The sequence below is a fragment of the Coffea arabica genome, chromosome 6c, assembly GCF_036785885.1.
Source record: "Coffea arabica cultivar ET-39 chromosome 6c, Coffea Arabica ET-39 HiFi, whole genome shotgun sequence".
NCBI lineage: Eukaryota > Viridiplantae > Streptophyta > Magnoliopsida > Gentianales > Rubiaceae > Coffea > Coffea arabica.
This window is the reverse complement of record NC_092320.1, coordinates 23,678,635-23,822,813: the sequence shown is the minus strand read 5'-3', so window position 1 is coordinate 23,822,813 and position 144,179 is coordinate 23,678,635. Positions and strand designations below refer to the sequence as shown.

General features: G+C 36.0%; 3 protein-coding genes and 5 long non-coding RNA genes across 10 annotated transcripts; all 8 read right to left on the bottom strand.

Moving 5' to 3' along the window:
* Nucleotides 1–43,707: 43,707 nt before the first annotated feature.
* Nucleotides 43,708–45,956, bottom strand: LOC113691483 (WAT1-related protein At5g07050). Its single transcript, XM_027209628.2, has 6 exons — nucleotides 45,606–45,956; nucleotides 45,456–45,518; nucleotides 45,183–45,299; nucleotides 44,671–45,079; nucleotides 44,401–44,552; nucleotides 43,708–44,290 (listed from the first exon to the last, which is right to left on the bottom strand). The coding sequence occupies exons 1-6, from the start codon at nucleotides 45,806–45,808 to the stop codon at nucleotides 44,014–44,016; spliced, it is 1,221 nt and encodes a 406-aa protein (XP_027065429.1). The 5' UTR covers nucleotides 45,809–45,956; the 3' UTR covers nucleotides 43,708–44,013.
* A 21,690-nt stretch (nucleotides 45,957–67,646) lies between these two features.
* LOC113694163 (uncharacterized) lies at nucleotides 67,647–70,590 on the bottom strand. The gene is made up of 3 exons (XR_003449270.2): nucleotides 70,304–70,590; nucleotides 68,618–68,695; nucleotides 67,647–67,868 (listed from the first exon to the last, which is right to left on the bottom strand). It is a non-coding gene; the product is annotated as an uncharacterized lncRNA (long non-coding RNA).
* Nucleotides 70,591–76,015: 5,425 nt separating this feature from the next.
* On the bottom strand, nucleotides 76,016–78,929 carry LOC140008021 (uncharacterized). The gene is made up of 3 exons (XR_011815436.1): nucleotides 78,643–78,929; nucleotides 76,957–77,034; nucleotides 76,016–76,207 (listed from the first exon to the last, which is right to left on the bottom strand). It is a non-coding gene; the product is annotated as an uncharacterized lncRNA (long non-coding RNA).
* A 5,425-nt stretch (nucleotides 78,930–84,354) lies between these two features.
* On the bottom strand, nucleotides 84,355–87,268 carry LOC113694183 (uncharacterized). The gene is made up of 3 exons (XR_003449276.2): nucleotides 86,982–87,268; nucleotides 85,296–85,373; nucleotides 84,355–84,546 (listed from the first exon to the last, which is right to left on the bottom strand). It is a non-coding gene; the product is annotated as an uncharacterized lncRNA (long non-coding RNA).
* Nucleotides 87,269–92,693: 5,425 nt separating this feature from the next.
* Nucleotides 92,694–95,607, bottom strand: LOC140008020 (uncharacterized). The gene is made up of 3 exons (XR_011815435.1): nucleotides 95,321–95,607; nucleotides 93,635–93,712; nucleotides 92,694–92,885 (listed from the first exon to the last, which is right to left on the bottom strand). It is a non-coding gene; the product is annotated as an uncharacterized lncRNA (long non-coding RNA).
* A 5,425-nt stretch (nucleotides 95,608–101,032) lies between these two features.
* Nucleotides 101,033–102,793, bottom strand: LOC113694313 (uncharacterized). The gene is made up of 2 exons (XR_003449305.2): nucleotides 101,974–102,793; nucleotides 101,033–101,224 (listed from the first exon to the last, which is right to left on the bottom strand). It is a non-coding gene; the product is annotated as an uncharacterized lncRNA (long non-coding RNA).
* A 2,020-nt stretch (nucleotides 102,794–104,813) lies between these two features.
* On the bottom strand, nucleotides 104,814–115,503 carry LOC113691319 (peroxisome biogenesis protein 2). 3 transcript variants are annotated; one of them, XM_027209420.2, is made up of 8 exons: nucleotides 115,170–115,503; nucleotides 111,166–111,279; nucleotides 110,907–111,060; nucleotides 109,618–109,754; nucleotides 109,377–109,477; nucleotides 107,417–107,534; nucleotides 106,784–106,950; nucleotides 104,814–105,216 (listed from the first exon to the last, which is right to left on the bottom strand). In XM_027209420.2, the coding sequence occupies exons 1-8, from the start codon at nucleotides 115,296–115,298 to the stop codon at nucleotides 105,090–105,092; spliced, it is 1,047 nt and encodes a 348-aa protein (XP_027065221.2). In that variant the 5' UTR covers nucleotides 115,299–115,503; the 3' UTR covers nucleotides 104,814–105,089. The 3 variants fall into 3 exon arrangements, with proteins under 3 accessions (XP_027065221.2, XP_027065222.2, XP_027065223.2); XM_027209421.2 differs by having other exon boundaries at nucleotides 111,166–111,198; nucleotides 115,170–115,443; XM_027209422.2 differs by having other exon boundaries at nucleotides 110,907–111,056; nucleotides 111,166–111,198; nucleotides 115,170–115,337.
* A 15,139-nt stretch (nucleotides 115,504–130,642) lies between these two features.
* On the bottom strand, nucleotides 130,643–131,932 carry LOC140008692 (uncharacterized). The gene has a single exon (XM_072053546.1). It carries the CDS (start codon nucleotides 131,930–131,932, stop codon nucleotides 130,643–130,645), a length of 1,290 nt encoding a protein of 429 aa, XP_071909647.1.
* Nucleotides 131,933–144,179: the final 12,247 nt, after the last annotated feature.

Genomic DNA, 144,179 nt, shown 5'->3' with positions numbered 1-144,179 from the left:
CTTGCTCAATCTCTCAAATCAACCGATTAATCTTCCAATTGTTCCATAAAACTCCTCCACTTAGTGATTTTGAGGTGATTGGTGAAGTTATTTGGAAAGTTAAGGTGGTCCATAGCTCTCTCTCTCTTGTTTTAAAGGTAAGTTGTGAAGAACCACCCTCCTTCTTTAATTGATGTTCAAATCATGCTTAGTGGAAGTAGAAGATGCAAGTTTATGGATTAATTCTTGATTTGTGGTTGAATTGATGACTTTTTATTATTTTTGGAGAATTTTCTGTTTTAATTCAAGCATGATGGTGTGGCTATCTATGATGTATGGAAATGATCTATAATGACTTAAGGAGGTGGGAAAAGTGATTAATTGCAACCAATTTCTGTTTTGGAAGAAAATTGGAAAATCTAGGGTTTTTAAGGGTACATTCTGTCCGAATTTTTAGGTACTAGATAGAGGCCGAATTGGCCTTAGCTCAAAACATGAAAGTTGTAGGGAATGACATTTTAAAGGTGCCTACAAAATTTCAGGTCAATCGGAGTTGTGTGGAGTGAGATATGTCTATTTTACTATTGCTGATCTGGGTTGCTCAGAATGTGAAAACTGCGCTTGTAATCGTTTGTTTTGACTGGAATTGGTTTGGATTTTGAAGTTGGTGTCTTCTGATGAAATGTAGCTGGATGTCTTAGCTAACATATGCCTTTGGAATTTCGGCATTTGGACCTGTATAGACTGAGTTATAGTAATTACAGCATTATGTGATTTGTAAACCTGTTTTTAGTGTTTCCGGTTGAGTATTTGGCACATTTGACCTAGTTGTGCTAGGATTTAGACTGAGTGACCTTCTACATTGTTGTAGCCCTATCTTTTAGCTTCGAAATGGTGGGTCTTGCACCCTCATCCGATACTCGTAGTGGAATTTGTGCTATTACCGCAAAATGACATCAAAACTGTATTTTTCCGGGCCAATGCTAGTTACATTTCTGAAATTTCTGGTTTCCTCTATTGTTTGTAAATGTTTATGGAACCTTATTGGGGTCATGTTTGGCCTTGGTTTATGACTCGTTATCGAGTCTCATTGTATTTGTTTGCATGTTTTTAGGGTGTGACGATGGTGCACAACGTTCTTTTGACTAAAGTGTTTGAAACCACATTGTGCTAGCTTGGTGAGTGTACTACTCACTTATGTGCTATTACATGGCTTTGATCTTTGTACTTGAGATGTTGAATGTTGATTGATCCAAGTGAGAGTGTACTTTATCACTTTCACTTATTGTTTCGCATGTTATTGGAAAGTTATATGAAATGTTATATGAAATGTTATATGAAATGAAATACATGACTTCAAATATTATCCATGAGCTCAACCCCCTTTGGTTATTGATTGAATCGAGCCGGCGAGGGCTTGGTCGTGCCAATTAATGTGCCTTGGGGCAACATCATAGGGAATCTTGTAGTATGAGAGACTCTTGATTCCGGTTTACTCGAGTAATACCACAATGCAAGTGTTTGGATTTCGGGCCCGGTTGAGGAATGTTAGGAGGAAGGAAATGGAAGTTAAGAGGAGTCTACGGTTGGTTACCTTTCAGACATTGACGGAGAGTCAATGAGACCTGATCAAGAATTCAAACGAGGAAAAAGGCTCTTGAGAGCCACCCGTATCCTTTTATCCTCATTATTAATGTGTGGCTTTATTTATTTTGGTAAATTGGACTGTTAAGCTTGATGTATCCATGAACTTGGTTGTTTGAGTTGTATTCTCATTGGGCAATTAGTTCACCCCGTTCCTTTTGTTTTCCTTACAGGAATATGACTCTTTTGGAATGAATTTTGATAAATGGTTGCCGAATGAACTAGATGAATGACTCTTTTGTATTGTATATAAAATGGGACCCTAAATGTATCATTAGGACCGTTTTCACTTTTGTTTTGGCAAACCATATATGTAGTGACTTTTGTATCACTTTTAAACGTCATTTTTGGTTTGTAAAGGCTAAATGTTATGTGGTATATGTAATTCGATGTTTGGTTGGGTTCGGACGAGTCGGTTACTATTCATGGACGACTCCGGATTTCATTTTCTTTTATTTTGGGTTATTTTGCCCTTTTGCCTTATTTGCGCGCGTTATAAGTTCCGGAACGTGAAAGATCGCTCTACACTGCACCGTTAGTCCTGGCGAGAGCTGTGCAGGCAGTCCGCTAACCTCTTTGGTTCGCCTTAGGGGAAGGTGGGGCTGTCACAGGTGGTATCAGAGCCACTTCGCGTGGTCTCTGCGCGGAGTGAGCCTAGGGCCAAGTGGTGTTATGGTCCTGATTTCATGGAGATGTCTAAGTCCTCGTTTGAGCGTAAGTTATGAATGGGGCATGTTATAAGTGTAAAAATCTTTATTATGCAACTTGAGAAAGATAGATATGTATGTCGGGTAGGAATCTATAATATGGATGATTTACGCTTGGGACCGGCCGGCTCGAGTTGTGAATTATCTTAAATGGGATTCTTGCGCCCGGATACGAAAGAGACGAGAGTCTAGGTTAGAAAGAATGGGGCGAACTAGAAATTGCGATTCTATGGATGACTTTATATGTACTTGACTGACTGTTCTGTATACATGTTGATACTGTTATGTGTTCTCTGTATATGTGTTATGTGTTTAAATGCTCGACGAGGGAGTGGAGTAGTTATTTGTTCTTGTTTACTTGTTCCTGTTTCGGGCTGCGAAAAGGAGGGGTTAGGTGCCCATTGCCCATTAACAGTATATTTATTTTGTGACCTAGATCGACTTAGATTGTATGGACGGCACACGTAGTGGACGGGACCGTGGGCGCGGGAATAGGCAACCTACGCCAGACCGGGGTACTGGAGAAACCTCCTCTGGACCCCATCCTGAACCGAGAGTTGACCCTAATGTACAGATAGCTGCCGCTATGCAGCAAATGACAAACCTGTTGGCACAAGTGGTGCAGCAACAAGGACAGAATCCAAACCCTAATCCTGGAAACCCTGGAAACCCTGGCAATCATGTTGAGAGCGAAGACAGAGCTCTGGAACGATTTCAAAACTTTGCCCCACCCAGGTTCATCGGGGGACCTGATCCGGATGTTGCCGAAAGGTGGCTCGAAAAGATGGTCGATATTTTTGCCGCCCTGCACTATACCGAAGAACGGCAGGTGACTTTTGCCGATTTCCAGCTGGAAGAGGCGGCCCGCTCCTGGTGGAATGTCATTCGGCAAAAATGGGAGAGGGAACAAACGCCCAGGACTTGGGTAAATTTTATGAGGGAGTTTAACGCGAAATTCTTCCCTCCTCTGGTTCAGGAAAGGAAGGAAGATGAGTTCATCCGACTCCGCCAAGGAGCTCAATCGGTGGCGGAATACGAGAGCCAGTTCACCTGCCTGTCCAAATTTGCGCTTGAGTTGATTGTGACGGAGCAACGGCGAATTAGGCGTTTTATCCAGGGCCTAAACGTGGAGATTCAGAAGGACCTCGCAGTGGCTCAAATCAATGCTTTTAGCGAGGCCGTTGAGAAGGCCCAACGGGTAGAGAGTGCCAGATTGCAAGTAAGAAATTTCCAGGCGAAAAAGCGAGGATTTCCTGGAAATAATTCGGAGCAGGGGAATGAGAGTACCCCTTCCAAGTTTGGTCGAGGAATTGGGGAAGAAAGGGTACCGGGAGTGTCACGAGAGAGCCCGTCACGAGGCAGCCAGTTGGGGAGAGGCCAGAGAGGAGGCTCGGCTTCTGCAGCACGCGGACCTTGCGGGTATTGCGGAAAGTCGAATCATTCTGAAGACAATTGCTGGAAGAAAGGAGGCAAATGTCTGCGTTGTGGAAGCGCAAACCACAAGCTTGCTACCTGCCTACTTATGACGCAAGAAGGAAGGGGAGCTCAAACTATGTCAAAGACCAACACGGGACCGGATAAGGGGAATGGAACGAAACCTAAGGTAGCAGCTCGAGTGTATTCACTGGAGCCACAACAGGTCCCCGATTCTCCTGAGATTGAGAAAGGTACGATTGCGGTATTTCTGCGGAAATATTAGTAGATCCCGGTGTTACTCATCCATTTGTCAGTCCCAATTCTGATGGACGAAATAGATATCACGCCTACCTGAAAGTAGTAATCATTTGGGGAAAATCATCGTTCGAGTCTTGGTATGGTTTGTAAGGATCGCAGGGTTTGGGTAGGAGAGAGAATAGTGTTCGCGAAGAAAAAAAAATCATGGGATAGAAAAGGCTACCTGGGAGGTGGGAAAAAACAATACCCTGGGCTATTTTGTGAACCATGGTGAGAAATTTCGAGGACAAAATTCTTTTAAGGGAGAGAGAGTGTGAGAACCCGTAATTTTCATTTTTCTAAGTTTTATTATTTTTCATGACTTGTTTTCTGCATTTTCGTGATTAGAAAATTTTTCTAGATAAATTTAAGGAGCAGATATAATTTTTAGATGATTTTTCTAGTATCAAATAGATTTTGAGGAATTAAGAGCAGATACCGGACGTGGGACCCACTAGTGCGAAAAGTCCGGAAAAATTCGGCCAACTAGATTAAGTTTTGAATACTGGAATTAATTTATCGGGTGTTAAGAGATAAGTAGAGAGTGCTAAGTGGATTGATATAAGGGAGACAAGGTAGGTGAGCATTTAATTAAAGGTGACAAGTGTCACCATTTGATTGGGCTACCTTAAGACTTTCTTACCATTGACTTAAATAACCAAAAATGACCCAAAAATCATCAAAATTCCTCCAAGGGTGGCCGACTTTCTTGAAGCTCAAAGGAAAGAAAACTCTTCACAATTTTGGTCTCCAATCTTGCTCAATCTCTCAAATCAACCGATTAATCTTCCAATTGTTCCATAAAACTCCTCCACTTAGTGATTTTGAGGTGATTGGTGAAGTTATTTGGAAAGTTAAGGTGGTCCATAGCTCTCTCTCTCTCTTGTTTTAAAGGTAAGTTGTGAAGAACCACCCTCCTTCTTTAATTGATGCTCAAATCATGCTTAGTGGAAGTAGAAGATGCAAGTTTATGGATTAATTCTTGATTTGTGGTTGAATTGATGACTTTTTATTATTTTTGGGGAATTTTCTGTTTTAATTCAAGCATGATGGTGTGGCTATCTATGATGTATGGAAATGATCTATAATGACTTAAGGAGGTGGGAAAAGTGATTAATTGCAACCAATTTCTGTTTTGGAAGAAAATTGGAAAATCTAGGGTTTTTAAGGGTACATTCTGTCCGAATTTTTAGGTACTAGATAGAGGCCGAATTGGCCTTATCTCAAAATATGAAAGTTGTAGGGAATGACATTTTAAAGTTGCCTACAAAATTTCAGGTCAATCGGAGTTGTGTGGAGTGAGATATGTCGATTTTACTATTGCTGATCTGGGTTGCTCAGAATGTGAAAACTGCGCTTGTAATCGTTTGTTTTGACTGGAATTGGTTTGGATTTTGAAGTTGGTGTCTTCTGATGAAATGTAGCTGGATGTCTTAGCTAACATATGCCTTTGGAATTTTAGCATTTGGACCTGTATAGACTGAGTTATAGTAATTACAGCATTATGTGATTTGTAAACCTATTTTTAGTGTTTCCGGTTGAGTATTTGGCACATTTGACCTAGTTGTGCTAGGATTTAGACTGAGTGACCTTCTACATTGTTGTAGCCCTATCTTTTAGCTTCGAGATGGTGGGTCTTGCACCCTCATCCGATACTCGTAGTGGAATTTGTGCTATTACCGCAAAATGACGTCAAAACTGTATTTTTCCAGGCCAATGCTAGTTACATTTCTGAAATTTCTGGTTTCCTCTATTGTTTGTAAATGTTTATGGAACCTTATTGGGGTCATGTTTGGCCTTGGTTTATGACTCGTTATCGAGTCTCATTGTATTTGTTTGCATGTTTTTAGGGTGTGACGGTGGTGCACAACGTTCTTTTGACTAAAGTGTTTGAAACCACATTTTGCTAGCTTGGTGAGTGTACTACTCACTTATGTGCTATTACATGGCTTTGATCTTTGTACTTGAGATGTTGAATGTTGATTGATCCAAGTGAGAGTGTACTTTATCACTTTCACTTATTGTTTCGCATGTTATTGGAAAGTTATATGAAATGTTATATGAAATGTTATATGAAATGAAATACATGACTTCAAATATTATCCATGAGCTCAACCCCCTTTGGTTATTGATTGAATCAAACCGGCGAGGGCTTGGTCGTGCCAATTAATGTGCCTTGGGGCAACATCATAGGGAATCTTGTAGTATGAGAGACTCTTGATTCCGGTTTACTCGAGTAATACCACAATGCAAGTGTTTGGATTTCGGGCCCGGTTGAGGAATGTTAGGAGGAAGGGAATGGAAGTTAAGAGGAGTCTATGGTTGGTTACCTTTCAGACATTGACGGAGAGTCAATGAGACCTGATCAAGAATTCAAACGAGGAAAAGGGCTCTTGAGAGCCACCCGTATCCTTTTATCCTCATTATTAATGTGTGGCTTTATTTATTTTGGTAAATTGGACTGTTAAGCTTGATGTATCCATGAACTTGGTTGCTTGAGTTGTATTCTCACTGGGCAATTATCTCACCCCGTTCCTTTTGTTTTCCTTACAGGAATATGACTCTTTTGGAATGAATTTTGATAAATGGTTGCCGAATGAACTAGATGAATGACTCTTTTGTATTGTATATAAAATGGGACCCTAAATGTATCATTAGGACCGTTTTCACTTTTGTTTTGGCAAACCATATATGTAGTAACTTTTGTATCACTTTTAAACGTCATTTTTGGTTTGTAAAGGCTAAATGTTATGTGGTATATGTAATTCGATGTTTGGTTGGGTTCGAACGAGTCGGTTACTATTCATGGCCGACTCCGGATTTCATTTTCTTTTATTTTGGGTTATTTTGCCCTTTTGCCTTATTTGCGCGCGTTATAAGTTCCGGAACGTGAAAGATCGCTCTATACTGCACCGTTAGTCCTGGCAAGAGCTGGGCAGGCAGTCCGCTAACCTCTTTGGTTCGCCTTAGGGGAAGATGGGGCTGTCACATTTTATAAGTAGGATGTAAGTTTTGGAAAAATTCGTGTTGCAGGCAAAATAATGAAATTGCGCTTATGGGCACATACTACTTGTATGTGGACATATATCAATTTAAATGTGTACATTCGGATACGCACCTACATTTATTAAAGTGCATATTTTTATTTGCTAAGGTGCATATTTCTATTCAATGGAGTTCACATTTTTACGATGGTAATTTGTTTATTTAATAATAAATTTATTAGTTATTTTAATTTATGAATTGTAATCCCTATTTTAGAATACTATCTGACCTAGGAAACTTCATCCTATTATACCATCTGACTCTAAAACTTTAGAATCATGAATATAAAAAGGGTTTGAAAAGCAATCCCTTTTTATCAAGCTTTCAATTTTTAATTAGGTTAAAAAAGAATTTCAATGCATCCTTAATGCCAAAGATAGAGGTACACTTTGAATGGCAATTTCTTTAACTATCCTTAGAAATGAATCATAATACTTTCTCTTGAAGGACGGATGCCATATCGGACTCTTCATTTTTTCCACTTCATATCGGGCCAACTTGCTGAAATGAATTCAACCAAACAAGTAACTAGACGTATCCTCAGAGTCAATCATAAACTAGGAATTTCATTTTTTATGTCCAACATGTTACCACATAATCACATAGAGTGTTCCATTCGAAAGCTCTTAGAAGTTCACAGCATCATCTTTAGTTATTTTTCAAATTTGTTATATCTGTGACATATTCAATATAATTTCTATCATTAATGTGAATTGTATAAAATAAAATTTTACCTTTTATAAAAGGAATGTTACTATATAAGCACATAATGCGTAGAAATTAACTGGTATTTCTAGTAATTAACCACTATAAGGTCACTGGAAAAATATTTTAAACCAAGAAACTGATCTCAAAGTAGATTTCATGTCATTGGTAGAAGCAACAAGCGATTAAAATGGTTGGCTCAATCAATAGTTAGCGGGTCGCAGATGAAAATTTTGTGAAATTATTTTGTGATTTAGAGACGGAGCAGATGAAGAAGTAAACAACCCCCCCCTTTTCTGGGGGCCAACAAAGAAGAAAAAGGTAAATGAATTTTATCTTTTTGCTCCAAAAAAAAAGGGGGGGGGAAAGCAATTTTCAGGCATTGGTTATTGGTCCAATCTGGGGTAACATGAAATGACGGGAAAACGAACAGATAAAAACAAGCTCAAATACAATTTGCCCAGCCCAAGATGCTTAGCTTATCCAAATTCTGCCAGGCGATTGCCAATTTTGTGAAGTATATGTTGTGGCTGAAGGCCTCCCTTGGACACCAAAGTTAGACGGGACAAAAAAAAGAGTAACAGAATAAAATGTCTTACAGTAAGGATTTCGCACAGCTTAATTTGATAGGGAGAAACTTCGTCATGTTGAGTCCGAAACTTTGATTTATGTTGATAAGAGTTTGTCCATTGGCAAGCGATATCTAGCATATATTTTTTGCCTAGAAAATTTTGGCTTTAGTTGCTTGTCACCACTTATGAATCGGTTGGATTGTTTCCAAGCAGATTCAGCTAAAAAAAACACTATTGCTATGCATACAAAGGTGGTTCTCTAAATGAGTCTTATAACAGCATGCTTCCTAACAACATTCTACTGCTTCCAAACATGTTATGTTCCTGGTAAACTCAAACCCTTCCATTATGATCAGAGTTGCTGGTTGATGGCCCTTCGCTATTAATATTGCTAATGCTACTACTTTGCAGCTGAATATTGGCTCTTTGAAAGGGCCCATCTCCGGGATGAAATTTAGGCTTTCAGCATGTTGAGATAGAATTTTATTTGCAGGTTAGCATTCAGCTTGTTAAGCATGTCAGTTTTAATCACAAGTTTTTCAATATTATATGAAAGATTACGGATCTTCTCAATTGTAATTGGGGAATGTGTTCGTTGCCATTGTTGGCATTAGTTTTTTTTTTTTTTTTTTTGAATTAAAAGTTTGGATGGATTTGATTTCGATCACTATCACGAGCTAAGACATGCTCCGAGGACCATAAGTAGCCTATAGAGTTTCTTATATATCGCTCACTAATATAGCTTTCACATCCGCAGCAGAATTCAAACACACAATCTTTTATGAAGAAATGATTCGCCCTTATTAGTTGAGTCAACTTATGTTGATATGCTAAGTTTATTCCTGTGCTAATAGTATCAGGCGTCACCTTACAAGCAGTTGTCACCTTATTTCTGGACTCTTCAGTCTCAGTCAAGTCCTTGTTGGCTGCGGATATGGTGAGTGCTTCCCATCGTTGTTTAGTTGCTTTGAAATTGAACGGTAGGCCTCCAGCTCACCGAATAATGTTGTTAATTAAGTTTTGCCACGTTACAACCTTAATAAGGGTCTTGAACAATTCATGATCAAACTTGAAGATTGAGTTTGTTTGCATTTTTAACACATTTTTCATTGATCTTTTTATATAACATACATAATATCAAAAAAAGTTTTTTCTAACAATTTTTCAAATAATCTACTATCCAAACACACTATTGTCACTTAAATGGAGGGCATTCTACCGATGTAATGGTGGAAGACTTTATTCTAAATTTTTGTGGTCTGGTTTTTAACTACATGCAAATTATATGGTAAAAAAATTTGGGGTATGACAAGTACAAGTAAATCTAACCACTAGGGTTGACCTAGGGATCGGGGGAGAGTTTTTAGAGTTCTCTTCCCTGTTAGGCTCATGGTTTGAAATCCTATGTCCAACAATTGGGAGTAAAAAGTGTATGGGTAGAGGTGAGAGATTAAAAAAAAAAATGCACAACTAAATCTCCCTGATAAAGAAGATGAAGATTGAAGGTTAGACAAGTAAAAGAGAAATCTCGCAGCCATGGAGATAAGGATAGAGAAACGGGTTTGATTAGGTATGCATATTAAGAAATTGGTGACAAACTAGAGATAAATGTCTGTTCAATTTGATACACTATTCAAAAGATTGCGACGGTGGATTTGTTTTTGTTCCTGAGAACCATAGAAGTTATAATTGTATAGGGGAACATTTAGTGAAGGATTAAATTCATTTTCCCCCTAAATTTATGTTACTTTTTCAATTTGCACTCTAAACTTAAACTCTGACCATTTTACATCTTAAACTCTTAATTTTGGACACTTTGTGCTCTAAACTAATAAACTATCAAGTTGGTCACATCTAAGGCCAATCAATGATAATGTTAGCAAAATCAATGGCATATAGGTCCTTACAAATTAATGATAATTTGCTGAAAGTGGTCAAAAGGGGTTAAGATATCGCAAATAGAACAAAACAATACATTTTCATTAATTTGTACCATCTTTTATCTCATTAATTTTGCTAACAATATTAATGATTCAGATCATAAAAATCAATGATAATATGTTGAAAACAGTCAAAAGGAGCTAAAAGATCATAGTTAAAATACAACGATACATTGTTATATTTTGGACTTCCATTTATCTTGTTAAATCTGGTAATGCTATCAATGATTAGGTTTAAATGGGACAAGTTTAAAAGTTTAGGATGTAAAATGTCCAAAATTAAGAGTTTAGAATACAGAATAAAAAAGTGATACAAATTTGAGGGTGCAAAGTAGAATTAATCCTTCAATTAAATTGACTACTCTATTGTTAATTTGATGCACATTGGTAAGCTAGCTTTCCCAGATCATTCGTCTGTTATGGATATCATTTTTTTAGGATCAACCGTTTATACATGCCCTTATCAAACATTTAAGAAAGTTTTAAGCTTTTTCTAGCATTTTAATCCTTTTAAAGGGATAATTGAGGGTGATGTTGTGAACTAGGTCAACATATGCAAATTTTAGAAAATTTGAAATTCTAATCATAAACATGGCAAAGAAATCACTGAGGACGATTTTGAGAATATGATAATATAATTGAATGTGTTGGAGATTGCAGCAAATGAATATTTCATCTTGCAATACAAAAAAGTGTTTAGTGCATAATTTTTTGCTGCACTTCAAAAACCTATACTAAGATTTTAACAATATTGCTTGGCAATCTAAAGTTTCAAAAATATCACTTACATCCCTTATTTTTACTTTTTTTGTCCTAACACTTATTTTTACTATTTGTTAATAATGTCCTGCAAATAATATACATTGTAAATGAAAATCCTAAACTACACTCTTATTAAGGAAGCCACTCCTAAGCAACTTAGTTTATTGCTAGAATTACCAACGTCATTTGTGCTACCATCGTTGCAACGACAAAGCTGCACCAATAAAGAAAAAAGAGAAGAAGAAGAAGGAGAAGAAATGTATTTATAAACACACTTATAGAGAAATACAAGTACCTATGTAGTTCGACTTGTCGAAAAGCAACTCCATATGAACCTTCTTTTTACCTAACCTATTTCCAACCCATATACATGACAAGTCATTAACTCACATAAGTTAAACTAAATTCTTCCCTTGAAGGTAGAGAAATCACCAAAGATGTCAAATCAAAATTTAAAAAGATTTTGAAATCAACCACAATCACAAAAAGGAAAAAAATTGACTCAATCTCTATAATATTTTATGTAATGATCCAAACAAACGAAATTATCATCATAACAAGTAAAAAAAAAGGTCCAACCCTAGTACATATAAGCACGAAGAATATCACATAATCATCCAATTATCAATTGGCATCCTTATTAAGCCAAAGAAACAAGGAAAAATAGGCTAAGAAAGAATGTCGGTGGAAATGGAAAGAAAACATAGTGTGATATGAGAAATAAGACTTATTTGATATGTGAATTAAGTCCTGAGGGTTAATGTTTGCAGAATCAAGAGAGGCATGTGAATATTTGAATTCCTAGAGGTGTTAAGTGATATTATCACAAATCTTAGAGAAAATTTCTGAAGTTTTCTTTTTCTTTAATTGTGAATATCTATTTCGCAAGTTTTATTTTATTTTTTAAAACAACCAATTAGCACTGAACAATGTTCAGAGACCTACAAGACAATTTCTTCATTGAAGATATCATTGAATTAATGGGAGATTTTTATTTTTCCTATCATTAGTTGACGTATAATTTTTGGTTTCTATTTAACAATGGATGTTTATTACAAAAACTATATGATTCTCAAAAAATATTTAAAATAAAAACAATAAAATTTAGAAGTGAATTAAAATAAGTAATTTATTCCAGTTGAAAAATAGGATTTGGCTATCATCATATATAGGCATGAAAACTACATATTGAGTGTAGAGCAGTAGTGATTAAAGCAATTGAATTAGTGGTCGAAACATTACCTTTATTGATGCGATATGACTTTTAAAATTTCTGTTGCCATTATTTCAACTTACTAATGGAGGATGTTTCTTGACAAACATTTGGCTATGCGCGCAAAGCATTGGATTGCGATTTAGATAGGCTATAGGATTTAGTTTGTAATATGAAAAAACTTTAGAGGTGCACGTAGTTAATGGAAATTTTTAAAAAGGTACTTTAGGAATTTTAGAAATACATTTTTCTAAAGAAAGCATGATTTCTAATGGCTATTAACATGAGGGGGGCTTTCATACACATTTTGCCATTAAGAGTATATGTCAAATAGTGAAGTTGACCTTGTAATTTGGTCGAATATCAGGGAGTTAAATGTTGTTAGCCTTTATTTTACTCAAAATTAGATTGTATCTTATTTCTCCTATTTTTACGTTACTAACAAAAATCAAACTAAAAAATTTTGCACTGGTTCACATCTGGTTGCATTTGAGACGCACTTATACTTAACTATTATAGATGCAATTATAGTGTTCGTTTCTGTTATACATTTAGGAAATACCATCCGCTTACGAAGGAGAACACAAGACACAATTTACGAAGGAGAACACAAAACAAGTCACGAATTGGACTACACAAATTTGGACAGCAAGGTTGAAACAAACGAAACCCTAGGAACTAAATAAAACAAAGGGATATAATGTTGATACCTTTCAACTAACTCTGATACCAACTGATACGATTCTCAATATGCCAAGACGAATAAAGAACGTGTACCACAAGCCCTGGACCTAGATTAAGGATCAACATTTGGGGGTGGAATTCGTAATCAACCAAGGACAGCTCAAAATTGATTAGAATAGGTAGAACGATGTCATAATCAAGGTGAATACTTGATAGATAAGTTGACGAAACACCTTAGGCCAATTTTAAGATTTTCAAGGACGGATTTCACAAGACAAGAGAGCTCTTTCTCACAAGAAAGAAATCTAAAAAATTTTGTCAAATTTTATTCACTACCCCAAAAAGCGTTAGAAACTTGGCTTTTTATAGCTTTTACAAGACTCAAGCTCCTAACCAAACTAGAAAATAGGAAACTAAACTCTTAACCCTAAGAATTAACTCTAAATCATCTATTAACTTGGGTCAACATGACCTAGCTGTTTATTCACTCAAACTAATGACCTAACTAACTCCAAACTAACACTAGTTAACCAACTAATATTGCTGGAAAATGCACTAACAAACGACATAATGATCTAAGCATAAAACAGATTCCTAAAACTGAACTACTACTGCTCAACATGAGGTAACCAACGACCAAACAAGAGAGTTAATAAATGAACAACTAATCAAACTAACAACATGAAACTTGAGCTCAAATCAACATGAAGCTTGAGGTTGGGTTTGCATAAAAAAAAAAAAAAGATAGAACAAAACTTTAACCAAAGTAAAATTCCCCTCAAACTAGAAAGACAATATGCACCAAAAATGTGAAATTAAGATGTTTACTTTGATTTCTTGTGAGCTTGGCAATTATTTTCTTGGTCGCAGTTTGGATTGGCTGATTGTTTCGATGGTAATTTCATCACATCAAATGGTTAGTTCACTCATTTGGGGTTATGCTGTAAGATAGAAAAAGAGGTGGTGTTTGGCTCTATTTGAGATCCAAAGCATTCCATTTTTTGTTTACGTGAGGGTGGTAGGGTAGGAACATCAATCAATGAAATGGTGGCCAATGGAAATGAGAGAATGATTGATTTGAGGTGGTATTTGCTCGAGATGGGAAAAAGGGTAGTTAAGGATTTTTATTGAGAATTTTCTACTTCCATCAGCATAATTATGGTTTTGTTCCTTGAATAGTGAAAATAGGGGGTAAGTGTAACATTTGAAACTAAAGGAGCATAAATGAAATTGTTAAAAATCTCATGGGAGAGTTTTCTAACTATCCCTAAATTGTTCATAAGGTTTAATATTGGATATACAATAATAACAAAAAAATTTTGAATCATGTACAGGGCCCATATGGGTGTGTTTTTGGAAATTTGTCTAAAATTTTACTATTGTTTAGTGTACAATGCAAAAGCTTTTATGCAATTGGTGTTTTTGAAATATTTGAAAAACTTTCTTATTTTTCTTTTCCCTTTTGTTTTCTTTTTTTCTCCCTTTCTTCTTCTCTCCTTCCTCCATTCTACTGAAGCTCACATGGTAGCAGCAATGGTAGATTCTAGTAGTGGTGCCATGGCTGCCGACTGCCATCTTGATAGGGCGTAATTTGTAGTACAGTTATATATATAAGTTGCTAACCAACTATACCTTTTGAACTTTATCATGAATAGAAACTACTCAATTTTGCTCTTATATTGTTCTAATAGGTGAAGATCTCAATTGGAGAGAAAATGAACCAAAAGCATGGCACGAAAAAGCAATGGAAGAAAAAGAAGAAGTGAAGAGGAGGAGGTTTGGCAGGAATGACATGTTTCAATATTTTGGTGATAACTTGAACTACCAAAGCCAGATTGAGATGATTCTTCATTCATTTTGAAATAAGAGAATTATCTATAGTTCTTATAAAGATTTTAGGGTTCACTTCTTATGTTTTCATAGTCAAAAATCCAAATTATTGAAGTATATTTGTGTTGCGACCAATTCTCAGCATTTTAGCATATCTCAGTGTCCAAACCTCCAAGTCACTTGATTCTTGCGACATTGAAGGCTACAACTTTCATGTTTTGTGCAAGAGTTGATTTGGCCTTGTTAATGGAGTTTTTGGGCTTCGAAGTGGATCTGCAAGTGCATCTATGACCCGCGCCAATCATCAATTTGGACTTCATACCAGATTTCTTTAGATTCTTTTGTGTTTTGAACTTGGCCCAATGACCGATGCCAGACATTGGGTAGGACATTATTAAAAAATATGTGAAAATGTGAATTTCCAGTTTCAATAAAACCTATTCCTACTCTATTTAGGATACATCTTGAAAAAACTATAAATAGAGATTCTTTAAGGCATTTTTAGGGAGAGAAAACATTAGGTTAAGTTTTAGTTCTTCCTTTTTATATATTTTTCTTAAGAAATCAAGAAGTGGTAGAAGAATTAAGAAACAACCAACATGAGAATTGAAGCGGGACAAACTGATAAGTTTTCTTTACGTTATTCTCCAATATTGCTGTTGTTTTTTCTTGAATTCTTGGTTTTAATTAGGAATATGTTGAATTAATTTATTCCTAGGGTTAGGGTTTTGTGAAGGAGATTTGATTATTTGTCGTAGTTAAACTTTTAACTTTTGTTTGATTTATTTATCTTAATTTAATTACATGGTTGTGATTGACCACCACAGACAAGCTCTTATGGTTGTATTGAACTGAGAAGCGATACACAACCGTGTACTAGATAAATAAACATTCTTAACCTCTTATGAGAGTATGTTAGGATTTGTGTGACGTAATTATATCACCTAAGATCTTAAAGGGTTTAATTAAATACTTATGATATTGAGAGAGACGTGAGATTTAATTAGACACAACTTAGATGTATCAAGAGACAATCTAAAGTACTTGCATGTGATACGTTCTTGGCATGTTAAGAAATTAACTAGATAATTAACTCAAACTCGGGATCAAAATTTGTAACCCTAGTCTTTTGCTAATTGTTTTCTCACCTATATCTTATTTGATTTGAGTTTTTATTTAATTTTTCAAGTAGTGATTAAAACACCCTTTGAAGTTAAATTTTGTTATTTTTGTTAGAATAATTAAAGTAGAAAATCAACTCATTCTTGTGGGTTCAACCATGGAATACTCCAGGTAATTTATTACTACCATCAACGCTGTGCGCTTCTAGGAATTCATCGATCAAGTTTTGGTACCATTGTCAAGGGTGATGCTTAATTTTCTTACTTTAGTTATTACTTTATTTATTTTTTATCTCTTACTTGTATTTTATTCATTAACTTGTAGGTACTTATCTCCTTGGCATTTAGTAAGTAATTCGAACAAGTTCAAGATGGCAGTAGATAATAGGAATAACGTTGGACTTCATTTAAGGGATATCCAACGTCCTGCGATTGCAGCTTATCCTCACTGCATTTGATTGAGTGATGGGGTTAGGAGCTATGAGTTGAAGACCCTATACTTTAACATGCTTCCATCCTTTAATGATTTTCCTAGTGATTATCCTCTCTCTTTCATTCGTGAATTTTATTCGGTGGTACAAACTTTTCCTTTGCATGGAATTACTGAGGATGATCTTCGTATGAGTTTTTTTCCATTTGTCTTAAGGATTGTGCAAAATCATAGTTGTTAAATTTGCCATAGGGATTTTTGAGAACATGGGAAGATGTTTATAATATCTTCATGACAAAGTACTATCACCTCAGAAGATGTTTGACTTGAGGAATAAAATTTGTACCTTTGCTCAAATGGAATGGGAGCTAATTCATGAAGTTTAGGAATGCTACAAGCTGTTACATGCTCAATGTCCTTATCACCAAAACTTTTTAGCTCTACAAGTACAATTTTTCTATTATGGGTTGAGCTTGACAACTCAGAACATGGTGGACATCGCAGCCGAAGGGTATACTAGGGACAAGACGCTAGAAAAATTGGTAAGTCTTTATGAGTTGCTTTCAAATAACTCACAACAGAAGGCAATCAGGGGTAAAAGGATAGGTGTCTATGAAGTGGGAGCATCAAAGGATTTGGGTTCATAAGTTGCTGAACTGAGTTGTTAAGGTGCATTAGATGCAATTAATATTAAGTCGTGACACTCAATCTCAGGAACGAATGAATGAACGAGGTTCCTAAGATTGAGTGTCACAACTTAATATTAATTGCATCTAATGCACCTGACAACTCAGTTCAGCAACTTATGAACCCAAATCCTTTGATGCTCCCACTTCCCGGACATTGGTTAGGCTCCACCAGACTTCAAGATAATACTTGAGTATACCAAACGTTCACCCAGGTCACCTAATCGCCCGACTGAGTCCGCTTCTGGCTCGAGTCGACCGGTGTGAGGATCTCAAAATTGCATTAATTTCTAAAAATTAAAATCAAAATATTATTTAAATGTTGAAATTATTAAATAATATGTATTTATATTTAATAATGTATATTTATATTATTAATGATGTTTTCACTTATATAAATGTTATATTTTAATTTACATGAATTTTAAAAAATTTATCTGACGGTTCGCGTTTGGCTAAGCATTAGGGTGAATTTTTGCACACTGACGCGCAATGTAGCCCTAAGTTGAAATGTAAGGTATGTAGAGGTTATAAAATATACAACTAAGCTGAGGAAATATTAAATGGGGAATTCCTACCAGTAGATAAAATTTTCGCGCTTAAACGCGATTTAAATTCGAAATTGTCACCATTAATGGCATGCCCAAAAAGTCTTCAAACCTGTACCTCTAGCTTACCTTCATTTTCAACCCATCTTATCACCAACTACCAGCCGTTTCTCTTCTCTTCAAGCTCAATCATCTGGTGCAAGAAGAGGTAAGAGCCACGGCCATTCCCAGCTTCCAACAGCCCCCTCCATCTTCAACCATTCCCAAACCCAACGTTCACCTTCCATTTCCAGCTTCCACCTCCATTCTTGGCTGCTGTCTCGACCGAGCAAGGAGGAGGAAGATCGCTGCTGCTGCTGCCGGCGTTGCGTCGGACCAGGGGAGAAGGAGAAACCAGCTGCCATTTTTCTTTCCTCCAACCACAGAACCTTCCAAGCTGACTCAAAATCCCAGACCCAAGCTTCTCTTCACCTTAACGTTGGGTGCTGGGTTGCTGCTGTGGGTGGTCTGACCGAGAGAAAAACAGAGTGCAAGGGGTGCCGACTGACCTCAGTGATTCTAGGAGCGAACTTGGGGAACTAGGCACTTCATTTAGCTAGTAAACAACCACCAAAGGTAACCCAAAAGCTTCCGCTTCACCCCCTTAGCCAAAATTTCAGATTTGTTGCAGGCTTGCAGCTTTTGGTTCTTGAAGTTTTAGCTTGTCTTGGTGAAACATGTTGGGTTGCTGATCCTCTAAGCTAATGATTGATGAAGCTAGAGGTGTTTTATGTGCTATATGTATGTTTTGAGGTGGTTAAATGTTTGAAAAATATTTTTAGAATGAAGCTGGGGTGCTGCCAAGAGAAGGGAAAATTTTCCAGATTTGTACCTGTTGATGTTTTGCAAATTTCGCTTAGGTAATGAACTGGATTGTTTGTTTGGGGGCTAGACTAGTTAGTGGTGATTGTTAGGGACTTAAAGTATGAATTATAAGTTGGAAATGGTTGATCAAAAAGAAGAGAAATTCTGCTCTGCAACCGAACCAGCAGGCCTGTTTTTCTTCCAACTTTGCCCAAATTCTTGAACTGGATTTTGTGAAGTTATTGAGCTATTTAAATCATGTATATGTTCATCTATATGTGTAGAGTAGTTTTGGTGAAAATGCAGCTTTGGTACAATGGGAAATTTCATTGAAAAATCAAAGAGAAAAATGCCCTTTGAGCTACCCGAAAATTCTGGAAATTTTCCAGATTTTGGTCGAATTTTTGGGAGTTGATTTCGACAAATTTGTGAACTATTTGGGCTGTATACATGTTTACCAATATGTGTAGTATTGTTTGGGGGAAAATGTAGCTTTTGGGTAGTTGAAAAGTTTTGGACAAATTGAAGAGAAAATGGATTGCTTGTACCGAATGCACTTGGAAATTTGTCCAGCTTTGCATGAGACATGTTAAATGATTTTCACGTTAACATGAACCCAATTTGACTTGTGTTTAGTTAAGGGGTGTGTATAGCTCTATTTGGAACAAAAATCTAGTAGAGTTTACGTCCAAAAAGTAGACCAAAATTTTATTCTTCACGAGGCTACCCAAAACAGAAATTTTGTTTGAAATTAGAAATGATTTTGACGTTTGGATTTCGTTTTGGTTAAATGTGGACTAAATTGTCCCAAAAATGTTTTCTAGCATTAACCTTTGTTACTAGGTCCACTTCGAGTCAATAATCTTAAATTTTATTAGACCAAATGCCCTATTTCGAGAAATATGCCAAATTTGGAAACTTTCTTGAAAACTCAAGTTTTTGCCTTCATGAAAATCCTTGAACCAAGTTGGTCAATGGAATTTGGCAAACTTAAGGAGTTTCTATTTTATAGAAATTCCAACGACTAGTTTTACTTGGTTTATATGATTTCCTCTTAAAGGAATTTCCCAAGATATTTTTGGGGAAAATTAGAAGGGAAAATTCCTCTAAATGGGTAAATGTGATTTTTTTTCTCAACTTGTGACACCAAAGAGGTGTTAATTGCTTATACGACTCTAGAACTTGGTTATTGGAACATTTGACAAATTTAGCAAGTTTTTGGTTTTAAAGAAACCTCAAAATTTAATTTCACTTGAAATTTGTGGATTTCACTTTGAGAATACGATTAATGCTAGTTTGGGATTTTTGAGTGAAATTAAATGCTAGAAGACTTGAGTAAACTCGCCAACTCAAAAGTAGAAATTTATGTGAATTATTTGTATGTTTTTAGGAGTTGGTGAAGGGCACAACCTCGGTCAAAGTTTGGAATTCTAGACACTTCACTTAAGGTGAGTGTCTCTTGCATGAATCGTGTTTAACTGCTAGTTAAACTACTTGTTAAAAGTACTTGCTAGAGATATCATGAAATGCTATATGCTATGTGATTGCGTGAAATACCCCAAGTACAAGTGTTGCAATGTCGATTGGAGCGTGGTCTCGTCGACTAAATAAACCAAACGGATGCACGTACCACGCTCTATTAGAGTGGGAGGTACCTCTCTGCCGTCTTGGTAAAAGTGCTTGCAAAATTCGTGTTGGAGTCGGGCCCGAAAATAAGGGGGAAGTCGTTGCTAGGAGACGTGTAGATTAGGGAAAATGTCTACATGGAGATTAGGTAGTGAAAGTTGACGGAGTGTCAACTACTATAAATTACCTGATCATGCGCGAGGACTTTGGCTCCTGAGAGCCCCGTATCCTTTTCTTGGCATGTTACTTCGTTTTCCTAAATTGTTAATTGCTTACTTGTCCATTTGTACTTGTTAAATTGCCCTATGTGAATTGCATGTTTCGAGGCACCACTGAGCTATTGGCTCATCCCTTCGAATTTGTTTTCCTTGACAGGTTCTGAAATGCATGAAGTCTTGGAGAACTAGAAAAGAAATGTTATATTTTGAATGCCCACTTTTGTAATTGTACTTTGGGAGATACTTTAATATCTTTTGGATGATTTTCTTGTGCCTTTGGGAAAATGTGAATCCTGTGGTGCTTCTGTGCCCTGGATTAGGAACTTTAAATTGTAAATTAAGTATTTTAAGCTCGATATTTTCGTTGGTACTTGGAATTATATTTTCGGGCTGTATAAGTTGAATTGTATGATTTATTTAAGTACTTAGTTTGCTCGAGGAGTAAGGTTTATTTTCGATTTATGTTTGGTGATATTAGTTGCTAGAGTGAGTGAGTCCTGGCGAGAGCTAGGCAGGCTACCCGCTAACCCTTTGGTTCGCCTTAGGGGGAAGTGGGACCGCCACAACCGGAAACAAGGGGCAGTAGCCAGTTCAGTCAAAAGGCTTACATTCATGCATAAGTAACATTTCAATCGTTCAATCATTAAAATTTCACATTCATTTAGGCTGAGTGCGATAAAGTACACACTCGCCTAGAAAACTCATTTTGGGCAATCATTGAAAGCACTTAATACATTATTAAACAATAACACAAGCCATGAAGTCAAGGAAAATATAACAAACAAGGAACACTCACCTAGTTATGCAAAATAACGTGCAAAATATCCTTCCGGATATTACCCTCAGTCACCAATGAAACCTAAGATTGAACAAGAGAACATATTACAGTTCATCTAGCTAAACAATTAAATGTAAACAAAGAAACCCAACGAGTTACGAGTAAACGTATGAAAATGAAGTTAAAGTGAAGAAAGGCATTTGGATCGAAAGATGGAAATAACTAGGGTTCCATAAACCAAACGCAAAACTAAACTCAAAAGGGTTATAAAATTTCCAACGGAAAGCACTTGACCAAAGACAAATCAAAATCCAAATCGATAGGTTAAGGAAATATTCTCTCTGAATCGTTTATGTGGCTAAAAGTCAAGATATATACAAGTAGATGTTATATAACAAAGGGCTTGATAGAATCATGTGAAAATAGTTCACTTGGGCCCGGGAAAACCTTAACTCCTATCTCTTCATTCTGGTAAGGAGTGAGTAAACATTTGGCATTTTAAATTGAAGAGGTATTATATTTTAAAATGGTAAATCAATCATAATATTCGCCAAGCGGAAAATATATAAACCAAATAAACATGTAGCCCCTCAAACACCCTTTTGAAAGAACCGATGACATTTTCAATGAAATACATTCAACTTGACACAAAATACATTTCCAAAACCACTTGAACTTACTCACAATACAAGAAAATAAACAGACGGCATTTCCCCTTAAATTTTACATTTTCACCCTACAATCCAAAAACCCATTACTCATAGCAATTAACCAATATCACATATACAATTCACAAGCAATAAAACACACTCGATTAGGCCACAAAACCTTTTAATCAAGACCAATTAGAAGCTTATAAGCTAACCATAGAAAATTCCCCAAATTAAACCCTAGAATCGGAAATTATCCCCACAAGCGGAAATTTTCCGCAAACAACTGCAATTAACGCATAAGAGTTCCATTTACCACCAATTCAATCCATCAATCCAAGACCATTCCATGATTATAATATAAAATCAGAAAATACCCAATAATTCAGAAATTGAACCAACTTGACCTAAAACCATGAAATCATCCACAATATAGCATCTTTAACCTTCACAAGCCACTAATTAACTAAGATTAGAACCAAAAGAGAATTCTTAACAACTCACCTTAGAACTCAAACAAAGGTAGGGACTTAAGGCTTCCCCTTTAAAAACAACTCCACCAAGAGCTTTAACCCTTCTAAGAGATCACTCGTACGGAACGGATTTAAAATCAAACGGTGAAACCCAAGATTTTTGGCAAAGATTGAAACTAAGAAAATTTAGAGCTTTTCTCCCTTTCTCTCTAAGAGGCTCGGTCAGGCAAGAAGCAAAATGAAGATATTTTGGGGCCAAAAGAGTATAAAAGGGAAGAAAACAGTCGGTCAAACCTGCTGACCGACTGTGACACGTCACAATCCGGCCGGATTCCAAGCCGGATTTGAGGCAGAGATGGAACCAATTTTTTTCAAAAACCACAAACAATCCGGCCAACAATCAGGCCAAGAACTGGCCGGATTTCCGGCCGGATTTGGTACAAAACATTTTCAGCAAAAAGTTTTCTTTCCAAGCCCACATGCCGCGTTTGTCTGTACTTCCAACAAAGATTATATATCTAATCTCACACAAATACACCTTATATACATATCTCGCACACAAATACATAATTGATTAACAAATTTTTACTAAAACGGGAAGTGAGAATAAACCAAAAGGGCTGAGAAAATATGAAGGTTTAGGGTTCTCACACCTTTTGTGCTACCCATTCTCTTTTCTCAGCAGTTGAAGAGTCCTTATTAAAGATTTTTAGAGAGATTACAAAAGCTACATGTTGATATTCCAATTGCTGAAAACATTGCAAAAATGCCCTCCTATGCTACATTTTTGAAGGAAATTGTGCATAAGAAGAAGAAATTGGAGGTGTTTGCAGACGTTTCGCTTACGATGAGTGTAGTGCAGTACTTCGAAATCATCTTCCTATCAAAATGAAGGATCCAAGGAGTTTTACTATGCCTTGTTAATTTGAGAATATTTTAGTTGACGGGTGCTTGTATGACCTTGGTTCTAGTGTTAATCCGATGCCTTTGTCTTTTTTCAAGAAATTAAAGTTTGCTCAGCTCGCACAAACAATGGTGACTTTACAACTAGTAGATCGCTCAATTCGATATCTTATTGGTATTGTAGAAGACATGTTTGTAAAATTTGATAAATTTTATTTTCCTACAAATTTTCTTATCTTATATATAGAGGAAGATATTAATATGCCTATAATTCTAAGTAGAGGATTCTTAACCATAAGAGGGACTCTTATTGATGCACATGAAGGGAACTTACCTTAAGAATGGGTAATGATGCACAAGAGTTTAAAGTTTTTGAAACTTTGAAGTTTTCCTCATATGATTAGTCTTGTTGTCATCTTGATGTTATTAATATTGTTTCTAATAGAGTGTATGTCCATGAGTCATTATTTGATCCATGAGAAGGTGTCAATATTTTGAGTGTGGAAAAAGATGTGAAAGGTATAAATACTTTAAGCATGGCACAAAACCTAGTACTCGCACCGCTGCAAGATCTTCACAAGTATGCTTATTGTACAGTGCGAAAGCATGATATAGCTGTGGAGAAAGAAACTAAGTTGCTTCCTTGACCATACCTTGACGGCTTTCTAAAGTATGATGTGGAAGCAATGAGACGGACCAAAACTTTTTATCCTCATTGAATTTATTGGTCCTGTCTAGCTAAAGATATTAAACTTAAGGCTTATCAGGAGCCAACCCGACTTTCTTTTTAATTTCATTTAATATTTTTCTTATTTTTGGGATTGGTGGTGGTGTGTTAATTTAGGATTGTATTTGCTTTCAAGTTTGGGTTATTTGGTGTGTGTTTAACCCCTATTTATAGTGTTAACTTGTTCTTTATGTTGGTAGGATGGGTTCTTGAATATAACTATTTGATGGTAACTAGCAACTTCCCTCCCACTTCACTTGATCATTGGAATTCATTTGTTATCAGGGGAGTTTCACTTTCAACTCCTTTCTTGTTATTATTTCTTTATTTTATTCCCAACATTGAGGACAATGTCGTCTTAAGTGTGGGGAAGGGGTGAAAAAGCGAATTGAAATTTATGGTTAAAATTTTCAAAATTTAAATCTTATTGTCTATTCCTTGATATACAATGGTTTATATTTCAAGATTTATTATTGTTAAATTTTATATGTATGAATGCATTAAGTGTTAAATGATGTTGTTTTAGAGTATTTCTTTGGTGAATATTTGATATTTAGCGACTTTTTCAATTTTTGGTTAAGTTTTCTAGGTATTGTTTTTCTTGTGAATATGGTTTAATTATTAATCTTAGTTCTTCATATTATTGGGATATAAAACAAATTTTTGTGTTATTGCTCGTGCATATATGCTTTGTTTCTTACATTGAGTTATTCTCTGCCGGTTGTTATTGCCCAGTAACTGGGAGTTTTCATTGAATAAATGTCGACTTTCACATCAAAAAGTGACAATAGCTATAAATATGTGATTGTTTAGTAGTGAAAACTGAATAACCGAGCTATTTCATTTGAGAGATGTTAGACTTCACGTCAAAAGATTTGAAATGGGTGAGAATTAAGTACATTTTCCTTGTTAAAATATTAAAAAAAAGGTTAAGTGTGAGGGAATCTGCAAAAGAAAGAGAAAAATAAAGAAAAAAAGGAAACAAAAATGTGGATTATAATAATAGCTTATGAATCTATGCGATTAAATGCTTGAGATTTTGCTTAATAGTTGGGCTATTTGCGAGGAAATGCTTGATAAATATTTTATATACTTAGTTTAGTTAATCTAAGTCAAAAGGGTCAATGGTGTTAAAAACTATCAGGAGAAGTGTCCATTTGGTTTTCACTATTGATACTTGACACATGTTTAGATAATAATAGCCTTGAATATAGCCATCATTTATGTTTAATGGGTTTTGTTCTTGTGCTTGAGGACAAACATAGACTAAGTGTGGGAGAGTTTGATATGGTGTAATTGTAATACATTTATATGTATAAGTTGCTAACTAACCATGCTATTTGAGTTTTATTGTTAATAGAAACTACTCAATTTTGCTCTTATATTGTTCTAATTGGTGAAGAGTTCAATTGGAGAGAAAATGAACTAAAAACATGGCACAAAAGAGCAATGGAAGAAGAAGAAGTGAAGAGGAAGGGGTTTGGTAGGAATGATATATTTCAGTATTTTGGTGATAACTTGAGCTACCAAAACCGGATTGAGATGATTCTTGATTCATTTTGAAGTAAGAGAATTATCTACAATTCTTATAAGACATTAGAGTTCAACTTCTCACATTTTCATTGTCAAAAATCCAAATTACTGAAGTATATTTGCACTGCGATGTTCTTCTAACTAGTTCTCAATATTTTAGGCATATTTCAACATCCAGACCTTCAAATCACTTGATTCTTGTGGCATTAAGGGCTACAACTTTCATATTTAGTGCAAAAGTTGATTCGGCCTTGTTGATGGAGTTTTTGGGTTTCAAAATAGATCTTTGCGCGAGTTCTCAACAATCTGCGAGCAGGTGCATGACTGGCTTCGATAATCAATGTGGACTTCATGATGGACTTCTTCGTATTCTTTTGTGTTTTGAATTTGGCCCAATGATCGATGTTGGAGTATTGAAACAACACTTGAGCTTGGCCCAACACTATTATTTAAGGTGATTCAAGTCATTTCCCGAATACAATAGTTTAGCCACATTTGCTGTCACTTTCATTAATTTGCATAATTAAGAGAGTGTAGCTCCATTAACACCTTGTTTTTCTTGCCTAATTATGAGATAGAAAATAATAGAAGTGTAGACACCAAATTTTTGTTAATTTTTAATATATTCTTAAAATATTTATCTATTTATGGATCATTTACTTACATGTATTTTAATGAGTGTTTTTCTTATTTTTATAGGTTTACCTGAAAAGTAAAAAAAAAAAAAAAAAAAAAAGAGAGAGAACAAGAAAGAAAAAGAAAAAAAAAGAGGAAAAGAGGATCAAGAAAAAAATCACTTTTTAATCATTTTTTTAACCTAATATATTATTAACCTAACCTTACACTCCACCTCCCATCCCTCTTTTTCTCTATTTTGTACAAAATTCATCATCACACAACAACTCCATACACCCACTCTACCAATTTACCTCTCTCTCTCTCAGTTCCTTATTTTTTTCTCTTTCTCAAAATTTTCTCACTTGCACACCCCAACTCACACACAATATCCTCTTATCTCTCTCACGAACACACACTTACACTAACACAACTCTCTCGACCCCCTCTCTCACTTTCATTCTCAATGCAAGCACGTACATCACTTCATTTTTTTTCCTTCCTTCTCTTAGCTCTCAGACAGTTCTTAGAGAAAAGACAAGTTAGGAAAAGAAACAAAAAGAAGCATGCAAATGGACGGTTGAGGCTTGGGAGTTTCATCAAATTTTTTAACCAAGGGACTACCACTTTTATTGAGGTATTTTCTTGCTTTTAATCATATTAAATCAATGCATTGCTGTTTAGATTTCTCTTGCTTTTGTTGGTTGTTGTTTACTATTGAAATTTTGGGATGGGTCATAAACAAGATTGGGGGGAGGAAAATGATTTTTGTGTATGCCTTCCATGTGTTTGAAAAAAATTGTCCAAGTGAAAAAATGAATTAAAGAAGTGAATTTAGTATATATTTTCATTAAAATTGATGATTTTAGCTAATTCAAGGCCTGAAAATGTTTTTGTTAGTCAAAGTTTTGAGACTTTTGAAGCCAAAAGTTAATGAAATGGTGCTTCCAAGTAGGGGACTATTTGGCCCTTACTAGTTCATATCCTTGTTACATTAAAATTGTATTTGGATTATATATTTCACAAGGAGTGTTTTGGTATAAATTTTATGAATTTTAGTGATGATTGAAGTCATTTTGAAAAATAGAAACTGGATTTTTTTTTTGTGAATTTCACCATGATTCATTAGTGTTTTGTTAAAAATAAACCCAAAAACAGATTCTATGTGAAAAATCGAGTGGGAATGTGTATTTTGATGAATTTTGGCAATTGATAAAGTCGTCGATGGCCAATGACGGCACCGCCACCTGACAGATGCCAGTGATCAAAGGTTGAAACCGGTTAGAGATAAGAGGAGGAAAAAGAAGAAGAAGACAAAAAGGAAAGAAAGAAAAGAAAAAAGATGGCCTTGTTTCTTAATTTTGTGTGGGCTAGGATTTGTTTTTTGTTAGGCTTTCACCTGGATTTAAGATGGTTAAATCAAACACATTTGTTAAGTTGGGTTACTTGGGCTTTTAGTTGGGTTCCTTTAGGTTTTTAACAAGACAATCTGCATTTTTTTCTTGGGCCGAAGTAGTGTTGTCCATAAATTAAAGTGGCCCAAAATTGTTTAGTATACATTTTTCTCATATCAGAAATCAAATTTTGCAATTTGGTTCCTAATATTTTGTGTAATTTTATTGTGGCCTAAAATCTTGGATTTTTTTGCATGTAGTCCCTTAATTTAATTGCAATTTGGCCTCTGAACTTTAACTTTATTTAATTTTTTACTCCTAATCTTTTAAACAATTATATTTTAACCCCAAAAATTTCCCTTCATTTAATTGTTAATATGTTTCTCTTGCATGCACTTAAATTACAATTTTTGAATATGTTCTATTTATTTACAATTTTAGAATAATAATGTGAATTCGGTATACTTTTATGTTCTCTTTTAGCTTGTTTCCAATTAAATTGGGGGTTAATCACAATTAATTCCTTTAAAGTACACCTCATTTCTCATTTTACCCCCCAAATCATTTTTTTGTCTCACTTTGTCCCCCACTGGACAAAATTATCCATCTCTTATTCCAAACTCTTATTTTTCTCTTTTTTTTTTCCTTTCCCCTTTTGTGCTATTTTATTTTCTTTGCCTCTTTTTTCTTTCATTAATTCTTCCTCGTTCCCATAAAACTCTTCATCTTAATTATTGACATTGAAAAAGAGGAACTGCAGAGATCTATCTTCTCCTTAAATGATTAAAAAATATTCAATCACTTTTCTAAAATATAATATTCAAACCAATTCTTTTAATTTTAGTTTTTCCTCTTTCCTTTCTAGTTTCTCATTTTATTCTCAAGAAAATATCATGAAATTGTGATCTGATTTATAATTCTCAATTGAAATTTGTGACACGTGGCATCATAAAAAAATCAAAATTAGTTTTTAATGCCTTTTAAACCTTCACCTAGAAGTGCAATTACAAACTCAAAATAAAAATTTCTGTTGAGATGGAGTTTTCTATTGGAAAGGATATAAGAGAGAAGAAAGAAAAAAAGAAATAAAAGAAAGGGAAAACGGTAAATGAAAAGTCAAAATAATAGAAGGGTAATTTTGTGAGCAAAATTAAAGGTTAGGAGTTTAGTGAGAAATGAGGTATACCTTAAGGGGATTAATTGTAATTAACCCTTAAATTGGTACTTTGATTCTTTTGTGATTTTTGAGCAAGAGAAGAAGAGCATTCCCTCATTTAGTCACTATTTCATAAGGGAGGTACCTTATTATCTTTTCCCATTTTAGATTGTATTTAGATCCCTAAATGTAGTAGACAGGCTAGACAAATTTATTTTCTCATACTTCCCATTTAGATTGTTGTTAGTCCCCCACTGTAATATATAGGTTCTATGTGCTTATGTGTTTATATGTTTTATCCGCTTTATTTAGAATTTTACATCTAGATATTATGCCTATGTGTTATGTGCTCTGTGTGATCCTATATGTTGATTTACTTTAATCTATGTTTTATATGCTTTATAGGGGTGGGCACGGGTCGGGTACCCGCCCCTAACATGATTTGGCTGACCCGACTCTAATATATCGGATCAGCCATTTTGCGACCCTAACCCGCTCCTAATATTTTCGGGTACCCGAATAGCGGGTACCCGAAAAAAAGGGGCGGGTCATAGGGTACCCGCCCCTAAAAAAAACTATTTTTCAATAAAAAAATTTATTTTCTACTTAATATCAACATGTTTTTCAATAAAAAAACATGCTTTTCCAATTAATATTGGTAGAGATATTGTAATTAAAGTCCATACATCACCATTTTCACACATTTCATCCAATAATCAAATCGATCTCATAAATTTAGTACATATTAGAATATCTAATGGACAAAACGAAGTTTCATAATAATTTTGAGTACATCACCATTTTCACACATTTCATACCTCTACAACACAACAAACACAAGGATAATAAGTATTTGGTAACTTCCCCAAGGATATTATGGTACAAGACCGCATCTCAAATAAGTCAATTGTGAAATCAAGTTCGGAAAAGAATTGAATAGAACTAATTATTTTTGAAAAAAATATAACCAAAATAATGTTAAAAATCTTCCCCAACTTCTTTACATCTTTGGAATAGACCTTATGGTATTAAGGTGATGAAAAAGAAAAATAAATTTCTTACACTAAATAAAAGAGACAAATTTAAGAGATATAATTGCAAATGAATGACACAAATATTTTAATTATCTAGCTAACAGAAAATTGAGACTCCAAACAAAAATCTTTGATTGAATTGATGCAAGATTTGCAGGAAAGATCGATGGAGATAGAATAAAAATAAAAAAGATGAAAGGGATGAACAATTTTTATAACAGAGTTTCACAAATTTTTTTTTTTCATTTTGTTCATGTTTCACCGAGAATATTCACTTTCTTCAAAAAAAATGAGAAGAGTAGATCATATAGGATTAGAATATGAGGCTGTGAGCCACTTCACTTGCACTTAGGATTAAAAATTACAAAATTATAAAATGATCCCTACTTTTTAAATATTTATAAAATATACCCTGCGGGTCGGGTACCCGCGGGTTTTTATTTTTCTGATCCGTATCCGTACCCGATTTTTCGGGTACCCGACCCTCATCTGCCCCGCTAAGAAAAATCGGATCGGATATCCTATTTTTCGGATCGGGTTCATCGGGTTTTCGGATCGGCGGGTTTTTTTGCCCACCCCTAATGCTTTATGTTAAATGATGAATGTATGACATCACCACACTAATTTAACGCTAGTTGTGGTTTCTCCCTCCATTTCATTACTAGTCCAAATCTAGTGAGGATTTATAAAAATAGGTTAGTCTAACGCTAAACCCTTGGGTCATCCATGCACTAAACTCATGTATTGCATGTCATTCATTCCATTTCATGTATATTTTTTTTATTTTTAAGATTTTTTCTCATTTACATAATATTTTTGCTTATATTTTTCTCTTACCTCTATATACATGAACCAAATCATTTAGAATTGCATCCCATTTAGGAAATTCGAAAAGAGGTTAGTTCATTTGCCTATTCAAGTTAGAAAAGTTACCCTTCGAATATGGAAAATGGGCGATTATAACTTTTTAACTTAAATACTCCATTAACCCCTCTATAAGAAAGAAAATTATGTCACGAGTTTTTGTTTCTGTACCCATTATGTTGCATCCCCTTTCCTTTGGCCACTTATACCTATATATAAAGTTTACTTTTCTTTTCTTCGAGTCTCATCTTTACATACTCATGACCTGTTCAAGAAATTATTCTGATCTTCACAATTAATACGATTGGTAACAATTAGATTTTGAATAGACATTTTGCCTCATTTTGATATCTCCTTTAAGTTTAGATTTGCATCCATATAGAAACATCCAAATGTGATAAATTTAATGGTTAGATTAAAAAAATTTTGACTAAACCATGCAACTAACTAATACTAGGTTGAAATGGTGCCTTAGATTTGAATCGATCGGACCTTTACATTTTCTTTCATCAACCATGATTTCCGAATTCATTTTCTCTCATGTTCAAAGATTTGGAATTGTCGAAAAAGTTTTATTTTATTTTTTGTTAAAAATATTTTTAGGTAACTTGATGCACCTAAATTCGATATCAAGTGGCGAATCCCTTTTCCTAAAGCCCTTTTAGACTAAATTTTGGACCCAAATTATCGCATTTTTTTTAAAGTCCCATTTTGGGCCCTTTTTCACTTATTTTTTCAAAATAAAAAACACATTTTTTGTAAATACATATTTATTGCCAAAATGGGGCACGCAAGAAGTATTTGGTAGTTTTTTCTCTTATGAATTAAAGTTCACAAGATATAAGTTGTTGTAGTAACATTTTTCTATCTCCACTTAACATATTTATAGATGAAGAAAAGTTAGTCAAACATAACTTACACTACTTACAATATACTAAATAAATGCTGAAAATTATTGGCTATTCAAAACACATTCAAATTTGAATTGTAGGTTATAAAAAACTTATTGTAATTAAAACCTTTAATTTTTACCAATAAAGGTGAATTCATGAGCATTAGTCAAATACCAATAATTCTTAGTAAACTATTACCATATTCACTCCTTGTAACTTATGCATTTACCATAAAAATTAAATATTTTATTAAAATACTATACCAGTAGGGAAGAGGAAAGGGGAGGGGGAGCAAGAGGGGTAGGGTGGAAGAAGAGGGGGGAGAAGGGGTGGTGGGGGAAGGAGGAGGAGGAGAGAAGAAGAAAGAAGGAGGAAGAACAAGGGAAAAAAGAAAGAAAGAAAAAAAATGGAGGTAGGGTGGAAGGAGGGTAAGGTGGTGATGGTGATGCGAAAGTGGGGGTGAAAATGGTGGAAGTGAAAATGGTTAAAGAAAGTGGTGATAGAAAACGAAAATGAGTGTGTGTTTTGGATATATTACAGTATATTTTTTAAAATAAATTTTAGAGTATTTTAACAAGTTACTATAACTAAAATTGAAGAAAAATAATTTTGTCTAACAAAAATATGCAAAAAAAAACACCCTTACCAGCGGAGCCGTGTTTATATTTTTTCAATTGATCTCATAGTTTTCGTAAACTCGGAGAAAAAAAAAAACAAGAGCATGTTAAAACTTTATTTTGGATGTCTACTCTTACACAATAAAGTCTTTTTTTAATTTTGTGCCCTTTCCTACCCTCTCCCTCATTTCTCTTTCCTTTCGGTTTGAAAAACGCAAAACTAGCGCAAATATGACGGGGAGATAGGCAAACACAATTAAGGGCCTATTTGGAAGTCAGGTTTTTAAGCAAGTTTTTTACCTACTAGTTTTTTAACAACTTTTGTTACAGGAACCCCAAAAAACTTCTCTAAGTTTTTTACCTACCCACTTCAAAATATACAAAACACACAAAAAAAAAAAAAATTTCCTTCCCTTTTTTTTCTTCTTCCTCTCCCATCCCAACCCACCACCACCTCTCCGGGCTAGACTCCAGTTCAATTACCGCTTCCAATTCAATCTATCCATCTATCATGCTCCAGAGTTTGCTCCACTCCAATTCCACTGCTACTTCTGCTTCCAACCCCATTAATTCCGTTCCCATTCCCATTCTCCTTCCCCCCAGCAGAAACGCTCGTCCCTCCTCCAACTCCTCCTCCTCTATGCAGTCCAAGCGCTCCTCCTCTGCCCACCACGAAGACCTCTCCTTCTCAAACGCCGCCACTCCTCCCTCGGCCCCGACAACCCTTCCACCTCCGCTGATAGAACCATCGACTTAGACAACTAGGACGACGACGTTGCTGAGCTCGAAGCCGCCGCCGCAACCGCCTCCTTGGGTGGAGCAGCAGCTGGCGACACCAAGTCCTCCGGCCTCTGTCTCCTGGGCCTCCTCCTGCAATGCGCCGAGTGCGTGGCCATGAACTGTCTCGACGCGCCAGCAACCAGCAGGACCTGAGCCACGGGGGAAGCTTCTTGCGGCGGTTCGTGGAGGCGCTGCATTACTACTCGGCGCTATTCAATGTGCTGGAGGACGGAATGGGGACGGACAGTGTGGAGAGGCACATGGTGGAGCAGCAGCTGTTGGGGTGCGAAATCAGGAACATCGTGGCCGGAGGTGCTAGAGGTGGGGCCGGTGGCGGAGTAGGGGGTGGAGCAGGCTGCGTTGCTGCTGGGAGGCAGAGGTAACGGGGAAGAAGAAGAAAGAAAAGAAAAAGGAAAGAAAAAAGAAGAAAAAAAAAGAGAAAGAGAAAAAAAAAAAGAAAAGGAAAAAAAGTTTTTCCCTTACAAAAAAACTCCTACAAAAAAAATTTTCACCTTATAAAAAACTTTTACAAAATTTTTTCAAAAACTTCTACAGTGCACTATAGTAAAGTTTTAGACAAACTCCCAAAAAACTCAGGTTCCAAACAGGCCCTAAATTATTAGACAGTGAAGTGGGGGCTTAGTCATACCCATTATTGTAGTTTGCGATTGGGCATTTTAGTTTCATTTCCAAACAAAAATGTTTGGCATTGGCTATTGCAATTCCAACACATTATAGCATCTAAAGTAGAACACCAACCCACATTTTTTAATCTTCCACAGAAATCATGTGACTTAAATCCTGTGAACTGAACAGGGACCATATACAGATTGATCCATGGAAAATATTCCAACAAAGAAAAACATAGCCAGATGTTGGCAACTGTTCAGTTTGGTAAAAACAAAAGAATTTTTTAGACTGCATGATTTGATGAAGTTCCCTCCTTGTTCAGTGACATGACATATTTTTGAGGTAATTATGCTGGTAAATTATTTCTCATAGGGACTAGGCTTTTGGTTGAGCTATATCAAAATGATCATCTCTTTTAGCTACCACTTACATGACTTTTCTTCTCCTTCTTGTCCGTGATTACTTCAGCAAGAAAGGAGCCCGTACATTGAATAACTATATTTAAATTTTCTTCAATGCTTAACATGGAAGTTAACACTAGACTACAAATCCAATATTGGACAATTTGCTGATAAACTTTCTTTCAACTCCATTGCATTTTAGTGAACTGTGCAGTACGTGTCGATATATGTGATATGTAATTGAGGTCAATAAGAACAATCCTGAGGTTCAAGCAAGGAGTAGGATGCAACTTTATGAACAGTAGCAGAACTAGAGTTGAGATTTTGGAGGGGGCAAGGTAGTTTAAAGCTGGTAACGATGCCTATACTTGCAGTAGCACCCTTGCATTTTCGTTAAAGGCCTGAACGCAAACTCTACTTTTTACAAGGATATGAGTGAAAATTTTTTCATATTTTAAGAAAATGTAAACTGATCTGTAAAATTTTGGAGGGACGACTGCCCTTTCCCAATATCCACCCGAGGTTATACACAAATATATTATTAGTCCTTAGTTACGTGAAATAGACTTAATTTGGCTAATTTTTGTGGTTGAAGGAGGTGAGAGCAAGAATGAGATGGATTGGAGAAGATTTAACAATTATGATTCAAGTAAATAAAAATGATGTCAAATTCACCTTAATTTAGCTCCTTTTGTCATCTCCTCTATGCTACGTTTTTTTAAAAAAAAAAAAAACTATATCATCTAGTATAAATTTAATTGGCTTTTCAATGAGGAGGAAAAACTTAAAGTAAAGAGGGTCAGTAGAATATTTTGCTACAGTCTAATGCCGGTTTTCTTTTCTGTCTTTTTTCTTTTTTTGAAATAAAGAAGTGTTGGAGGTTTAGGGATTTTACTTACTTCCACTCTTGCTTTGCTAATAACAACAGAGAAAAAACTAAGTTTTGTTTTTGCCTTCATTCATGCATAGTATACTCTTAATATTGTTCAGAATAATTCCATTTCTATTGTTTTTCGGTACATCCTAAATTTTCATGATTTCATTTTTTTTTCTCTTTTCTCTCTCTCTGTTAATTACGACTAACATGATAGGATACTATTGGAGATATTTATGTTCTTTCATGGAAAGCGACAGAATAAATATAACTTATTGGTACCAATGTATCATATTCATTCTTGCAATTGGCAAATAGTTATATAATAGGGATAATTTCATAAACCTCGCCTTAGGTTTTTAGCTATTTCACTTAGTTCCCTTGACATTTTAAAAATTACACTTACCTCACTTGATTTGACATTTTGGTAACCAAAACTTAAAATAGAGTGAAAAATTCAATGAAAATCCTGAAATGCCCTTATCTTATAAAATTTAATTTGTTCTTCTAAACAATTGTAAAGTAATTTAGCACAATTATATATATAAAAAAAGAGAGTCAAGTTCCTCATACGAATATTTGTTATTTAATAATCAACTATAACAATAAATCTTTTGCTACAATAGGCTATTTTTTATAGAACTTTATTGGGGGATATAGATTCTTTTTACAATAGAGAAGAAAGTGTTATCTTTTTATTTTAAAGTTTGTGGACTACTTTTTAATAAAAGTTTATGGACTAGCTTAGTGATAGAACTACCATAGTTTGGTAGTGATTTTGGGCCATTTGTTTTTAATTATTGTTGATTTATTCTTGATTTTGAAACAAAAACATAGTTACAAAAAAATGGATGATGTTAAAAGTTATCAAAAAAAATATTACTAGTTTAACATTTGACTTGGATAGATATTAAGGACAACGTTGATAATTCTTCTATACTTCTAATGAAATATAAGAGAAATGAATAAGAAGGAAAAAGGAAAAAAAATTATAAAATCCATCCTTTGCATAAGCATGGCAACAAGAGAGTTTTATTAAAACATTAAGATTACTATTGCCATTTTAAATGGGTAAGGGAGGTAGGTGTAATTTTCAAAACCTTAGGGGAGCCAAGTGAAATTATTAGAAACCTTAGGGTAGGTTTCTTAAATTATCCCTATATAATAAGCATAGTGGGAGCTGATTCTAATTGGCGATTTGATCCATTTTTAGTGTCTCCTAGCAATAGGACAAGCTCATTAAAGAGTTCCTTAGCAAATATTTTAAGGAACAGATGTCCAACAGCAAAATTACGTGGAGAATCGATGCTGCATAATCATGGCCACCTTAACTAGTGACTTCCATGCAGATTAACCATGTTTCGAAGTGGCATTATGTGTACGCATTATCCCATTTGGAGAACTGCTTTTGTCGCCAATTAAGAAATAGGATTTTCATTCTATCAACGTCAATAGGTAATAAGGCCACCAGCTTTTCACTTAATGATACACCAAATATTAGAAAATTTCCATTGTAGTCACTGCAATTCTTTTCATTTTTCATTTTTATTCTTGAATAAAATAATTATCAAAGTAAAAAAAAAAAAAAATTCCACGTCGATGACTGTTAGTCAAGATCGTCACTCCAGTCATTGCAAATTAGTTTTGAGATGGAAATTGAAATTCTTTAACCGCAACCAAATAAAAACACCAAATATTAAACCAAAGTTACTTTTATGCCAATTATATAAGAATTCATTGATGCCCAAACGTGATATTTTCATATAATGCTAATTATTGGGTTCCATGTTCAAATACCCTGTCACAGTTCCATCTGTTGAACAAGACCTGTACTAATTCCACTTCCCTTTTGATCCAAAAAAGGGATTTGATATGGTTCTGAGGTTTTCTTACAAAAAAAACATACTATCGAACGGGTCTTGTAAGAAGTTGTAATGATTGACAACATAGAAATGGGAATGTGAATGGATTTGTGACTTGTTTTATGTACTATAGTCATCCACAATGTGACCATCAAATAGTAGATTTTATCATCCAAATACTGCAGAGATGTTCAACTTCGGAATGGACCATGAAAGATGAAGCAGTGTTTAGTAATGAATTATTAACAGACAGAAAGCGACAATACAATCATAAAGCAAATGAGTGGCGATTGTTGGAGGATGTGTCAAGTTTGCAATGCATGGTTAGATTTACATATAATTCTAGAAATTTAGCTTTCCATTTGGTGAAAGAAACTATATACAAATTATTAAAAAAGAAAAAACTAACATGTTTCAACATGTTAGAGCCATTTTTTCTTTTAGGTTTTGCTACCATTCACAGGTACGGACTCTTACCATTTAAATCAAACACACACACGAGAATGTCTAATATCTTTGATTTTCAATAGATATGATTCTTTTTCTTTTGAATAATAAGCACATAAAATATAGAAGGTGGATTCATTATCAATTTTACATATTATTTTCGCTCCATGAACTGAAAACACTTTAACAAAGGAAATTTAATCTTCTGCAGATAATTAAATGTTGGGCCTACCTCTTGTCTTATGCTCAAAAAAGAGAATCCCTTTAATATTATTGGCCTAATTTTAATCACAAAGGAAAAAAAAAAAAAAAAAGAGATTCCAACACCCCACGTATAGACCAAACCAACTGCAAGTCTGCAAAGACATAATTTGCCAGCCAAATTATTAGGTCAAAGTTAATCTGTGGTTCAAAAATAATGGCGACCGATAGATCTATTGAACTCAAAACTTCACCTGAAACTAAAAGATGCCATGGTCAAGTTCCTATTAATACCAACAGTCGAATTTGCTTAAGGAAAATTACATAAGCTAGCGCAAAACTGGAAACCTTTTTATGCTACCATTTTATACCGTCTTTCTTTTTCAGGTTTTTCCAATGGATCTCAATGGCACTTATGAACACATTTAAAATTTATCTATCTTATAATGTGAAATCAAATAGACACATACATATATTTATGCTATTCGTATTATTAAGCAAAATCAAATAGACATATATACGTGTTTAAACAAAATGTATTCATACATTTTTTTTTAGGGTTTCCCTCACACACATAATTAGTGAGAAATGAAAAATTCATTTTTTAAAATGTGGGGAATGGAGAAATTCATTTTGTGAAATGTGAGGGATGAAAAAAATCATTTTATAAAATATGAGGGACGAAAAAATTTATTTTATAAAATGTGGAGGACTATAGATCAGATTATGTAAAATATAATTTGACAAATTTACCCTTCAAAAAAAATGATCACGTGTCTTGCACAAGATGGATTTCGGCCAAAAAATGATTGGAAATCTAGTTAGGGACTAAATTTGACCGATATAAATATATAAGGGACATAAAATTACACTTTTAAAAGTGAGGGATGAAAAAAGTTATTTTACAAAATGTGATGGACATTTTGGACGATTTTCCCTTTTATATTTGCACAAACAATAAATTGGGGTATACCATTATTTCTTTGTTACCAACTCTTACAGCAATGAGCATTCTCTTTTTGCTCCATTCTACACTTTTATGATAGATCGGATTGATCCAATAACTTTTGAGTGTAAATCACAGCTCAAAATAAAAATCTTTTCTCTCCCTTCTTTCTAGAACTCTTCCAATCAAAATCTACCTCATCTCTTCATCCCTTCTTTCTAGAACTCTTCCAATCAAAATCTTCTTCATCTCTCCCATGGGAGAGAGACCAAATCTGATCTTTCCCCACGGGAGGAAGTAATCTTTATAGTTTTTAATTTCTCTTATTTGAATAAATTCTCTCTTAGAATTTTCTAATGAGAGATTTCTCTCTTTTTAGATCTCCTAGTGGGAGTTTTTTCTCTTCTAAATTGTTCTAGTGAGAGTTTTATTTTCTTCTGGATTTTTCCTTGTGAGAGTTTTTTTATATTTTATCTTTGTGAAATTTAAGATTTTGTAAATCTAGAATCTAGTTTCTTAAATTTGTAATTTTTCCATTATTATCAGATCTAAATTTCTCTTTGGACTTGAACCAATTTTAATCTAATCTGATTGTCAGCAAACATGCACTGATGTATTAGGTTACAATGATTCATCCGGACAGAAGATATATAGGAGTATCAATGTTATCTTTATTTGTATTATTTTTTTAAATCTGTTATATCTATTGATTTCAGATCTATATATATTTTTGTCATTTTTGTTTGATGTATTTTTTGCCATTAATGCAAATTTGTTTGAATGAAATGATTTTTTCTATCAAAAAAAAAAAAAGAGCACAACTCAAAATAAGTAAACCAATTTATAAATAGTTCAAAAGCATAACGGCAAATCTTTTATACAATAATAATGTATATATTAACGGCTCACATATACAAAATTTGATGTTCAAATTCAAATTCAGATAAATTGGCATTCATCCAATTTCATGTGTTTACATTGATGGTATAAACAAATAATCCAAATCTTAATTATTATTGTCCGATCTAAAACTCATAACTTTTCTAATGTGAGTTGCCGGTTCTGACACTTTCTCTATCATTGCTAATTGAATTACACATATGCTTGCTGTGTAACAAATAACATTTCTAATATGGGATAATTTCAGAAATCTCCTCTGAGATTTCTGACAATCTCGCTTCCCTCCTCTAAGGTTTCCAAAATATCCTAAACTTTCCCTAAAACTTAGGGGTGGCAATTCGGGTCCAAATCAGGTTGGCGGGTCGGGTTCGGGTCAACCCGTCAGGAAATTTGTTGACCCGAACCCGACCCGCCAACCCGTGACGGGTCAGGTATGCTGACCCGAACCCGAAAATTTCAGGTTGACGGGTTGGCGGGTCGACCCGAAATGACCCGAAACTTAATTTTAATTTATTAATTTATCATTGTAATTTCTAATAAAATCAATTTCTCACAAAACTAATTACATAATCAAGTAATAAAAATTTAAATAAATAATTCCAAACCAAATCTAAAATAAATTAAACACCGTAAAAGTGTTTTATCCCAAACAAAATATAAAATAAATTAAAACAGTATAAAAGTAAAAAATAATATAATATATTATTTGTCCAAATATAATAATTTCAACTTCACACAAATTAAATAAAATTAATTTAGGATTAAGTAATTAATGCCTTTGAAAAAAAGAATAACTTAGTTTAGCTAGATAAAATTATTTTTATGTTTATTAAATTATTTTTAATTCGTAAACGGGTCATATCGGGTCATATCAGGTCACCACGGGTTGACCCGAAATCGACCTGTTTTCTTTTCGGGTTCATCGGGTCCAACCCGATTCTGACCCGAATTCCCGAAACCTCAACCCAAACCCATTAATTTCGTGTTAGGTTCGTGTCGTGTTTTCAGATCGTGTCGAAAATTGCCACCCCTACTAAAACTAGATAAGCAGTCCCAAATCCAACCCAATTCAAAAATAAAAACAATAAAACATTAGATGCTGGAGAAAGAAAATAACTTGATACCACAAATGCACTCATTGTTTTGCATTAGTGAAGTTACAGATAAATGACAAGTAATAAATTTCAATAGCAAATTAGCATATTTGTAGCCTCTCACACGTTTTACAAAGCATACATAAATGAGCTAAGCAAACTGATTTGTCATCTTACTTATGAAGTTACCCAAGTCATACAAGAAAGATAGAATCGGCTAAGCACATTTTTGTAGAAACGTAGCAAATCAAGTCATACAAGACAAAGAAAATTAGCTAAATATAATCTACCATACACAAACAATAACTATATCAATATAGATTGTCAAGGAATATTTAAAAATTCCAAAATTCTTAAAGACTAAATTGGTAGAGACTTAAAGAGCTTTTCAACTCTTCAACAAATGTGAGAATCTAGAACTTTCTATACTGCGTATCAAACTTTTTTTGCCATATGTCAACAATGGTTTAAAGAGACTAATTGAAGTGACTTGTTGTACTTGGAGCCTTCTAGGCCATATATCAATTACCAATGCTGCCTGAATTTGGCGCCATTTTCTTCATGGCATTTTAGATATTAATTAAAGAAATCTAAATTATAACCATATTTATAACTAATTTAGCTAAATTTGTGCATATAATTGCGAAATATTTGGCAACTTGTGCGGGTATTTAAGTCTTTTTACCCGTGATAATGTAATAAATAGGACCCAATATTCTGCTAGGGGGGGTCTCTAATATTTTGGAAACCTTAAAGGAGGAGAGTGAGACTGTCAGAAACCTCAGGGGAGGCTTCTTGATAAATATAATGATTTGAACATATCCACGAGTGAAAAATACAATTTTGCATGTAATTAAGTGTTTAGCATTTAAAATGACTAAAAAGTCAAATTTCAGGGTCACTACAAGAAATGTTAGGATTAGCAACCAGACAGTTTGGCCGCCAAAGACTAGGTGGGAAAATGCAAACAGCAACAAAATAGTTGGCCAAAAAAAAAATACGGTAAATGGTTGAGAGGTATGTATACAAGTATTAAGTTGCATAAGAAAAATTTCATGTTTTTGTAGAGAGGCAATTTCAGTCTACAACTTGGCAAAATATACTGTAAATGGTTATGCCACGTCAAAATTTTCAGCAACACTCGTTTGTCTAAAGAGTTCCTAAACACGTGTCAGAAATTATGCTAATCTTTTTTACTGATTGAATTGCTAAAAAATTGGGTGAAACTAATAAACTCAACATTCTATTTTAAAACATAACTTCTATAAAACCACAATTTTGGGGGAATTTGTTACATATAAAAGTTCAAAGTTTGAGAGTGCAAAAATTGAACCTAGTACTATTTTAAATTATGGACAAAAAATGAGTTGGCTTACATTTTGTATAAAGTGTAAGAATATATTCCGCCAGTCTTTTAACTGTGAAATACTATCACGAAACTTGGAAACTTCCCAATTAACATGAATTTCACTGCATTTTTTCCATACTACAGCCATCGCAAGGATTATTCTCTCAACAATCGCTTCTTGAGAATACATCCCTTATATATAATTTCTTCATATATGCATTCTTAGCAGCCAAAGAGGATAATCCATAAGTCTTTCCACTTTCCATGTACTATATATATACATTACAAGTTGAAATGATCAATGTCAAATGATAAAGAGTTCCTTTTATTAATTCAAATGGAGAAGAATTCTACACCATATTTAGTTGTAAGCCTACAAGGAAAAGAATAAACTTGTATGCGTGTGTGAATGTGAACCTTACAAAAATGTTTGGATTGGATTCACTCGAATCTATACTTAGGAGTGAATGAGAAGAAAAATTGTACTCCCTCATCTCCTCATGATACTACAAGACATGAACTATATAGGAATGAGAATCAACCAGCAGTGCACAATATCTATTGTAAATTCGATTGTGACAAATCGAAGGTGTGTTCGAAACTCGGTCATCAAGCTGATTTGATTCTAAGAAGAATAGTGATGGGGGAAATGAAAGGAATTGTGATCAATGGTATTCTCCCTAACAAGTTAGCAAAGCAATTTGACAACTTTGATTGTGTTGTCAATGGAAGTTAGAATCTGAATATGTTTGTGGAAAAAGAAATGCCATAAATGATAGAAACTATTTTGGCCTAAATGCAATGACATTTTGATGCTTTGCTTGTTCACTGGATTCCCCCCAAACATTGCATATTCCCAAACATGGTAGATTCTGGCCGGAAACCTTTTCAGGCTTCCATTTTCATGCAGACGTGATCAGCTGATGAGAGGAAGTACTTTCTTGATTGGATTCGAAGGATTGAGTGTGAAATGAACCCGCCACCCTCCAGCTTAGTTTCTGATTATCATATACAAGGGAATCCACTTCCACTAAAACGACCTTAAGGCCTATTATCAAATAAGTTTTCTATGGAATTTGTCAAATCAAATCTTTAGAAAATTGCTTGTAAAGAGGTCCAAAATGCCATCAAGAACAAAGTAGCTAGGATCGCTGCATCTTTTGCCTAAGGTAGGGTGGCCGCGATTCTAGAACCGCTAATTTCAGTTCAAAAATTGTCTGGTGATTTTTTGAAAGGTGAAATTGGAAGCAGCCTCGGTAGGATGATTATTGCTTCTGTTACGATTCTGATTCCTTCTGGTATACACTTATAACCTCTTATGATTACAAAAATTGATTCCAATTTCAATTTACCAAAGTTGGTTCCAGTTCCAGTTTAACAAATTGCCACACAAGTTCAAATTGGAACCTTGACTGTTGCCATGTCTAGCTTAATTAGGGTTCAATTCGTTAAGTGCGGTGTATGTTAGTGTTAATTATGTATACCATTAGGGAATCAATATTTTTATTTGAAGTCTGCTTTTTCAATCATGTCAAAGGATATTAATTATTATTATAATTAACCATTCTAATTTATCTAGAGTTATAATTGGAATCTATTGTAGATATGGTTAGTATATTAGCACAGAATTTTTATCGTGTCTATCACTTCATGCCCTCTTGAAAAGTGCAGGTCAGGCACTGCCAATTTCCTACCGTCACTTCCATCCAGAAGAAACTATGCAACGTGATCCAAGTTTAGCAGTCCACCTAAATAAAATAGAGAATGATAAGATCAGATTAACACTGATAATTAAGACACTGATTTGTACAAGCAAAGTGATTGAAGCAACAAATGCCGAACCTGAATTGTTCCTTAGATTCTATAATTCCCCCTCCCCAATGGAGCTAAGAAGATCAACCACTTGCTTCACAAAGTGGAATCTGAATCAGAAGGCAGCAAATTGGCTACATGCCTTCAAAGTTAAAACATGACTAAATTTGTTTTACAACCTTCACATATTTGTATCTAAAACAGAAAATATACCATGGAGTAGCCAACTAGTGGTATTGGAAACAAAATCAGTACGTGGAACTCTCTTTTTTTTTTTTTTTTTTTTTTGGTGTTTTGAAGACTTTGGTGTTCTATCTAACCGCTAACTGGAAAGAAAAGTTAGTCAAAAACTAAAAAGCATCGATTAGATGGTGTTCAAAGACAGACATTTTGTTGCAGAATTTCCGTGTCAAGAATTATAATTAGCTAATTTACTTGTTGATTAACGTCTGAAATAAAATGAATTATTAAGCAGTTAGGAAAAGAGAAGAAGTTTATCAGAATCACTATTGCAAAAACTTCTTTTGATTTCTTCAAATTTTCTTACAACATATCAGCTTACATGAAAGTTACAACCTCCTTTTTCTCGAAGAAGCAAAAAAGAAAGAAAAAGAGGTACAGAAACAGAGCAAATACCAGAAGGGCAAAAAAAAAAAAAAAAGAAACCAGAGTTAAGACTGAAAGGACCAAAAATGCCCAGCTGTTCTTCTCTTCCATCGCCAAGTTCTTAGCTTCTCTATTCTCTCTATTATCCCTCACCCTCTCCCGTACTATTTCATTTTCCTTTTCTCCTCAGCTTCCTTCTTCATTCTTGTTTAGACCTTTGGTGCTTCCAGAGCTATCATGGGAGGCTGAGGCACAGGAGCACTAATGGCTATGGCAGGGGCAGCGGATTTGTTGATTTCAGCTTTCTGCATTTCCACAATGTTGGCTTCAATATCATCATCTATGGCCAGCACACTTTGGCTATTATTTCCTGCACCTCCCTTGACTGCTTCAGGAATAATATCTGCTACTTTCTCTTGGTATTCCTTGTATTTTCCCCACAGAACAGAGTAAAGTCCAAACACAATCAAAATTGCCCCAAGAACACTGAAACAGGACAGGCATAAAAAAAAAAAAAAAAAAAAGTTAGCTTAGCTCTTTCAAATTGAAATATTTTTAGCATATAATGTTTCTGAATTTAGGTTATAAGTTATTACCCTCCAACGTATATCTTCTCAGCCAAAATGAAAGAGCCCATGATTGCGACGATTATCATCATCAATGGACTAAAAGCAGTCACAAAGACTGGCCCTCTTTTTTCCATCACTAGGCCTTGAACATAGTATGCAATGCTTGACGAAACAATACCCTGCGATCGCGAAAAAAAAGAGCATCCTTTTAGTCTTTGACACTATCCAAAAGTAACTGGTAGAGGGCAGATTGGCCTTTTATGGTTCTACTTGGAAAGATGAAAGTGAGATACTTACGGCATAAGCAGCAGCTAGAAGGTTTATGTCCCAACCAATTGTCCAGACAGAGGCCTTGTGCTCCATCACAAATGTGACAGCAATAGATTGTAAAGTTCCCATGAAGCACACAAGCGATGTAAGGGAGAGTGGAGCAGTGTATCTTTTCATTGTAAAGGCCTGAAGGATGAAGAAAGAAGCCCAGGCAAGGGTGGCAAGAATCAGGAGAATGGAGCCCTTAACCCAGTCTTTATCAGAGATTGCAGCAGCTGCTGGTGCGGAAGAATAATGAGGCTGGACATGCTCTGACCAAACCAGATTGATGACGTGACCTTTGTACAATGTCATCAACATGGCTCCAAAAACAGTGACTACAGTTCCTATCACCTTTGCTTGGCATCTGATCTTCTTTATGTGAACTTTCTCCATCCTGTTACACCAATACCGGATTAGAACGATCCCTTTTCATAACATGCTAATTCAAGAAAAAAAAAATACGAGAAAAAAAGCAGAAGTATAATGTGTCTAGATACCTGCAGAGGACAGCCATGACGAATGTCATTGCAGGGAGCATGTTACTCATGGCGCATGAGAAAGTTGGAGACGTAAACTTGAGCCCAGCATAGTAGAAGTTCTGATCAATCACCGGCCTGCCAAATCCGGAACTAAGTTATTTTGGATTTTTCAAATGGTTACTTAGAAAGTAAAAACTATGACACGTATCAAGCAATCTTGTTAACGTGTAATTTTACAAGCTAACCAAATGTGTGTTTAAGTTTTAATTATGTTCTTGAAATCTTACTCACCCAAGAAGTCCTAGAACAAAAATCTGCATGAAAATTGGAAATGTAATCTTTGGCCTCACTTTCCTGCAATAATCAAGAAAGGGTAACCATCGTTAGCTTCTTGTTGAGATCTCAAGACCTGAAAAGTGCCGCAAGGAATTTGATGAATACCTCTCAAGGAAAATCGCAAAGGGAGCAATCACAGCAGTGGCAAAAGCGTGTCTATAAACCACAAGGACATAATGGCTCATCCCTCTATTAAGGGACACTTTTGTGATAACGTTCATGCCAGCGTAACCAAATTGCAAGCAAATCATGGCAAAGTAAGGTTTTGCACTGTGGAAAAAATTGCCAAGACATCCTTTTCCCTCCATTTTGTTTCTCGCTTAAAACTAGAGGTCTAGAGATGGTAGAGTATAACTAAGAAGCAAGGAAGAAAAGAGAGTTACTATTTGGTATGAGGAGTTAGAAAGAGAGGAAAACACTTGAAGAGCTCTGTGTTTCTCCTAAGGAGTGAACGTCAGAGAAGCTACATATTTATAAGCGCCCGTGACGAGGACCACTATCAAAAATCCAAATGGGTTATGAAGTTTTTTAACGGTGAAAAAGATGCGTGTGGAGAATCTGACGAGAGGAACTCTCAGCAATTGCAATTTGCTACAACGATTGCACCACACAAAAGGTGGTCCAAATGAGATGTATTTGAAATTGGATAGATGAGATTACTCATGTAATATATTATTGTTAATAAGTAAAATAAATTCTTTATATTTTTATACGTTATTTTCTTAAATATCTGAATTTGTTGTCTTGATTAAATTGTTGGCTTAATATCTTAATTTTTTTTATTTTTGTTGATAATGTATAGTGTAATTAGCACTCGCAATCATAAAAGCTCGATTCAAATTGGATTTGAAGCACGTAAATTTCAGTTCATATCAATTGCTTGAATCTAAACATAAAATGCAAAAAACGTATAATTTTAATATAATAGTGATTTTTGTACACACAGTTATACAAGTTTCAAACTCAAATTTTAAGTCAATTTACATCAAATGTTATCAAAATTACACAACCGATTTAAATTTAAATTGGACAACAACTCAATTTGTGAGCATCAAAATCTCCCCGTGCCTGTCGCACGTGAGAGCTAATACCGTGATACCCTTCGTCTAAATTGAATATTCTGATATGTTGTGTACATATCCATAAACGGCTCATGTGGGTTCTACGTGGCAGCAATCGGGGAACTTTGGCATGTTTAACTGGGACCCACTTAGTTGAGAGCTCCCAAAACAAAACAAAAGGTGAAATTAGTGCAATGCTGATGCTAATCAAGGTCGTGGTGGTGGTGGGGTACATCTGTAACCTGGGGGCCCCACATTTTCGTCATTCTCAGATGCGGCGTTTAGACGCCTGCCATGTATCGAACAGCGGTTTGTTACTCGTTAGTGTAGCTATCTGGACTTGCACACCGGACGGATACAGAGGACTCTCAATTATTATTAAGGAGATAAAAATGCACTTAATTGTTAAGGATGTATTTAACCGGTATTATTGGATGCTCGTTAAAATACACTTTAGACATTAAATTTTTAAAAAATAATATTAATTAGAAAAAATGTATAAATATAAAGGTGAATATTAGTTATTAGTATGGATACATACATGACAGGTTTGGTAGAATTTAAATGTGTTAACAAGAATTCATTAGGTAGAATTTAAAAAATGTATAAGTACAAAGAAGAGTAGTAATTATTAGTGTGATTATATATATGGTAGACTTGATAGAATTGGAAAGAGGGATGGGATGGGTTGTGTAACAGAATAAATGAGTGAAAATGAGATGTCTCGAGTTAAAATCGTCCTATTAACACTATACGAAAAAAATTAAAAGAAAGAGTATTTATTATGTACCACTATTTATTATGTACCACGAAAGTTTCAATTAATTAATTAAAGATAATAATCTGTGTTGCAATGTTGTTACTTCTGTCCATTGTGGATCGCAAGTGCTGTAAAAAGCTAATGTACGCACTAATGAGTGTGATATATATGCAATACAGTCTCACAAGTCCGGATGCAACATGAAATTAAAGTATTTCATTGTGTCATGTTACAGTGTACTCAATTTTGAGTACAAATGAATCTATATAAAAATATTTAAAGAGAGAAAAGAAAATCTTGAAATTTTCATGTGTGTTGACGGGAATTTTTTTCCTGATGTGGAGATGTACTCAATTGGGGTAAGAAGCATTTTGATTTAGATTTCGTACACAAGGGTTGTTAAAGATGTTCTAGAATTTGCATGCTTAATCTTCAAGGTGTTTTTTTTTTTTAATATAAAAAGACAGACAAATTTTATTAATGAAGTTGTTGGAAATCATCCAGCACGAGTTGTTTGACAAATTCTGAAGAGGAATTCCAAAGATATTCAAAAAAATTAGCACTTTTAGCCTAATAAACTAAAATTTTGAAATCCATTTAATATCAATATGATGCTGATCTAATAAAACTAACCGCACGCCCTCAATAGTCTTCGAGGTTTTAGTTAGTACAAGCTGTTATGTCATGATGGCTTTTGTATGCTTGAACCTACATTTGTTTCATTTACCCGTTTCTTGAGAAATAAATTAATGAAAGTTGACATCAATTGAGTTTCAAAAAAGTCAAAAATGGTCGAGATAGTGCAAAGTTAAGCCATGACATTTGAAAGATTTCGTGCCAAATTTCTCACCAATTTAATCTCTCATGCCTCAAACACTAATGATTGCTAAATCCACCGAGCTAAGCCAATTATATCTTAACTCATGAGTACAAAACGTGACGATTGAGGCTTCGAGATAAAGCAGAGTCATCTGGTAAGCAAGTTCAATATAATAAGAAGACTTGGAAATGAAAGATAAGAAATTTGTGGTCTAATTAGGGTTGCTTTTTTTTTTTTTTTTAATTTGCCTGTTCGGTTTCGTTTTTCTGATTCTTTCATGGGTAGGTTGCCTTTTTATTAGAGAATGTGATAGTGCTAGCTTTGTTTAATTAACGACAGACCACCACTAGGGAAAAGTTGGGGTATTAAAGGTGCTTCAGTGGTACACTTAGACATGCAAATTCTTACGTATGTGTAGTGTTCAAGCATCTCCGGGCATATTTGCCAAACACCTTGCTAGTAAAATGAATTTTTATCCTTGTATTTGGAGGATTAGAACCACAAATTGCTCTTGGACTGATGCTTATTTTTGGATCACTTTTTTTTTTTTACTTTGTGTAGCACTGTGGAGATTCAAATATTTCCAACGTACTGACCCTCAAATTATGGCCTGGATATAAGGAGCTAGTCAATTTGTTTGTTGAATTCCATCAGCAAGAGAGATGAAGAAAAAAATAAATGCATTACACTTAAAGAGCCAAAACCTCTGGCATGAAGAACTATAATGTGCGATAGCTGTTAATGATCCACTAGTACGCATTTTTGCTTTTGCTTTTTATTTTTGCTTAATTTTCTAACAAAGTCAATGGATGAAGAATATGGAGATCTCCTAACTCACCACGTTCTGATCAAGGTGTTAAGTATATTGGGATAATTTCAGAAACCTCTCCTCTGACTATTTTACTGGCCTTCCTCCAAATTTTACAAATCATACTAACCTCTCTTGACGTTTATTATCTTGTAACATTTATATCCAACCAATAATTAAAAAATGATATTAGGAGAGAGAAAATAATATAATTTCACTATTGCCCCTCATCCGCTAAATTATTTAATTAATCTAATACCCACCCAAATATTAAAAAAAATACTAGAATTTGCTATTTATCATCATGAATTAAATCACGTATGATGTCAAAATTAATATACCATTCTATATATTTTATTTAATGTAAGATCTAAATTGCTATTTTCAGTTACAAATTCATTGTCAAATATGATCAATAACAAATAATCAAAAAAATCTGTAATCAAAATGTTACAAAGAGCAAATTTTAATACAATAAAAATCTCAACAACTAACCTTAATATATTGACAAGAATATTTATGATGTTAAAGTTTGTTCTCTATAATATTTTGGTTGCAATTTTTTTATTATTTGTTGTTGATCGTGTTTAACAATAGGTATGTAATTGAAAAGAATAATTTGGATCTTATATTAAGTTCAAAATATAATATAATATACTATTTTTTTGATATTATATGTGATTTGATCCCTAATAATAAACAACAAATTTTAGTTTTTTTTAATGTATGAGTTGGTATTAAATTAATTAAATAATGTAGTAGATGAGGGGTAATGATAGAATCATACTATCTTCTATCTCCTAATATTATTTTTTAATTATCGATTGGATCTAAATATTACAAGATAATTATCTTCAGGAAAGGTTAGTGTAATTTCAAAATCTGAAGGGAAGCCAATGAAATACTCAGAAACCTTAGGGGAGGTTTCTGAAATTATGCCTTAAGTATTTGACTAAAATGGGATGGATCCACAGTTCAGGTGCAACGTGTCCAAAACTACGAGGTACAAAGTGAGAATTAAAGATATGCAAAATGGAACCAATTCTTTTACTGATTTGCAATTAGTATCCCTTTGCGCATCATGCTGAAGCTCCTTCCGTTAATTTTGCCTACAGTTCAACCGACGGACTCAAATGATACAAGTTGGACCGCTTAGAGCTTAATATGTCCACAATTAAAATTTGATTAGGGTACAAAGTGATAATGAGATACAATTAAGGGAGGGTGAAGTGGAATTAGTCCTTAAAAAGTTTTTTTAGGACAAGAAAAGAATCAAGATTTGAATCCCATAGAAAAGGAAAAAAACAAGCAAACTATTTCAATTTGAGCCATTTAATTGTTTGGAAAGAAAAATTGCTACGTTTTCATAAACATATTTTCCAATCACTTTTTTACCTCACATGTATCAAATTGTTATAATAATTTTTCTACAAAAAAATCCAGAAAAATGCAATCCAAACCTTTAGTATTTTCTAGGAAAGTATTCTACCATCCTTTATCAAGTTATCTAGAGTAAACATTAGGAGGGCACTAATCAAATATAAAATGTCTTCGCACCCTCCGAAAACACTACATTTACAAATCGGAATCTGTACTCTGAAAAGCAAGTGGAATGATTCACATCATATTGTTTTCAAAAAAACAAATCAAAAGAATTGAAGTCCCTTTCTTTTTTTTCTGCCTATTGTTCTTTCAGTCCGGTTTTCCAATCGATACTATGACGTATTAATATACCTTATCAACCTGCTGTCCATACGAATTTATGATCTTAAAAGCTGATCTTGTATGCGATAGTTGAGAATGTAAGATTCCTTAGCAGCCAACAAACAGGAGCTGATTTCACTACAGATTAATAGTGACACAACGTCTTTCACAAGTGGGATAAGAAGGAATTTCAACTGAAAGAGATTCGATGAATTAAGTTCTTAGAATCGATCGCTTCACTAAGTTTTTTTTGTATAAGTAATCTTTCATCATACATGCAACAATATTTTTGAAGATTCCCACTTTATGCCTTTCATTGATCTGCCTACTTTGAGCTTTTTATTTTTATTTTTTTGTCGAAACAATGCATGTCTAGCCTACTCCTACTCCTAAAAGATGGGAGAGGGGGGAATCTACTCTATGGGAAGACCCAACTGAGTCCGGAGAACTTGACGGGTACTGAACCACCATTAAACCAAACGGATGCACCACGCACCGGTATGAATTTAGAACAAACCTTCTATTGAGGCACATTGAGCTTTTGATGAATATTATAGATTTTGCCACTTATATGGTGAGTTCTGCTGTATTTTACGTTTTCCTTTTAATCCGTTAGTTGCAATTTTCTAGCTATCTAGGTTGAAAGAGTTATCACACCAAAAAGAATAAAAAATAAAAAGGCAATTTCTCTTGACTCCAAGATCAATCCTTTCTTAGTTCTTCCTTACTTTTTTAAAAGATTAGCACTTGCTACTCTTAATTTGACTGTTGCGCATTTGAACTAGATCCACAAACTCCAAGATGAATTCGTTCATTCGGCTCCTCTCTCTCTCTCTCTCTACTTAACTAAATTGGTCATTGAACAATTATGAATATACATTTTTTTGGTAAGGAGTGGACAGGTTTATTAGTTGAGTGACGAACAATGTACAATTTCAACGGTTAAGCGACAAAAATGCTACCTCTATTTGTGTTTAGTTGAGTGATCATTTTGACTAAAAAAAATCCATAGTCATTTTTAATCGTATAGTAAGCATTTGCCCCATTCGCTCTCTAGCAATATCAAGGCAACGACAAAGACAAAGATTCCATTTACATATAATTACAACAATAATGCAACCATATAAGAAAGTGTAAAATTATGTTATGGTTAGTGTTAACGCCACAACCTAGGTTTTATTTCTTGGTAGTTTTTGGATAAAATTGTAAACTTTCCTTCTCAAATTCAAATGCAATTTAGACTAAAAGGGTACTGCTATGGAAATATCATTTGCATTTGTTACCATGCACTTATATTCAGCTCATGACAGTGCTCATCTTTTTCTTTTTTTTTTTCCCCTTTTTTGGCAACTCCAGGGAGACGGATGCCAACTTTTATTTTATTAATATATAATTATACGAAGTAGGGGAACAAGAAACCGAACCTCAACACATCACATATATATGCAAGAAAATAAACTAGGAGTACTATTCCCAATGGTAGTCCACATCATGTATAGAACAATGCTCACTGCTGATGTACCAAGTATTTAAGCAATGTGAACGAGTCTTACCAACTATGCCAACTCGTTTTAACCTTACAAATTAACTTTAATATCATGGGTACCAAGTCAGTTAGTTTATCCTAACCCTAGCACATTTAAACTTCTATTGCGGCTCATCTACAAGCTAGCAGTGGTGTAGGAATTTCCATGTCTAGGGATTACACATTGATTTGAGCGATCACTAGCATCTGTTTGGACAGATTCGTGCAAGAAGGACATGGCACCAATTCTCTAGATCTTCTGAAAGGATTGAAAAGATTAATATGTCTAAGAGATGATCAAATTGATAAAGTCCATTGCTTGCAATACAGGGATGTTTGTGTCAGCTATAGGCTGTTTCATGTCAAGCTGTCTGCTTATAGTTTGAAAAGCATGGAACATAAAGCAACAAGATGAATGACTATATATACAGTCAATCAGAAATAGTATGATGAAGATGAATAATTGCTGATACTCCAAAAATGATGACAATAACTTTTCTTTTTTGAGGATCAATTTTAGGTAGGCAAGTTAGATGCCTAGGCTATGATGTTGTCATTACCAACTCCATTTCACTAGATTCTAAGGTGCTTGCACTTTTAGTCTATTTTAAGACATTTGTAGGCTCTTCTGAATAATTAGGAGATATTGAAAACCAAAAAAAAAAAAAAAGAAACTGTGCGAGGTTTGCAACCACCTTTTAGTGCCTTCTTTCGAGAAACGAAATTTGACTAATTAAACATAATCCCAGAAGTCAACCCAAAAGCCGGCAACTCTTGGAATGCTCCCAGGGACTTTTAGTGCCAACTTGATTAATTTATATAAGATCAAGTGTTCAATTTGCGTACCTCATTATGATATAAGTCTTTCATGCAGCCTTTAATACAAACTCTCTTGCGCTTTAGTTGAGCATGAACAATACTAGGGCCAGAAAGTTAAGTCCTTAATGTTGACTCTCATGAATGGGAGATCTGGGAAAGAACTTGCAGCACGTTATTAAATTATCCTGAAATGAAACATGCATATAACCCATTATTCTCATGAAATTCATCACAACATTGAAAGGAGTATAAGAGCGCGATATCAAGTATCACTTCAATTCTTGAGCATAAACCACCACAAGAAATATCAAGTTCTATTAAAACAACGTTAAAAAAGGTAAAAAGGAAAAAAAAGATCAGTGAGAACACTATGCCACATAATCTAATTTTGACTTATAGTCAAATTGACTGTATTACTTCTATTTATAGAAAAGAAGGGGGATCAGGAACTCAGAAATAGAGAAGGGAGAAGAGAGGCTATGAAAATTGACCCCTTTTGAAAAAGAGAAACCATGATAGAGTTTGAAAATGCTTTAACAAAAGCTAAATGTTAGTACACTATAGTTAAGTAGTATATTGTGGGTACTAAAAAAATTCACAATATGGCGAAAATTTTTGGGTTTTTAAGTTTATATCTCAGGTGTAATTCCACCAATTACTAACCAAATAGTTAGCAACTAGGTTGAGGGACGGGACGCATGACATGAGTCATAATCGAAATAAACTTGACAGCTCTCTAGAACTATAATCGTGAGTGACCAATGGAAAGATAAGGGAAAAATAGGCATTGCCACTTCTTTGGAGGTGTTTTCTTTCAGACCACACAGATCAATCACGGCTCCAACCACATCTAAGACGTGACTTCATATGTGATATTCTCATTTTCCTTTTTCACTTCATCAAGGATAAGTCTTCAAGTATTTTCATACAAAAATATAAAAACGAAATTTTTATGTATATATCTGGTTGAGTTCTAAAGAGAAATTGGTATCTCTGTCCAGAAAATTTTATTTTTTTTTGAAGCATCGGTCCAGAAATTAAAGAAAGCTTGAGAAAGTGGAGCACCACGCATGAAATGTTGGGCATCTAATCAGCCCCCAATCATCTTAGACATTGAGTCACGTCACGCAACGCAAGTCCGACATTGGTGCAAAAAATGTAGTGACACCAACTAAAGAGGGTCTAGTCAATTTTGTCATGGGAAAATGATTGGTGTCCTTTGAGGCCTTTGCAAATTGCCCAAGCAATTATAGAAAAAAAGTAAATGAGCAATCAACTTGGCTGCCTAAGATGAAGGGTCATTGGGGATCAAGCATTTTTGTTTTTATTGACGGCAAGCTAAAATTAGTCATGATGTTGGACTAGTCATTTGAAACTTCCATAATCTAATTTTCAATGCTTAGTTAATACACTTTTTTAATTTTTTTTATGTAAGTAGGAGGGTTTGAATCTGAAATCGCTCAATTATATTTCCTTCTCTCACACGACCTAACCCGTATTTCGATCAGTTAATACGCGATGTTTAACTAGTCCAAAATATCTGTTATGCTATTTTTAACAATAATCAATTACAAGTACCATACCTTAGATGCTTATAGCTTAGATAGTTACCAATTGAACTATTGTTAATGCTGTCAAAAAATCTAACATTGTCTAAAGTAGAATGCAAATTCTCAACAATCTTCATATGCACAATATACACAATAACAAGATAAATGTAGATATTGACGTAATGAATGTGAAAAATACCATAATATATGATAAAATATATACGATTCATCCTTGGATTCCGCTACTGTTTTTGAAGTCTTCCAACATGCAATCCCAAGTATCCAAATTTGATGTGGGATATCAATCCGAGGATTTCAAGTCTAACCAAATAAAATAACCCGTAAAATCATTTAGGGTCACTACATTGATATAGTATTTGGGGCTTCACCAATATTCAATTCAGACATGATTCGTGCCCTAATGGCCTACTTATTTCTTTCTTTTTTTGTTAGATTTATTTCCTCCTTAAATAATCTTGTACTAGACATTTATGAAACTCTAGTATTGAGTGCGCTCAAGTTTTTCTTAGTTTCTCTTAAACTTTTTTCGAAGAACACTGTTTGCCTTCTCTTCTTCCGGTTGCTTCGCCTTAAAACTTCAAGTAATAGAATCTTCAATAGCAACTGCCTCAAGTGATCGCCGTAAAAATTTTCCCCTCCTTAGTATGAATTGCAGAGACGAGTGGGGACTCACAAAGGGACCTCCATGAAGCTTAGTGTCCGAAAAATCGAGACAGTTTCCAAGCTGTAGGCACAACTTTTTCTTTATCCAAAACTCCAGCTAGTATCATGAATGGCCTGCGTGATATTCCACTATAATCATAGGGATTCAATTGGAAGACAATGGACGACATATTGGCGCATTGGGTCGTCGTTCTTGAAAAGAAAACTGGATTTTTTTCATTTTTTTATGGTTTTGATTTTTAGTAGAGTTGTCGTTCCTCAGGTCAAAATTGAACTGATCGAAGTCTCCAAGAGTCGTCCAAAGATATCAGACTATTTAGCTTATTGACAAAGAACAACAAAATAGCACAGGTCAATGACGGGAATTATGAAAGTACAAGGAGAGAAAAAAAAAAGTGAGAGGCTTACTTAGGCATTGTTTGGATTGAAGGATAGAGAGAGAAAGGAAAGGTGATAAGTGATTATTTTATGTACTTTTGTGTAGTTAGATATGTGTGTTTTTGGTTAATTTGGAGTTATGTGATTAGTTTTCTAGTCAAAAGTTGCATCTTATGGTTAAAATAAGTAGCATTTTTATAGTGTTAAGTGGCGAAAACTTCCTATTTTTGTAAATTTTAATGTTTCAATCATCATTTAGAGTTACAGAGTATTTGTATAATTTTTGATGATTTAAAGTGTATTTAAAGTTGACAAGAAGTACAAATGATGATAGAGAGAGGAAAAAAAAGATGTATTTAAGAGTTAAAAAGCAATTCCGAGACAGGGAAAGAAACCACACGAAGCTAAAATGTTTTCACCTGAGGATTCCGAAAAGAGTGGTTTCTCCAATTTTGCTGAAGAACACTTCACAGAAATCGACCCAGAATCCCCATAAGTCTACTGAGGTTTCTCCCCCGATTTCTCCAGCTTAAAAATACATGCAAATTGCACTACTTATGCAACTTGATTCTTTCTTGTCACATACTACTTGCTTTTAGTTGGAAAATTTATGGGACATATTGGTGGCTTGAAGATCAATGACAGCCAACATCAATAACACTTTTGATCATCTCAAATCATTTAGATTCCATGGAACCACAGATCTTGACTTTTGAAGCCAACTTTTGTCAAGAGTTCATATTGGAGAAGACACAGAGAGGCTTTAAGATTTCTCTATAAACAGGGGTTGTGTCTTTCATTTGAGCATAAGTTTGAGAGCTTTAAGAGGAGAAATACCACCAAATATAGCTCTGAAGCTCCTAGATCTTTAATTTAGGATAGAGCAGGGTAGTGTAGTTTAGTTCCTCTCTTTTTTGTAGCTAAGTATAGATGAAGTTGAAAATGAAGATGGAAAGCTATGGAATCTCAAATGACAAAGATGACATCTCTCCTACTCTTTATTGCTTGTATTGATTCATATGCTTAGTTATAATACAAGTTTGGTGATAAGTGTTTATTATGACTGTTTTTTGAGTAGCATTTTGTGCCTATTTTTGGTATAAATTAGGATGTTTTAAGATCTAGCTTGCTCCCTAAGTTTCTAAATTTTGTAAGTTTCGATTAAGCAATTTAATGTGCAAAGTTGGTTAAATTTGCAAGAATTGAGATGAATTATTAATGTTGGATCAAAATGGATTTAATGCGATCTCATTAGTGTTAGATTCAATGGCAATTCGGGAAGTAGAAGAGCATTAAATACAAGTATTATTAGTGAAATGCATGAACAAACACTTAGACATCTTGCATGTGATATTAGTGATGAATTGGAGCAGAAAATAAGCAAGAAAACATTCTAGAAGACAATACGTAACCTCGAATATGCAGGTTTAGGTTGCGTATTGAAGAGTCGCGTATTGTGCCCTGATTTTTTGCAACTTGTTCTGAAAATTGCTCTATTTTCACACTGCTTTCAACTCAATTTTAACTCAGAATTTTGGCTGCACATGCTCAAGATTCCTTAGGAAAGAAAAAAAGAGTTTTATGTTATACTATTTTTCACTTTTTGACTCTCCTAACATTATATATGTAAGAATTGTTGAAGAGAGAGGGAGTTCTTGGAAGCTCTTACTAGTTCTTGGTAGTAATTAGTGGTAGTATTTTCTTATTCTCTCTAGTTTGAAACTTGTAAGAAAAATTTGGAAAATTCATTGTATCACTCATTTTGTTGAAGAAATAGAAGATTGGGAACTTGTTCATCACCTTGGCTAAGTTTTCTCTATCTTTCTCTTTACTTGTGATTTATTTTGTTGAAGAAATAGAAGATTGGGAGTTTGTTCATCACCTTGGTTAAGTTTTCTCTATCTTTCTCTTTACTTGTGATTCACTATGTTTGCATGCAATGAAATTATGCTCTTTATTGTCTTATATCACATGAGTAGCTAAAGTTCTAGATCTAGAGAGTAGATGAAACTTATGGCTACTTGATATGAGTTGAATATGATTACACTTACTGCTTTTTGTATTAACTTGTCCATTTATGCATGCTTATTACTTGTTGTTACTTGATCACCAATAGCAAATTTTTAGTTGTTATTATTCAATGAAAATTGGTAATAATGATGGAACAACATAAATGGAGCTTAAGGAGTAAACTCATGAAAATAGAGGTACATTTAAATGGATTAACTTTGCATTTTATGAAGAACAAAAGAGTAAATCTAGTTATTCACCATGAGAATAGGGAAAACTATGCTATTCTAAACTACTACATCATGAGAGTGAGTTTTGGTAAATATAGAAATGAGTCTCTAGTTAAACAAGAGTCATACCAAGATATAAATCTATTCACTTGTATCTTTTGTGCCATAAGTGGATTTTATTTCCCTAGATTCAAGTATTTAGTGACATTTCTCCATTGTTGTCTTGTAAGTTATTTAGTTAAAATAGTTAGTTAGTAAGTATTGTTATTCCTATTTCCTTTATTCGATAGATAGTCTAAATAATAAATTAAGTAAACGACCAAGTATTTGTAATAGTTGTTTCTTGTAGGATTGACCTGATATATCTTCTAAACTACTACTTGACATGTATACTTACAGTCAAATAGGTATATTTGGATTAAACTTGCACTTGTATCACGAATCCTTCATTTGGTTCTTGTTTTCCTTTACTTTATGTTTTGTTAATAATTTCACCTTGGATGCACCTTCTATGATTGTTATGTGGGGTTTTTATAGTTATTTAAACTTATTTCTTGAGCAAGTTATTTAATCCTTTTGCTATTATAATTATGATTAACTGATCGTTAATTGTGATTAGCTAAAGCTATTGTTTTATCAATAACTTTGAGATCCAACACTAGTTCATGGAAGTATTATACCTAGGGAGTAACTCACTATGTAGGGTTGCACATTTATAACTTTGGTGACTTGGTCCATGTAATTTCATAGAATTTAATGAATCTATAGCTAATTTCATATCATGTTAGTAAGTGTAGAATAGTTATAGATATGGTTGGCATATTGGCAAAAGTGTTTATCACATATATTAAAATTACACCATAACTAGCCAAGGTAAATAACCTCAATTAACAGATAATTTCATTTGTAAGAGTAGTTGGAAACTCCATGACTTTAGTAACGTCTTTGTTGCTATTTTTACTACTTTATTGCATGTTCATAGAGTAAATATACTTTATTTAATTGTGGTAGTTTAAATAATAAAAGAGTTTATAAAAAAAATAATAAAGGAGTTTGAATATTACTGGTAGTTAACAATTTTTCTTATGGGATCGATACCTAATATCCCCAATATTCGATAAACGATCTGTATACTCGCAAAAAAGGGATATTTAGGTTTATAAATTTGGGATGATAGAAAAACTTCATCAAATGGAAAGGACACCAATGGAAAAGAAAGAAAAAGAGAGTAGAGGAAAGTGATTTCCATCCATCTTGTTTGGATTAAATATGGAAGGAAAAGAAAGGAAATACTAAAATTTTGCTTGGATTAAAGAACGAAAAGATCAAATGTTAATTGATCGGAAAAGATAAGGAAAAAACGATCTTTTAAAAAAAATTAAATTATTTAAATTAATTTAGGTTCATATCTCTAAGTGGGTGAAAATCATAACTCAACAAAATAACTAGATCCTTTCCCTCCCTTTTCCTCCCTATCCTTTTCTTTTCCTTCTAAAAAATTAATCCAAACAACAAAAACTAAATCCCTCCAATTCCTCTCCTATCTTTTCCCTCCCACTCCCTCAAACTCGTGGTATTGAAACTTTTTAATGTCAAAAACCAAAAAACTGGTATTACTTTGCAATTATATCCTGTTTGCTTTCAATTAATTGGCGCAAGTTTCATTTTATAGAGTGATACAATTTTGCCCCCAAGTGTTTAATTTGTGTGTCAAAGAGGTCTCTAAAGTTACAATCAATATTAATGTGGTCCGTTAAGATTTTTATTTTAGGCAAAGTAGAACAAAACTTAATAGACTATCAATAGTTAGGCAAAGTAGAACAAAACTTAATAGACTATCAATAGTAACTAATGGTCGAAATCAAATTGCACTTGTTCAAAAGTTTGAATTACATTTTCAGTCCCTAATATTTGAAGTTTGGTCAGTATGGTCCCTGGTATTTCAAAAGAGATATAGTTGCTGTTGTAAAATGAAATAAAGTAAGAGTTCAATTGAATATATAGATGTGTTCCAAAAAATAGATGTGTTCCAAAATCCATAATAAATTAAAATGAGGAAATGCAAATTAGAAGTTGTTACAAGTTCAATCTAGTACACAAAAAACTCAAGAATCATTTTTAAAAAAAATAAAGTTCTTAGCATACTAGTGATATCTAAAAAGAATTATTGAAAAATCCTTATAATATTCTGTAAAAGTGCTTCATACTGGAACAACAATTTCTTATAACATAAAGAGCACCCTCTTTCCTAAATAAGTTTCAATTGAATAAAAATACGTAGACAATGAATACCATAAATATATTAGAAGCGGAGAAATTTAATTTAATCCAACTTAATTCTAACTACTACAACACAAATTCTTGCAAGAATTGTTCATATAAGTTTCAAATGATTATACTAGGAAGTGCTAGTTGCAATAACTAGTTAACATAGGTTCCAATATAAAGTGCTTTTAGGAATTTTTGGAAATGTTTCTTTTTGTTTTGTCTAGTCTTTTATTCCTATTAAATTGTAACATTCCAACAATAAAGGTTTAAAGTACTTCTTTTAATGTCTATGCACATTGACAATTTTACTAGATAATTCAAATAATCTTACACAAAATATATTTCATTTGAAAGCTGGTTTATGACCTATGGAAATGTAAAAATAGAAATAAATAATGAACTTAATTTACATTTAGTAGATATTTCTTGTGCGGGCCTGGGCCGCAGGAGATTAGTCGGGCCCCGTAAGAATTGACTCGAACACCCCTGTGTCGACAAAAAAAAAAAAAAAGATATTTCTTGTGCCTTACAGGGATATTTAATTGAGTGTTTAATAATTAATATAACTTAGAAATTGATAGATCTCATTACGAACTGATTATTCAAAGTGTGCATATGTGTTTGTGTGTGTGTATGTATGTACTTGTATATATGTGTGTGTGTTTTTTTTTCCACGTTTTTATTTATTATAATTACTTGTACACATTTAGCACACATTTGACTGAATTTGTACCTTATTTCTTTCTAAAATTTTCACCAATTCTTTCTGACACTATTTGAACTTTTGGCATTAAAAAGTTTGAATTTTCAAATATTGTGAAAAATGCCAAGTCAAAACTATTGATTTGCGACAATTTAATTTTGACCGTTAACCTAATATCTTTTGTAAAATTTCAATTCAATAAAAGATAACGCCTGTCAGGCTAGAGTCAAGCTCCGACATGACTCGAAATCGAAGACATTGGTTCTAAGCCCTCTTACCGTAGTTTTTTTTTTTTTTTTTTTCAACCTAGGCAAAGTACAGCTTTGTCAGCGTATAACTTTTTATTATTGAAGCAAAAATCTATAATATAAAGAAAATCAAATGTTCTATATGGATTGGTACGGAGATTAGAATTCCTTTTTTATAGTCTATGCTATAGACGATAGGTGAAAGATTTTCAAGGATTGGTTCGAAACTGGTTGCCTAAGATTAGTCAACATTATTACCAATACCAAAAAGTACTGATAAAAATGTTAATCACTCTAAACTAATAACTAGAATTAATGATTATTCCTTTCTGGTTATATAGTGTGGGTTTATTATATGGTGTGTTTTTACTATCAAGATGAAGAGGATAGAAAAGGGTTTTTCAGATTCAAAATATGAAACCTTGGAATTGTTTCAACTTTCAAACTTGGACGTGGTTTAAATCGAGCTAGAACAATTAAGGAACATGCCCCACAAAAGAAAAAAAAAAACCGAAAAAACACAGGGGCCATTGATTTTCTACCCCCCCCCACCCCCACCCAGGGGCGGAGGGAAGGGGGGGCCAGGGGGGGCAACCGCCCCCTTCCAATTGTTTAAAAAAAAAAATTTCTAAGTAAAAAAATTTTTATTATATTGTTTTGCCCCCTCAAATATTGATAAAAATTTTCACTTTGCCCCCTCCTAAGGACCCAAATAATAATGTTTGAAAGTTATTTGGAATTTGTCCAAATAACAGAGACTCGCCCCCTAATTGCAATTCCTAGCTCCGCCGCTGCCCCCACCCCACAATTTATTCCCTTCTATTCCCAATTGCTTTTTGGGTTTTGATCTATCCAGAACTAGTCACACTAGGGATTGGTCACTAGGTGGGATAGTGCATGCTTAATGAATAAGCGATAAAGTGCATTACTATGATAGGATTGTGAAGATAACTACATGGATTCCAAATCTCTATAAGGGAAACAAAACTTCATCCTACGTAGTGAAGATTTTACAACCACCAAATTTTTTTGTCTTCTTGATCCTTAACCTAGTGACATCTTCAGAGTACAAACAAAGCCTTATCAAAAGATCTAGCAATTAAAGAAAGACTTGCGGAATCCTACTTAGTGAAGAAGAAAGAGATGCAAATGTCACAGACAACAATTACCATTAAGTATTCGGTGCATAATTTGATAAATGTTTGCCACTATAAAGATGCATGCCACTGACTCCAGTTCTGACAACCTGCAAGTTGCTGACAATTCTAACAAAGGCCCACAAATTACTCACTCGTGCACTAAAAGGTCTTCACTAATCGACTTTTGGAGTCATTATTAACAATTTTTACTCGTTAATGCCAATAATCAAATAGGGATAATAGATGGTACGTACTTTTTAATCTTCATCAAGGAATAACCCCTTTAAGACATTTCATGCAGAATTACAAGCACTACATTAATGAACCACAAAAGCAATTGATATAATATAATTTCATCTCACTGTTTTGTTTCTTGCTTTCACAAAAGTCCAGAAATCTAAAGGACTTTTTCACTATTGGACCTCCTTTTCCATTTTGGACATCTATTTCCTCTTTGACTGGCTGTGTTATAGGAGAATTCCAACGGACAAGAACTTCAATAGGTGTCATTGCTTCAAGAAAAGGGTTTTTTTAGATACAATTTTCATGAATTTGAAAAGACTTATTGTGATCCATCACACAAAAGGGCTGAATTATTGATACATAGCAAAACAATCTCATTTTCATCAAAAAGTTTCAGTCAAAGATTGATCATGTCTCTGACAACATGATATCTTGATCTTTAATTCTCTGTATCAATCATGCGAAAAAAAATGTTTCTGCTTTTGCTTTATATACAGCCTTTTCCTGTGATCATCCACTAGTCAGCTTACTCATACTCGGCTAAGAAGAAAAAGAAGCCTAAAGATGTAAAACATACACATCACTCTAAATCTAAAGTTCTTGATTTTGATTGAGGAACTAATGAGCTTTCTTGCACTCAGAATCATGCTAGAAAACTAATTGACCAAACAAACATACTAAGCGAATTGAAGAAGTAAGACCCAATTCTTTTGCACTTTTTGGAGAACAGTTACGCAACTAAAAAGTTATAGGCATAAAATTTGAGGAAAACAAATGATATTTGCAGTTCATCTTTTGGTATTTATTGGGAAGAGTTCATTAGCTTGTCAGATACCCCAAAGATCAATCATCCTATGAAATTTCATAAAGGGCAGGAATCTTTTTACGTGCACACAATGCGCATGAGTGCTTGTATATCCTTATCTAATAATTTTTTTTGAGGATATTTTTTTTCTTTTATAGGTTTTGACTGAAGTAGTACAAAAGGATTGGCACTGAATTTGCGTGCTCGAAAGGACCAAAACTTTTTCTTTTTTTGGTCTCAAATTTTTTCTCCTTTTGGGATCCCTTTTTTGATGTGTTTTTCTGATTGATTGAATTGTCGTATGATAAAGAGTTAAGGGGTTGTATTTGAACTTGAGATTGAGTCGAAAAACAGCAAAATAGCAACTTGATGATATGCAGCACTTTACTTGCATTATTTTCAAGTGTAAAAAGCCCCTATTGCTCTCTCTATAAAGTGCGTACTTCCAAATCTCGAGTCAAAGAACACCATCAAATTGGCTACATGATGTCTTTCCCTCACTTTTGTACAGCTATATCCTTCAAACACAAATTTGCGGACAAGAACTCAGAAGTGGTGTTTTAGTTATTCTTTATCAATTGAACTTTTAGGTGAAATATCTAACGGATTGATATAAAAGAGAGACTAACAATTGGTCAAGGTATTGATCCAATTCTCCATCGATTTAAAACAAAATAAATAAATAAATAAATGAAGACAGAATTTACAAACTTAACTGGTCTTTGGTTTTCTTCTTTCAACTGTATTCTCCTTTTGCTTTATTAGCACTTTAAAATTGTTATTATAGAGTCAGTTTGCGGAAGACAAGATTGTAACATATCATTAAAACTCAAACTTATCCATCATAAACGTATACTCCTCCGTCCCACTTTGATAGTTCTGTTTTCCTTTTTCATCTGTTCCAAATTGTAGTCCACTTTCCAATTGAAGAATGTAGTTGTATTTTAATTTTCCTAAAATACCCTTAGTCAATGTAAGTTGTTGTTACTATAAACCTACCACATTTAATGAGAGTTGACTCTTTTTTTACCATCAATTCAAGTTCCCATAAAGTTGTACTCTATTTAATGTGAGGATATTTTAGGAAAATAGCAATCTAAATTTACTTTTCCAACAAAGTTAACTACTTTTTCTTAAATTGTGTGAAAAAAGAAACAGGACTATCAAAGTGGACGGAGGAAGTACTTAATAGAAGTCTTTATAGCTAATGATACAAAATTTTATGCACATAAGAATTTACTCTTGTTCGGTTTTACTCCCTCCGTCCCACTTTGATAGTCTTGTTTTCCTTTTTCGTCTGTCCCAAATTGTAGTCCACTTTCCCATTAAGAAATGTAGTAATCTTTCAAATTGTCTAAAATACCCTTATTAAATATCTTGTTATTAATACATTGTTATTAAATACTAACCCACTACATTGAATACATTGAGCTTTTCCAATACTAACCCATTAGCTGTAACTGATATTAATTGACACTCTTCGTGATTAGCATAAGGGTATTTTAGGAAATTATTAATCTAAATTTATGTTTCCAACCAAATTAATTGCACTTTCTTAATCTGTGTGAAAAAAAAACCAAGACTAACAAAACGGGACGGAGGGAGTATTTTTTCCCATGGTAATAGTGATTTTACTTGGTTGCTTCTCCCTGTGGAACATAATTATGCATTAATGGTGCCAAAACTTGTATTAGCACTGATTCCAATGTGCAGTCTTTATGTTTTTATAGAATTGCATTATGCACCTTTAACTTTAATTTGAACACTATGAATCCTAAATTTATCAACTACTCCACATTGCATTTTATACTTCTATTTTGAACAGTTTGCACCTAAAGTACTTGATATTTTATACCAGAATCGTCATCACTTCACGTGCTCTAATGAAACTATACAGAACAAAAATATAAATTGTGCTTGTACAACACAAGACTTTTTCCCAATCATCATCAATTCTCAAGATTACTTAAAAAAAGAAAAGGTTAATTCAAGTTGATTGAAAAGTACCCCTTTTAACTTTTTTCGGGTTGCAAAGTGCCCCAAAACTATAAATTTCAGCACTATGCATCCTTGAACTATTGATTTTTCTCCATGTACGTCAATCAACTCGTTGTCAGAGGAAAATAGAGAGTCACTAATGTCCCTAAATTTAGTTAAGTGGTCAAAATGTCCTTCTTCCTCTACAACTAGCTTATACACGCATATCGAGTCTTTCTTTGTTATAAGCACACACACATAGACAGAGACAAGATAATAATTTTGAGTTTGTGTGAAGAAAAAAAAAAGAAACTCTTGACATGTGTACATAATTTACTTGTATAAAAATAGGAAAAAAATGGTACTTTAGCCAGTTAACTAAATCTAGGGACATTAACAACTTTTTGCTGATTAAATTCCGCTCACAACTAGCTAATCGTAGCAGATCACCAAAAAATCATTATATCGAGGATGACTAGTGGTGAAATTGATGCTTGAAGGGGCACTATGCAACCTGAAGAAAGTTCAGGGGTAGAAAGGAAAACTTCTAAGTTTTTCTATAGTATTGTTAGCAACATAAGCCATTTCTAGTGAATATGAATTATCTTCTACTCATATGGAGAGAGAGAGACTTTACTTTATGGACTTCCATTTTTATATTGTAATTTCATTAAGGTTGCTGGAAATAGAATATTTTTCATGAAAAAAAAATACAAATTTTTTTGAATAAATATTAATTAAAAATCAAGAACACTTGTTTTTATGTTTTTCATGAATTATTCATGGTTGTCCAAGATCAACAACTAATAATTAAAAAAAAAAAAAAAACTCATGCATAAGCACAGGTTAGAATACTAGTATTAGTATTTCACTCCTATTTTACTTGAAAGCAGCAAATTTACTCATAATTTGCTTAATAAACCAATTTCCAAGGTACCACCAACTCATCATTCATATGAAAATTACTGGACAACAGGATCACTTCAGAATTAATTACTTATTGAAGACTAACCTCGTGTGGACTGATAGAGCATAACATACTGATAGGTTATCTTTATCAACAGTAATTCTGTAATGCTTTTACACAACTTTACTAATAGTTAGTTTGTCACTGGCTCTGAAATTGTTAGTATATCAGAAAAATTAAACTAACATGAAGTGAAAAAGTATGCTGGTCAGAATAACACTAGTTTTTTTTCCCCCTTTTCTTTAGGCAGACTAGTTGCTCTCCAAGATGCCAAACGCCAAATGTGATAAGCATTATAGTGTCTCTTTGCTAATTATCCAAACTGTACCCAGGAAAAAAAATATTAAAAAAAAATTATGAACATACAAATACAGCATGCAAACTTTATTCTGACAGCCATGCTATCCAATTAAATTAGGTTACTTCACTTGATGATCAGCCATGATAGATGAATCTTCATAAACACCTCATATTTAAGAGAAACGTGTTTGATACTCCATACTTACTTTAAAGCAAATGATCCATTATGAAGGAAATTATAGGCTCATCCTTGCATGCTTTAGAAGACCTTTGTAAATGATACTACTAAAAGATTGTGATGTTTGATCAATCCTGTAATGCACAAATGAGACAATTATCAAGCGGTATTGTTGCACTAAAACAATGTTTGGTTGGTTTTTAACTCAATCTAGAGGTAGAGGATACATTCCTAACACCTTAAACGCATAGGCCAAGATTCTTGCCTAATTAACTCAAATTCCAAGGCCAAAAGTTTGATTATTATTTGGATAAGATTGAATATAACGCTACTCCTTAGCCAATATTAGGTTCCAACGTTGCAAGATTTAAAAAAGCACTTATGGTAAGGTAGTTAAATCCAATAATATATCACATGAGATCGTTAGTGCTATTTTTTCCGTGGTCATTCAATACTGTTTCTATATTTATACCAAGTATCCTGATTATTTAACTTGTTATATACGATTTATTTAAAATTTATTCTACTCTCACGTGATAAGTGAAATTGACACTGAATTTGACACCAGATAATCGCGTAAAAGATCCCCGACTGATAAACAATGTGCTGTTGCATCTAGCTAATTAAGCTTTTGAAGGTGACTCAAAGCAGTTGTAAAACACACAGGATTGAAATATTTTAAAGGGTATATCCAGAAGAAATCAAGTTTCAACAAAGTTTTAAGAAGTAAATGTTCATCGGAGGAATATACCATATGTACATTAAATTGTTTAGCCTAACGCCTTTACCTGGTCGAAAATGATTTGCACTCATACACAGGCTTAACCGATTTATATAATAATAATAATAATCAGTTGTTAGTGTGACGCCCCCACTTCTCCCTAAGGGGAACCAAAGGGTATCCGCGGGACGTCTGCCCAGCTCTCGCCAGGACTCAAGCAATTCCCTTCAACTTATAGCCGGACCACACAATACAAACCGAAACTTAGATACAATAAATGAGGAAACGTTCAAACTTAATAATAGTCAACCATTCTCCAAACCACACGTCAGTACACAAAATGCAATTCGTCCAAAGGTTACATTTCCATACCAAAAGTACAATCCAAAGCCGAAGGCATAACAAAAGTATTAGCAACCCTAAAACAAAAGTACATCAAGAGGCTGCTCCATTTTACCTCCGAATTCAACCTGTTAAGGAAAACAAATCTACAGGGTGAGCAAAACGCTCGTGAGGCCAAGAACACACATGCAAACACATAGTTCAGATAACAAGCTCCAAATAACAATTCAGGTATTGGCTTGCAAGTAATTAATAACACCAATAAACTGTAACCAGAAACAATTCAAGGATATAGAAGCTCTCAGGAGCTAAGTTCCACATTTGCCGATGTCATTTGTATATCTCCCCGTGATGACTCTCCGTCAACTGGGTTGATATTTTCATATCCGTAGTTCACCACTTACTTCTCATCCGTCCACCATACACCACTTCGGGCCCGCACGACATTTATAAGGCGATACTTTACGAGTATGTCAAGCGAGATCTCTCAATAGATCAAGCTTATCATGTGAATCTCATGGTTCACCGAGGTTCCCGACCAATCCCATGCCGGCTCGAGTTCCAAGGTCGGCCTATGAGTTTGGGCGTCCCCCATGTGTCATGTAAATGTCGAGGAGATTCACTCCATCGACGTATGCAATCATAGCATACCATTTCATGTATTCAAGCATTTGACATGTTTAAGCAGGCATTTCAAGTCATGTAAATTAGGCAAATCATGTTAGACATGAGTCATTTGTGCCAAATGAGAACGAGTGCGATTAAGTATACACTCGACTCCATTTTTTCAAAAATCAAATAGGCTAAGCATGTAATCAGGTAAGTCAAGCATGAATCAAGACTTTAGAGTTCAAGTAGGCATACACTTGACACTCACCAAGTTATGCAAGCAAGTAAATTGGAGGAAGAGTTCAAACTTCCACAGTAGGGTCCTCTTGGAGGTCCTCGTGCGTGCCTGAGCAAATAATAGTGAATTATCACCCATATCCCAAATATCGAGGAATAATTCGTTCACTAGTATTACTCTAGAAAATTCCGTGAAAATGAACCTCAATTACTCGTAAATCGAGGTTCGAGAGAGATTTGATAACATTCAACAATATTTAAGTCTTTATCTAGGAAATCGGGGATAAAACGTTTAGATAATATCAAAAGAATAAAGAGTTCTTGAAAAACTCTATTTTCTTGAAAGTTGGAAAATTTTCAGTTTTGTTATGAATCTTTGAAAAATCGTAACTCACTCGACATAAGTCGAGAATTGGAAAACTTTATACCGTTGAAAACCTCTTAGAAAGTACTGCAAGTTCCTAGAAGACACTTTTTCATGAATCGAAGTGGAAAGTGCTCAAAAATGAGCCTAAAGTTGCTGTTCCAAATCACCCAGGAATGAGCCGGGGTTGGTTTTTCGCTAACTTTGAAAATGCGGCAGAATTCACTCGTTGCAAACCAGCCCTTGAAATTTATAGTTCAATTAGAGGTGCAAGTAAGGTTTAGGGCAGAACAAACGGATCGAGAATCGGAGTTTCGAGCACCAAGATATGGTAGCTCAAAGTTGGGAAAAATTCAAGACTGTTACAAAATTTCCAGATTTGGTTCCAACTTTGGACCTTTAGTTAAGTGCCGAAACGGACTTGGATTGACACCAAATTTTGCAGTATAATACTTACATATGAAGGTTATCTCTCTATCAAATTTCATGGAAAAATACCCTCGGAAGGGTGGTCATTCAATCAACCAAAGTTTGGAAAAATCCTTAAGGCAATCTGTCCAAAGCTAAGGTTTTCAAAAATGAGGCAGTCGCCGTATTTTGATCATAACTCTCTCAATTTAACTCGGAATTGGGAATGGTTGATAGTGTTAGAAAATACATTTACGGGGCTACAACTTTACAGAAGAAATCGTTTCAAGTTTCGGCATGCAACTGGTTCAAAATCAAGCCTCAAGTTGCAGCATCACAAATCATTTCGGCAGAACGGAGAAACAGGACAGTCGACTTCAGATGAATGGTGTGGCTCACACACATGAAACCAGAATGTGAATTATACACCGTTGGAAACATGGGAACGTCTAGTTTCAAATGCCGCTGACGGCACTTGATTTCGACGTCGGAGCACGGAGTTATGGACAAAATACAACCACTGGTTTGGATTACGGCGAAACCGTTTTCCAGATTACTAGTTTTTGAAATAAATTCGTTTGACCCACCAAAACTCAATATTTTTCAACGAAATTTTGTACACAGCTTCTACAACATGTAAACAACATAATCAAGCCTTTAAATCCTCAATTATCTGCAGTAAAGTGACCGAACAGAGCAGGGGTAAAATGGGAACTTTTTGCTTCAAGAGTGAAACAACGTTTCTGGCCACAATACACCTTTAATCTACTTCCTTAAGCTCTAATTCAGCAATAAAACCATCATCAAACATCATCACAGCCATCAACCCAAAGTGGGAGTTCATAGAGCCCACATTTCCAACAATACAAGCTACTAAAGTAAAGATTCCAACTCAAATGCGTAAATCAACTTCCATAAGATAAGTTGAAGGTGCTAGATTGCTACCTACTTTGATGGCTGGTTTGGACAGATTTTTCGGTCCTTTGAAGCTTGAAGAAACCGTGAAAGCTCCTCCCTTTTTCAGCCTATGTTGTTGTCCAAGTGAAAAGCTAAATGAATGTGAAGTTTGGTGAGAATCTATGGAAGTTTTGGTAGGAATTTGGTTGAGTTTTGGAAGAAAAGAAATGGTGAAGCTTCGGTTGTTCCTTTGTTGCAGTCTAGCCGTCCATTGCAGCAGAGGAAAGGAAATGAATTGCGGTTCCGAAGCCTTTGCGTACAAGAGACGCTTGACGTCAAATCTTTTAATACGTCAAATCAATTATAACTAGTACCCTACACGCGCGTTTTGTGTTCAATTTCTCTTACGTTTGTTGCACTAGTGCACTAAACCTCTAGGGCACTTACATTTGTATAAATATTATTCATTCCTAATTGTCTCAAAATAATGGTCCAAAGTCTCCCAATTAAGCGCGCACGTGAAAACACGTATTTCTAATTTAGGCGCAATAAAATTGAAACCTTTGAGAAATTCTTATAACGATCGAACCACTAGTTATTACTCGTGTTTTTAAACCTAAATTGTCTATTTTAGGTCCATTGTATAGGTCTCAAATTTTTAACTTATTGTACTCCCAATTGGCTAAAGTTTTTAGACACATTTTCATTTTTTTTTCCGCTAAATAGGCTTATAAGAAAATATTTGTTTATTTATCTATATTTTTATTTTATTTTTAAAATGAGACACTTTTAGAAATATAACAAACTATAAAATCATGTACTTAGATCTAATAGGCTAGAATATATTATTCGTGGCAAAAATCCAAATAAATAATTAATTGAGCCAAAATTAGGAATTTTAAAATAATAGAAATTTCGAGTCCTCACATCCTCTCCCCCTTAAGAAATTTCGTCCTCGAAATTTACCTTGATTGACGAACAAGTCTGGATACTTTCCTCGAATTGCTTCTTCGATCTCCCAAGTTGCTTCCTCCAACCCATGGTTCTTCCAGAGGACCTTCACTAATGGTATCTGTTTATTCCTCAATTCCTTTACCTTCTTATCCAGAAGTTTAACCGGTTTCTCCTCATAGGTTAAGGTCTCATCAATCTCAACATTTTCCGGTTGTAAGACGTGAGAAGGGTCCGGATGATACTTCTTAAGCATAGATACATGAAACACATTATGGATTCGAGATAAACTCGGCGGTAATTCCAACTTATAGGCTACACTCCCCACACGTTGGATAATCTTATAAGACCCTACAAATCTTGGTTGTAACTTCTTTCCTTTCCCAGACTTCAACCTTGCTTTCAGAGGTGTAATCTTGAGAAATACCAAATCTCCAACATTAAACTCCAATTCTTTCTTCCGATTATCAGCATAACTCTTTTGGCGGCTCTGAGCAACCTGAATTCTTTGTCGTACCGACTTTACCTTTTCATTAGCTTCTTCAATCCAAGATACTGTGGTCGGATCTAGAATCTTCCGTTCACCTATTTCTTCCCAACAAATTGGAGACCTATATTTCCGACCATAAAGTGCCTCATACGGGGCCATCTGAATAGAAGAGTGGAAACTATTGTTGTAGGCAAATTCCACTAAAGTTAAAAACCTACTCCAATTTTCTCCAAAGTCCAGAATACATGTCCTTAACATGTCCTCAAGTGTTTGAATTGTCCTTTCCGACTGTCCATCAGTCTGAGGATGATAAATGGTACTAAAGTTCAACTTAGTCCCCAATACCTCCTGCATCTTTTGCCAAAATCTCGAAACAAATCTCGGATGCCTGTCGGACACAATACTCACAGGTATGCCATGCAACCTAATGATCTCATCCAAATACAATTTGGCCAAATTTTCCAACGGGTACTTCATGTTAATCGGCAAAAAATGGGCCGATTTAGTCAATCTATCCACTATTACCCAAATTGCATCATGGCCTCTCTGCGTTCTGGGCAATCCCGATACAAAATCCATAGTGATATTTTTCCATTTCCACTCAGGTATTTCTAGGGGTTGCAAAAATCCTGACGGTTTCTGATGTTCGGCTTTAACTTGTTGACAAATTAAACATGTTTGGACAAATTAGGCAATTTCCTTCTTCATGTTCTCCCACCAATACAGACTCTTCAAGTCCTGGTACATTTTATTCCCTCCTGGATGTACCGTAAACTTTGATCCGTGTGCCTCTTCTAAGATTTCCCTTTTAAACCCTTCATCCTTTAGCACAACTACTCGATTCCGAAACCTCAATATTCCATCTGACCCCAAATTAAAATCTGTCTTGTCTTCCATTTTACTCTTTTCCACCCATTTTTGCACTTCCGTGTCCTTTTCTTGAAATTCCTTGATGCGTTCCAATAGAGTGGAGGTTACTATAATATTCTCTAAAATTACCTTCCTTGGTTCCAATCGAGGATTCCAGTAACTCACTTCTTCCAATAATTGAAACTCCTTAATCATCAATCCAGCCATTTGTACTTGACGACTCAAGGCATCGGCCACTACATTAGCTTTCCCTGGATGGTACTTGATAGTACAATCATAGTCCTCCAAAAATTCCATCCATCTACGTTGCCTCAAATTCAACCCCTTTTGAGAAAACAAGTACTTAAGGCTTTTGTGGTCTGTAAAAACCTCAAATGTTACTCCATACAAATAATGTTTCCATTTCTTCAAAGCAAAGACCACAGCCGCTAACTCCAAATCATGAGTAGGGTAATTCCCTTTATGTGGTTTCAATTTCCTAGAAGCATATGCTATTACTTTGTCATCTTGCATTAAAACACAACCCAATCCTTCCTTAGAAGCATCTGTGTAAACCACAAAACTATCTTTTCCGTTTGACAAACCTAATACAGGTGCCCTTGTTAACCGTCTTTTCAATTCCTGAAAACTTTCCTCACACTTGGGACTCCATATAAACTTCCCATTTTTCTTGGTCAATTCAGTCATGGGTCCAGCAATTTTTGAAAAATCCTGAATGAATCTCCGGTAATACCCTGCTAATCCAATGAAACTTCGAACCTCGGTAGGGTTTTCCGGTCGTTTCCATTTTGAAACAGCTTCAACTTTAACTGGATCCACTTTAATCCCTTCCTTAGAAATTATGTATCCCAAGAAAGTCACTTCTTTTAACCAAAATTCACACTTGCTAAACTTAGCATACAATTGGTGCTCCCTTAAGGTCTGTAAAACAACTCTCAAGTGTTTCTCATGGTCTTGCACATTCTTAGAATACACCAATATATCATCAATAAAGACCACCACAAATTGGTCTAGATAAGGTTTAAAGACCCTATGCATTAGATCCATAAAAGCAGCAGGAGCATTCGTTAACCCAAATGGCATCACGGCAAATTCAAAATACCCATATCTCGAGTTAAAAGCAGTTTTGGGTATATCTTTCTCTAAAATCCTCAACTGATAATAACCCTGCCTCAAATCCAACTTAGAAAATACTACAGCCCCTTGTAATTGGTCAAACAACTCATCAATGTGGGGCAGGGGGTATTTATTCTTAGTTGTAACACTATTTAAACCTCTATAGTCTATACATAGCCTCAAACTCCCGTCTTTTTTCTTAACAAACAAAACTGGGGCTCCCCACGGAGAATCACTCTCTTTAATAAAACCTCTTTCTAACAAATCTTGCAATTGCAATTTCAACTCCTTCAATTCGGCTGGAGCCATTCAATATGGCGTCCTAGAAATAGGGGTTACTCCCGGAGTTACATCAATCTTAAAGGCTATTTCCCGTTCCGGGGGTAGGGACTCCAATTCTTCAGGAAAAACATCAGGAAAGTCTTTCACTACAGGCATGTCCTCCAATTTCACCTTATCACTAGGGGTGTTAATAAGAAAAGCCAAATATCCTTGGGCTCCTTTACTTAACAACTTTCTAGCCCGAATTCCTGAAATAAGTGCAGACGAAACTAATTTACCCTTTACATCCAGTTTCAGGGTTGCTTCTCCTGGAATACGCAACTCCACAACCTTCGTCCTACAGTTTAGCTGAGCATTATAACGGGCTAACCAATCCATCCCTAAAATTACATCGTATCCCTTAATCATCAATCCCATCAAATCAGCCGATAATTTTCGTTCCCCAATCCAGATTTCACAATCTTGATACACCAAATTAGCAATTAGACTTTGATCTCCAGTAGGCGTTTTAACCTCTAGATCATATGGTAATTTAATTGGCTTCAAGTCTATCCCACTCATGAAATTAGGGTTTACAAAAGAATGTGTAGCACCTGGATCAATTAAAACCCTAGCTAAACGGTGAAAGATCGGAATCGTACCTTCTACCACCTCAGTTGCCTCAGGAACTTGTTGATAGTCCAGTGCATAAACCCTAGCCGGCACTTTCGGTCGACTCCCTCCGGCACTAGTTTGCTTAGAATCTGACTTTTCTGGCCTTTGGGTATCACCTCCCGTCTTTATTTTATTTGGACGGTTCGCAAGCTGATGCTCGGTACTACCACAAGCCAGGCACTTCCCAAACTTCCTCCAACAATCACTTTCAGAATGGTTTGGTTTTCCGCAGTAACCACATGAAACTTGAGGGGTCACCGCTGAACCGCTAGAAGGTGCCCTTCTTGCCTGTGTCGGTCCACTACGACCTCCTCTAGATAAAGCTCCTCTCGAAGGTCCAGCAGTCCTTGGTCCTCCCATTCCTTTTCCCATTTTGGAAGGCTGTACATTTTTACTAGCTTGTCCAGAAGCATGGCTAGAAAAGTTTCTCTTTCTGCTATGGAAGTCTCTCACTTGAGACCTTGCACTTTCAACCCTTTGTGCCTTCTCTAAAGCCTCAGTAAATGTAAAGATTTGGGCTGCGGCCAGGCCCTCTTGTATCTCCACATTAAGTCCTTGAACAAATCGTCTAATCCTTTTTCGCTCATTTGTCACCAGTTCGGGAGCATACTTTGAAAGTTTAGTAAATTTTCCTTCATACTCCGCTACACTAAGGGTTCCCTGTTTCAGCTTAATAAATTCATCCTCCCTCTTCTCTTGGATTAAGGGCGGAAGAAACTTTTCATTAAATTCCTTTGTGAAATTATCCCAAGTCCAAGGGGTTTGAATTCTCTTCCATTTTCCTTTTATCAAATCCCACCAAGCACGGGCTACCCCCTTAAATTGGAAAGCAGCGAAATTCACTCGCCTATCCTCAGTGTAGTCTAAAGCAGCGAATATATTGGTCAGATGGGAAGTAGCGTACTCGAGCTTCCCCAGCCAAAGCTCGATAAAAGATAGGCCTAGGAGGCGCTATATGACCATTAGCATGGCCATTCCCGTTAGTTGTCGAAACTCCATTTCCGTTGTCCATCCCTGCAACATAATAGCACCTTTTGGGTTAGAAATTTAAATCTCTATTTAGTCCCAATATCCTGCAATGCATGCCTAACCTAATCATTGGTTCATCCCAATTGTCACTTGAGGTAGGACTAACTTAGTTGCTAGTTCGCCTCAAGTATCACTTAGGGTATGACTAAGTCATCCCATGTCGAGTCTTAAGGGTAGAGTATCTAATATGTTTCCCATATAGATCTCTAACCTAGCGCTCTGATACCAACTGTGACGCCCCCACTTCTCCCTAAGGGGAACCAAAGGGTATCCGCGGGACGTCTGCCCAACTCTCGCCAGGACTCAAGCAATTCCCTTCAACTTATAGCCGGACCACACAATACAAACCGAAACTTAGATACAATAAATGAGGAAACGTTCAAACTTAATAATAGTCAACCATTCTCCAAACCACACGTCAGTACACAAAATACAATTCGTCCAAAGGTTACATTTCCATACCAAAAGTACAATCCAAAGCCGAAGGCATAACAAAAGTATTAGCAACCCTAAAACAAAAGTACATCAAGAGGCTGCTCCATTTTACCTCCGAATTCAACCTGTTAAGGAAAACAAATCTACAGGGTGAGCAAAACGCTCGTGAGGCCAAGAACACACATGCAAACACATAGTTCAGATAACAAGCTCCAAATAACAATTCAGGTATTGGCTTGCAAGTAATTAATAACACCAATAAACTGTAACCAGAAACAATTCAAGGATATAGAAGCTCTCAGGAGCTAAGTTCCACATTTGCCGATGTCATTTGTATATCTCCCCGTGATGACTCTCCGTCAACTGGGTTGATATTTTCATATCCGTAGTTCACCACTTACTTCTCATCCGTCCACCATACACCACTTCGGGCCCGCACGACATTTATAAGGCGATACTTTACGAGTATGTCAAGCGAGATCTCTCAATAGATCAAGCTTATCATGTGAATCTCATGGTTCACCGAGGTTCCCGACCAATCCCATGCCGGCTCGAGTTCCAAGGTCGGCCTATGAGTTTGGGCGTCCCCCATGTGTCATGTAAATGTCGAGGAGATTCACTCCATCGACGTATGCAATCATAGCATACCATTTCATGTATTCAAGCATTTGACATGTTTAAGCAGGCATTTCAAGTCATGTAAATTAGGCAAATCATGTTAGACATGAGTCATTTGTGCCAAATGAGAACGAGTGCGATTAAGTACACACTCGACTCCATTTTTTCAAAAATCAAATAGGCTAAGCATGTAATCAGGTAAGTCAAGCATGAATCAAGACTTTAGAGTTCAAGTAGGCATACACTTGACACTCACCAAGTTATGCAAGCAAGTAAATTGGAGGAAGAGTTCAAACTTCCACAGTAGGGTCCTCTTGGAGGTCCTCGTGCGTGCCTGAGCAAATAATAGTGAATTATCACCCATATCCCAAATATCGAGGAATAATTCGTTCACTAGTATTACTCTAGAAAATTCCGTGAAAATGAACCTCAATTACTCGTAAATCGAGGTTCGAGAGAGATTTGATAACATTCAACAATATTTAAGTCTTTATCTAGGAAATCGGGGATAAAACGTTTAGATAATATCAAAAGAATAAAGAGTTCTTGAAAAACTCTATTTTCTTGAAAGTTGGAAAATTTTCAGTTTTGTTATGAATCTTTGAAAAATCGTAACTCACTCGACATAAGTCGAGAATTGGAAAACTTTATACCGTTGAAAACCTCTTAGAAAGTACTGCAAGTTCCTAGAAGACACTTTTTCATGAATCGAAGTGGAAAGTGCTCAAAAATGAGCCTAAAGTTGCTGTTCCAAATCACCCAGGAATGAGCCGGGGTTGGTTTTTCGCTAACTTTGAAAATGCGGCAGAATTCACTCGTTGCAAACCAGCCCTTGAAATTTATAGTTCAATTAGAGGTGCAAGTAAGGTTTAGGGCAGAACAAACGGATCGAGAATCGGAGTTTCGAGCACCAAGATATGGTAGCTCAAAGTTGGGAAAAATTCAAGACTGTTACAAAATTTCCAGATTTGGTTCCAACTTTGGACCTTTAGTTAAGTGCCGAAACGGACTTGGATTGACACCAAATTTTGCAGTATAATACTTCCATATGAAGGTTATCTCTCTATCAAATTTCATGGAAAAATACCCTCAGAAGGGTGGTCATTCAATCAACCAAAGTTTGGAAAAATCCTTAAGGCAATCTGTCCAAAGCTAAGGTTTTCAAAAATGAGGCAGTCGCCGTATTTTGATCATAACTCTCTCAATTTAACTCGGAATTGGGAATGGTTGATAGTGTTAGAAAATACATTCACGGGGCTACAACTTTACAGAAGAAATCGTTTCAAGTTTCGGCATGCAACTGGTTCAAAATCAAGCCTCAAGTTGCAGCATCACAAATCATTTCGGCAGAACGGAGAAACAGGACAGTCGACTTCAGATGAATGGTGTGGCTCACACACATGAAACCAGAATGTGAATTATACACCGTTGGAAACATGGGAACGTCTAGTTTCAAATGCCGCTGACGGCACTTGATTTCGACGTCGGAGCACGGAGTTATGGACAAAATACAACCACTGGTTTGGATTACGGCGAAACCGTTTTCCAGATTACTAGTTTTTGAAATAAATTCGTTTGACCCACCAAAACTCAATATTTTTCAACGAAATTTTGTACACAGCTTCTACAACATGTAAACAACATAATCAAGCCTTTAAATCCTCAATTATCTGCAGTAAAGTGACCGAACAGAGCAGGGGTAAAATGGGAACTTTTTGCTTCAAGAGTGAAACAACGTTTCTGGCCACAATACACCTTTAATCTACTTCCTTAAGCTCTAATTCAGCAATAAAACCATCATCAAACATCATCACAGCCATCAACCCAAAGTGGGAGTTCATAGAGCCCACATTTCCAACAATACAAGCTACTAAAGTAAAGATTCCAACTCAAATGCGTAAATCAACTTCCATAAGATAAGTTGAAGGTGCTAGATTGCTACCTACTTTGATGGCTGGTTTGGACAGATTTTTCGGTCCTTTGAAGCTTGAAGAAACCGTGAAAGCTCCTCCCTTTTTCAGCCTATGTTGTTGTCCAAGTGAAAAGCTAAATGAATGTGAAGTTTGGTGAGAATCTATGGAAGTTTTGGTAGGAATTTGGTTGAGTTTTGGAAGAAAAGAAATGGTGAAGCTTCGGTTGTTCCTTTGTTGCAGTCTAGCCGTCCATTGCAGCAGAGGAAAGGAAATGAATTGCGGTTCCGAAGCCTTTGCGTACAAGAGACGCTTGACGTCAAATCTTTTAATACGTCAAATCAATTATAACTAGTACCCTACACGCGCGTTTTGTGTTCAATTTCTCTTACGTTTGTTGCACTAGTGCACTAAACCTCTAGGGCACTTACATTTGTATAAATATTATTCATTCCTAATTGTCTCAAAATAATGGTCCAAAGTCTCCCAATTAAGCGCGCACGTGAAAACACGTATTTCTAATTTAGGCGCAATAAAATTGAAACCTTTGAGAAATTCTTATAACGATCGAACCACTAGTTATTACTCGTGTTTTTAAACCTAAATTGTCTATTTTAGGTCCATTGTATAGGTCTCAAATTTTTAACTTATTGTACTCCCAATTGGCTAAAGTTTTTAGACACATTTTCATTTTTTTTTCCGCTAAATAGGCTTATAAGAAAATATTTGTTTATTTATCTATATTTTTATTTTATTTTTAAAATGAGACACTTTTAGAAATATAACAAACTATAAAATCATGTACTTAGATCTAATAGGCTAGAATATATTATTCGTGGCAAAAATCCAAATAAATAATTAATTGAGCCAAAATTAGGAATTTTAAAATAATAGAAATTTCGAGTCCTCACATCCTCTCCCCCTTAAGAAATTTCGTCCTCGAAATTTACCTTGATTGACGAACAAGTCTGGATACTTTCCTCGAATTGCTTCTTCGATCTCCCAAGTTGCTTCCTCCAACCCATGGTTCTTCCAGAGGACCTTCACTAATGGTATCTGTTTATTCCTCAATTCCTTTACCTTCTTATCCAGAAGTTTAACCGGTTTCTCCTCATAGGTTAAGGTCTCATCAATCTCAACATTTTCCGGTTGTAAGACGTGAGAAGGGTCCGGATGATACTTCTTAAGCATAGATACATGAAACACATTATGGATTCGAGATAAACTCGGCGGTAATTCCAACTTATAGGCTACACTCCCCACACGTTGGATAATCTTATAAGACCCTACAAATCTTGGTTGTAACTTCTTTCCTTTCCCAGACTTCAACCTTGCTTTCAGAGGTGTAATCTTGAGAAATACCAAATCTCCAACATTAAACTCCAATTCTTTCTTCCGATTATCAGCATAACTCTTTTGGCGGCTCTGAGCAACCTGAATTCTTTGTCGTACCGACTTTACCTTTTCATTAGCTTCTTCAATCCAAGATACTGTGGTCGGATCTAGAATCTTCCGTTCACCTATTTCTTCCCAACAAATTGGAGACCTATATTTCCGACCATAAAGTGCCTCATACGGGGCCATCTGAATAGAAGAGTGGAAACTATTGTTGTAGGCAAATTCCACTAAAGTTAAAAACCTACTCCAATTTTCTCCAAAGTCCAGAATACATGTCCTTAACATGTCCTCAAGTGTTTGAATTGTCCTTTCCGACTGTCCATCAGTCTGAGGATGATAAATGGTACTAAAGTTCAACTTAGTCCCCAATACCTCCTGCATCTTTTGCCAAAATCTCGAAACAAATCTCGGATGCCTGTCGGACACAATACTCACAGGTATGCCATGCAACCTAATGATCTCATCCAAATACAATTTGGCCAAATTTTCCAACGGGTACTTCATGTTAATCGGCAAAAAATGGGCCGATTTAGTCAATCTATCCACTATTACCCAAATTGCATCATGGCCTCTCTGCGTTCTGGGCAATCCCGATACAAAATCCATAGTGATATTTTTCCATTTCCACTCAGGTATTTCTAGGGGTTGCAAAAATCCTGACGGTTTCTGATGTTCGGCTTTAACTTGTTGACAAATTAAACATGTTTGGACAAATTAGGCAATTTCCTTCTTCATGTTCTCCCACCAATACAGACTCTTCAAGTCCTGGTACATTTTATTCCCTCCTGGATGTACCGTAAACTTTGATCCGTGTGCCTCTTCTAAGATTTCCCTTTTAAACCCTTCATCCTTTAGCACAACTACTCGATTCCGAAACCTCAATATTCCATCTGACCCCAAATTAAAATCTGTCTTGTCTTCCATTTTACTCTTTTCCACCCATTTTTGCACTTCCGTGTCCTTTTCTTGAAATTCCTTGATGCGTTCCAATAGAGTGGAGGTTACTATAATATTCTCTAAAATTACCTTCCTTGGTTCCAATCGAGGATTCCAGTAACTCACTTCTTCCAATAATTGAAACTCCTTAATCATCAATCCAGCCATTTGTACTTGACGACTCAAGGCATCGGCCACTACATTAGCTTTCCCTGGATGGTACTTGATAGTACAATCATAGTCCTCCAAAAATTCCATCCATCTACGTTGCCTCAAATTCAACCCCTTTTGAGAAAACAAGTACTTAAGGCTTTTGTGGTCTGTAAAAACCTCAAATGTTACTCCATACAAATAATGTTTCCATTTCTTCAAAGCAAAGACCACAGCCGCTAACTCCAAATCATGAGTAGGGTAATTCCCTTTATGTGGTTTCAATTTCCTAGAAGCATATGCTATTACTTTGTCATCTTGCATTAAAACACAACCCAATCCTTCCTTAGAAGCATCTGTGTAAACCACAAAACTATCTTTTCCGTTTGACAAACCTAATACAGGTGCCCTTGTTAACCGTCTTTTCAATTCCTGAAAACTTTCCTCACACTTGGGACTCCATATAAACTTCCCATTTTTCTTGGTCAATTCAGTCATGGGTCCAGCAATTTTTGAAAAATCCTGAATGAATCTCCGGTAATACCCTGCTAATCCAATGAAACTTCGAACCTCGGTAGGGTTTTCCGGTCGTTTCCATTTTGAAACAGCTTCAACTTTAACTGGATCCACTTTAATCCCTTCCTTAGAAATTATGTATCCCAAGAAAGTCACTTCTTTTAACCAAAATTCACACTTGCTAAACTTAGCATACAATTGGTGCTCCCTTAAGGTCTGTAAAACAACTCTCAAGTGTTTCTCATGGTCTTGCACATTCTTAGAATACACCAATATATCATCAATAAAGACCACCACAAATTGGTCTAGATAAGGTTTAAAGACCCTATGCATTAGATCCATAAAAGCAGCAGGAGCATTCGTTAACCCAAATGGCATCACGGCAAATTCAAAATACCCATATCTCGAGTTAAAAGCAGTTTTGGGTATATCTTTCTCTAAAATCCTCAACTGATAATAACCCTGCCTCAAATCCAACTTAGAAAATACTACAGCCCCTTGTAATTGGTCAAACAACTCATCAATGTGGGGCAGGGGGTATTTATTCTTAGTTGTAACACTATTTAAACCTCTATAGTCTATACATAGCCTCAAACTCCCGTCTTTTTTCTTAACAAACAAAACTGGGGCTCCCCACGGAGAATCACTCTCTTTAATAAAACCTCTTTCTAACAAATCTTGCAATTGCAATTTCAACTCCTTCAATTCGGCTGGAGCCATTCAATATGGCGTCCTAGAAATAGGGGTTACTCCCGGAGTTACATCAATCTTAAAGGCTATTTCCCGTTCCGGGGGTAGGGACTCCAATTCTTCAGGAAAAACATCAGGAAAGTCTTTCACTACAGGCATGTCCTCCAATTTCACCTTATCACTAGGGGTGTTAATAAGAAAAGCCAAATATCCTTGGGCTCCTTTACTTAACAACTTTCTAGCCCGAATTCCTGAAATAAGTGCAGACGAAACTAATTTACCCTTTACATCCAGTTTCAGGGTTGCTTCTCCTGGAATACGCAACTCCACAACCTTCGTCCTACAGTTTAGCTGAGCATTATAACGGGCTAACCAATCCATCCCTAAAATTACATCGTATCCCTTAATCATCAATCCCATCAAATCAGCCGATAATTTTCGTTCCCCAATCCAGATTTCACAATCTTGATACACCAAATTAGCAATTAGACTTTGATCTCCAGTAGGCGTTTTAACCTCTAGATCATATGGTAATTTAATTGGCTTCAAGTCTATCCCACTCATGAAATTAGGGTTTACAAAAGAATGTGTAGCACCTGGATCAATTAAAACCCTAGCTAAACGGTGAAAGATCGGAATCGTACCTTCTACCACCTCAGTTGCCTCAGGAACTTGTTGATAGTCCAGTGCATAAACCCTAGCCGGCACTTTCGGTCGACTCCCTCCGGCACTAGTTTGCTTAGAATCTGACTTTTCTGGCCTTTGGGTATCACCTCCCGTCTTTATTTTATTTGGACGGTTCGCAAGCTGATGCTCGGTACTACCACAAGCCAGGCACTTCCCAAACTTCCTCCAACAATCACTTTCAGAATGGTTTGGTTTTCCGCAGTAACCACATGAAACTTGAGGGGTCACCGCTGAACCGCTAGAAGGTGCCCTTCTTGCCTGTGTCGGTCCACTACGACCTCCTCTAGATAAAGCTCCTCTCGAAGGTCCAGCAGTCCTTGGTCCTCCCATTCCTTTTCCCATTTTGGAAGGCTGTACATTTTTACTAGCTTGTCCAGAAGCATGGCTAGAAAAGTTTCTCTTTCTGCTATGGAAGTCTCTCACTTGAGACCTTGCACTTTCAACCCTTTGTGCCTTCTCTAAAGCCTCAGTAAATGTAAAGATTTGGGCTGCGGCCAGGCCCTCTTGTATCTCCACATTAAGTCCTTGAACAAATCGTCTAATCCTTTTTCGCTCATTTGTCACCAGTTCGGGAGCATACTTTGAAAGTTTAGTAAATTTTCCTTCATACTCCGCTACACTAAGGGTTCCCTGTTTCAGCTTAATAAATTCATCCTCCCTCTTCTCTTGGATTAAGGGCGGAAGAAACTTTTCATTAAATTCCTTTGTGAAATTATCCCAAGTCCAAGGGGTTTGAATTCTCTTCCATTTTCCTTTTATCAAATCCCACCAAGCACGGGCTACCCCCTTAAATTGGAAAGCAGCGAAATTCACTCGCCTATCCTCAGTGTAGTCTAAAGCAGCGAATATATTGGTCAGATGGGAAGTAGCGTACTCGAGCTTCCCCAGCCAAAGCTCGATAAAAGATAGGCCTAGGAGGCGCTATATGACCATTAGCATGGCCATTCCCGTTAGTTGTCGAAACTCCATTTCCGTTGTCCATCCCTGCAACATAATAGCACCTTTTGGGTTAGAAATTTAAATCTCTATTTAGTCCCAATATCCTGCAATGCATGCCTAACCTAATCATTGGTTCATCCCAATTGTCACTTGAGGTAGGACTAACTTAGTTGCTAGTTCGCCTCAAGTATCACTTAGGGTATGACTAAGTCATCCCATGTCGAGTCTTAAGGGTAGAGTATCTAATATGTTTCCCATATAGATCTCTAACCTAGCGCTCTGATACCAACTGTGACGCCCCCACTTCTCCCTAAGGGGAACCAAAGGGTATCCGCGGGACGTCTGCCCAACTCTCGCCAGGACTCAAGCAATTCCCTTCAACTTATAGCCGGACCACACAATACAAACCGAAACTTAGATACAATAAATGAGGAAACGTTCAAACTTAATAATAGTCAACCATTCTCCAAACCACACGTCAGTACACAAAATACAATTCGTCCAAAGGTTACATTTCCATACCAAAAGTACAATCCAAAGCCGAAGGCATAACAAAAGTATTAGCAACCCTAAAACAAAAGTACATCAAGAGGCTGCTCCATTTTACCTCCGAATTCAACCTGTTAAGGAAAACAAATCTACAGGGTGAGCAAAACGCTCGTGAGGCCAAGAACACACATGCAAACACATAGTTCAGATAACAAGCTCCAAATAACAATTCAGGTATTGGCTTGCAAGTAATTAATAACACCAATAAACTGTAACCAGAAACAATTCAAGGATATAGAAGCTCTCAGGAGCTAAGTTCCACATTTGCCGATGTCATTTGTATATCTCCCCGTGATGACTCTCCGTCAACTGGGTTGATATTTTCATATCCGTAGTTCACCACTTACTTCTCATCCGTCCACCATACACCACTTCGGGCCCGCACGACATTTATAAGGCGATACTTTACGAGTATGTCAAGCGAGATCTCTCAATAGATCAAGCTTATCATGTGAATCTCATGGTTCACCGAGGTTCCCGACCAATCCCATGCCGGCTCGAGTTCCAAGGTCGGCCTATGAGTTTGGGCGTCCCCCATGTGTCATGTAAATGTCGAGGAGATTCACTCCATCGACGTATGCAATCATAGCATACCATTTCATGTATTCAAGCATTTGACATGTTTAAGCAGGCATTTCAAGTCATGTAAATTAGGCAAATCATGTTAGACATGAGTCATTTGTGCCAAATGAGAACGAGTGCGATTAAGTACACACTCGACTCCATTTTTTCAAAAATCAAATAGGCTAAGCATGTAATCAGGTAAGTCAAGCATGAATCAAGACTTTAGAGTTCAAGTAGGCATACACTTGACACTCACCAAGTTATGCAAGCAAGTAAATTGGAGGAAGAGTTCAAACTTCCACAGTAGGGTCCTCTTGGAGGTCCTCGTGCGTGCCTGAGCAAATAATAGTGAATTATCACCCATATCCCAAATATCGAGGAATAATTCGTTCACTAGTATTACTCTAGAAAATTCCGTGAAAATGAACCTCAATTACTCGTAAATCGAGGTTCGAGAGAGATTTGATAACATTCAACAATATTTAAGTCTTTATCTAGGAAATCGGGGATAAAACGTTTAGATAATATCAAAAGAATAAAGAGTTCTTGAAAAACTCTATTTTCTTGAAAGTTGGAAAATTTTCAGTTTTGTTATGAATCTTTGAAAAATCGTAACTCACTCGACATAAGTCGAGAATTGGAAAACTTTATACCGTTGAAAACCTCTTAGAAAGTACTGCAAGTTCCTAGAAGACACTTTTTCATGAATCGAAGTGGAAAGTGCTCAAAAATGAGCCTAAAGTTGCTGTTCCAAATCACCCAGGAATGAGCCGGGGTTGGTTTTTCGCTAACTTTGAAAATGCGGCAGAATTCACTCGTTGCAAACCAGCCCTTGAAATTTATAGTTCAATTAGAGGTGCAAGTAAGGTTTAGGGCAGAACAAACGGATCGAGAATCGGAGTTTCGAGCACCAAGATATGGTAGCTCAAAGTTGGGAAAAATTCAAGACTGTTACAAAATTTCCAGATTTGGTTCCAACTTTGGACCTTTAGTTAAGTGCCGAAACGGACTTGGATTGACACCAAATTTTGCAGTATAATACTTCCATATGAAGGTTATCTCTCTATCAAATTTCATGGAAAAATACCCTCAGAAGGGTGGTCATTCAATCAACCAAAGTTTGGAAAAATCCTTAAGGCAATCTGTCCAAAGCTAAGGTTTTCAAAAATGAGGCAGTCGCCGTATTTTGATCATAACTCTCTCAATTTAACTCGGAATTGGGAATGGTTGATAGTGTTAGAAAATACATTCACGGGGCTACAACTTTACAGAAGAAATCGTTTCAAGTTTCGGCATGCAACTGGTTCAAAATCAAGCCTCAAGTTGCAGCATCACAAATCATTTCGGCAGAACGGAGAAACAGGACAGTCGACTTCAGATGAATGGTGTGGCTCACACACATGAAACCAGAATGTGAATTATACACCGTTGGAAACATGGGAACGTCTAGTTTCAAATGCCGCTGACGGCACTTGATTTCGACGTCGGAGCACGGAGTTATGGACAAAATACAACCACTGGTTTGGATTACGGCGAAACCGTTTTCCAGATTACTAGTTTTTGAAATAAATTCGTTTGACCCACCAAAACTCAATATTTTTCAACGAAATTTTGTACACAGCTTCTACAACATGTAAACAACATAATCAAGCCTTTAAATCCTCAATTATCTGCAGTAAAGTGACCGAACAGAGCAGGGGTAAAATGGGAACTTTTTGCTTCAAGAGTGAAACAACGTTTCTGGCCACAATACACCTTTAATCTACTTCCTTAAGCTCTAATTCAGCAATAAAACCATCATCAAACATCATCACAGCCATCAACCCAAAGTGGGAGTTCATAGAGCCCACATTTCCAACAATACAAGCTACTAAAGTAAAGATTCCAACTCAAATGCGTAAATCAACTTCCATAAGATAAGTTGAAGGTGCTAGATTGCTACCTACTTTGATGGCTGGTTTGGACAGATTTTTCGGTCCTTTGAAGCTTGAAGAAACCGTGAAAGCTCCTCCCTTTTTCAGCCTATGTTGTTGTCCAAGTGAAAAGCTAAATGAATGTGAAGTTTGGTGAGAATCTATGGAAGTTTTGGTAGGAATTTGGTTGAGTTTTGGAAGAAAAGAAATGGTGAAGCTTCGGTTGTTCCTTTGTTGCAGTCTAGCCGTCCATTGCAGCAGAGGAAAGGAAATGAATTGCGGTTCCGAAGCCTTTGCGTACAAGAGACGCTTGACGTCAAATCTTTTAATACGTCAAATCAATTATAACTAGTACCCTACACGCGCGTTTTGTGTTCAATTTCTCTTACGTTTGTTGCACTAGTGCACTAAACCTCTAGGGCACTTACATTTGTATAAATATTATTCATTCCTAATTGTCTCAAAATAATGGTCCAAAGTCTCCCAATTAAGCGCGCACGTGAAAACACGTATTTCTAATTTAGGCGCAATAAAATTGAAACCTTTGAGAAATTCTTATAACGATCGAACCACTAGTTATTACTCGTGTTTTTAAACCTAAATTGTCTATTTTAGGTCCATTGTATAGGTCTCAAATTTTTAACTTATTGTACTCCCAATTGGCTAAAGTTTTTAGACACATTTTCATTTTTTTTTCCGCTAAATAGGCTTATAAGAAAATATTTGTTTATTTATCTATATTTTTATTTTATTTTTAAAATGAGACACTTTTAGAAATATAACAAACTATAAAATCATGTACTTAGATCTAATAGGCTAGAATATATTATTCGTGGCAAAAATCCAAATAAATAATTAATTGAGCCAAAATTAGGAATTTTAAAATAATAGAAATTTCGAGTCCTCACATCCTCTCCCCCTTAAGAAATTTCGTCCTCGAAATTTACCTTGATTGACGAACAAGTCTGGATACTTTCCTCGAATTGCTTCTTCGATCTCCCAAGTTGCTTCCTCCAACCCATGGTTCTTCCAGAGGACCTTCACTAATGGTATCTGTTTATTCCTCAATTCCTTTACCTTCTTATCCAGAAGTTTAACCGGTTTCTCCTCATAGGTTAAGGTCTCATCAATCTCAACATTTTCCGGTTGTAAGACGTGAGAAGGGTCCGGATGATACTTCTTAAGCATAGATACATGAAACACATTATGGATTCGAGATAAACTCGGCGGTAATTCCAACTTATAGGCTACACTCCCCACACGTTGGATAATCTTATAAGACCCTACAAATCTTGGTTGTAACTTCTTTCCTTTCCCAGACTTCAACCTTGCTTTCAGAGGTGTAATCTTGAGAAATACCAAATCTCCAACATTAAACTCCAATTCTTTCTTCCGATTATCAGCATAACTCTTTTGGCGGCTCTGAGCAACCTGAATTCTTTGTCGTACCGACTTTACCTTTTCATTAGCTTCTTCAATCCAAGATACTGTGGTCGGATCTAGAATCTTCCGTTCACCTATTTCTTCCCAACAAATTGGAGACCTATATTTCCGACCATAAAGTGCCTCATACGGGGCCATCTGAATAGAAGAGTGGAAACTATTGTTGTAGGCAAATTCCACTAAAGTTAAAAACCTACTCCAATTTTCTCCAAAGTCCAGAATACATGTCCTTAACATGTCCTCAAGTGTTTGAATTGTCCTTTCCGACTGTCCATCAGTCTGAGGATGATAAATGGTACTAAAGTTCAACTTAGTCCCCAATACCTCCTGCATCTTTTGCCAAAATCTCGAAACAAATCTCGGATGCCTGTCGGACACAATACTCACAGGTATGCCATGCAACCTAATGATCTCATCCAAATACAATTTGGCCAAATTTTCCAACGGGTACTTCATGTTAATCGGCAAAAAATGGGCCGATTTAGTCAATCTATCCACTATTACCCAAATTGCATCATGGCCTCTCTGCGTTCTGGGCAATCCCGATACAAAATCCATAGTGATATTTTTCCATTTCCACTCAGGTATTTCTAGGGGTTGCAAAAATCCTGACGGTTTCTGATGTTCGGCTTTAACTTGTTGACAAATTAAACATGTTTGGACAAATTAGGCAATTTCCTTCTTCATGTTCTCCCACCAATACAGACTCTTCAAGTCCTGGTACATTTTATTCCCTCCTGGATGTACCGTAAACTTTGATCCGTGTGCCTCTTCTAAGATTTCCCTTTTAAACCCTTCATCCTTTAGCACAACTACTCGATTCCGAAACCTCAATATTCCATCTGACCCCAAATTAAAATCTGTCTTGTCTTCCATTTTACTCTTTTCCACCCATTTTTGCACTTCCGTGTCCTTTTCTTGAAATTCCTTGATGCGTTCCAATAGAGTGGAGGTTACTATAATATTCTCTAAAATTACCTTCCTTGGTTCCAATCGAGGATTCCAGTAACTCACTTCTTCCAATAATTGAAACTCCTTAATCATCAATCCAGCCATTTGTACTTGACGACTCAAGGCATCGGCCACTACATTAGCTTTCCCTGGATGGTACTTGATAGTACAATCATAGTCCTCCAAAAATTCCATCCATCTACGTTGCCTCAAATTCAACCCCTTTTGAGAAAACAAGTACTTAAGGCTTTTGTGGTCTGTAAAAACCTCAAATGTTACTCCATACAAATAATGTTTCCATTTCTTCAAAGCAAAGACCACAGCCGCTAACTCCAAATCATGAGTAGGGTAATTCCCTTTATGTGGTTTCAATTTCCTAGAAGCATATGCTATTACTTTGTCATCTTGCATTAAAACACAACCCAATCCTTCCTTAGAAGCATCTGTGTAAACCACAAAACTATCTTTTCCGTTTGACAAACCTAATACAGGTGCCCTTGTTAACCGTCTTTTCAATTCCTGAAAACTTTCCTCACACTTGGGACTCCATATAAACTTCCCATTTTTCTTGGTCAATTCAGTCATGGGTCCAGCAATTTTTGAAAAATCCTGAATGAATCTCCGGTAATACCCTGCTAATCCAATGAAACTTCGAACCTCGGTAGGGTTTTCCGGTCGTTTCCATTTTGAAACAGCTTCAACTTTAACTGGATCCACTTTAATCCCTTCCTTAGAAATTATGTATCCCAAGAAAGTCACTTCTTTTAACCAAAATTCACACTTGCTAAACTTAGCATACAATTGGTGCTCCCTTAAGGTCTGTAAAACAACTCTCAAGTGTTTCTCATGGTCTTGCACATTCTTAGAATACACCAATATATCATCAATAAAGACCACCACAAATTGGTCTAGATAAGGTTTAAAGACCCTATGCATTAGATCCATAAAAGCAGCAGGAGCATTCGTTAACCCAAATGGCATCACGGCAAATTCAAAATACCCATATCTCGAGTTAAAAGCAGTTTTGGGTATATCTTTCTCTAAAATCCTCAACTGATAATAACCCTGCCTCAAATCCAACTTAGAAAATACTACAGCCCCTTGTAATTGGTCAAACAACTCATCAATGTGGGGCAGGGGGTATTTATTCTTAGTTGTAACACTATTTAAACCTCTATAGTCTATACATAGCCTCAAACTCCCGTCTTTTTTCTTAACAAACAAAACTGGGGCTCCCCACGGAGAATCACTCTCTTTAATAAAACCTCTTTCTAACAAATCTTGCAATTGCAATTTCAACTCCTTCAATTCGGCTGGAGCCATTCAATATGGCGTCCTAGAAATAGGGGTTACTCCCGGAGTTACATCAATCTTAAAGGCTATTTCCCGTTCCGGGGGTAGGGACTCCAATTCTTCAGGAAAAACATCAGGAAAGTCTTTCACTACAGGCATGTCCTCCAATTTCACCTTATCACTAGGGGTGTTAATAAGAAAAGCCAAATATCCTTGGGCTCCTTTACTTAACAACTTTCTAGCCCGAATTCCTGAAATAAGTGCAGACGAAACTAATTTACCCTTTACATCCAGTTTCAGGGTTGCTTCTCCTGGAATACGCAACTCCACAACCTTCGTCCTACAGTTTAGCTGAGCATTATAACGGGCTAACCAATCCATCCCTAAAATTACATCGTATCCCTTAATCATCAATCCCATCAAATCAGCCGATAATTTTCGTTCCCCAATCCAGATTTCACAATCTTGATACACCAAATTAGCAATTAGACTTTGATCTCCAGTAGGCGTTTTAACCTCTAGATCATATGGTAATTTAATTGGCTTCAAGTCTATCCCACTCATGAAATTAGGGTTTACAAAAGAATGTGTAGCACCTGGATCAATTAAAACCCTAGCTAAACGGTGAAAGATCGGAATCGTACCTTCTACCACCTCAGTTGCCTCAGGAACTTGTTGATAGTCCAGTGCATAAACCCTAGCCGGCACTTTCGGTCGACTCCCTCCGGCACTAGTTTGCTTAGAATCTGACTTTTCTGGCCTTTGGGTATCACCTCCCGTCTTTATTTTATTTGGACGGTTCGCAAGCTGATGCTCGGTACTACCACAAGCCAGGCACTTCCCAAACTTCCTCCAACAATCACTTTCAGAATGGTTTGGTTTTCCGCAGTAACCACATGAAACTTGAGGGGTCACCGCTGAACCGCTAGAAGGTGCCCTTCTTGCCTGTGTCGGTCCACTACGACCTCCTCTAGATAAAGCTCCTCTCGAAGGTCCAGCAGTCCTTGGTCCTCCCATTCCTTTTCCCATTTTGGAAGGCTGTACATTTTTACTAGCTTGTCCAGAAGCATGGCTAGAAAAGTTTCTCTTTCTGCTATGGAAGTCTCTCACTTGAGACCTTGCACTTTCAACCCTTTGTGCCTTCTCTAAAGCCTCAGTAAATGTAAAGATTTGGGCTGCGGCCAGGCCCTCTTGTATCTCCACATTAAGTCCTTGAACAAATCGTCTAATCCTTTTTCGCTCATTTGTCACCAGTTCGGGAGCATACTTTGAAAGTTTAGTAAATTTTCCTTCATACTCCGCTACACTAAGGGTTCCCTGTTTCAGCTTAATAAATTCATCCTCCCTCTTCTCTTGGATTAAGGGCGGAAGAAACTTTTCATTAAATTCCTTTGTGAAATTATCCCAAGTCCAAGGGGTTTGAATTCTCTTCCATTTTCCTTTTATCAAATCCCACCAAGCACGGGCTACCCCCTTAAATTGGAAAGCAGCGAAATTCACTCGCCTATCCTCAGTGTAGTCTAAAGCAGCGAATATATTGGTCAGATGGGAAGTAGCGTACTCGAGCTTCCCCAGCCAAAGCTCGATAAAAGATAGGCCTAGGAGGCGCTATATGACCATTAGCATGGCCATTCCCGTTAGTTGTCGAAACTCCATTTCCGTTGTCCATCCCTGCAACATAATAGCACCTTTTGGGTTAGAAATTTAAATCTCTATTTAGTCCCAATATCCTGCAATGCATGCCTAACCTAATCATTGGTTCATCCCAATTGTCACTTGAGGTAGGACTAACTTAGTTGCTAGTTCGCCTCAAGTATCACTTAGGGTATGACTAAGTCATCCCATGTCGAGTCTTAAGGGTAGAGTATCTAATATGTTTCCCATATAGATCTCTAACCTAGCGCTCTGATACCAACTGTGACGCCCCCACTTCTCCCTAAGGGGAACCAAAGGGTATCCGCGGGACGTCTGCCCAACTCTCGCCAGGACTCAAGCAATTCCCTTCAACTTATAGCCGGACCACACAATACAAACCGAAACTTAGATACAATAAATGAGGAAACGTTCAAACTTAATAATAGTCAACCATTCTCCAAACCACACGTCAGTACACAAAATACAATTCGTCCAAAGGTTACATTTCCATACCAAAAGTACAATCCAAAGCCGAAGGCATAACAAAAGTATTAGCAACCCTAAAACAAAAGTACATCAAGAGGCTGCTCCATTTTACCTCCGAATTCAACCTGTTAAGGAAAACAAATCTACAGGGTGAGCAAAACGCTCGTGAGGCCAAGAACACACATGCAAACACATAGTTCAGATAACAAGCTCCAAATAACAATTCAGGTATTGGCTTGCAAGTAATTAATAACACCAATAAACTGTAACCAGAAACAATTCAAGGATATAGAAGCTCTCAGGAGCTAAGTTCCACATTTGCCGATGTCATTTGTATATCTCCCCGTGATGACTCTCCGTCAACTGGGTTGATATTTTCATATCCGTAGTTCACCACTTACTTCTCATCCGTCCACCATACACCACTTCGGGCCCGCACGACATTTATAAGGCGATACTTTACGAGTATGTCAAGCGAGATCTCTCAATAGATCAAGCTTATCATGTGAATCTCATGGTTCACCGAGGTTCCCGACCAATCCCATGCCGGCTCGAGTTCCAAGGTCGGCCTATGAGTTTGGGCGTCCCCCATGTGTCATGTAAATGTCGAGGAGATTCACTCCATCGACGTATGCAATCATAGCATACCATTTCATGTATTCAAGCATTTGACATGTTTAAGCAGGCATTTCAAGTCATGTAAATTAGGCAAATCATGTTAGACATGAGTCATTTGTGCCAAATGAGAACGAGTGCGATTAAGTACACACTCGACTCCATTTTTTCAAAAATCAAATAGGCTAAGCATGTAATCAGGTAAGTCAAGCATGAATCAAGACTTTAGAGTTCAAGTAGGCATACACTTGACACTCACCAAGTTATGCAAGCAAGTAAATTGGAGGAAGAGTTCAAACTTCCACAGTAGGGTCCTCTTGGAGGTCCTCGTGCGTGCCTGAGCAAATAATAGTGAATTATCACCCATATCCCAAATATCGAGGAATAATTCGTTCACTAGTATTACTCTAGAAAATTCCGTGAAAATGAACCTCAATTACTCGTAAATCGAGGTTCGAGAGAGATTTGATAACATTCAACAATATTTAAGTCTTTATCTAGGAAATCGGGGATAAAACGTTTAGATAATATCAAAAGAATAAAGAGTTCTTGAAAAACTCTATTTTCTTGAAAGTTGGAAAATTTTCAGTTTTGTTATGAATCTTTGAAAAATCGTAACTCACTCGACATAAGTCGAGAATTGGAAAACTTTATACCGTTGAAAACCTCTTAGAAAGTACTGCAAGTTCCTAGAAGACACTTTTTCATGAATCGAAGTGGAAAGTGCTCAAAAATGAGCCTAAAGTTGCTGTTCCAAATCACCCAGGAATGAGCCGGGGTTGGTTTTTCGCTAACTTTGAAAATGCGGCAGAATTCACTCGTTGCAAACCAGCCCTTGAAATTTATAGTTCAATTAGAGGTGCAAGTAAGGTTTAGGGCAGAACAAACGGATCGAGAATCGGAGTTTCGAGCACCAAGATATGGTAGCTCAAAGTTGGGAAAAATTCAAGACTGTTACAAAATTTCCAGATTTGGTTCCAACTTTGGACCTTTAGTTAAGTGCCGAAACGGACTTGGATTGACACCAAATTTTGCAGTATAATACTTCCATATGAAGGTTATCTCTCTATCAAATTTCATGGAAAAATACCCTCAGAAGGGTGGTCATTCAATCAACCAAAGTTTGGAAAAATCCTTAAGGCAATCTGTCCAAAGCTAAGGTTTTCAAAAATGAGGCAGTCGCCGTATTTTGATCATAACTCTCTCAATTTAACTCGGAATTGGGAATGGTTGATAGTGTTAGAAAATACATTCACGGGGCTACAACTTTACAGAAGAAATCGTTTCAAGTTTCGGCATGCAACTGGTTCAAAATCAAGCCTCAAGTTGCAGCATCACAAATCATTTCGGCAGAACGGAGAAACAGGACAGTCGACTTCAGATGAATGGTGTGGCTCACACACATGAAACCAGAATGTGAATTATACACCGTTGGAAACATGGGAACGTCTAGTTTCAAATGCCGCTGACGGCACTTGATTTCGACGTCGGAGCACGGAGTTATGGACAAAATACAACCACTGGTTTGGATTACGGCGAAACCGTTTTCCAGATTACTAGTTTTTGAAATAAATTCGTTTGACCCACCAAAACTCAATATTTTTCAACGAAATTTTGTACACAGCTTCTACAACATGTAAACAACATAATCAAGCCTTTAAATCCTCAATTATCTGCAGTAAAGTGACCGAACAGAGCAGGGGTAAAATGGGAACTTTTTGCTTCAAGAGTGAAACAACGTTTCTGGCCACAATACACCTTTAATCTACTTCCTTAAGCTCTAATTCAGCAATAAAACCATCATCAAACATCATCACAGCCATCAACCCAAAGTGGGAGTTCATAGAGCCCACATTTCCAACAATACAAGCTACTAAAGTAAAGATTCCAACTCAAATGCGTAAATCAACTTCCATAAGATAAGTTGAAGGTGCTAGATTGCTACCTACTTTGATGGCTGGTTTGGACAGATTTTTCGGTCCTTTGAAGCTTGAAGAAACCGTGAAAGCTCCTCCCTTTTTCAGCCTATGTTGTTGTCCAAGTGAAAAGCTAAATGAATGTGAAGTTTGGTGAGAATCTATGGAAGTTTTGGTAGGAATTTGGTTGAGTTTTGGAAGAAAAGAAATGGTGAAGCTTCGGTTGTTCCTTTGTTGCAGTCTAGCCGTCCATTGCAGCAGAGGAAAGGAAATGAATTGCGGTTCCGAAGCCTTTGCGTACAAGAGACGCTTGACGTCAAATCTTTTAATACGTCAAATCAATTATAACTAGTACCCTACACGCGCGTTTTGTGTTCAATTTCTCTTACGTTTGTTGCACTAGTGCACTAAACCTCTAGGGCACTTACATTTGTATAAATATTATTCATTCCTAATTGTCTCAAAATAATGGTCCAAAGTCTCCCAATTAAGCGCGCACGTGAAAACACGTATTTCTAATTTAGGCGCAATAAAATTGAAACCTTTGAGAAATTCTTATAACGATCGAACCACTAGTTATTACTCGTGTTTTTAAACCTAAATTGTCTATTTTAGGTCCATTGTATAGGTCTCAAATTTTTAACTTATTGTACTCCCAATTGGCTAAAGTTTTTAGACACATTTTCATTTTTTTTTCCGCTAAATAGGCTTATAAGAAAATATTTGTTTATTTATCTATATTTTTATTTTATTTTTAAAATGAGACACTTTTAGAAATATAACAAACTATAAAATCATGTACTTAGATCTAATAGGCTAGAATATATTATTCGTGGCAAAAATCCAAATAAATAATTAATTGAGCCAAAATTAGGAATTTTAAAATAATAGAAATTTCGAGTCCTCACATCCTCTCCCCCTTAAGAAATTTCGTCCTCGAAATTTACCTTGATTGACGAACAAGTCTGGATACTTTCCTCGAATTGCTTCTTCGATCTCCCAAGTTGCTTCCTCCAACCCATGGTTCTTCCAGAGGACCTTCACTAATGGTATCTGTTTATTCCTCAATTCCTTTACCTTCTTATCCAGAAGTTTAACCGGTTTCTCCTCATAGGTTAAGGTCTCATCAATCTCAACATTTTCCGGTTGTAAGACGTGAGAAGGGTCCGGATGATACTTCTTAAGCATAGATACATGAAACACATTATGGATTCGAGATAAACTCGGCGGTAATTCCAACTTATAGGCTACACTCCCCACACGTTGGATAATCTTATAAGACCCTACAAATCTTGGTTGTAACTTCTTTCCTTTCCCAGACTTCAACCTTGCTTTCAGAGGTGTAATCTTGAGAAATACCAAATCTCCAACATTAAACTCCAATTCTTTCTTCCGATTATCAGCATAACTCTTTTGGCGGCTCTGAGCAACCTGAATTCTTTGTCGTACCGACTTTACCTTTTCATTAGCTTCTTCAATCCAAGATACTGTGGTCGGATCTAGAATCTTCCGTTCACCTATTTCTTCCCAACAAATTGGAGACCTATATTTCCGACCATAAAGTGCCTCATACGGGGCCATCTGAATAGAAGAGTGGAAACTATTGTTGTAGGCAAATTCCACTAAAGTTAAAAACCTACTCCAATTTTCTCCAAAGTCCAGAATACATGTCCTTAACATGTCCTCAAGTGTTTGAATTGTCCTTTCCGACTGTCCATCAGTCTGAGGATGATAAATGGTACTAAAGTTCAACTTAGTCCCCAATACCTCCTGCATCTTTTGCCAAAATCTCGAAACAAATCTCGGATGCCTGTCGGACACAATACTCACAGGTATGCCATGCAACCTAATGATCTCATCCAAATACAATTTGGCCAAATTTTCCAACGGGTACTTCATGTTAATCGGCAAAAAATGGGCCGATTTAGTCAATCTATCCACTATTACCCAAATTGCATCATGGCCTCTCTGCGTTCTGGGCAATCCCGATACAAAATCCATAGTGATATTTTTCCATTTCCACTCAGGTATTTCTAGGGGTTGCAAAAATCCTGACGGTTTCTGATGTTCGGCTTTAACTTGTTGACAAATTAAACATGTTTGGACAAATTAGGCAATTTCCTTCTTCATGTTCTCCCACCAATACAGACTCTTCAAGTCCTGGTACATTTTATTCCCTCCTGGATGTACCGTAAACTTTGATCCGTGTGCCTCTTCTAAGATTTCCCTTTTAAACCCTTCATCCTTTAGCACAACTACTCGATTCCGAAACCTCAATATTCCATCTGACCCCAAATTAAAATCTGTCTTGTCTTCCATTTTACTCTTTTCCACCCATTTTTGCACTTCCGTGTCCTTTTCTTGAAATTCCTTGATGCGTTCCAATAGAGTGGAGGTTACTATAATATTCTCTAAAATTACCTTCCTTGGTTCCAATCGAGGATTCCAGTAACTCACTTCTTCCAATAATTGAAACTCCTTAATCATCAATCCAGCCATTTGTACTTGACGACTCAAGGCATCGGCCACTACATTAGCTTTCCCTGGATGGTACTTGATAGTACAATCATAGTCCTCCAAAAATTCCATCCATCTACGTTGCCTCAAATTCAACCCCTTTTGAGAAAACAAGTACTTAAGGCTTTTGTGGTCTGTAAAAACCTCAAATGTTACTCCATACAAATAATGTTTCCATTTCTTCAAAGCAAAGACCACAGCCGCTAACTCCAAATCATGAGTAGGGTAATTCCCTTTATGTGGTTTCAATTTCCTAGAAGCATATGCTATTACTTTGTCATCTTGCATTAAAACACAACCCAATCCTTCCTTAGAAGCATCTGTGTAAACCACAAAACTATCTTTTCCGTTTGACAAACCTAATACAGGTGCCCTTGTTAACCGTCTTTTCAATTCCTGAAAACTTTCCTCACACTTGGGACTCCATATAAACTTCCCATTTTTCTTGGTCAATTCAGTCATGGGTCCAGCAATTTTTGAAAAATCCTGAATGAATCTCCGGTAATACCCTGCTAATCCAATGAAACTTCGAACCTCGGTAGGGTTTTCCGGTCGTTTCCATTTTGAAACAGCTTCAACTTTAACTGGATCCACTTTAATCCCTTCCTTAGAAATTATGTATCCCAAGAAAGTCACTTCTTTTAACCAAAATTCACACTTGCTAAACTTAGCATACAATTGGTGCTCCCTTAAGGTCTGTAAAACAACTCTCAAGTGTTTCTCATGGTCTTGCACATTCTTAGAATACACCAATATATCATCAATAAAGACCACCACAAATTGGTCTAGATAAGGTTTAAAGACCCTATGCATTAGATCCATAAAAGCAGCAGGAGCATTCGTTAACCCAAATGGCATCACGGCAAATTCAAAATACCCATATCTCGAGTTAAAAGCAGTTTTGGGTATATCTTTCTCTAAAATCCTCAACTGATAATAACCCTGCCTCAAATCCAACTTAGAAAATACTACAGCCCCTTGTAATTGGTCAAACAACTCATCAATGTGGGGCAGGGGGTATTTATTCTTAGTTGTAACACTATTTAAACCTCTATAGTCTATACATAGCCTCAAACTCCCGTCTTTTTTCTTAACAAACAAAACTGGGGCTCCCCACGGAGAATCACTCTCTTTAATAAAACCTCTTTCTAACAAATCTTGCAATTGCAATTTCAACTCCTTCAATTCGGCTGGAGCCATTCAATATGGCGTCCTAGAAATAGGGGTTACTCCCGGAGTTACATCAATCTTAAAGGCTATTTCCCGTTCCGGGGGTAGGGACTCCAATTCTTCAGGAAAAACATCAGGAAAGTCTTTCACTACAGGCATGTCCTCCAATTTCACCTTATCACTAGGGGTGTTAATAAGAAAAGCCAAATATCCTTGGGCTCCTTTACTTAACAACTTTCTAGCCCGAATTCCTGAAATAAGTGCAGACGAAACTAATTTACCCTTTACATCCAGTTTCAGGGTTGCTTCTCCTGGAATACGCAACTCCACAACCTTCGTCCTACAGTTTAGCTGAGCATTATAACGGGCTAACCAATCCATCCCTAAAATTACATCGTATCCCTTAATCATCAATCCCATCAAATCAGCCGATAATTTTCGTTCCCCAATCCAGATTTCACAATCTTGATACACCAAATTAGCAATTAGACTTTGATCTCCAGTAGGCGTTTTAACCTCTAGATCATATGGTAATTTAATTGGCTTCAAGTCTATCCCACTCATGAAATTAGGGTTTACAAAAGAATGTGTAGCACCTGGATCAATTAAAACCCTAGCTAAACGGTGAAAGATCGGAATCGTACCTTCTACCACCTCAGTTGCCTCAGGAACTTGTTGATAGTCCAGTGCATAAACCCTAGCCGGCACTTTCGGTCGACTCCCTCCGGCACTAGTTTGCTTAGAATCTGACTTTTCTGGCCTTTGGGTATCACCTCCCGTCTTTATTTTATTTGGACGGTTCGCAAGCTGATGCTCGGTACTACCACAAGCCAGGCACTTCCCAAACTTCCTCCAACAATCACTTTCAGAATGGTTTGGTTTTCCGCAGTAACCACATGAAACTTGAGGGGTCACCGCTGAACCGCTAGAAGGTGCCCTTCTTGCCTGTGTCGGTCCACTACGACCTCCTCTAGATAAAGCTCCTCTCGAAGGTCCAGCAGTCCTTGGTCCTCCCATTCCTTTTCCCATTTTGGAAGGCTGTACATTTTTACTAGCTTGTCCAGAAGCATGGCTAGAAAAGTTTCTCTTTCTGCTATGGAAGTCTCTCACTTGAGACCTTGCACTTTCAACCCTTTGTGCCTTCTCTAAAGCCTCAGTAAATGTAAAGATTTGGGCTGCGGCCAGGCCCTCTTGTATCTCCACATTAAGTCCTTGAACAAATCGTCTAATCCTTTTTCGCTCATTTGTCACCAGTTCGGGAGCATACTTTGAAAGTTTAGTAAATTTTCCTTCATACTCCGCTACACTAAGGGTTCCCTGTTTCAGCTTAATAAATTCATCCTCCCTCTTCTCTTGGATTAAGGGCGGAAGAAACTTTTCATTAAATTCCTTTGTGAAATTATCCCAAGTCCAAGGGGTTTGAATTCTCTTCCATTTTCCTTTTATCAAATCCCACCAAGCACGGGCTACCCCCTTAAATTGGAAAGCAGCGAAATTCACTCGCCTATCCTCAGTGTAGTCTAAAGCAGCGAATATATTGGTCAGATGGGAAGTAGCGTACTCGAGCTTCCCCAGCCAAAGCTCGATAAAAGATAGGCCTAGGAGGCGCTATATGACCATTAGCATGGCCATTCCCGTTAGTTGTCGAAACTCCATTTCCGTTGTCCATCCCTGCAACATAATAGCACCTTTTGGGTTAGAAATTTAAATCTCTATTTAGTCCCAATATCCTGCAATGCATGCCTAACCTAATCATTGGTTCATCCCAATTGTCACTTGAGGTAGGACTAACTTAGTTGCTAGTTCGCCTCAAGTATCACTTAGGGTATGACTAAGTCATCCCATGTCGAGTTTTAAGGGTAGAGTATCTAATATGTTTCCCATATAGATCTCTAACCTAGCGCTCTGATACCAACTGTGACGCCCCCACTTCTCCCTAAGGGGAACCAAAGGGTATCCGCGGGACGTCTGCCCAACTCTCGCCAGGACTCAAGCAATTCCCTTCAACTTATAGCCGGACCACACAATACAAACCGAAACTTAGATACAATAAATGAGGAAACGTTCAAACTTAATAATAGTCAACCATTCTCCAAACCACACGTCAGTACACAAAATACAATTCGTCCAAAGGTTACATTTCCATACCAAAAGTACAATCCAAAGCCGAAGGCATAACAAAAGTATTAGCAACCCTAAAACAAAAGTACATCAAGAGGCTGCTCCATTTTACCTCCGAATTCAACCTGTTAAGGAAAACAAATCTACAGGGTGAGCAAAACGCTCGTGAGGCCAAGAACACACATGCAAACACATAGTTCAGATAACAAGCTCCAAATAACAATTCAGGTATTGGCTTGCAAGTAATTAATAACACCAATAAACTGTAACCAGAAACAATTCAAGGATATAGAAGCTCTCAGGAGCTAAGTTCCACATTTGCCGATGTCATTTGTATATCTCCCCGTGATGACTCTCCGTCAACTGGGTTGATATTTTCATATCCGTAGTTCACCACTTACTTCTCATCCGTCCACCATACACCACTTCGGGCCCGCACGACATTTATAAGGCGATACTTTACGAGTATGTCAAGCGAGATCTCTCAATAGATCAAGCTTATCATGTGAATCTCATGGTTCACCGAGGTTCCCGACCAATCCCATGCCGGCTCGAGTTCCAAGGTCGGCCTATGAGTTTGGGCGTCCCCCATGTGTCATGTAAATGTCGAGGAGATTCACTCCATCGACGTATGCAATCATAGCATACCATTTCATGTATTCAAGCATTTGACATGTTTAAGCAGGCATTTCAAGTCATGTAAATTAGGCAAATCATGTTAGACATGAGTCATTTGTGCCAAATGAGAACGAGTGCGATTAAGTACACACTCGACTCCATTTTTTCAAAAATCAAATAGGCTAAGCATGTAATCAGGTAAGTCAAGCATGAATCAAGACTTTAGAGTTCAAGTAGGCATACACTTGACACTCACCAAGTTATGCAAGCAAGTAAATTGGAGGAAGAGTTCAAACTTCCACAGTAGGGTCCTCTTGGAGGTCCTCGTGCGTGCCTGAGCAAATAATAGTGAATTATCACCCATATCCCAAATATCGAGGAATAATTCGTTCACTAGTATTACTCTAGAAAATTCCGTGAAAATGAACCTCAATTACTCGTAAATCGAGGTTCGAGAGAGATTTGATAACATTCAACAATATTTAAGTCTTTATCTAGGAAATCGGGGATAAAACGTTTAGATAATATCAAAAGAATAAAGAGTTCTTGAAAAACTCTATTTTCTTGAAAGTTGGAAAATTTTCAGTTTTGTTATGAATCTTTGAAAAATCGTAACTCACTCGACATAAGTCGAGAATTGGAAAACTTTATACCGTTGAAAACCTCTTAGAAAGTACTGCAAGTTCCTAGAAGACACTTTTTCATGAATCGAAGTGGAAAGTGCTCAAAAATGAGCCTAAAGTTGCTGTTCCAAATCACCCAGGAATGAGCCGGGGTTGGTTTTTCGCTAACTTTGAAAATGCGGCAGAATTCACTCGTTGCAAACCAGCCCTTGAAATTTATAGTTCAATTAGAGGTGCAAGTAAGGTTTAGGGCAGAACAAACGGATCGAGAATCGGAGTTTCGAGCACCAAGATATGGTAGCTCAAAGTTGGGAAAAATTCAAGACTGTTACAAAATTTCCAGATTTGGTTCCAACTTTGGACCTTTAGTTAAGTGCCGAAACGGACTTGGATTGACACCAAATTTTGCAGTATAATACTTCCATATGAAGGTTATCTCTCTATCAAATTTCATGGAAAAATACCCTCAGAAGGGTGGTCATTCAATCAACCAAAGTTTGGAAAAATCCTTAAGGCAATCTGTCCAAAGCTAAGGTTTTCAAAAATGAGGCAGTCGCCGTATTTTGATCATAACTCTCTCAATTTAACTCGGAATTGGGAATGGTTGATAGTGTTAGAAAATACATTCACGGGGCTACAACTTTACAGAAGAAATCGTTTCAAGTTTCGGCATGCAACTGGTTCAAAATCAAGCCTCAAGTTGCAGCATCACAAATCATTTCGGCAGAACGGAGAAACAGGACAGTCGACTTCAGATGAATGGTGTGGCTCACACACATGAAACCAGAATGTGAATTATACACCGTTGGAAACATGGGAACGTCTAGTTTCAAATGCCGCTGACGGCACTTGATTTCGACGTCGGAGCACGGAGTTATGGACAAAATACAACCACTGGTTTGGATTACGGCGAAACCGTTTTCCAGATTACTAGTTTTTGAAATAAATTCGTTTGACCCACCAAAACTCAATATTTTTCAACGAAATTTTGTACACAGCTTCTACAACATGTAAACAACATAATCAAGCCTTTAAATCCTCAATTATCTGCAGTAAAGTGACCGAACAGAGCAGGGGTAAAATGGGAACTTTTTGCTTCAAGAGTGAAACAACGTTTCTGGCCACAATACACCTTTAATCTACTTCCTTAAGCTCTAATTCAGCAATAAAACCATCATCAAACATCATCACAGCCATCAACCCAAAGTGGGAGTTCATAGAGCCCACATTTCCAACAATACAAGCTACTAAAGTAAAGATTCCAACTCAAATGCGTAAATCAACTTCCATAAGATAAGTTGAAGGTGCTAGATTGCTACCTACTTTGATGGCTGGTTTGGACAGATTTTTCGATCCTTTGAAGCTTGAAGAAACCGTGAAAGCTCCTCCCTTTTTCAGCCTATGTTGTTGTCCAAGTGAAAAGCTAAATGAATGTGAAGTTTGGTGAGAATCTATGGAAGTTTTGGTAGGAATTTGGTTGAGTTTTGGAAGAAAAGAAATGGTGAAGCTTCGGTTGTTCCTTTGTTGCAGTCTAGCCGTCCATTGCAGCAGAGGAAAGGAAATGAATTGCGGTTCCGAAGCCTTTGCGTACAAGAGACGCTTGACGTCAAATCTTTTAATACGTCAAATCAATTATAACTAGTACCCTACACGCGCGTTTTGTGTTCGATTTCTCTTACGTTTGTTGCACTAGTGCACTAAACCTCTAGGGCACTTACATTTGTATAAATATTATTCATTCCTAATTGTCTCAAAATAATGGTCCAAAGTCTCCCAATTAAGCGCGCACGTGAAAACACGTATTTCTAATTTAGGCGCAATAAAATTGAAACTTTTAAAAAATTCTTATAACGATCGAACCACTAGTTATTTCTCGTGTTTTTAAACCTAAATTGTCTATTTTAGGTTCATTGTATAGGTCTCAAATTTTTAACTTATTGTACTCCCAATTGGCTAAAATTTTTAGACACATTTTCATTTTTTTTTCCGCTAAATAGGCTTATAAGAAAATATTTGTTTATTTATCTATATTTTTATTTTATTTTTAAAATGAAACACTTTTAGAAATATAACAAACTATAAAATCATGTACTTAGATCTAATAGGCTAGAATATATTATTCGTGACAAAAATCCAAATAAATAATTAATTAAGTCAAAATTAGAAATTTTAAAATAATAGAAATTTCGAGTCCTCACAGTTAGAGCGTAAGGAGAAGTATTGACTCACTGTAACTAGCGGAATCACATATTTTCAAAGTTTCAACAGTCACATACGACTGATTTGCAAATTGCCAGACTACATCAACTAGGACACAAGGTTTAATCTTCTGCCAGACTCACAATAAAGAATTCAAATTCTCCTAGCGCAAATCAGTCGAAGACCATGTGAGAAAGCATTTTCTTCCGAAAGTCATAAATGTGGTTGACCAATTTACCAAAATAAAAATGCAAAAAAAAAAAAAGAAACAAAGGGAAAAAAGGTCTACTTCATAAAACAGGACAAGATAAGAAAATTTAGAGAACATACAATAAACGACCGAGCAGAAACTAACAGCGACATATATTTTGAACAGAAAATCTAAATTAGCAAAGAATGGAACATAAAATGCAGTGGGCACAAAAGCTTTATGCAAGGAATCTTAATTCCTTGAATCAAATATCAAATAATCAACGCCAACTTTAGGCACCCTTGCATGCATCTCTGTTGTGCCTGCATTTCTGTGTACTTTATCTTTGACGGAAAATAATTACTGTTTCTGAGCAAGATTGTCAACGGAACCATGCCGTTGCATGGCAACAACTGGTTCATTGCATCTAGAGCAGCGAAATGATGGAGCTGCAGAGCAACGCGTTCGTAGACAGTAATAACAGTACCTGCCAGCAATAAAATTACATAATGTTAATGCGTTTTAAGGAGCAACACAGATATTACAAGTGGATGTGCTGCAACTTGTCAGTGTGTTTTGCTGCCTAATCAAATGCAGTTGTCTAATAATCCATCAAATATGTCCAAATAGCAGCTTCGAGTAAATATAGAACATCAAAATTCAATCTTGACAGTTCAGCAAAGTATATACTAAGAAAACTGACACAGTAATCTTGCTATGTACACCCCTCAAGGAGCTAGAAGTGGAGTTTTTGAGACGACAAAAAGGAAAAACCTGTAGTCCATGTTTTGACGAGTCTAATGGAAGTTTCAAACTCCATATGAGACCTTTTTGGAAAAGAACCATAATACCAATGCAAGCTGCAGGTGTACAGCAATGCATGTTTAAACTTTTTAAGTCAGCCTAGGAGAGTCCTGCAGCCATTAGATACACAGAACGAGAAACAAAAAGACTCTCAACAATAAAATACTGCCTTTTGGAGCTTTCCGGGAGAAGTTATCCCAGTTGGCAGCAATGGAAAAGCTTGGAAAATGAATGCATACTTATGGGACTTGGCATTCTTGCACGACATACATCGTGGATTCATGCAAGTGGCAGTGTGCTTACAACCAGATTCCATTGCGGATGAAAATAAACAATTTCACCAAACAAAGAAAACCTAGGAGGTGAACCAGGGGAAAGCTAGGTCCACTAAGATAGCTGGAGTCTTGGCACAGCAAAGGCTATTCACTGTGGCTAACGTTTGATAAAACTCTATACCCAGCAGATGGCTTTGGCAAGGCAGTGCAATGTGCTAAATCAGACAACTGGCAATTGGTTCCAACCTTCCCATGAGCAGCTGTACACAAGCTCCAAAGTAAGATCTGAACAAACCAAAAACAAGGATAGCCTGCAGTTGCACAACTGTACTCCTAGTCTCATATAAGTCTAAATTCTTCTTAGCAATCTTGTTTCTGGGAGATGGAACTATAAGGTTGAGATTGGCCAATGACTATTTGTACTTCCTACTGCACATAACATTCTCTTTTGAGAAATATGTGACTTTCTTATGCTAGTATTTTAGCCTCCACTTGGTATCCATTAACACTCTTCAGGAAGCCAATTTCAACACGACAATTCCTACATTTTATGATCCATTAGTCCTTTCCCTAGAAAGTCCCACCATGGTGAGAATGACATGCTAGTAACTGCCACAACTTTCCGATCCTTCTTAGTATCTTCCAGGAGTATGACATCCGATTAACGAAGCCATAGATTCAGTAATACCAACCTAGCTGAGGCTGTGTTTCATAAAACCAAGGCCCTAATCCGACTATAAGACTCAAGAAAATTAAAACCTTTAAGAACATCTATATCAGAACGCAAATCTACTATTTTCACATCACATTATAATAACCATCAAAGACACAACCACAGTAACCACTAACCATGCAGTGCCACTAGGCAGTACTTTTGCGACTGCTTGTTGAGCAAACTGGGCATGAAATTCCGCTTTATGCTACTTCAATAGGCATCTACATAAGAACCAAAAGTATCTAAAAACTGTCACATACCTATGCTGACAAGGAAGGGCAAGAAAAGGAATGCTTGGATTCGCCTGGCAGATGGGGCATAAATTTTCATCCCCAGCAGAACTAGAGGATTTATCCTTTGAAAATGGACGAAGAAAACTTTTCATCGATGATGAGTTAAGAAGTGGAAGAAGCAATAACAACATTTCCTGCAATAAATATCAAATGTAAGTGTCTTGAGTAGAGCACCTCAGAGTTATCGCCATTAATGAATGCAGAAAACAGATAAGGAATCAAATCGAGAAGCACAGTGACTCCTTTATTTAGGTAAATAAGTACGAACACTAATACATTACCACAAACTCAGATAAATAATAAAAGGTCGAAAAAAAGGCCACCTACATGCCGGGGCAGAAAAATATAAATATACTACTAAAAACTATTTCCATGTCCTTGAAAACTAGCAAAACCCACCAAACAAAGCACAGAGCTCCCTTGCAAGAAACTCTCATTTTGTGTTAAAAATCACAATTGACTGGAATTCCTATGAAATTGTTAAAATTTTGACATCCACATTCATCTATTTTCAGTACAAAAAAGTAGAAAATAGGAACCCAAAATTCAACATCTTCTAGGGAGCAACTACCATGATATATTTTGAAAAGGGAAAGTTACCGAGAATTCGTTCCACACCAACTGGCGATTCATATACTCAAAGCTCACAGCTCTGTTCATATTAGGACTGCCGTAAACAAGTCTTGCTCGCAAAAGTCGTTCAGTGAGACACCTATACCTGCATCAAACCATCAGTATAAAGTGAACAAGAGATCAGTCACAACAAGAAGCGGATTGAAATCATATAATGCTTTGTAATCAGGATAAAAATCACAATAGATACACAGATTCCCCAAGATCATTCAAGGAGCAAATTAATGCACCTCCAATGACAAAAAGAGTGTTAAAAGTCATTATCCTTGAAAAAGACATCAACCTGAAAAGATGGTACTCCCTCTATCTCATTGTTAATGTCATGTTTCCACTTTTTGGATGTCCCAAAAGAAGAGTCACTTTCTAAAAGCCAATACAACATTTTATTAGCTTTCCCACTTTGCCATTTGAAAAAGTAACTTTTCCCACTTACCAATGCATTGCTCATACTCTCAAATTTTAAATTTGAGGATAACATTGTAAAATCACCCAAATCCACCTCATCCAGACACAATGATTACATGTTCCCTTAAAGAGTTGTTTTCCAGAAAAATGAACCAAATTATGAGACGGAGGGAGTAATATACTTTACAAATTAAGAATTATATGAAAAGCATATGGATTCATAAGAAAAGTTCCATTTCCAGCACACTCATAAATAGACCAACAATAATGAATTGACTTGAAATGATGACACTTCTATTAATAAGGCACAAATTAAGCACCAAAAATAATGACTTAACTCAAAATGATGTTAAAGGACATCAACACGCTAAAAATTAATACCGCTGATATGATGTTTGATCATTCCAATGTTCTTCTTTTCATCTATTAAACTGCTAATGAGCTGTCAGTGGTGGAATGAAGATATATAGACTTCCACAGTTCTACTTATTCAGTCAACACGAAAACAGGCCACCATATGCAGGATTCTGAAGCCCTGTACGTAGTTTCTGCTGCATATAAGCTCTTTATTATTAAAGCCAAGTCAGCTGATGAAGGCCAAGCCCAAAACCAGTTATTCAATTTGATGAACACAAATCCAGTTTAATAAGCACCTATTTCCAACTTCCTAGACGGAATTCTTAAATCAGACTCTAAATGTGAACTACCTTAGTATTAAGCAATACCAACCATTGATAAACAGCGCCAAGGTTTTAGATTAAGAAGGGAGGAAAACTGCTTCAAGGAAAGGAACTAATTGCATTTGTAAAAAGTCATATATTTTCCAGAAAACATTATCATCTTTCAGATTGAGAATGAAACCATCTTTCTTTTGCAGTAATTTGTTATTTTAATGACATGTGATTTAGTGAGACTCCTGGGTTCTGAATACTTAACTTCTTGCTCTCATAAGTATTCATAATTAGATAAAATCTATTAAACCTTTTCCTGTGTCATACTTGAAAAGTATAACATGTCTTTGAGATGAAATTGCAATGTTATGACCGCTCTAAAACATATGATATGGAAATCCTCAAGATCTCAGATACCAAGAGGACCAATCAACAAGATTAAATTTGAATTGCCAGCACCAGTCATTCATAACAGAAATGTATAAACGTGCTGATATGCACTATATAAATAAACTAGCAGCGATTCACAAAAATTACTCTCGCCACCTACCCATATGGACTTTATGGTGGTTTTCTTTATAAGAAGAAAAGTTCATACAGCAATTAAAGCAAAATCAAGTGATGCAAGTGATAATATGAGACTGTTCTTAGAAATCTGTAGGCCCCAGGCCTTCAAACATCTCATGCTTGCCCTAGCAGTACTACCTGGTCAGAAACCAATCCCAACACATGATTAGGCATAAAAACGACTAAAAATTTTCTTAATTTTTCTTGATCTATTCCATCCCAAACTTAAAAAGTTTATGCATGCAATGACACATCAACAGAGCATTTAATGCTTGGTAACATACCTTCCTGAGTAAAGAAATACAAGTATGTTGACAAAAGATGCTGCTCTATATAATCCTTCTACACGTTGTAATAGAAACCATCCTCGACGAACTAGTGATCTCTGACAAGTGTAACAGTTACAAAGATTAGCTCCCCAGTTTTGTTACTTCTTGTCAACACTCTGCAGGACAACATTAAAGGAACAGGAGGCAAAGCGAGCTAGAGAGAGGACATCTAGGTCTACTATAACAGATATACTACCTGATCAGAATCCCCCCACCTACGAAAAGCAGAAAATGACTGCAGACGAGCCCAAAGATACTGACCACCAACCGTGGCAACACAGTACCAAATTTTTTGAGAAACCGTAAGTCCAGGTCCCTCCAGACCAGTTCTGACTGGAAAAAGAACACATCCAAAACAACAACAGATGAGATAGAAACTGATAAACAATTTGACTGGAAGACTGGATGGGAATGAGAACGTGTTGCAATCCCCAGGCCATGCATTTAAATAGCAGTATATCAGATAAATGGAAGTGCATTTATCACACCCCAGCTTCTTATACGTCATCCAGTAATGCACTAGTAAGATATTTAAGCTAACAACATGAAGGTCAACGAAGATCAAAGGGTTGACAAGAGTATTTGTTCAGATTCAAAATGTGCTGAGGTTAATTCCACAAAGAAACGCCTACAAAAAAGTAACAACCAACCATGTCATGAATGAGGGACTACAATAGCCAGTTAGAGTAGGACCGCATCACATTACCTTCAACTGGCAAGAAGACTGAAAAGTTTCTCACTCACAGAGAGTCTTCTTGCATGAAGTAATCAATGCTACTCTTAACACAACAAAAAGGTCTAACAAAGCCAAATCCATCTATGTACAATATTTGCTAACTCTTTGCTCTAAAGGAACAAAGAATTCCAACAAAATCCATATCGAGAAGCCAATATGGAGGTGCAAAATTTTTGTTGAACTGGTTTCCCAAAAATGGAATGAATAATTTAGTGTCCTAGAATTCAGAAAATGCTGTGCCAGTCCAATTTCTTGTTGGTATGGCAAAAAAAGTAGTTAGGGGAGCGCCCATGTTATTAAGATAGATCAAAGAACTGGAAGAAACGTCCATGTGAGAATAGACAGAACTCTGAAGTCCAAGACATCTCACAAGAAAAATAAAATTGTTAAGAAATAGAGCATTTGAAAGACAAAATTGGACAGCAATCAAAAAGATGGGCGCATTTCTGCATCTACATAAATTTCCATCACCATAGTAGAGGTTTGATATTCTTTTAGTATACCAAGTAGAGCCATGTATGCTGCAGCTTAAAGACAATAAATGAGCTAAAGATTAAAGAAAATTTCATCAATTAAATAAGCTTCCAATTCACTCAGGACACAATATATAAGCAAATAGATGAGCCATGCAGATATATAAATCAAAAAAAAAAAAAAGAAATGTGATTTTTCAGATATGGAAAGGGAGTTGTACACAGACTATAACAGAGATCACATAAGATATCCAAAGATAGAATTATTAGTCGAACCTTTTCCTCTTGCTTCAATTGCACGTTCATCTCTATACCTCAGGTTCATGAGACCATTTCCTGGAGTAGGCTTATCAACCCATATAGAGAATCGCCAAATCAGAAACTGGAGAAAAGCATCGAGTTCTGGCTCATATTGAAATAACATTCCTGGCTAATACCAAAGGACATATATTAAAAATTAGAAGCCTGCCAGATGCATCCAAACTCTGAAAACATTCATGGGTTAAATGAAGAAGCAAATAAATAATAAACACACCTTCATGAGCGAAAAGACCTTCACCATTTGTTCCTTCAACATAGCAGACATTTCAATGTCAAGCCTACCAGCATCTACTTGATTAACTCTAGATATTGCAATTGGGATAACTGGCTGCCAAAAATAAGTGCCAAACAGAATAAAAATTGTGCCACGTTTTTTTCTTTTACTTTGGAGCACCCACATGCATAAAACAAACAGCTCCTAGTGCAAATCAACCAAGATCAACCAATTGATCTCTGCATTTACTACCTTAGAAATTATCCCCGGAAATGCCTGATCAACTACAACACCGCTACTTTACCTAATAGTTCAGTATTTCACTTGAAAACCTTAAAATCCACCTCAGCCACAACACTGCTACTTTACCTAATAGTTCAGTATTTCACTTCAAAACCTTAAAATTCATCTCAGCTGCAAGAAAACACAAAAGGATACCTATGTCATGTCCAATACCTACTGTTTTGGAACTCTACTAATACTAAAGGATGATACTCCATAAAAAGAGGGAGAAAAGAAAAGGTTCTTGTCCAGTTTTGGAAGAAATGTAATGAAAAGGAGCTGACCCAGTCTTATATTGAGCTACTTTAAGCTGAAGAGTGGTTTCTGAAAGATAAGTCCAGATGCTTATCACAGCCGAAACACTGCTGTTCAGTTTTATCAGAATCTTTTTGCTAAGTCTTGTCCCTTTCAGAATGAATATGTGAGCCAATTACAGCTAGTTATTCATAAATATATTTTGCAAGTCAGTGTATTGAGCTTGAGAAGCCAGTTACTGAGGATGAAATTCATCATCCACTTTTCTCTATGAAATCTGGGAAGGGGCCAGGTCCAGATGGATATACTGTCGAATTTTTTACTCAAAATTGGGACTGTATCAAACAGGATTTTGTCTCAGCAGTGGAGTGTTGTTTCTCACAGGATTATATGTATCATACTCTGAATAGTACTATTATAACTCTTGTTCCTAAAGTCCAAACCCCTAATTCTATGAAGGAATTTCATCCAATTTCTTGCTGGAATGTGATGTATAAATGTTATTCAAAAATTTTAACAGAGAGATTAAAGACTGCTGCCTGGACTCATCAGTAATAGACAGAATGCTTTATTGAAAGGCAGATCTATCACTGATAATATCTTACTTATGCATGGCATAGTTTGTGGTTACCACAAGAAGGGAGGGAAACAAAGATGTGTATCTAAGGTTGGTCTTATGAAAGCATATGATACTGTTAATTGGGAATTTCTTTTCACAGTTATCGAGTTGATGCAATTTCCTTCTAGATTTATTACTTGGATCAAAAATGGGGTCTGTACAGCTCAGTTCTCCTTGAATCTAAATGGTTCTCTAGTTGGTTATTTCAAGAGTGAGAGAGTGTTAAGGCAAGGCGACCCTCTTTCACCTTATTTTTTCCTCCTGGCAATGGAGGTCTTTCCTTTGTTGTTTGACTTTAAACTGCAACAGCATGGCTTTGATCACCATCCTAAATGTGGGATTTTGGAAATTACAAACATTATTTTTGCTGATGATCTTTTTCTATTATCTGCAGCTACTACAAAGGAGCATCTTTGATGAAGTCAGTGCTGGATAATTTTAGTAGGTGGTCTGGTTTGACTCCAAATGCAGAAAAAAGTTAAATAATTTTTGCTGGGGCTAGTAGTTGCCTTAGGGCAGATACTTGTGCTTTATCAGGGATGAAGGAAGGCATTCTCCCTCTAAGGTATCAGGGCCTACCTCTTATAGAGTTCTAGATTGAGATTCATGGATTGTCATGCTATCATAGATAAAATTAAGCAGAGGATATATAGCTGGAGTACCAAAACTCTTTCTTATGCCAGTCAGTTACAATTGGTAAAATCTGTTTTAGTGAGTCTCCAAATGTACTGGAGCAATGTATTTTTGTTGCCCAGGAAAGTTACTAAGGTGATAGAACAACTTCCAGCCTCTTTTTTATGGACTGGTACTGATAACAGTACTGGAGCGAAAGTCAAGAGGTAGGCTAGCTGCTTTTACATTTCATTATGAATACCCCTTGCAAACGAAAGCGGTACTAGTCTTTGTTGGGGTGATCATAACAGCTGAGTAAATCACAGATGTATGTAAACCTATAAAAGGAGAGCTGGGGCTGGTCAGAATGCAGGCATGGAATAAGGCTTTGTTGTCGAGACATATTTGGGATATCCTTCAGAGAAAGGACTCACTTTGGATTGCTTGGATCCATACCATTAAGCTCAAGCATCGTTGCTTTTGGTCTGTTCCGATTCCAGCTAATCCATCATGGTTCTAGGAGAAGTTGCTTCAGCTTAGAGAGTTGGCCAAGCCATATATCCAGGCTATTGTTGGCAATGGACTTCAAACTCAATTATGGCAGGAATATTGGCATCCAAATGGACCTTTACTTAAGTATTACAGCACAGGAATTCTTAAACGGTTCGGGAGTAATAAAGATGCTATGTTAAACTCTGTTATGCTCGCAGGCAAATGGAATTGGGCTCAAGGCTGAAGAAGATCTCTACAAGTTGAGGATTTAATGCAGAATATACCCCCAACTTGTCAACCTCTACCTTCAGAAGATGATTCCTTTATGTGGACGTGTGATAAACCTGGAGTTTTACTCTTAAGTCTGCTATAAATATGGTGCGGGAACGATGCTCTGAAGCATCATGGTATAAGCTTGTTTCATTGAAAGATATATCCCCAGGCATTCTTTCACTGTGTGGCAAGTGTGTAAGAATAGATTAGCTACTAAAGATAAGGTAAACTGGTGGGATATTGAAACTGATGGTTGGTACCTGCTATATGCACATGAGCCGGAGTCAATTGAGTATTTATTCTTTAAATGTGGTTTTTCAGCTTATGTGTGGAGTGGTATTCAACATTGTTGTTTGATATATAGAGGCGTGTATGCATGGAAGGAGGAACTTGATAGCTAGACTGGCTTTATCCAATCTGGTGACTTTATTAACAGAGTGAGACTTCTTGCATTTGGAGCCACAATTTAAATGTTATGGAGGGAGAGAAATCAGAGAATTTTCCAACATAAAGCTAATAGTGCTGATTCTATTATGCATTGTGTAATCCAATCCATGAGGTTTCTTGTCTCATCTTGGAGGAAGGTACCAAAGACAAGGGCTAACTGGGAGCTTAGCATAGCATGGGATTTTGATCAACAGATCTTCAATTTTGATTCAGTGCTTGTATAGTCTTTTGGTTTCATTTCTGTTTAGGTTTCTTTGGTTATGTATAGTGTAGATTGCTTCTGCTTGTGACTATTCCTTGCTGTACTAATGAAAGTTATTATTTTGCCTTAAAAAAATAAATGTATGGTTAAATTTTCCATTTCTCCACGACACTCCAAAAAGCAATTCATTCAATTATAGCTAGGCTCTGGAGCAGAAAAGACATAGCTCACCCACCTCTAGAAGATCAGCTGAAGGTGATACCTGAGTGGGATACAACGCGCTTAGACCTAAGCGTTAAGCCCAAATTTTACAGAGAAACGTAGGAAGCAGAACACAGAATCATGTAGCAGAGAAACGTACTGGCAATTTCTTCATCGGTTTGCAGAGAGGGAACATCATCGATTTGCAGAGAGGGAAAATCATCGGTTTGCAGAGAGGAGCAAAAAGAGCGAAAGAGAAAGGGAAAAGAAAGAACGAAAGGGAAGGACTATAAGCTCTGTAATTGCCTTACCATAGCATTTTATACTACAAGCACTGAAAATATGTAAAACTAACTGATTGAGCTAAATAATTAACCAAATTCAGCCAAATGGATCACAATTCCCAGATATTTCATAACTTCAAATAACAAAAACAATGGAACCAGAAAAACCCGCAAAAGAAAAAATAAAAAGAGAGAGAATTACAGTCTCCTCTTCAACAAACAGTAAGCATGAAACTTTGCAATTCACATCTTTTCCAGTAACTTCAATTTCAGCAAAAATTCATGGCAAACACAAAAAAAAAAAAAAGAAAAAGAAGAAAAGGAAAAGGGAGAAAACCTGATTGGAGGAAGTGAGAGATTGCCATTGAGGCAGCAATTTTAAGTAGGAATCAACCCAAGCGTCTTCCGCAGGCGGAGATGAAGAAGAAGAAGAAGATGATGAAGCTAGGGTTTGTTGTCTCTCCATTTTCTTTATGCAAAAGAATTATCTTAATTGTGATTAGTATTTCTTTTTTTTTTTTTTTGGTGCGATTTTTGTGAAGATTTCTGCTGTGTATTTTGGAGAATATTGAATTGGTGGCTGAATTTAGTCAGTGGCTCTCTCTTTTCTTACTCACTTAGCTCTGCTGCAATGCAATCTCTTCTTCTCACGGCATCCGCCTGCCGGAATCGAATTTAGAAATGGAAATTTCGAAGGGGTATTTTGGTCATTAAGGACATCAGAAGACGCACTTCTATATCACAGGGATTTGCAATAAGTTTTTTGTTTTTATTTCTTTTTTTCCTATCTGTTTGTTTAATGAGCACCCGTAAAAATGTATTTCAGATATTAGAATTTTAAAAATATAAAATTAATTAGAGAAAAAATGTATAAATGCAATGAGATTAATTAAAAAAAGTGTATAAATTTAAGAGAAAGTAATAATTGTTAATGCGTGTATACACATGATAAGTTGGATGAAATGTAGGTATGCCAAGGAATACAAATAGAACATCCTTTAGAAAAAGCCTTTTTCTATTACTTTGTTCTTTCTTTTCTTTTTTTGTCTTTTCTTTTTTGTCTTTTTTCTTATTTCTGACATGGATTCATAGTTGGCCTCTTTTTTGCTTTCTTTTCTTTTAAATAGTATTGAAAGTGTCACATTTTCTATTTAGAACCTTCCAAAATATTTATCATGCTAAAAAAGTCAAAGTCATATCTGGTCTCTATTTGTAATATTGTGCCCTTTTTTAATCATATGTATATTACATTTAAATTCAAAATTTTGGATTTTGGCAAGTAAGATTGGAAAAAGAAGAATAAACATCACAATTAAAATACTACTATTTTTAAAGCATGAACAATTAGGGTGTGTTTGATAAAAACTGAAATCTGAAATTTGAAACTTGAATCCTTTAAGTTATTAAATTGTTAAATATTAAATATAATACATTTGTGTGTATATCACATTCAGTGATAAGTGAATAGTTTATCACTTAATTTTGGAAGCAAATTTTGCTTAGGAAATTTACTGTCATTTAATTAATTCAGATGTTCAATTTTTATTATCAAACATGTCGGAACATATTAAAATTTGAATCCATTAACTTTAAGTGCTGAATAAGGCCATCAAACAGGGCCTTCATTGCAAGTTTTCCTCCCAAATCTCGCAATTAAATTGTATGCAACTTTTGATAAATCATTTGCTCCGTTTGGATTGGCTATTTTTTCAAAAATAAGTTTTTCAAATACAATACTACAATAATACACAATAATTCAAAAAATATCTCATCCATAAAACATATCAAATATTTCAAAAAAATTTTCATATACACTGCTACAGTAATTTTCTTCGAAAACACCCCAAAAAATAACTAATCCAAATGGAGCCAATTATTGTTGTTAGTGACGGATCATTTGGACCAAAAAAGCATGATTTTCATGAGGATCTAAATAATCTAGGGAAAAAAGTCCTTGTAGTCCTCGAACTTTTAACCATATAAAGTTTTAGTCTTTTCAACAATTATGAGGAAACTTTTGACCCCGATCTATCAATAGTGTAAATTGCTAGCCCTTCTATGAATTCTAACCGTTATAAGTAACGGAAACGAGGGCATTCTTGTTCATGCAGACATATTAATCGAATAAAAGGTAGTAAACTCAAACTCCTGCTAAAAAATAAAACCATTTTCTCTATTGAAATATGCAAAATCAAGCTTCAACTCAACTTTAACAATGTCACCCAAATGCAACAAATCCCAAAAAGCCCACTTCAATGACAAAATTAAAAAATTAAGAAATCCCAGAAATCTTACTTTTTTACGATCTAAAAGTCACTCTTTAACAATGATTTGTAAAACTTATAAAACCAACAAATGGATATTTTGAATCTTACAAATGCAAATAAAATCAACATATTTACAATCATTAATTTTATACCATATGGAACTCTTTAGGGGGTGACCTCCCGGAAGGTAAAAGTAGTAAGCATTGTGGCGTCAAAGAAAAAGAAGAACAATAGCTAATGGGTCCGATGACATCCACGCTGGGTTTCCCAAATCCAATGGTTCTTTTATCTTCTTTCCATTGTTTTGATTGGAATCATTCACTTTCTCAAGAAATCCATTCTTTTCTTCATCTTTTTCCTTTACTCAAGAAACCCATTCTTGATAGAAGCATGATACATAAGATGAGAAAGCAGAAAAGCAAGCATGGAGAATAAAGCATAAATTGCATAGATCCATCGCCACCTTCTCCTCTGTCCATTGCTGAATATTTGTCTTATTACTATCTTTCTCTCTCACTCAATTTCACATGGAGAAAAGCACACAGAGGAGGACGTAAATAAGGTTTGGTTTTAGATCCACTAAATTATGTGAAAACATTGAAAAGAGAATGGAAAAAATGGGATTTTTGGGGTGTTTTTTCCCTGTTGTTAAGCGTATATTTGTGAGTTAATGTCTATTTTGGCCGAGGTGTCCATTGGAATTTTTTATTTTCTTTGGATATTTGATTAATATTCATGCACGGACAAAAATGTCCTCATTTTCATCACACATAAAATGGTTGGAATTCATTGAAGGGTCAGCAATTTACACTATTGATAGATCGGGGCCAAAAGTTTCCTCCTAATTGTTGAAAGGCTAAAACTTTATGTGGTTAAAAGTTTGAGTGCCATTGAAACTTTTTTCCCAATAATCTATGGTCATCACATCTTTACTTTTTTCACTATAAGCTCTCATATTTTTATCCATCAACTTCATTTTGTCCAAAATTATAAAAAATTTGAGTGATAAGTACAGTATTATGAACTTATGAGTTTATATATATATATATATATATATATATATATATATATATATGTATATATACATCTCATGATTAATTGCTAAGACTTCAGTTAAATCTTTTCTGTCATGATGGTATCTAATTTTTTTATTCAACAAGCAAAATGCATGCCACATAAAATTGTGACAGCCTCACCTTCCCCTAAAGCGTACCAAAGGGGTTAGCAGACTGCCTGCCCAACTCTCGCCAGGACTACTAAGACGGTTATATACATTCTAAAACGTTTCGAAAAATATTAGCGCACTCAAACAAATCAAAAATCACAAAACGGAAAATGGAAAATCAGAGCAGCACATGAATAGTGCTGCCACGTCACAATCCGGTCGGAATCTAGCCGAATTGGAGGCAGTGACCAACTGCTCGAATTCAAAAATTCCAAGACAATCCGGCCAAGATTTGGCCGGATTTGCGGCCGGATTCCCCTGTGCCTTTTCCGCCAAAATTTTTCTTTTGTCGTTCAAAATCCGATCCTGTCCGAAACCCAACCGATTACCATCAAATCATATAGACCTTGAAATTAGACGTTTACAACCCAAAATAACACATGAACATTACCAAACACGTTTATACACGTATAGTTGCAAATTTACAACTCAAAAGAAAATGTTGAATCAAAATACACTTAAGGTTTTCCAACCAGCGAGGAGCTATATAAAAGAATATTAAACTAGCTCAATTTGACTTCAAAATCACAGTCTCCCAAAAGTTATTCATATCCCTGTAAGAAAAATAAAGGTAATAGAGTGAGATTTCGCCCAACGAGGTACCATCACACAAGTAACGAAGTTCATATAAGCACAAAGTTACTCAATCCAAATACATTCAATAAGTGAATCATCTAACACCACATTTCAATCAGGATTTTTAAAAGGATATGGGCGGCTCTCAAGAACCCTTTACCTCACTTGCCGTACTTGATCTCGTCCCGTTGACCCTCCGTCAATGCTTAAAGAGTAACCAATACCGTAGACTCCACTTTCTCCAGTTTCCGTCCACCTCACATACCCCTACCGGTCCGAACTCCAACTAGTTCAAAATGGTAATACTCGAATATACCGGAATCAAGAGTCTCATACCCAATGATTCCATATAAACAGTCCCCATGGCTAGTCAATCTCCTCGACCATGCCCTTGCCGGCTCGAGTCAATCGACCACCAATGGAGTTGAGCTCAGAGTCAACAGTACAAGTCGTTGGATACACATCCAAACGACCCCAGTTTAAGTATATTCAAAAGACATTCAATTGATACAGTAAAGAGTCACATAAGCCATAGAGTGCGAAAGTGATAAAGTACACTCTCGTCTCAACCAATCTCAACAGTATACACAAGCATTTAAATCATAGATTTCAAGTATAACAAAGCCATGAAATAACAATCATGTGAGTAGTACACTCACCAATCAAACAAAGAGAGTTTTCACAAATTTCCACCCAACAAGCGCCTTGAGTCACCGGCACGCCCTAAAACATTCAAGAAAACACAATGAGACTCGAATACGAGTCATAAACCGAAACCACATATCACTAATGTAAAGCCAAAAGAACTTGAAAGTAATATAAGGAACACTTGGTGCTAAAGGTTTAGATAACCCCAAAGTCACTAATTAACACTCTAAGCAACCCAATTCCAAGAAGGCATATGGACCTAAAATTTGGACAGCATTTCCTCTTAAAATTTTAGATTTCCACCCTACAATTCATCATTCATTTTCAACCAACACAACCACAACTACAAGTACAAGTCCTATGCCATTCAATACACCTTATTAGGGTTACAATACCCTTTAAACAAAACCAATTCAAAAGTTCCATAATAACCCTAGAAAAATCCCAATTCAAAACCCTGAATCTGAAATTTTCGATGCAAAATGGAAATTTTTCGCAAATAACTACAATTAACACACCAAAGCTTCACTTTAGACCATACCAAACCATCATCCATGGCCAACCAACACTAATCGTATAAAATCAGAAAATTCATGAATAAAATCAGAAATTCATCAATCTCCACTAAAAGTCATGAAATCTTCCACAAAATCACTTTTTTAACTATCACAAGCCACTAATTGAATATTATCAAGAATAAAAAAGAATTCCTTAGCCACTCACCTTGTAAACTCAAGAAAAGAAGCAACTTATCACCTCCTCTTTCCAAACCACTCCACCAACTACCTTAATCCTACCTTGCAAATGATTTTTATAGAGAAAATTGGAGTTTTATCGGTTAGATCATAAGATTGAAGCAAAAATTGAAGACACAAGTTGAAGGTTTTCTTTCTTTTCTCTCCTTAGATGGTTCGGCCAAGAGGATGAAGAAAGTGATGATTTTTAGGACAAATTTTGTTATTTAGTAAAGTTAGGTAAGATGGTCAAAGTCCAAGAGGGAATCACAAGGTGACACTTGTCATCTTTTTTGTTCAAAACTATCCTTTTGTCTCTCCAACATTAATCCATTTAGGTAACCACTAATTACCCCTTAACACCTAGTAAATTAATCCCTGTATACAAAACTTAACTTAATTGGCCGAATTTATCGCACGTACCGCACTAGCGGGTCCCACGTCCAATATATATCCTAAAATCTCAAAAACTAACTGGTACTAGAAAAATGATTTTAAAACTATATTTACTCATAAAAATTATCTAGAAAATTTTCCTAATAAAGAAAATATAGAAAAGGCGTGCAATTAAATAAAATAAAGTCTAGAAAATAAGAAAATTTTCGGGTTCTCACAAAAATAAAATTCAAATTTAGACAATATTTGTGCAGCAACCTTTTAAAGTCGAGTAGAAAATTTTGTACATTGTCAGTATGGCAATACTAGTCCATGAGTAAATATAGATTGAGTGTCAAAATAAGTTTTTTTTGCTAACAATGCTTTCTCCATTCTTTCAGATTAAGATTCCTACAAAAAGCAGGAAAAGGAAAAGTAAGTCTGCGTGCTTATGTAAGATATTTAAATTTATGGTGAAAAAGGAAAACAAAATTTCTTTTGGAATAATATTTTTTATATGATTTGTTAACGTACTTGAAGTTGAAAGAAATTGGAAGAAATTGCAAGTAGATTAGGTAAATGTGAGAATAGAAAGAAAATGTATCATATCTCAATGACAAAGAAAGTGATCTAATTGAAAACATGAGGAAAGCGAGGAATGGTAACTGTGGAGCATTATGCAATAATTATTACATTGCAAAGAATTGTAGATAGTATTGCATAAAATAAAGATACAGCAAAACCTCTATAAATTAATAACTTTGGGATCATATAAATTCAATTAATTTAAAGAGGTATTAACTAATTGATAAAATAATAATTTATCAATTTATGGAGTGTACTTGCAATTTAATGAAACTTTCATTTAATTAATTAAAGTTTTATTTTATTTTACAAAAATGTGAACTATTCTATTAATAAAATGAGGGTAACAGTGTACTTGATTTGCAAACATAATTTAATTCTATTAATGTTTTCAATGTTCAATTTATATATGTAACTGATATTATTTTTCTATAATAAACAGGTTAAAAAGACTTAGGAATACTACATCATAGATGTCTACTTTTATTTTATTAAATGCATTGGATTAAAAATATTATGTATATAAATGAAAAGAAAACCTTCTTATAATAAAAAAATACAAAGTCTGCTTACATATTTCATTGTTAAATTATCAGCTCCTAGCTAAAAGGTGTTCATAAATCAACAATAAACTGATATTTTAGGAAAATATGATATATAATTTTAGTGAATTATTAATTTATGATATGTATGGCAGGTTTTCAAAAAAACTTATTATCTTATTATTTTCTCAAAATTATTAATTTAACTTGTTAGCCCAACTTGTGATTGAGAAAAATTATTATTTAATAAAGGTTATTAATTTATCGAGTATTAATTTATAGAGATTTTACTGTATTGAGTTGAATACGTTGGATTAGAATAGGATTCCACTAGTAAATAGATACAATGAATTTTCATTGTTTTCAAATTGTTTACAGTTATCTTAGAACTATTTTGGTATTGTCTTCTAATTATTTCAATTTGTAGGAAATTATTTGGTGAATACTATATGCAATAAGTCATAACTAGTAAATTAAGATGAATATTCTTCCTAAAGTAGTTACTTTGGATAATTGCTAAAACTAATGAGATCTTATCACCAAAATTTGAATGACTTCCTTAAGGTTAAAAAAATACATTGAATCATTTCCTTAAAGTCTAAACATTGAACTTCGAAGTTTGAGGGTTATTTAACCAGTATATTACATATTCAAGGAGCCCAAGACACAGGGCACGATATTATTAGTATAGCGCAAAAAGAAGGAAAGGGCTTGGTAAACCGGTGATGAAGAAATGACTACAAAATCATGTTTAACTGTGTGATGGATGTTAACTACATGAAAATTCATGAATTTTGAACATTTCCAAATGCAATTTGAACAACTTGGAGTTTATGTTAACATCTTCAATAGAAAGAGAATAGAGAAGCATTTTTTAATTAATATTCAATTTTTGAATGTGTCAAATGCTATTTTCCTGCTACCCATCACAAAATACTCTTCTTTTTTTTGGGAAACGATAGATGAATTTTATCAAACCAAACTTTGCAATATTTGAGCAACGGCTCAATCACCTATACAAAGTGTACCATGACACTAGCGAGAGACAAAAATTCTCTCCTCATCCATAAATATGCTAAGAGCATAATGACTAATAAGTTTACTTAGAGTCATATTACTAGACTTTCCTACTTCAAAAAAGCACATTTGAAATAGATTAGCTAAAGCAAGTATGTCTTCCACCAACGTGACTGCGTTCGGATTGTCTCCTTTCCCACTTTTCAGCAAAGCAATCAGATGTTTATTGGCGTTTATGACTTTGATCCTTTGCCAACCAAGCTGCCTTGCTTTCATTAGTGCCAGTCTCACTGCTATAGCTTCATCTTGGATATTCGTTAGTGAGCTTCTGTCCACTAGCGCCCATTTAGCTTTGGTTCTTCCTCCATTCTGCTTGGCCACTACGCCAATTCCCAATTTGTGTCCCTCTCCTGATTTCTGTATTGCAATCTGAAGTTCTATCAGGTCTCTTCCCTCCATTCCTGTCTCTCCTTGACTTGCATTTGCTGTATCTGTTTCTAATGTACTCCTAGCTTTCTTTCCTGTACCAGCTTCCTCAAACTCCATCCACTCAATACTGGCCTTTTGCACTACTCTAATTCCATCCTTCTCTTTTTCTTCAAATTCCAGCTCATTCCTATCTTTCCATAGTTGCCAAAGTATGTTAGCAATCAGAGCTATGTGCTGTTTTCTTTCGTTCCTGTCGCGCCCCATTTTTCGCGATGGAAAAGAAAGTGTTTATAAAAAGATGTGATTTATTAATAATAAATGAAAAAGGACCTAGAATGGGACTTAAAAAATGCGACAATTTGGGTCCAAAAATTTAGTCTAAAGGGTTTTTCAGGAAAAAAATAGGAGTCGCCACTTGGTATGGAGTTTTGGTGTACCAAGTCACCCAAAAAATATTTTTGACAAAAATAAAATAAATCAAAACCCTTTTGACAACTCCAGGTCTTTGAAAACAAGAGAAAAAGAGTTCGGGAGTCACAGTTGAAAAAAGGGAAGGCAAAGGTTCAATTGATTCAAACCTAAGGCACCCTTTCAACCTAGTTTAAGCTAGTTGCGAGGTTTAGTCAAAATTTTCCTAATCTAACCCTTAATTTTATCATATTTGGATGTTTCCGACATGGATGAAAATCTAAATTTATAAAATATCGAAAGGGTCAAAATATCCATTCAAGGGTTTAATTGAATCAATCGCATTAATTGCGAAGGCCAAATTGATTCCTTGAAAGTGTCACGAGTATGCGAATGATGAAATTAAAAGAAAAGAAATTAAATTATATACATATATATATATATATATATATATATATATATATATATATATATAAGTGATCAAAGAAAAAGGGAATGCAACATAAAGGGTACGGGAGGCAAAAACTCGTGACATGATTTTCTTATACATGGATTAATAGGGTATTTAAACAAAAAAGTTATAATCACCCATTTCCCATGTTTGAAAAATAATTCTCTTAATATGAACAAGCAAATGAACTAATTTAAATGAGATGCAATTCTAAATGACATGATTAACACATATAGAGGATAGGGGATAATATAATAGGGAATATCATGCAAATGAAAAAAGATCCTAAAAATGAAAATATGCATGAAAATGTAGTGAATTATCACACAAAGATGAATCTAGCGCAGGACGGCCTAAAGGTCCAGCATTGGACTAGCTCATTTCTAAAAATCCTTACTAGCGTTGGATTAGTAAGTAAGCGGAGGGGAAAAGCCACAACTAGCATTGGACTAGTGTAGTGACGTCATGCATTTTAATACATAATAAGACAAGTAGGCATAAATTAAAACAAATAAACATATAAGAGCACGTAGCACGTATCACATAAAGCATAATATCTAGATGCAAAAATTCTAAGGAAAGCGGGTAAGGCACATAACACATAAGTCACATAACACACAACCTACCTATTACATCGGGGAGCGTCTAACTACAATCTAGAAGGGAAAAATATAATAAAACAAATCTAATTATCCTATCTATTACATTTTTGAGGTATTTAGATGCCTCTCGAATCATTATAAAAATTAACTAAAACATATATAAGTAAATTTGAACGAATATTTAAATCAAATAAATAAAGCATAAAAATATATATATAAACACATAAGAACACGTATGAGCACATAAGAGCACGTAATTGACATTGAAATAATAAAAATAGGAGTACCTCCCATTTGAAGTGGTGACTAAATGGAGTCAAATTGTCCTATTTATACTCAAAATGAACAAAAGAATCATGGCACCAATTTAATTGAAAAATAATAATAATAAAAGTACTAAATATGTCAAATGCATAGAAATTTAAGAACATCTAAAATTTACAATTTAAAAATATTCAAAAGTGACATAATTAGCTACTAAAGAAAAGAAACAATCATAACAAAGAGGGACAAAACTCACCAGGGACTGAATTGCAAAAATTGAAAACTTTTAGGGGATAAAAATTATATTTTTTCAAAGTTTAGGGGTCAAAATTAAATAAAAGATAAAATTCAGGAACCAAAGTACAATTAAATTAAGGACCTAAGTGAAAGAAATTTAAAATGTTCTGGGCCGTAGTAAAATTACCCCAAAGATCAGGGGCAAAAGTGCAAATTTCGGCTTTTGATTTGGGCAAGAAAGAGGCCATCGAGCCATCATTTTATTTATTTCTGGGCCAAAAAAGTACCTAAGCCCAGCCGAAACTCAAAGGAAAATAAATGGCCCAGTCCATCCCTTTTGTCAAACAAACCCAGCTGAAATGCATGGGTTTCAACTCCCAAGCCCATGTGTAAAACCCAAAAAAAATAACCAAAACCCAAGTCAAAACCCAACTTAAAAAAAACACAAGCCCACTTAAAAAATTAGCCCATTTCTTTTCCTTTTTCTTCTTCTTTTCTTTTCTTTCTTTTTTTTCTTTCTTTCCATTCTCCTTCTCCTCTTCCGTTTCTTCTTCTTCTTGTTCGGCCAGCTGAAGCTTCTTCAGCTATCGGCCATGGCAGCTGCCGATGGCGCCGCCGCCGGTCGCCGGTGACTTCTCCGGTCGCCAAAATTTCTCAAATGCACCCCTACTCCATTTTTTCGCGTAGGTTCCATTTCCGGAGTTAATTTTTGCAAAAGATGACCCGAAGGTGGCGGAAAAGCAAAAAGCCAGTCCAGTTTTTTTATTTTTTAAAACACTATAATCTTCACCAAAAATCTTAAAAATTATGCCAAAACCCTCCTTATAACTTCTACATTACAACTATAAACTAAGTTGAACAAGAAAACAACATAAAAAGGCTGAATTAAGGCAAAACAGTCCCTAAAATTCTTTTTTGCATTTTTTCAAACAATTAACATGCATTCACAGAAATCATCTTTTTCTTAATGTTTATTCATCGCTTTACCCCAAAACTTCAACAACACCACAACCAAGGAAACCAGCAAAAGCAAAAGAAAATTAGACACTGAAACATGGATGTAATATGATAAAAAAAATCGAAAAATACTTCAATATAGGTAGTAGTCCCTTGGCCAAGACATTTAATACAATTTCCAAGCCTTGAGCGTATCTTCCTGGTTCCCCCTTTTTTTTGTTCTTTTTCCAATTGAGAGCTAAGAGAGAGCCGAAAGTTTGGTCTGGAGTTGAGGAGCAAATCTACTAGTTTTTTTTGGGAAGAAAAAGAGAGGACCGAGAGATGGAATTGAGAGTGAAGTTTTTTTTCTTGTTGTGGCTTGTCTGTCTGAGAGAGAGCCGAGTGAAGAGAGTCAATTGAGGGAGAAGTTTTTTTTCTTTTTGAGCCCCAAAAGTGCCGTTCCTTTTTTGTCAGTCCCAGAGAATAAGGAGGGAACCAAGGGATTTTTGTCAAATGGGTTTAGTTGTGTGTGTGTGTGTGTGTTTTTTTTTTTTTTTTCAAATCATGGCTTCTCTCTCTTTTTAAAGATAAATCTACAAAAATGAGACAAAAATATACTTAAAAAATGCAAGAAAATAAATTGCTCATCAAATAGAAATTATTCGAGAAAACGCAAAATTTGACAAAAATTTGGTGTCTACAACTTGCCCCTCTTTGTCAAGAGTTTCAACGAAACTCAAGACAAAGACGTAGACACCAAATTGCTTACCTGTCTCTTCTAACCGCACCTGAGCTAAAATAAAGAAAAGCAACACTTGGCTGAAATTAGTGAACAAAAAATGTAATGAACTTGCAAAACACGTGACCGAACTCATGTAGAGTTGCCTACGTATCCCGCCATGGGAATCAGGTCAAACGTAGTTCGAATTACAAGTGAACCACAATGAAACAAGTGCATTGACCAACTGTGATCTTTGCAAAGTCAAAAAAGTCTGAGCTCCTAGAACTTTTGAACATGAAACACAAAATGAATGAGAAAGCACAATTATTAATCAAAACAGTCAAGAAAAGCAACTTGTCATAACTAAAAAAAGATGCGTGAAGGGACGCGATTACGCTCCAAGAAGGGGGATAGAAGGGTGCGCAGTGCACGCTGAGACTCACCAACAGAAAATTAAATATGTCAAGAAGGGGAGGTAGAAGGGTGCGCGGTGGACGTTGAGACTCACCAACAGGAAATTAAATTTGTCTTTTAGAAAAAGATGCATGGAGAGAAGCGATTACGCTTCAACAGAAAATTAAATTGTTAAGAAGGGAAGATAGAAGGGTGCGCGATGGACGCTGAGACTCACCAACAGAAATTTAAATATGTCAAGAAGGAGAGAAAGATGCGCGGAGGGACGCGATCACGCTCCAACAGGAAATTTGATTATCAAGAAATAACAGATTGGTGGGATAAAACCTGAGCCCAATAAAATAAAACAATCAGTGGGATAAAACTCGAATCTGGCGAAATTGGTGGGATGAAACCCAAACCCAACGAAAATAAAAGACGGTCAGCGGGATAAAACCCGAGCCTGCCGAAGTTGGTGTGATAAAACCCAATCCTAACATGATATACAAAAGACACGTTAGTGGGTTGGACCCAATGCTAACGAAGGTGAAAAAATAAAACACACGTTAGTGAATCAATATTCAATGATAACGGTGATAAAAGATACGTTAGTGGGTTGAACCCGATGCTAACGGATATGAAAAAGTAAAACACACGCTAGTGAGTCAATACTCGATGATAACGGTGATAAAAGACACGTTAGTGGGTTGAACCCGATGCTAACGGATATGAAAAAGCAAAACACACGTTAGTGAGTCAATACTCGATGCTAACGGTGATAAAAGACACGTTAGTGGGTTAGACCCGATGCTAACGGCTATGAAAAAGCAAAACACACGTTAGTGAGTCAATACTCGATGCTAACGGTGATAAAAGACACGTTAGTGGGTTCGACCCGATGCTAACGGATATGAAAAAGTAAAACACACGTTAGTGAGTCAATACTCGATGCTAACGGTGATAAAAGACACGTTAGTGGGTTGAACCCGATGCTAACGGATATGAAAAAGCAAAACACACGTTAGTGAGTCAATACTCGATGCTAATGGTGTTAAAAGACACGTTAGTGCATGAAAAAAAAAATTCTTGAATACTTACCTGAAAAAGCTTTTCAAAAATTGCCCCAGTTTGAATCATTTTTTTGTACAACCAATCATTTGTTTTGAATTGTGTCATCGTTGCTTCTTCTTAAAGTCTTGATTCGTACTTCCTCTTCTATTTGAACCCTAGATGTTTGATTATTGGGTGACTTTCCATGACTTAATTACAAAAATAATTCTTCCAGTTTTGCTATGTGAAACAATCAAAATAATGCCACCACTATTCGATCTGTCCGGCTTTCGAGAAATGTGTAAACATGAATATTTCGATGTTTTCCCTTAATGCTGCAAAACCCGACCTTGCACCGCAAATTGCATCCCGGTCGTCTTAGCTTCCAATACTAACTTAACATGAAAACTTATAGATATGCACCTTTCGATAAATCGAGGAAATTGTCATTTGAAAAAATCCAATGAGACAAATGAAACTATGCAACACTCAAAGAATTTTTATACAAAAATGTCACAAACAAAGTAATGTAAAAAAAAAAAACCATCGACTCGTATTGAAAGAAAAAGATGAATTTAGAAAAATGAATCACAAATCCAGCAATCTATGTTGATAACCAAAATATTTTGACCTCTAACAAAGTGCCCCGTTTGACCCTTTTGAATATCATTCGTCCAAGATTCAATGCCAGCAAAAAAACCACGATGTAAAAAGGGATCCCAATGACTGAATCACCTTTGCTTTCTTTGTGCAACCCTACCTCAGCGTCATTTCGGGTTTTCACCAAAATTACCCTCCATCCTTTTGTTTTTCTTTTTCTTTCTCTTTTTTTTTCTTTTTTCCTTTTTTTGATTTTCCTTCTTTTTTTTTTCTTTTTTTTTGAAAGCGTCCTTGTGGATTTTGACATGATGAGTTGTGTCAACCTTACATCTAATCAATTCAGAAATACATCTAAAAAAAATTCTTGGCATCAGTATGTAAACATCATTTGCCAATTAATTAGAAAATTTCCTGACAGAGATATTGCAAAGAACAGAAGTCAGGACTTTTGGCTTTTATAATGGGGTCAGGTGAGATGTTTAGAAAAGTTAAGGCTTGAAAGCTGATTTCAAAAGTGGTTTAAATGATTTGAGATCGCATTGTTGCATCAACCCTATATTAGGGTTAAATCAAGACTTGCCCCAGTTTATTCTTAACTAAGATTCTCTTTTCTTTCATTTTCCCTTTTTTTTTCTTTTTTTTTCGGCCTTCTACCGTTCCTTTGAAACTTTCAAAATTTGCCACAGTCTATTTTTAACTGAGGTTTTCTTTTCTTTCATTTTCCTTTTTTTTCCTGGCCTTCCTTCAAAAATTGAATTTGCCCCAGTGTGGATTTTTTTCTTTTCTTTTCCAAAACTAAATTTGCCCCAGTGTGGGGTTTGCGATTTTCAGGAGTTGCCAAACGAAATGATTTATTTTGAAAGTTCAAAAGGGATAACTAGGGATAAAAATGTCTCAATGGGAAAGGAAGAGAGCCTGACTTTTATTCTGTTCCTTACATTAACTCTGAAAGAAAACTTCCATTAATGCAAAATTTATTGCATGTATCTGAATTAATTGATTGAGGAAGACTCCTCTTCATCCATATCTGCGAAACATAAGTAATCCGCCAAACAATACTCTTCCTTTTTCTTTTTCTTTTCTTCATTTTCATTTTTTTTAATTTTTTTTTACAACAAACCTTTTTCAATCTTGCACCGAGAACAGTTGCCTCAACATTTTGTCTCTTTTCCGAGTAGTCACGCTGTCTCTTTTAGTGTAAGCACAGGTCGCTCATTTTGACTGTATTTGGTTGCTTCTCATCAACTAGATATTATTGTTCTTGACACTGCTTTCCATCAGCCTCCTTTTTCTGCTTTTTATTCAAGTGACCCCTAATTTTATTTCCTTCATCTTGATCCCCATTTGGTTTGAGTTCCTCCTTATACTATTCGGGCCTCTTTAAAACATTTTCGGATGTCTCTTCACTACTCCTCTCATTTTGAAATTCAAATTCACATTCGTGAGATATCTAGATGGCTACTATCAAATTTCGGAACAGTGATATCCAAAGGGTCAGGGGGTTTTATTCGTGACCATCTGAAAAGAATGCGTAAGTAACACAGTATGTATAAAACTGTATATTTTATTGCATTTTAAGATAAAGATCGAAACGTGTCTTCAAAAGTCACTTGATTGAAAACTATTTACAAAAAACATGGTTAAGCAAAAGACATGTACATGAGCAATTTTCATGGATTTAATAAAAAACAACTCCCCAAATTTATCGAAACTCCCTTCGAGAGGGAGTGATCTCACTAGTTCGGGATTTTCAAGTTTCCTCATCGGGGGTAAATGCTTCACAAGTGTCATTGTGTTCGGGAAAGGGATTCGTACTTGTACTTGATCCTTGTTCTTCCCTTTTCTTTAACACTATATCTCCTGCTTCAATCATATTCTGGATCTTATGCTTCAGTATCCAACAGTTACCAGTCGAGTGATTGGGCGCTTCAGAATGATAAGCACAAGCGACTTGAGGGTCGTACCCAGCTGAGAAGCCTCGACGAGGGTAGTTTGGAGGAGGTATGTCATCAATTTTACTTGCGGCTTTGAGTTGTTCGTACAGTTGGTCAATGGGCCTGCCTAAATTGATAAAAGCTCGAGATTGATCGGGATTTTGTATTTCATGGGTTTGAGGATGGTTGTAGTTCTGTTTGTTTGGTGGGGCAGGTTTGGGATTATAAGGAGGGCGAGATCTAGTTTGAAAGTTAGGTGAAAAAATATGAAATAGTGTTATGGGTGTGTTTGGATAATTTGGTCGGGGTCGATGATAGTTAATGGTAGTACGATAGACAGGTCGAGAGTGTGCCTGGTATGAGTAATGGGATGGATAAGTGGGGTATTGTCGGTACCTAGGTCGGAAAGAAGGGTCTTGGTTCCAAACAAATGAAGTTTCCTCCTCTTTTTTCTCGAACTGGGATTTTTTACTACTATCGTCTTGATTTTGCATCGCTTCCAATTGTGATTTCAGAGCTGACACATTAACAATCTTTCCTGCTCTCACAAACTCATCATACTCTTCCAATTTATTAACAATTTCTGCGAAGGAACATCCAGTCATGCGAAAAATCTCCTCAAAATAGGGCGGATCATGAGCTTTAATAAATGTACGCATAATTTCATCTTCAGTCATGGGGTATTCCACCTTGGCAGCCAATTTTCTCCATCTTTTTGCATACGTCTTGTGATCCTCAGATGGTTTTTTAGTTTTTTCCAGTGTGGTCCTTGTTGGAGCCAACTCGCAATTGTATTCGTATTGCCTTATAAAAGCGGTTGATAAGTCCAACCATGTTCTCATATCCTCGGACTTCAAATTGGAATACCAGTCCAGTGCATCGCCTTCTAAGCTTTCAGGAAACAAACGAACTGACAGATTCTCGTCATCTATTGGCTTGCCCAACTTGTTGGCAAACATTCGGAGATGCGTCTTTGGGTTGCCCGTTCCGTCATACTTGCTAAATTTGGGTGCTTTAAAACCCACAGGTAATTGCATGTCAGGAAACAGGCATAACTCGTTATAATCCAAGCTCCCTTGTTTGCTCAAATCCTGACTCTTTCTCATAAATTTATCAAATCAATCCAACCTTTTTAGCAAATTCTTGTCAATTGGTGCGGAGGATCCCCCAACTTCAACTTTCCCTTGGGCAGCGGTACCTAGCGTGAATGGTTCAGCAGTGAAAATGTAATATGGCTCTTGAGATTCAAGTGGCATATTCAGATTTACAGATGGATGATTTTGAAAAATTTGGGGGCGAGGAGGATTGGCTTTGGTAGTGGGTGCATGGGTATGTGGTAGGCCATGAGTGGAATAAGTGAAAGTTTCTTTAGGCGGATTTGCAAAATGTGGAGTAAAGGAGGTTTGAGTATAGGGTAAAAGTATTGGTTTAGTTGGATTGGTAGGTAAGGGTTCCGGCTGGATACCGCCGCTGCTCCCAGTGACTAGCTGATCAATTACACGTTGTTGTGCGGTCATTTCCATATTCAGTTCATTGAATCTGTTTAGCACTTCGCTCAGTTGAGCTCTCAGATTCACCAAGTCAGTTGATGATATCGTTACAGGCCTATCGGACGATTCCGGATATGTACTCATGTTTACACGATTTCTCAAAATCCGGCTATGTGAACGTGTAATGATGGGGTTTTGTAGCTATATTTCAAAAACACTTGACATTTTAGAAAACCCTATTTAGCATCATTTTTTGATTGGCTTTTAGCAAAACAAGAAAAGAAAGAAAAGAAAAGAAAAAGGCACGAGTTAGTATATATTGAGATAATTCGGATGCATGCCCTATTGGGGGACTCTTTTTATACCAAGGGTAAGCCTAGCATGAAAATGCAATCCTCTGGGAGAGGTACTATACAATACCTGATGAATCCGACCAAGTTATTGAGTGAAAAAATAATTTAAAAAATTTGGCCAATTGGAGTGAGAAGAGACATTTGTCCAAAAAATGAGGACGAAGTCCGAATGGATTGCTTGCTTTGATCAACACATAAAATGATGTGTAATAGGGCCTACTCTTGAAAGGGTTACCATGTCTCGACTAGATTTTCAATGAACCTTAGATCGAAACCCTAACAAAGAACAAACGGGTCAAATGGATTGGATAAAACTGATGATTTATTCAAAATTGACTAGATCACCCTAAAAATAGGTAAACTAATCAAATGAATTGAATGAAATTTGATTTATTCAAAATTGATTGGATCACCTTAAAAAGGGGTAAATTGGTCAAATAAATGAAAATGACGGTTTATTCAAAAATGACCGAATTGTCCTAAAATGAATGAATTGACCAAATAGATTGGATGAATTTGATGGATAATTTGATTAAATGAATTGAATGGAAATGAGAGTTTATTGAATTGGCTACCTATTGGTAGTTTCAAAAAATTCATTGCGATACATCAGTCTATGAGCCTTCTAAAATCAAAATTTGGCCTCGATTATATTTATCGTCTCAACAATGTGAAATTATTTGTGAATTTCTCCAAATTAATATCTTTTGCGCAAGGAAATTTTACCAAATATGTTAAAATGGCCAAAAGATGATTGTTAGATACTCATATTCCAAAGATCGTGCTATGAAAATGATCGGATTCTATCTTATCTTGTGCACTATCCCTTTGGATGGTACAAAAAATATAAACGTGCAAGTCTCATTGGATTACATATTCGAAACACAAGGCGGCTTATTCCTAACGCGGGATCCCCTATGCGGCATTCCCTCTAAAGTTGATGTATGATGCCAGTTTATTAAAGCGGTTAAATATGCAATGAAATAATTGACATATGATCTAAAAGTGCCCCATTTAAATGCCGGGGTAAGTCTAAAATGATGTGCAGTACATATACGTATGTAATTAACTAAAATTTAAACATGCTTGATATAGAAGGCGGTCTTATTCTAAACGAGTACCATGCCAGGACTCTTATTTCTAAAGTTTGTATATGCAGAAAAAGAGAAAACAAAAAGATGTTAGCTCAACAAATAACACATAACACGTTGAGACAATGATGAAAAGTAAATAAAGCGAAGAAAGAGGGGTGAAATCCCTCCCCTCGTGTCTAGTGTTACTAATTGGGTAAGGTTGACTCTATTTTAAGTAATTTCTAATATGGATGCATGAGGTTTGGCTTACTAATGCATCTAGACTCAATAAGGTTTCAGGCTCCCAAACCTTCAGAGCAAAAGGCTAAAGGTCATCAATCCCAAAGCTTTCGATCGGTGGTTTGAGTGATCCTTTAGGCATCGCTATGGGCGCAGAGCACACCATCCGCATACGTAAGGAAATCGATTCTAGTCCTATAAGGAAATGTGGGATGGCGCCCACGAAAAAATAAAAATAGGATAAAAATAATGCATGCACGTATGAAGTGCTTCCTTTTGAGGGGAGAGATTATAATTAAAACACGTGTGGAGGCTCTAAAGTGATATTCCTCCCACCCAAGATGCAAGCGCGCTACAAGTATACAAACATAAGTAAATGAAAGTAAATAACAAATCATCGCATACACGGATATCAAGAGACGGTCGCGTGTGTGAAATGCACAAATCCTAGAAATGAGGAAAAAAAAAAGTAAAAAAATATGCAACCTAAACATCCAAATATGATAAGTGAAAGGGTTAAAAGAGAAAAGACAACTAAACCAAGTGCTTGGACTCTCTAGCATTCCCTAGTGGAGTCGCCAAGTTGTCGCGCCCCATTTTTCGCGATGGAAAAGAAAGTGTTTATAAAAAGATGTGATTTATTAATAATAAATGAAAAAGGACCTAGAATGGGACTTAAAAAATGCGACAATTTGGGTCCAAAAATTTAGTCTAAAAGGGCTTTTTAGGAAAAAAAATAGGAGTCGCCACTTGGTATGGAGTTTTGGTGTACCAAGTCACCCAAAAAATATTTTTGACAAAAATAAAATAAATCAAAACCCTTTTGACAACTCCAGGTCTTTAAAACAAGAGAAAAAGAGTTCGGGAGTCACAGTTGAAGAAAGGGAAGGCAAAGGTTCAATTGACTCAAACCTAAGGTACCCTTTCAACCTAGACTAAGCTAGTTGCGAGGTTTAGTCAAAATTTTCCTAATCTAACCCTTAATTTTATCATATTTGGATGTTTCCGACATAGATGCAAATCTAAATTTATAAAATATCGAAAGTGTCAAAATATCCATTCAAGGGTTTAATTGAATCAATCGCATTAATTGCGAAGGCCAAATTGATTCCTTGAAAGTGTCACGAGTATGCGAATGATGAAATTAAAAGAAAAGAAATTAAATTATATACATATATATAAGTGATCAAAGAAAAAGGGAATGCAACATAAAGGGTACGGGAGGCAAAAACTCGTGACATAATTTTCTTATACATGAATTAATAGGGTATTTAAACTAAAAAATTATAATCACCCATTTCCCATGTTTGAAAAATAATTCTCTTAATATGAACAAGCAAATGAACTAATTTAAATGAGATGCAATTCTAAATGACATGATTAACACATATAGAGGATATGGGATAATATAATAGGGAATATCATACAAATGAAAAAAGATCCTAAAAATGAAAATATGCATGAAAATGTAGTGAATCATCACACAAAAATGAATCTAGCGTAGGACGGCCTAAAGGGTCCAGCATTGGACTAGTCCATTTCTAAAAATCCTTACTAGCGTTGGACTAACAAGTAAGCAGAGGGGAAAAGCCATAACTAGCATTGGACTAGTGTAGTGACGTCATGCATTTTAATACATAATAAGATAAGTAGGCATAAATTAAAACAAATAAACATATAAGAGCACGTAGCACGTATCACATAAGCATAATATCTAGATGCAAAAATCCTAAGGAAAGCGGGTAAGGCACATAACACATAAGTTACATAACACACAACCTACCTATTACATCGGGGAGCGCCTAACTACAATCTAGAAGGGAAAAATATAATAAAACAAATCTAATTATCCTATCTATTACATTTTTGAGGTATTTAGATGCCTTTCGAATCATTATAAAAATTAACTAAAACATATATAAGGAAATTTGAACGAATATTTAAATCAAATAAATAAATCATATAAAAATATATATAAACACATAAGAACACGTATAAGCACATAAGAGCACGTAATTGACATTGAAATAATAAAAATAGAAGTACCTCCCATTTGAAGTGGTGACTAAATGGAGTCAAATTGTCCTATTTATACTCAAAATGAACAAAAGAATCATGGCACCAATTTAATTGAAAAATAATAATAATAAAAGTACTAAATATGTCAAATGCATAGAAATTTAAGAACATCTAAAATTTACAATTTAAATATATTCAAAAGTGACATAATTAGCTACTAAAGAAAAGAAACAATCATAACAAAGAGGGACAAAACTCACCAGGGACTGAATTGCAAAAATTGAAAACTTTTAGGGGATAAAAATTATATTTTTTCAAAGTTTAGGGGTCAAAATTAAATAAAAGATAAAATTCAGGAACCAAAGTACAATTAAATTAAGGACCTAAGTGAAAGAAATTTAAAATGTTCTGGGCCGTAGTAAAATTACCCCAAAGATCAGGGGCAAAAGTGCAAATTTCGGCTTTTGATTTGGGCAAGAAAGAGGCCATCGAGCCATCATTTTATTTATTTCTGGGCCAAAAAAGTACCTAAGCCCAGCCGAAACTCAAAGGAAAATAAATGGCCCAGTCCATCCCTTTTGTCAAACAAACCCAGCTGAAATGCATGGGTTTCAACTCCCAAGCCCATGTGTAAAACCCAAAAAAAATAACCAAAACCCAAGTCAAAACCCAACTTAAAAAAAACACAAGCCCACTTAAAAAATTAGCCCATTTCTTTTCCTTTTTCTTCTTCTTTTCTTTTCTTTCTTTTTTTTCTTTCTTTCCATTCTCCTTCTCCTCTTCCGTTTCTTCTTCTTCTTGTTCGGCCAGCTGAAGCTTCTTCAGCTATCGGCCATGGCAGCTGCCGATGGCGCCGCCGCCGGTCGCCGGTGACTTCTCCGGTCGCCAAAATTTCTCAAATGCACCCCTACTCCATTTTTTCGCGTAGGTTCCATTTCCGGAGTTAATTTTTGCAAAAGATGACCCGAAGGTGGCGGAAAAGCAAAAAGCCAGTCCAGTTTTTTTATTTTTTAAAACACTATAATCTTCACCAAAAATCTTAAAAATTATGCCAAAACCCTCCTTATAACTTCTACATTACAACTATAAACTAAGTTGAACAAGAAAACAACATAAAAAGGCTGAATTAAGGCAAAACAGTCCCTAAAATTCTTTTTTGCATTTTTTCAAACAATTAACATGCATTCACAGAAATCATCTTTTTCTTAATGTTTATTCATCGCTTTACCCCAAAACTTCAACAACACCACAACCAAGGAAACCAGCAAAAGCAAAAGAAAATTAGACACTGAAACATGGATGTAATATGATAAAAAAAATCGAAAAATACTTCAATATAGGTAGTAGTCCCTTGGCCAAGACATTTAATACAATTTCCAAGCCTTGAGCGTATCTTCCTGGTTCCCCCTTTTTTTTGTTCTTTTTCCAATTGAGAGCTAAGAGAGAGCCGAAAGTTTGGTCTGGAGTTGAGGAGCAAATCTACTAGTTTTTCTTGGGAAGAAAAAGAGAGGACCGAGAGATGGAATTGAGAGTGAAGTTTTTTTCCTTGTTGTGGCTTGTCTGTCTGAGAGAGAGCCGAGTGAAGAGAGTCAATTGAGGGAGTAGTTTTTTTTTCTTTTTGAGCCCCAAAAGTGCCGCTCCTTTTTTGTCAGTCCCAGAGAATAAGGAGGGAACCAAGGGATTTTTGTCAAATGGGTTTAGTTGTGTGTGTGTGTGTGTGTGTTTTTTTTTTTCAAATCATGGCTTCTCTCTCTCTCTCTCTCTCTCTCTCTCTCTCTCTCTCTCTCTTTTTAAAGATAAATCTACAAAAATGAGACAAAAATATACTTAAAAAATGCAAGAAAATAAATTGCTCATCAAATAGAAAATATTCGAGAAAACGCAAAATTTGACAAAAATTTGGTGTCTACAGTTCCCACTCTTAGCTTGAGTTAAAGCTACCTATCACTGCTTAAAGCAACCTGTTTGGTTCTGGATACCGTCCTATTGTACTGGTGCAAGCTTCCATACCTTCTGAGCCTGTGGACAATGAAACATAATGTATTCCACTGTTTCTATTTTATCTCGACATCTTGAATAGAATGGTGCTTCTTGCTTCGTTCTCCTAAATATTGTTTCCCTTACTGTTAATGTGTTAGTGATGCACCTCCAAATGAACAGCTTAATCTTATGCTTGATATTCAGTCCCTAAAGAGTTTTCCAAATCTGTGTGTTGAAGTTATCATAGCTAGAACCTGATTCCCCTTTTGCTCCTTTTTTCTTCCCCCTCTCTTCCTTCATCAGAATTTGATATCAAAACTTAACTAAGTACTCCCCATGCGTACTGTGTACCCAAAAATGCTTGTCACCAGTCCTTGACAAACTAATAGGAATCTTCAAAATGTTCTCAGCATCCTCTCTATCGAATCTATTGAAAATTTCACTTCTATTCCACCTAAAGTTAGAGATCAATTCTTCCATTTTCTGCTCCTCCCCACTGTCTGGCACCCTTATTGTTGGCTTTCCATTTGGATTATTTGGTATCCACTGATCCTTCCATATTTTAATGCTTTTCCCTAATCCAACTCTCTTCAATATGCCCCCATTAACTTCTTCTCTTGCTGATATTATGCTTTGCCAGAACCATGAGAAATTTTTGGGGATCTCACAGTTCAGTATGTTTTTCTTGGGATAGTATTTAGCCTTCAGCATTTTACTGACCAAAAGGTTTGGGAATCGTATCATCCTCCAGATCTGTTTTCCCAATAATGCTTTGTTGAAGCATTGCAAATTCCTGAACCCCAAGCCCCCATCTAGTTTTGCCTTTATCATTTTGTCCCAAGAGCACCAGTGTACCTTGCTTCTCCTATCTGATTCACCCCATCAGTACTTAGCCATCAACCCTGTGATTTCTTTGCATAAACTAACTGGTAACTTGAAGTATGACATAGCATAAGTTGGCATAGCCATTGTAACGGCTTTAAGCATCACCTCCTTGCCTGTTGCACTAAAAAACTTGTTCTTCCAGCTGTTTAATCTAGCCTTGATGCTATCCTTTATAAATCCAAAGACCTAACTTTTGTCCTAGTAACCACCATTGGAAGTCCCAAGTATTTCCCTTGATTCATTATCCTTACACCTGCTAGAGGTTCACAGGTTTCCACCTTGTTGTTTTCCTTAGTGTTCTTGCTGAAGCATATGGAGGATTTCTCCAGATTGATTACCTGGCCAGACCCTCTTTCATACTGATCCAGAATATCTCTTAGCTTCCTTGTTTCTTCTCCTGCAGCTTTACAAAATACCAAGGTATCATCAGCAAAGAAGAGATGTGTGATAGCTGGCCCTTGTTTGCTAATCCTTAGTCCACTTAGTAATCCCTGCCTTGTTGCTTTCCTTAGCATATTCAATGGGCCTTCAGAGCATAAAAGGAATAGGTAAGGTGACAGTGGGTCACCTTGCCCAATACCTCTAGATGGTATCACATGCTCCTTGTTCTCTCCATTTATATTGAAGGAATAAGACACTGAGGTAATACATTCCATAGTCCACTCCACCCACAGCTTACTGAACCGCATTTTTTCCATCACAGCTTTCAAACAACCCCACTCAACCCTATCATAAGCTTTGGACATGTCAAGTTTAATAGCAGTATATCCATCCTTGCCCTGTCTCTTGTTTTTAAGAAAATGTAGGCATTCATGTGATATAATTATGTTGTCCAGAATTTGTCTATTAGGAATGAAGGCAGATTGGTTTTTACTAATGTAATGTTCAAGGACAGGTTTCAGTCAATTGGTTAGAATTTTGGAAATAACTTTGTAGAGAGCATTGCAAAGACTGATTGGCCTGTAGTGTTTCAAATCTGTAGGTAATTCTGCCTTAGGAATGAGAGAAATGATGGTGTAGTTCAAAGATTTAAGCATATGTCCAGACTGAAAGAAAGACTTGATAGCTTTCACCACCTCATCCATAATAATGGTCCAGAATTTTTGAAAAAAGAGTGGTGTCATCCCATCAAGCCCTGGTGCCTTATTGGGATTCATAGAGAACATTGCTACCTTTATTTCGTTTTCCTCCACAGGTATAGTCAGATTCTTATTCATCTGGTCAGTAATGGTACTAGGCATGCCATCCAAAATCTCCTCCAAACACTCTATCCTAGTCGACTTAAAGAGATACTTATAATAATTAGCAACCTCAACTGTAATCTCTTCATCAGTTGTAGTCCAAGACCCATCCTCTCTCTGCAAATTTCCTATCTTATTCCTTTTCCTCCTCCCCTTCACCACAGCATGGAAGTATTTGGTATTTTTGTCTCCTTCTTGAAGCCAGCTTAGTCTAGCTTTCTGACTCCAATATTGCTTCTCTTCTTTGTAAGTTCCCACCAATTGATTTTTCAGTACTGCAACTCTCCCCTTCCTACCTTCATTTGCTGAACTTGTCTATACTCTTAGCTGTTGTTTCAAGTTTGTTATCGTTTTCTAGAATTCTCAATGAAGTCATTTCTCCACTTCAGCAAAGCAACTCTACACCTCTTAATTTTATTCACCACCTTAAACATCCTAGATCCTCTAACATCCTCCTTCCAGGCTTTTTTTATCACATCTCCAATACCTTCTTTCTGAGTCCATCTTTTGTCAAAAAAGAATTTTTTTTCCTCTTCTTCCTTCCCCCTGGCATTGTATCCAAAATCAACATACTATGGTCAAATCCTAAACTTTCTAGATGAGTACATTTAGTATGTTCAAACAGATTATGCTATCCTCCACTATTAAGACCCCTATCCAACCTTTGTTTTATCTCACCAGTATGCCACTGATTACACCAAGTCCAAGAATTGCCTTCGAATCCAATATCTATCATCTGGTACTCCTGTATGAAGTTCCTGAAATCATGGAAACTCCACTCCTCCCTTATTCTACCACCCCATTTCTCCTCATTTGAGCAAATATCGTAAAAATCCCCCATAATTAACCAGTTATCACCCCACAAAGACTTCCTTCTACTAATAACTTCCCACTGATATTTCCTCACTTGGTTGTCACAGCTGGCATAACTTCCTATAAGCCACCACTCCTGTTTCACTTCTTCATCTTCAATCAACACTTCTATAGTGAAAGCTGAGTGTTTAATGTCCTTAACTTTAGTCTTCTCCTTCCACATCAGAGTCATACCCCCAGTTCTATTCATAGCATCTATCACAAAGCAATGATCAAAATTCAGAATACTCTTAATCTTCTCCATGTACTTAGTTTTGTTTTTAGTCTCACTCAAAAAAATCATGTTCAGGGAAAGAAGGCTGTTAACCTCCTTCAAGTAGGGAATTGTCAAGGGGCTCCTTGCACCTTGGCAATTCCATACCATAGCTCTCATTGATCCTTTGGGGACCAGTGCGGGCTGATCCCTTCCCCCCTATGCAACTCATTGTAAATCTCCACAGTCTCTCCCCCCTTATATTTTTTGTCTATATGATCCTGTACCTCCACTTCTTCCATGACTTTATCTCTAAGGTGAAACTTCCTTTTTGTTCCATTAACCTCCTTCAGTGGAGCTCTCAACTCTCTAGGTCCAGCTTTCACTCTCTTGAATCTCTTTTCTTGTTGTTTGAGCTCTCCCTGGTTTTCTTTGTTATTGTTCTCATTAGTTTCCATACTCATTATCTCCTCACCTTCATTAGACCTTCCTTTCATCCCTTCTTTGAATCCTCCAGCCCATCTCTCCTGCTGTTCCAACTCCCTACTTTGCACTCCTTGACTCTCATTGTTCTCCTCATTTCCTAGGTTAATTGTAATCTTAGCACTATTAACCTCCCTCTCTCTAGTTTCTTCCACACCTAACCTGGAGTTTCTTTCTATACCTGTCCCTTGTTCCTCCTCCATAGGTTCCTCATTACTCCAACAAGGTATTATCCTTCCCACCTTTTCTAATTCTACCATAGGCAAACTCTCCTTATTTCTCACTTGTTTCTGAGGCTCCTTAACCAGCAAATCACTCGACTTACTTGGTCCACCTTCCTGGTTCAAGCCTAACCCTTTCTCCTGATTCATAACTTCCTCTATTCTAACCATTTTCCCATTCCTCACCTTCCATACCTGTTTGTGTGGTGTCCATATCTTTTGGCTACTTTTTTTTTTAGGAGAACCTCTGCCACCAAACACCCTCATTCACGGGCCATATTGGTTGTGGTGTTGCCCTTTCTTCACTACCATAGGCGTCTTACAGTTCTTTTCACTATGTCCTATAATACCACAGCTATAACAGAAGTCAGGATATATCTCATATTTGAATGATATCCATTTCTGCACTCCATTCATCTGAACTGTGGTACCTCTCAGTAAGGGTTGTGTAATGTCTATCTGAGCTAAAATCTTCATGTCTCCCTTCCTTACCTCCAGTTTGTGGAATTAAAACTTCCTTAACCTCATTAAAGATAGTTCCAATTTTCTTCCCTACAATCTCGGGCATGCAGTGTATAGGGAGGTTCCACACTTGCAACCAGACCTGTGCTATATTGAAAGCATTTTCATCCTCCTCAATTCCCACCTCCCAATTTCTAAGCACCAGAACCTAGTTTTCTATAATCCAAGGTCCACTCTCTAGAATCCGTCCTTTATCCTTCGGGTCAGGAATAGTAAATTGAAACACATGTGGTCCCAGTTCAGCCACCTTCATCCCCTTAGGATAGCTCCAGGCCAAAGTAGCAAAATTCTTAACACCTGTAAAATTAGCTATCTTCTCTCCTCTTATCCTACCTATAATACTTCCCTGACATTCTGTTATCCCCTCATCTAAATCCCCCAAATCTAGGAGTGTGCTTCCCATCTCCTTGTTTGAAAGAACAAATTTTTGTAAGACGTCCACCAAGTCTTCAGCCATCCCAACACCAGAAAAGTAATGGCTGAAAACCTACCTCTTACCACTAAATAAACGTAAATCTATCTAGCTCTGCAGAGCAAAAGAAAAAGGTAGCAACTTTCCAGAATAAGACAACTCCCACTGACTCAAACCAAGAATGGCAGAAAAGAAAAACAGAGAAACAAGAACAACGGATGAAGATACTACCTTAACTGGACCGCCTTCCCCTTATAGTAAGTATGAAGTGTCTGACCAGCTCCTAAGGTTATTGATTATGCAGGCTTACTTCCTTCTTTCCTTTTCCTTTTTTTCCACCTTTTTCGTTCACCAACCGACCAATTCCACTTGCAAAACTTCTTTAAAAGCACCTTCTTTAAATGCAGACTTATGATTGCTAAATGTGTTGTTTAGACATCCAAGCTTCCAGACATTGTTGGGATTTGGAAGTTAACTCCGATTCAACCTTTTTAGAAGATCTTGTTGTTGTTTGAAATTTTTGAAAAGCTTGAAGTTCCCACCAAGGGGAAAGGGGCTCTCTTCCGAAGAGAGAGAACTGCCTCTACACATGAGAGGAATCATTCTACCATCACAAAATACTCACTGTAAGTGGTAGTCTATCCATTGGATACTCAAGGCGGCGAAGTGAAGAAAAGAAAATGAAAAGATGCATATGCACCTTAATTTGAATAAAGGTGCCAGAGCTAATAACATATAATTGATGGAGTGACCAAAATTTTGTTTAAAAACAAAAGAAAACCTTTTGGTAATAATACTTTTAGTTGACTGCAATAATATATATATGTATATATATTTGAATGAATGTGCCAAAGCTAATACCAATAATTGATCGAATGACCATATGCAATGATGATGATGTATATGTGTGTGTGTGTGTGTGTGTTTGTGTGTACACTGCTAATTAAGTGACTATACGTGTGGTTTGCGTTATATGCCCCAAATAAATATGTACATAGGCATCCAATATACTTGCATAAACACTTGTATGTGTTGGGGAAAATGGTTACCTTGATACGTTACAGGATTAAAATAATAGCTGAAATATTCTATCTTGACAGACAAATGATTCGTAGAGATAGATGCGTGGCTATACATGAATCAAGGGAGATTTTTGATAGTTTCCCCTACGACCTTAGAGATTTTGAATGTTAAGGTACGTTTGATAAAACTGAATTCTGAAAACTGAAGTTTGAAATCTGAAATATGAAATCCGAATCTATTAAATTATTAAATTGTTAAATATTAAATATAATACATTTGAGTGCTTATTAGATTTAGTGATAAATGAATAGCTTATCACTTAATTTTGAAAAAAAGTTTTGTTTA

Excerpts from the sequence above, each read along its gene's own strand:
- LOC113691483 (XM_027209628.2), bottom strand. The coding sequence starts at position 45,808 with ATGGAGGGAAAAGGATGTCTTGGCAATTTTTTCCACAGTGCAAAACCT. Across the intron at positions 45,519-45,605 it reads TTTGCGATTTTCCTTGAGAG|GAAAGTGAGGCCAAAGATTA; the intron begins GTATTCATCAAA and ends TGATTATTGCAG. Across the intron at positions 45,300-45,455 it reads TTTGTTCTAGGACTTCTTGG|GCCGGTGATTGATCAGAACT; the intron begins GTGAGTAAGATT and ends CGGATTTGGCAG.
- LOC140008692 (XM_072053546.1), bottom strand. The coding sequence starts at position 131,932 with ATGAGAAAGAGTCAGGATTTGAGCAAACAAGGGAGCTTGGATTATAAC.
- LOC113691319 (XM_027209420.2), bottom strand. The coding sequence starts at position 115,298 with ATGGAGAGACAACAAACCCTAGCTTCATCATCTTCTTCTTCTTCTTCA. Across the intron at positions 109,478-109,617 it reads GGTGGGGGGATTCTGATCAG|AGATCACTAGTTCGTCGAGG; the intron begins GTAGTATATCTG and ends TACACTTGTCAG. Across the intron at positions 106,951-107,416 it reads TGGTGTGGAACGAATTCTCG|GAAATGTTGTTATTGCTTCT; the intron begins GTAACTTTCCCT and ends TATTTATTGCAG.